At 45.7% G+C, this 144179-nt stretch overlaps 1 protein-coding gene and 1 long non-coding RNA gene across 3 annotated transcripts; one reads left to right on the top strand and one right to left on the bottom strand.

The window, feature by feature from the left end:
- Nucleotides 1–38905: 38905 nt before the first annotated feature.
- On the bottom strand, nucleotides 38906–129813 carry LOC125445125 (junction plakoglobin). Of its 2 annotated transcripts, none has more exons than XM_048517988.1 (15): nucleotides 129712–129813; nucleotides 62234–62457; nucleotides 60200–60453; nucleotides 59043–59281; nucleotides 55833–56034; nucleotides 54065–54209; nucleotides 51341–51444; nucleotides 49830–50168; nucleotides 48023–48178; nucleotides 47465–47584; nucleotides 46108–46258; nucleotides 44115–44236; nucleotides 41026–41065; nucleotides 40322–40484; nucleotides 38906–39856 (listed from the first exon to the last, which is right to left on the bottom strand). In XM_048517988.1, exons 2-14 carry the CDS (start codon nucleotides 62448–62450, stop codon nucleotides 40345–40347), a joined length of 2229 nt encoding a protein of 742 aa, XP_048373945.1. In that variant the 5' UTR covers nucleotides 62451–62457; nucleotides 129712–129813; the 3' UTR covers nucleotides 38906–39856; nucleotides 40322–40344. The 2 variants fall into 2 exon arrangements, with proteins under 2 accessions (XP_048373945.1, XP_048373946.1); XM_048517989.1 differs by having other exon boundaries at nucleotides 40322–40481.
- Nucleotides 129814–130068: 255 nt separating this feature from the next.
- Nucleotides 130069–140940, top strand: LOC125445126. Its single transcript, XR_007246267.1, has 2 exons — nucleotides 130069–130099; nucleotides 140804–140940. It is a non-coding gene; the product is annotated as an uncharacterized LOC125445126 (long non-coding RNA).
- The last annotated feature ends 3239 nt before the right edge of the window (nucleotides 140941–144179 follow it).

Raw genomic sequence — 144179 nt, 5'->3', positions numbered from 1 at the left:
AGCAAGAGCCATGCATTGGACAATTATGTGAACCATCGGTTGCCTTCTCCTTCCGTGACATCATCCAGCCTATGTATCGCTTTTAGCCATGTTTCTTATTGCTACTGTGAACCAACTATTACGAAGTTATTGCATGCCTTAATTTAGAAGTTATGTTATTTGTTGTTGCTGCATTTCCGCCTGTGTCTCCGGAACTTCGCTACCTCACCATCGCTCGCCTCAGGCTTCACCCCCGAAGCCCAAGATACAGCCGCCCGCCCTCGACTCTTGCCGGATGGTACGGGCGCCTCTCAACCAAGTATGAGTGTGTTTCCCCGAACTTCCCCTTTGTGGAGTCCCCCGACTTGTTTCCTGTAACACCATTCTATTGGCCAGCTGGCCTGTGCCCTTTATGGTCCATCAACTCCACCTCCACGCTCTGGATGCCCTGGCCTCAGCAGCAGGAACTCTGCACGTTTTAATTTGTATAATCGTGTCAGCTATTGATTACTTTGCATTGCCGTTTTGCATCACCAAGGTTGTGAAAATGTAATGAATATGTGTTGCTTTAAATCTCTGATAATTCCCAATTGATTCATATGAAAGTGCGCCAATTGCAGGAAGTTGTATCTAATCTTAAGTATGATGTTTTGCCCAATGGTGGTCAGCCCTCTGAGCCGGGCTGCCGAGGATGGGGTTGGCGCTAATACAGCCAGCTCTGCATTGGTTTAATGCCTCTTGACGACGATAGTAGTTGTAAGAAGCCCCCGACTTTCCCCTTTACCTCACAACCAGTTCTAATGTTGCACGTTGTGCTCGGCCGCTTTGACCAAACGGCGAGGGGACAAGCTGCCCCGAATCAGCCTCTAGCATTTCGCCTTCCTTCTAAAAAAAAAAAAAGGAGGAGATGTAGGTAATGCACTGCTGACCCAGCAGCACTGCGGGTAGAACATTGGCACACCAGCGAATTCCACGCCTTCTGGTCGCACTGCTTAATTCCCCACTCTCATCCCCTAAGGAGTCACGGTCATGAACTATCTTGGCTCACAGTCACTTAGGTCTTCAGACAAGGGACAATGGGCCCCTGCCCCCAGGAGGATTAGACCCAGACGCTTGATGCTCCTCTCCATCGAAGTAGCTGTGGGTGAGATCATGCATCACATGATGATCTCCAGGTCTCCCGGTCTCCCGCTCATCTCCCTACCCACCTCCTTTACACGCCCACAAGGAAACCCTAATAAAAGGTGCGAGAGACCAGCACAGGGGAGAGTTGTCAGGATCACGAAATCCCGCGCTTCCTGTTGCTGACGCTCTCCGCCAGATGAAACCTCCTCCGCGTCTCGCCTATTCCTTAGCGACGACCCTGCGGGGATGACTACATCTACCTTAGGCTGGTCTGTGACTGAAATAAAGCTTGATTGATAGTCCTTCTTTTGGCAGAAGGTCAAAAGAAAGGTCGGGAGACACAGGCTGTTTCTGCCTGGAAATTTTCCCCTTATGGAAAGCAGGAAACTTCTGGATTCAGTGGAAAGAGTCCCATGGTGCTCTCTCATTCCAACTATACCTCAAGGTTTAGCTCTTTAATCTGGAGAAAAGCAAAACCAATTTCCTCTGATTTAATGTGGGATCTGAATGCTCTATTTCCCACTAGGGAAACATGGTAGGGTTGAGCGAAGGCTCACTTTCAGACATTATTCCCAGCCTTCTGTGCCTGCCAGAGCCAGCCTGAAGAGCAAATCGAAAACTCCACCAAGAAACAAGAATTTTTGAGATCAAATGTTAGCAGACTTGGGTGTGATTGGACTCAAGTGGTACATTATGATCTCTGGGAGAACATCAAGCCTATACTTGCGAAGATAATTCTTGGAACCGGTTTAGGCAGTAAAGCGTTAGAACTGTCCCAGGGGAAAGGAAGCTTTCTGGTCAACTCCATGCTGGCAAACAGGTTTCTCATTTCTTTTTTTGGCAAGCCAGTGTCTCTAATAGCTACACAAGAGCTGTAAATTCAGCAGATGAAATCTTTGTCCATTTAATTCCCATGCAGGGGAAAGAAGGACGGGCAGAAATTTAAGATACTGAAGAACTGCCTGGGGGAGACAGGATTAGAACTCCCAAGGCTGAGGGGGATGAGAGATGAGGACTTTTATGCACAAAGGGAATCAGGTGTCGCCTCTGCAGATAACAAATATTTTGGAATCGACACTAGAAAATGTTTCTTTCCAGCATTCCCTTTCTTACTTCTTTGTCATATAACTCTCAATACTCCAGCCAGCAGCTCTCTACAAAAGTCTACTGTGTCTACAGATTGCAAGAGAGAGAGACCAGATCTAGGCTCAGAAGCATTAAATTATTGCAAAACATGAAATCATTTTCTAGAATACAGTCAAAATACTAGAATTAATGAAACGTGAGCATCTGCTGAGGTTCTTCAAAGATTCTGTCCAGTTTTCGGTCAATATATTTTATAGTTAAGAACATAAACTGGTGGTGGAAAATGTAGTCAAGCTCAGAAGTGTGTGTGTGGGGGGGGGAATGGCCCCCAGGGCAAAATGGCGCCCAGCCCCACCACCACCCCGTGCTCCCAGTACAGGGAGTGGGGCTTGCAAGGTCTCCTGGGAAGTGTAGTTCCCACCAGGCAGTTTTTTCATCCGGCTGCACTTTGCAGCTGGCTAAACTAAGGTAAGTGGGGGGAGCACAGGAGGGAGCAGGGGAGGGGTGGGGGCGTGGGGAGATGTGGGGATGGGGCGATTTCCCTCCCCCCATGTGACCCACTGGTGCACGCCCAGTGCGCAGCCCCCCGCTCCCTTATAGCTACCTCACAGGTCAAGCCACAACCAACTTATAGCCACCCTTCATGAGGTTTTCAAGGCAAGAAGCAAACAGCAGTAGTTTGCCATTGCCTGCCTCTGCATAGGAACCCTGGGCTTCCTTGGTTTCCCATTCAAATACTAACCGGGATCAACAATGCTTAGCTTGCAAGATATGATAAGATCAGGCTAATTCGGACCACCCAGGTCAGGACAAGGCAATAAACTAGTGCAGACTAATTTGATTTATATAATGATTTTAATTGCATTAATTTAGTTAGTTAGATTCAACCTGAAGAGAATTATAATAGAGCAGGCTGCTAAGGGTTAATTCACATCTTAGAAAGTACTTGTGGCTGCCCTGGGGCCTTTCAATTAGACATCTGCTGTGAGGAGCGTTGCCAGCTCCCAGCTAGAAACTCCTGGACCCATAGGGTGGGGGGTGGATCTTAGGGAGGGCAGAGCTTGGGAAGGGGAGGGACCCAGCAGGCTTCATGTGTAGGAGAAGGGAAATAAGTCAATTTCTCCAGATAAGAGTCCACTGCTCTTAACCCACTATACCACGCTATCTTTCTTTATCTGAGAGTACTGTGCTCAGAAGTTAATTCTCAGGTGCATACAGGATGGAGTTGCACTGGGCCATTATGTATTAGACAAGGGTTCTTAAGCCTCCCCCTTCCTGTTTTCCTGACCCAAACCCACCCCTGGGGGGAACTACTTGCCTCTTTGGGGCAAGTAGCGATAGTTACACATATGTTTCCCCAGTGGTGCAACAGGCCATTTGCCAAGGTTATTCAGCAGGGGGAAAAGCACCAGTGGGAAACTCCTGAAACCCCACAAAATTGGTCCCAACCTGGAAAGCACAGAATTCCCAGAAGCCACCTGATTCAAAGTTCTGAAGAGTGTAAAAACCTTGAGCTAGTAGACTATTCTAGTTCACTTAAATCCAGAGAAAAAACAGGTTTGATTTTGAGGAGGATTTATATCACCACAAAAATATATTCAGTTTAATATCCATGGCTTCCTCCAAAGAATCATGAGTACTATAGGGGTTTTTTTGGGGGGAGGGGTTGGGGGGGGGAGGTGCGCTGACTGGGTGCAGGTCCATAACCTTCCCTCCCTCAGCTACAATTCTTAGGCTTTCCTGGAGAGAAGGAATGACTATAAAACCAGGGCTCATGGCCATGGGGGCTGGAACCCAGCTACCATGAGCTATGTTTGAGAATGCTTTCCCAGCTGTACCCACCAGTGAGGGTGGTTGCATCATGGTGTTTTCGCACCACTTTGGAGGCAGAGGTCGTCGGCTCCTGGCTGAATAGGAAGAGTGGGTGGTTATTGGAAAGGCTTGGGCCTGGCTGTGTCCCCTCCGATGCAGATGTGGCCAGTTTGGCTGATCACTGGGGAAGATGCGGCTATCACGCAGGGACCTCGGCACGGGACCTCGGCATGGGAAGGTAATCCAGGGTCCAAACTCCGTCCCACGCCTGAGAAAAGAGAGGAAGAAATCAGGGTTGACAGCAGAGCGAGAACTTAGGCAATCCAGTTGAAAAACAAAATTTCTTTGAAAGTTTTGAAAAAGGGCTAAGTTGTCTTGATTTCCATTGACCTCCTTGCCATAACCCAAGGTGCCCTGAGGAGCTGTGGTTCATTACACACAATTTACACAACCATAAAAACAACAACAAAACAAACCCAACAAAAAAACAACACACATCTGGTTCATTTCCTACTAGCCTCACATTTTCATCATAATGTAATTTCTAACAATCCTTAGTCTAGATTCTTACAATTTTCTAAATTAGTATATAAACTGTTCTTACAATTTTCTAAATTAGTATATAAACTGTTCTTAGCAATATTTTAAATTACTCCTACTGCATCACTGTATTACATTGATTTAGACGTATAAATATTCCTACTAACCTTAATCCTAATGCTGCGAATATGTTAACAAATGCATGAAAATTTTTCTTTGCTTAGCATAATGTATTTATTTATTTATATTTTATTTATTTATACTTTGGATTTATTGGCCGCCCTCCCCCCAAAGGGCTCAGGGTGGCTTACAACATGATAAAACTCAACAATATAAATATTATTTAAAATCAACCACAATATACAATCTAAAAAACCAGAATAAAATCCCGAACAGTTTAGATGGCGATAAAAATCCCACCCCCACCCCACCGGAGGCCAGGACGATGTAACCACACTCAGCCTGGCTGGCCAAATGCCTGGCGGAACAGGTCTGTTTTGCAGGCCCTGCGGAAACTCGATAAGTCCTGCAAGGCCCTCGTCTTTCTAAGGAGCCTGTTCCACCAGAGTGGGGCCAGGGCTGTAAAGGCCCTGGCCCTAGTGGAGGCCAGCTGGACGTGTTTTGGGCCAGGGACCACTAATAGGTACTCCTCCGAACAGAGGCGTTCCTCCCATTGGGCAAAGTGGGCAGTTGACCAGGGCGCCGCCTTTTGGGGGGGCGCAAAAACTGCTGGTTCGTTTGTGGGAATTTTTGTATTTTCAGTATTTTTCCGTTTTTGGCCTGCAGAGGGCGCGGTTTTTAGGCTAGCAGCACCAAAATTTCAGGGATTTTTCAGGAGACTCTCCTGATGAAATCACCCAGGTTTGGTGAGGTTTGGTTTAGGGAGTCCAAAGTTATGGACTCCCAAAAGGAGTGCCCCCATCCCCCATTGTTTCCAATGGGAGCTAATCAGAGATGGGGGATACACATTTGAGGGTCCATAACTTTGCAACCCCTGAGCCAAACTTCACCAAACCTGGGTGGTATTATCAGTAGGGTCTCATAAAGATACTCTGAAATTTTGGTGCTGCTATCTTAATAATTGCACCCCTGACAGCAGCAGGTTTTCCTTTTAAATCCACCCCCGTCCTGCCAGTGCTTGTTTTCTTTCTTTCTTTTATTCTCTCAATGCCTAATAAAGGTTATTATTATTATTATTATTAAATCCACCCCCTTCGGCATAGATTTAAAGGGAGAATCTGAGGTCCCCAGTATTAACATTGAAAGGGATGCTGTTTCAGGGTGGGGGATAATCCACCCCAAAACAGCATCCCTTTCAATGTTGTCTAAACTGGGGACCCCAGATTCTCCCTTTAAGGTGGATTTAAAAGGAGAATCTGGACTCCCTAGTTTAAACACCATTGAAAATAATGCTGTTTGAGGGTGGATTCCAGAATCACTTGTTTAAACTAGGGAGCCCAGATTCTCCTTTTAAATCCACCTTAAAGGGAGAATCTGGGGTCCCCAGTTTAAATTACATTGAAAGTGATGCTGTTTCCCCTAACTGGGGGGACTGGATACAACACCATAAAATGTTTTCATAGCAGTAATAAAACATTTTGACAGCATTTTGAAAATGTTTTCAAAAATATTTCTGCGGATTTGTGAGTTAGGGCATGTTCTATAAAGTGATGGTGACTTTGAAATGAACCTGGTGGAAAAAATCTTTGTTTGGTCATGGTGGGGGAGGGTGGCCGCCCATGGGGGAGGGGGAATCAAACTCAGGTTTTGCCCAGGGCTCCAGTTTGCCCAGGTACGCCACTGCCTCCGAAGATCAGAGGGTCCTAGCAGGGTGACATAGGGAGATGTGGTCCCTCAAGTAACAGGCCCAAGGCCATTCATAGTCTTAAAGGCTAAGACCAGCACCTTGAACATTACCCAGAACTCGATGGACATCCAGTGAAGATGGTATAGGACCGGAGTAATCTGGTCCCAGCTTGACGTCCCCGTAAGGAGTCTGGATGAGCTTAAGTTTCCGGATCACGGCCAAAGGCAGGCCAGCGTAAAGCGAGTTGCAATAATCAAGTCTGGAGGTGACCATTGCATGGATAACTGTGGCCAAGTCTGTGTGGCAGAGGTATGGGGCCAGTTGCTGTGCTTGCCATAAATGATGGAACGCAACCCGTTCACAAGAGGGTTCTAATCTTTAAGAAAATTTTCTACATTTTTTATATTTTGACAGACAGAAGCCTTTATTGGCATTATGTATTTTAACAATGTCGATAATTTGTCTGTTGCAGCACAGTCCAGTAGTTTGTTCAGCCAGCCTCCAGCAGTTGGATTACCTTCAGATTTCCAGTTTCTGGCTATTAAACTTCTGGCTGCTGAGATCATGTATTGAGTTAATTTTTCATTTTTTCTAATTTACCACAGACATCATCATATTTAGAAGAGAAGAAGAGTTTGTATTTATATCCCCCCTTTCTCTCCTGTAAAGAGACTCAAATGGGCTTACAAACTCCTTTCCCTTCCCCCCCACCCTGTGAGGTGGGGTGGTGCTGAGAGAGCTCTGAAGAACTATGACTAGCCCAAGGTCACCAAGCTGGCATGTGTTGGAGTGCACAAGCTAATCTGGTTTACCAGATAAACCTCCACAGCTCAAGTGGCAGATCTGGGAATCAAACCCGGTTCTCCAGATTAGTGTGCACCTACTCTTAACCACTACATCACGCCGGCTCTTTTTAACATAAACATCTCCTTTATCATTGCAAACTCATAGCCCAAAATCTTTTTCATTACATCATAAACGCTGTGCCAAAACTGACGTACTTTTTTACAGCTCCACCCCATATGGTCAAAAGACCATTTTTCTTGATGCCATCTCCAACACATTTCAGAAGTCTTAGGCTGGGCGGTGGAGCATTTGCTGTGCATGCAGTTGGCCCTGAGTTCAGCCTCCATCATCTCCAGGTGAAAGGGTCAGAGAATAGTGTTGGGAAAGGCTGAGAGCCGCTGCCAGTCAGAGCAGACAATACTGGCCTTGATAGAACCATGGTCTGACTCTGTATAAGGCAACTTCATGCACTAATGTCTGTGTGCTGGATATGGGATCCTAGAGTCTAGACCAGGGGTAGGGAACCTTTAACACTCAAAGAGCCATTTGGACCCGTTTTCCACAAGAAAAGAAAACACTTGGAGCCACAAATAATTTTTGACATTTAAAATAAAGATAACACTATATATATTGGGGGTTTTTTACCTTTTACTCTGCTCATTCTGAGAAGCACATGGATGTGCCCGCCCTGCTGCCTGCAGGGCGGGCAAGGATGGGGCTGGCGGCTCGGCTCGTGGAGCCACAGTGCAAGGGCAGAAGAGCCGCATGCGGCTCTCGAGCCGCAGGTTCCCTACCCCTGGTCTAGACGCCAGCTTCCCTTCCCTCAGACACTTTGAATTTGTGCCCTCTGGCCTTGAAGCCCTATCAGAGTCAATGAGAGATGTGTGATTAGTCAGTGGTGGCAGAAATGTACTTGGCGCATGCTCAGAGGCTCTCTTTATTATTAATTCATAATGTGGTGCCCAATGTTTCTTTATCAAATATCAGGCCAACAGAAGAGAGTTTTAAGTAGCTTTATTTGCAAAGAAAGGGGAGCCGTCCCTGCATGAGCAGACTCCGCCGAAACAGTATATCTTCTGCATATTTATTCCCCTCTCCCGAATTCACCTCATCCTCTCTGTTCACCCATTGCCTAAAGGTACTCAGAGTCACATCTTTCCGGTCCGCCTATTTACATGTTGCTCCTTAATATGTGGCCCCTTCTCATATTCTTCCTGTGTGTTCATTGTAATACAGTTTGTTTTCAGAGCAGGAGGAGAAGTTAATATGTATTAGCCTATTAAGTATGCTCAATATGTACAATCTGATACAAGCCTTGCCCTTCAGCCTAGTCATTCAGCCTTATCTTGTCCTGCCAGAAGTATCTTGTCCTCCCTTATGACTCATCTCCTCATTTTTAGTAGAAAACACATTTCTAATTTATCACAATAACACGTTCATTGTGATATAGTGATGAGAGTGTTGGACTAGGACCTGGAAGGCCCAGGATCAAATCCCCACTTTGCCATGGAAGCTTACTGAGTAACCTTGGACCAGTCACAAACTTTCACCCTGACCTAACTCATAGGGTTGTTGTGAGGATAAAATGGAGGACAGGAGAATGATGTAAGCCATCTTGTGCTTCTATGGGGAGGAACATGGGGTATAAATGAATTTTTAAAATGTCCTGGGAACTGACCCTGGCTATCCCTGGGTCAGATGAATGCTACACTATGTAAGCCGGCTTGGTGGATGAGGTAAATTATATTCTGCTTAACCACTCCTAAAACTGGAATTATGGATCAAGAATTCATCTGTTTTGGGTCCTGAACAGATTGGCTTCAGAAACCTGGGCACCATGCCATGTCTTACACCATCTGGTGGCAAAATACACTTCTCACAAGAAAGGAAAGCTCTATGCAGCATGTATTGACCTGCAAGTGGCATTTGACTCAATCTCCTACAGGTGACTTGAGAGAAATTGGAGGCTACCTCAATCACCTAGGCTTTTAAATTTAATTAAACATCTTAACGTGCTCTCCAAATCGAGGGTGTACTATAACTACTAGGATTACTTAAGCAGTCCCGTTGCAGCTACCTGGGGTGTACATCAGGCCTGTGCATTGGCTCTGCAACTGTTGAATTGCTACCTCTATGACCTTCCTCAGAAACATTATGCAGATGATATACATGAGGCTAAATTGGCAGGTCATCCAGTCAATATTTGTCTTTATGCTGACAATGCCCTCAGCAGTGGGCATGAGCTGAGCCCTTAAAATCTTTTCACTTTACTATAAGGCAGAATTTCTGCACATAAATCACAATAAATCCAAAGTAATGGTGTTTTTCACATCTAGACAGCACCAATAATTCTCTTGGTTTTTAGAGATAGATACCATCTTGAGCAAGTTTATTCACTTAATTACTTATTACTTCATGCCTTTCTCTCATGGACTTCCCATTCCATTTGTGGTTTAGTGGCTGGTCTGGAGAACCGGGCTTGATTCCCCATTCCTCCACATGAGCAGTGGACTCTAATCTGGTGAACAGGGTTTGATTCCCTGCTCCTCCACATGAACCCTGCTGGGTGGCCTGGGATAGTCACAGTTCTCTTTGAACTCTCTCAGCCCCACCTACCTCACAAGATGTCTGTTGTAGGGAGAAGAAGAAAAGGAGTTTGTAAGCTGCTTTGAGACTCCTTATGGTTGAGAAAGGCAGGTTATAAATCCAAACTCCTAACAAACACAAATAGGAATATAGCAGCTATCCAAAGATTCTTCTTCACCAGTGGCAGACAATATATCCCACCAGCTCCACAGGTATTTCAGGCAAAAATAACAGCCCAACTTCTACATGGGGTCCCTACGTGGATCCAAACTTTTGGTTCTAAGATAGAAGCCATCGAATCATCTTTCTTTTAGACATTGTTTGGCACTCCTAGAAGTGTGGCTTCATCAATCCCGCGCCTTGAAGCTGGCATGAAAGAGCTCACCACTTCTGCTTGGTTTGCTGCCCTAAAGTTTGTTCTAAGACTTTTCTCAATCTCTCCTTCCTCTTTTGATTTGCTCAGGTTTCAATTCCTTGTAAGTTCATGGTGCCAATTCCTGAATTCTAAATAGCAGTACTAGGGTTTTTTCTCTCTGGCCTGTCTGAGCTTGATTTTGATAGTGATTAAAACCATCTTAAACTTTTAGCCTGGAACCATCTTCTATCAGATTTCAAATGAATTTGCTCTCCATTGTACCTGGGTTTTATTCATTCAAGACTGTTTGCCAGCAATAAGTATCTATATTCTCTCACGGTTCCCTCTTAATTGTTGTTTCTTTTCCTTGGCCTATTTCAATGCATTTTCCATTGCTGATCCTTTGGGGAGATTTTCTAACATGCTATGTGCTCAAAGAGTTTGTTCTTGTGGCCCTGAAGTGCCTGAAACCTGACACATTTTTTCTTCACATGCAAATTTTCTGACAGTTTAAGAGCTTCTATGATATTCTCCCTTTTTGTAACTTTCCCCAGCTGTTTGGAGAACTATCACATACTCAATCTTCTGTCTGGAAACAAAAATCACATCTCTCTGGCAATTGCCAAATATATCCTGCCTGTATTAAAAAATCAAGCTATGTCTTTAATTCAGTGCCTAGTTAAATATCCTATGATTCTCTAATTTTAATTGGCTATCTCAAAATATGTACTTTCCCTTCCATGCTAAATGTTCCTTTTCACTTGTATTTTATATCATTTTGTCTAAAAGCCTAGGTACTTTCAGACTTATTTGAATAAATGGATTGAATAGTAATCAGGGCAGAGAGTTGAACAAGATTTTAGGTTTAAGAACTGTGAGTTTGAACTAACTTCAGCAAATGATGGCAAACCAGCCATTCTGATAACCCCGCAAACACAAGAAGAAAAGGTAACGTTTCTCACCCAGGAAATTCTATCAGGTGCATTAAAGTAGGAAGTAAAAATGAATTATTGGTTTCAGATTATTCTGGACTGGGAGTGCCCACTTGAGAAGCAAAGGCTGGCATGTCAAAGGTTTATTACTGGCCTCGTGCTGGGTTTATGGCACCCGCAACTATGAAGTCATCTGGTGATGAAGGTCAAGAGGATATGTAAAAATGTCAGGTGTTGGTTGGTTTGCCCTGGTAGCAAAGCTTACGAGGGGTGGACTTTGTTCCCAAGGTCAGAAAGCTCCTGAGGATTCCTCACCCCAACCAAAATCAAATCAGAGAAACCAGTGGGTGGAGTTGGGGGGTACTGGAAAGGAGATTACATGTAAGGCACTTACAACACCACCTTCTTTATGCCTTGTTTATGCCTAGCGTGGCTATCAAGACTTCATTTTTTGGTTCACACACACCCCTGTCCTGTGCATTGAATGCAGAACCAACTGTCTTTTCCTGTCTTTGAATGAGCTAGGTGACAAATTTTTGGCCCATGAAAAACCAGAGAACCAAGGAGATCAGTTTCATCACACCATGAAATGGCTGGTGTGGAAATGCAGGAAGCTCTAAGCCAAGAATTCTGTTATGATGGGAGCAGTCATTTCTGAATGAGGCACTCCCTGAACACCCAAGGAAGGATACCTGCTGAGATCTTTTGAAGCGCCTCTTGCTCCAAGGATGCAGAAGAATGCATATTCAATTCCTGGCATTGCCAGTTAAAAGGGTCGGGAAATAGGGGAAAGACCTCAACCAGAGACATGCTGCCAGTTTGAGTAGACAATACTGATGTTGACAGACAAAACAGTCTGATTCAGTATGAAGCAACTTTATCTGTTCTAAACTGGCTCTTTTCATTGGGCAAGAAACCTGTCTGTAGGCCCCGTGCCACCTGTGGGTACCATGCTGAGGGTCACTATTATAAGCAGAAATAATTTAATCTACCCAGTTTGTCCTGCATTGGATTCTGAAGCAAGATGTGTTGGTAGTTTCTTGCCTTAACCCTTTAAAATGTATAATACAATGCTTTATCTCATGGTGGGTCTGGCTGTCTTCATGTAATCTTCAACAGCTGTAATCCAAACATATTCAAGCAACATTTTCTGTCTGACTTGGCAGGTGGGAACATTGGGGGGGGGGGGGATTTTGAAAGACATCCCCAACGGTGCCACACAAAGTAAAAGGAAAAAGAAAAGGATCCCCCACCCCCACCCCACGGTTGTGAAAGACCAGACTGTGGAGGTAGAACACAAGAACATCCTAGAACAGTTTTTACTGATTGCTGGAAGTGGGGTCCATCCCCAGACAGCTGTGAGGAAAGGTGCTTCCTCCCCTGAACCTGTCAGGGAAATGAGCTTCCATGATCTGAAAAGGAACTTAAAATCCTTGCAGGAAGGATTGATCTTGATTTGATTTTTTTTTTCTGCAGAACTGAATTTTTTGTAAGCACTAATTTGGTAGCAGCTGGGGAGAAATAGAGAAGTAAAAGGCAGTCAGAAAAATGGGGGTAGGGACACATGTCAGGAATCTGTTTGAGATGGGCAAAGTGGCGCACAATACCCCAAGAAATTTTACTCCCAAATGCATAGGCCAGTGGTGGCGAACCTTTGGCACTCCAGTATCTTATGGACTGATACCAGTCCAGCGGCCTGCCAGCATGGCCAATTGGCAATTGGGCCATGCTGGCCCGTAGCGGCCAAGCTGGAATTCAGTCCATAACATCTGAATATAAAGTGTTCGCCACCACGGGCATAGGCCTTATCTCCAACCTGTCTGTATGCTTCTCAAGATCTGCCTTCCCCAATGAGGGTTAGACGCTTGTCTTAATTTTTCTTTTCAAAAGTGAATGCCAAAATGGACAGGAATTCTAGTTCTGTTCTAGAGAATGGATTTTGCACACAATATTATGAGTCATAGAAACACAGATTCTCTAAACCTCTGAAGTCTGACCTCTCACCTATCTAGGCTTGTTCTATGGCCCATCCCTGAACACTGGTGTACCAGAACAGAGAAGCACCATGTGATACATACATGCCCCAACAAAATTCCTCCTGCTATACAGCGTAGCAAGCCAGTACCAGCATTTCTCTGTTTCCAACATAGAAGCACAGAGGTGCAGTAGGGCAGCCATTTTGACACCGAGCCAACCAAGCAACCTCAGCATAGAAAACCTGACAGCCAAACGCTCTCTCAGTACAGACTATTTACTGTCATATAGGACAAACCAGAAATCCATAGTGTATGTGCCAAACTATAAACAGCCCCCTGGCAAACCAATTCACAATCCCCTCTCTGGGCTGTAGTCCCTGCCAATTTGCAGGGTCTATTTTGGTGCAGGACACAATGGAGGGGGGGGGGGAGCTCTTTCTCCCTTCTCCCCGGATTTACCCTCATTCCCATTCATCCACCCATCCTTCCCATTTCATCCCTTTTCCCCACCTCTATCATTCAAGAAAGAAGGACACAGACCGTGTTTTTCTTGCTGCTTCCCCAAGGTCCTCTGGCTTCCTCCCCAGGGAATGCAGCCGCATCTTGGTGAGTCAGCTCTTGGATTCCGTTGGTTCAGGGTGATATGCTGTTCTGCAACTTCAGTTGGCACAGCTGTTGTAGGCATATTAAAACTCTGGCCATGTAAGTACGCGCTACTTACCCAGCAACTGTTTGCTTCACAGTGGGGTCTTCCTTGCAGCGTTTTGTTTACACTGGGGTTGATTACAAACAATTTGTTTGCTGCATGGTGGAAGCAAATGTCCACAGTGGCAACATTTCTTGTATGGATGAATTTCCTCTTTTGTTTTCTGCTCTCTCTGCACCAAGCAAATCTGCTTATAGCATGATTTTAATTTTGCTTCGCTGCCAGGGTGGGACAGCTTTGCCCCAGACCTCTTTCCTCCACCTGCAGCCAGCTCACCTAGTCATACCCCCCCACACACACTTCCTTGTGTTGCTTTGCATGCTTCCCCCTCACCCTCCTCCCTATTGCTGACGACTTCCCGCTTCTTATCCTGCCACATCATCACTATGGCCTGTGACCACATCTGCGGCTCCTGCACATCTCTAGGTTTGTTTAAAATAAACAACCATATTGATGGATTGATAAATCAATTCTAACAATAAAAAATGTAAACATGTTAGACTAGTTGATCAGACCAATCACCCAATTTGCCCCTGCATTTGATCAACAAGCTGGGACACCTCCAGCCTCGTGGTGTTATATGCAAGCATCAGTGATTACAGACCACACTGGGGAAAGCCTTCCGGTCTTGACAATGTCCTTTTGATGTTTTGCAGGTCACGTTTTTCTTTTGCAGTTTGCAGGCCGCAATTACTCCCCCCTCACTTCCCATCATAAAAGACAATCAGCGTTTGGGCAAAGCATACAGATGCCATATTCAAGACTTTTCATTAATGGTTCACCTTTTCTATGTCATTAACAGATTGATATATGGTTCTGTTAACAAAATTAAAGATAAAAAATTAAAGACTGTATTAAAAATTAAAGTATGCATGTGTGATAGGGAATCTGTGAAAAATCACACACATACACACACACACTGGATCCAAGCAAAAAGCCAGCTGATGGCTTCTCCCTGCCCCGCTGCAATTACCCAGGGCAGTGGGTAATAATGCCAAACATGCCCTGAAACAAACACTCTCTCTCTCTAATCTTGTAACTATGGTTGCTAACTTCCAGGTGGCATCTGGAAATCTCCCGCTATTATCATTGATCTCCAGGTGACCAGATCAGTTCCCCTGGAGGAAACAACTGCTTAGGAAGATGTACTCTACAGCATTTTAACCCTGCTGGGGTCTCCCCACTCTCCAAACCTCGTCCTTCCAAACCTCGCTGTACCCTAAAAATCTCCAGGTATTTCCCATTCCGGAGCTCAGAACCCTATTAGCAGCTGAGAAGCAACTTCCACCAACTGAATCCTTCTGTTTTGTGTGTGTGTGCATCTTCAATATTCTTTCCCTGTAATTGCATAACTGAAATGACTACTACCTACCCATTTGGCCCACTTTGTCATCATATCTGCCAAGAATGAGTCGCCTTTCCATTCTGGCAGGTTGAAGAGTGCTATGCAACTCCAAAACTTGCCTGTCCCTGTTTTGTTTCCCCAGTGTCCAGATGGGAAAGACATCAAGGCAGCAACAGTTCTGTGAGACCTGAACAGGTGCCACACTCTTTGCCTGCAAACCAGCTCACCACCCTTGCCACCCAGTAAGTAATTAACCGACCCCACCCAGAACAAAACTCCCGGCTGTTGTCCCAACAGGAGCCGTTGGGGGAAAGACAGGAAGTAGGAGAGAAAGCAAGCAAAAAAGAGAAAAGGAAACCAATTTTGGGGTGTTGTTGTAAGGAATTCCATAGAAGCAGAAATAAAAGGCTCTTTGGTGTAAAAGACCGTTTATTCAGACATCTTAGAAAGCTCAAGTACACGCAGTGGCAGGAATAAGATCTCCCGCCAGAAACACAGGTTATAACTCTGTCCATCCCATCCCCCCTCCCGGATTCCCATGGGAACGGAGGTCTCATCTCCCTCGCAGAGATAAGGTCTCCGCCGGAGAAGCTGGCCCATCGCCCGGGCTGTGGAATGCACTCAAGGCCAGGCGGCTGCCCTTCTCATCAACACCATTGAATCCTTTACAGTTGTGGGTTTTCCGGGCTGTATGGCCGTGTTCCAGTAGCGTTTTCTCCTGGTGTTTTACCTGCATCTGTGGCTGGCAGAGATGCAGGTGAAACGTCAGGAGAAAATGCTATTGGAACATGGCCATACAGCCCAGAAACCCCACAACACCCCAGTGATTCCAGCCGTGAAAACCTTCAACAATACATTGATACCAATTTTTTTCCCTGAAGAACAGTGTGGTCTTATTGTTTGAGCTCAGCAGGAGAGCAAGGATTAAGAGCTGTCTACTACTGGGTTGCCAAAAGTCAGCTGCGACTTGACCGCACTTTACACCACAGATATGGATGCCCCATTGCTGAACCTTTGAAATCCTGCTTAGCCCCATTCTGGTATCGGAGCCAGCACCTGGTAATCTGCCCCACATGTGTCTAAGCCAGTACCCATTCCGTTTTTTTAAACAAGCAGGTTTTTCCCCCCTGGAGAAATGGCACACAATGGGCCCAAATAAATTAATATTCCAGAAGAAATAAACAAAAGAAGAGACCTTTCAGTGATGCTCTGTGGATGCCGGGCCCACAGTGTGGTCTAAGGATAGAGTTCTGAATTGCATCACGCAGTCTGAATGTTTGCTGGCCAAGACTGAGGGGCCCACTGAAGTTCTCCACTGTGTAATCTCCCCCTCCCCTGCCATTGGGAAAACATCCTCTGGCATGCAAGCAAGCCAGCCTGTTTGTATTTCACCCAGGGCCTTATTATGAATGCTACTAACGAACCATGAAAACCTATTAACCACATCCCGCTAATCAGTTTTCACCAAGAGAGAAGAGGAACCAAACTAATTCTTTCTTGCTTTCTGCCTCTTAAAAGTGAAGTCAGATTAACAAAATGAGAAGTAATGGTTTAGTGTTCGGGAAGAAGATATCATAGACTTAGTTTCTTTATCTTTTCTTCTGTTGCACCTTTGCAAACAGAATGAGAGACGCAAGCTCCCTTTGGATCTAGGAAATTTTACTATTTGCTGACCCAAATTTACCTTTGGGCATATGCATTCTGGATTTTCACCCATTGCTTCTAGCACAGTATGAGTTAAAAGTTAACAGAGCTAGAAACCTTTGATCACTGTGCCAGATTAAATAAACAAAAACAGCTTCTTTCTGCTAGGCGTTTGCTGGTGCCTTTCACAGCCTATGCTAAGCAGAAATTCAACAGGTGCTGCATCAGTGATGAGGAAGCTTCACTTGTTGAATTTCTGCGGGTGATGCAGATGCTGAAGTCACAGGATCCCTGCCTGGACAGAAAATGGTAGAAACTGTAGTAAACAGCCTTTTCCATTCTGGTGGAGAGAGGCTACAAGAAACTTCAGAAAAACTTAACGTGTCCTCACACAAAAATTGCACACATCTCTAATCTAACCTTTGCACAAACTTCACAGGATGTTTGCAACCCCCTTGTGGCCAACAAACAAGCACGCCCCCTTCTCACGACTGTGGAAAAGCATCCCTTCTCTCGTTCCATTCTGAAAAAGGATCATCCATTTACTTGATTTATCATGTGCATGTCATGGACACAACTCCAAAAGACAAAGCTGACTTACCGTAACTTCTCCTTACTCACGCTGGTTTCCGTCTCCTCCCATTATCAACCAGCACCACCGCATAGAATGAACTGCTGCAAACTTTCCTTTCTCATTTCTACTTTCCCACACTGAAGAAACAAAGCCTTTCCCTCCAGCAGGTGCCAAGGCAAAGAGGGCTGGCCGCACTGGCTGCTGGGAATTGTAGTCCAGCTTGCAGCCAAGTGATTTATTATTTCCCAGCTGAAATGCATCCCTGGCTTAAATCTTTTCTGTGAGTTGTGGGCAGGGGTCCCTGTCTCAATCCCTCTGGCAACACTTGAAGTTTGCACACACAAAAATATCCTGTTTAAATCTTTGTCCTTCATTTTTTTCAAATTGTATTTACATTTGTATGAAACTCAGTTTGTTTTCCCTAACCCCTGTTTTAAAAGAAAAGATTGTTCCATGTTATTGAGACCACAGCAGTCTGAGCATGTAAGATGTTTTATTTATATTTGTGTGCTTTGGTCATCTGCACCTGAGCAAACAAAGAGGAGTCTTTGTGAGTCACTTTAAAAATTAACAGATGATGCAGTGCAATCCTAAACAGGTACAGCCTTCTAACCCAATTGACTTAAATGGACTTAGAAAGGCACAACTCTGTCTAGGACTGCACTGTTGTCATAGCATAACCTTTTGTACCAGGAGTCTACATCAAAGGGCACCTTGGCCAGCAGTCCACAAAAGGCAGCATGACAATAAATCTGTTAGCCTGTAAAGTGCTACAAGAAATCTGCTTTGATTTAGTTGCCAGCAGACTACTGAAGCTTCCCTCAGCTACCCGTGTTTCCCCGAAAATAAGACAGGGTCTTATATCAATTATTTTCAGGGGATGTCTTATTTTTTTCCCATGATTTTGCACCCTCCACGAGACCAGATCAGCTGCACCGGGGAATCTGTAACTAGGGCTTATCTTTGCAGCAGGGCTTATATTTCAAGCATCCTCGAAAAATCCCAAAAAATCATGCTAGGGCTTATTTTCGGAGTAGGTCTTATTTTGGGGGGAAGTATATCTGGAGAACAGTGCCATGTTCTCTTGAAAATAGAGTTGCCAAACTCCAGGTGACCCCTGGAAATCTCCAGCTATTACACTGGATCTCCACACAACCAAGATCAGTTGCAATGGAGAAAATGGCTGCTTTGGAGGGTGGACTCTATGGCATTGCAGCCCTGAGGTCTCTGTCCTCCCCCAACCCTCCAGGCTTCTCTCTGCAAAATCCCAACCCAGAGGTGGCAACCCTTCAAAATGGGCACAGTGCAATCCTAAACAGAAGTATATGCTTCTCACTGAAGTCAATACACTCAGAAGGGAGTAACTCTTCTTTGTATTGTGCTGTAAAAGAATCACCCTGCTAACTCTGAGGTTTTGATCTGTGGCATGATTAATTCTAGGCATTTCCACTGAGAACATCAGAAGAGCCCTACTTGATCAGACCAATGATCCATCCTGTCCAGCATCCTGTTTCACACCAAGGCCAACCGGTTATGCTGGAAGGTCAACAAACAGGGCTTAGAGACTGAGGAAATAGTGAGGGAGGTCCAAGTGAGATGCTTCTCACAAATCCTTCCAGGTTCCCACTTATAGAAGAAGTGAAGAAGAGTTTGGATTTATATCCCCCCTTTCTCTCCTGTAAGGAGATTCAAAGGGGCTTACAATCTCCTTTCCTCCCCCCCCCCCCATAACAACAAACACCCTGTGAGGTGGGTGAGGCTGAGAGACCTCCAAAGAACTGTGACTAGCCCAAGGTCACCCAGCCGGCATGTGCTGGAATGCACAAGCTAATCTGGTCCCCTGGATAAGCCTACACAACTCAAGCAGCAGAGCAGGGAATCGAGCCCAGATTAGAGTGCACCTGCTCTTAACCACTACACCATGCTGGCTGTCTTGACTTGCAATTTGTGGCCTTAAAAGAGTTGGGCTGGTGGATCTACGGTTAGCCCAGGATGTTGGAGTTGTGTATTTTTCCCTCTGTCTACGTTACATTTTTACATTGCTTTGGATCTCTGGTGGGGAGAAAGAAGGACAGACACAGGAAGAAGAGGCCATTGCAGGTGAATTGGCCAGCCTCCTGAATTACTTTAACAGAGATAGGTGCTCATGCTATAAGCCACCTTTGAAAGACTTTATCAAAAATAACTTCTACTCATTGTGAGATTAGCTGGAGAAAAGGAATGAGGGAGAGAACCTGTTGTAATGTCCCTGAATCTCAGACAGAAAATTGTCCAGCATGGATCACTATTTTAACTGCTGTGCAGCAAAACCACCACTGTGTGGCAGCAGAAAGCTAGGGAATCGATCTCAACACCAAGGAGAAAATTCCACCCCATCCTCGCCTTCTTTTACTTGCCAGTGAAGCTATTATACAATCACACTCTGAAAGGAAAGAGTTAGTTCTCTCATCAAGTCTTAACCGGTTATACCACAAATTTTCAAACCACTAAATCTGTTTCAGATTTCACAGCTCCCAAGTAAGGACCTGCAGCTCGGGAACAGGATTTGGATTGTCTAAATAAACAAGTCTCACCACGTTCACAAAGTTACAATTCTTTGAGATCTGGATGAGAGGAAATCTTGACCGGGGTTGCTTGGATACCTATTAGTTATGCTCACATCCTGCTTCCAGTGATCAGGCAGCCAAGAGTTTGGATTTATACCCCACCTTTCTCTTCTGTATGGAGTCTCAAAGTAGCTTACAAACTCTTTTCCCCTTCCCCTCCCCACAACAGACACCTTGTGTGGTACAGTGTTTCCCCAAAAATAAGACAGGGTCTTATATTAAATTTTGCTCCAAAAGATGCATTAGGGCTTATTTTCAGGGGATGTCTTATTTCCCCCCCCCCCCCCCCATGATTCCCCCTGCCCTCGGTGACTAGATCAGCTGCGCTGGGAAATCTGTAACTAGGGGTTATTTTTGGAATAGGGCTTATATTTCAAGCATCCTCCAAAAATCCCGAAAAATCATGCTAGGGCTTATTTTTGGGATAGGGCTTATTTTCAGGGAAACAGGGTAGAGTTCAGAGAGAACTGTGACTGACCCAAGGCCACCCAGCAGACTCCATGTGCAGGAGCAGGGAAACAAACCCGGTTCAACCTGGTTGATACCTGAGTTCAGCCAATGTGACATTGGCAAGCAAATGGAATCAGCAAGAGAGTATGAATATTTAAATACAACCAAGGTTTAACTGTTTTAATTAGTTTTAATGATGTCTGTGTATGTGATTTTAATGGTTTTACATTATGATTTTATCATGCATGTTTATTAAATTGTTTGCCTCTTTTGGTGGCCCTTATGAGGGCAGAATTTGACTTTAATGACTATACATACACACCTCGAAACGTTACAAATTCGTCTCTCAAACACAACTTTCAAGCTATTTCTGCTACTCTTCTTTCCAAAAAGGAACTTGAGGCTTGCAGGATAATGTGGAAAATGATTAGAAAACGTGGGGGAAATTGTTGCTATGGAATTCAGTTTTATTGCTTCTTCTTGTCTGAAAGGAATGAAGCGTCTGCTCTGGCGATGGAACTGTATGAAACACAGGGGCCGGAGGAAGAAACTGACAGAGTCAGCTGAGGTGGAGCTTCCAACAGAGTTTTGATGTCCAGGTTCTGGTATCTTCCATGAGCTGTCCTGATGTGGAAAAATTGGTAACTTCAGAAAAGGTGCTACCAGCTTAAGTACCCCAAATGAGAAGACTCAGAGCAAAGTGGACAGGGACCTGTAAGTACTTACTTGAGGTGAAGGCTAGAAAAAAAGAAAACTGGCTATTTTAACTTAATTGGGGTGGGACTGCCATCTCCCTCAGTAAAGTGACATTAATAAACATACAAGAAGGTGTACCTGCATATCAAATTGTCAGGTTAATTAACTGCACTTTTAATTTCTGCAGGTTGGGGAACAGCATGTATTTTTCCACAAGAGCTGGTCATACACATGTCACCCCTGAAGTTAAATGTCAAAATAATAACCTTCCCATGATTCTGTTTGTTCAGAGGAACATCCATTAAGATGGAGGCAAGAAAACAGCATCTTCTATGGTCTTCCTGACAGCCTGAAGAAACTAGTTCATCATAATCATAATCCATAGTACATATAGAACACATTGCAAGTGTTCAAAGCTCTTGAAATTGTGTTGGATCCTATACCTTCTCCTGTTCATACAAGTGGCATTTGTGCCCACCCTCCTAAGCTACACCCCCACACTATTCTTGGGGGTCCACCAGTTCCTCAAGAGCAAGGCAGGATTTTGGTAAACACAACAGGGTTCATCAGGAAGTTGACAGTCTGAAGAGTTCCATTCTGCAACCCTTGCAGTCTGCAGAATCCAGCCCTTTACTTTAGCAACCATACATTTATTTATTTAGAAAATTTATATCATGCCTTTCTGCCCTCATAAGGGCCACCAAAGGAGGCAAACAATGTAATAAACATGCATGGTAAAATCATATTGTAAAACCATTAAAATCACATACACAGGCATCATTAAAACTAGTTAAAACAGTTAAAACAGCAATTACAAATATTGGTGCTGGAGGAGGAATCATAGAATCATACAGTCACAGAGTTGGAAGAGACTACAAGGGCCACCAAATCCAACCCACTGAGCCACTGAGGAATGCCAAGGCGTCTAAAGATGGCGGCAGTGGTTGGGTGGTATGTGGTAAAAAAACACAGGCCCCCCATTGGTAGATTAGATCTTCCCCCCATTGGTAGATTAGATCTTCTTCCACACTTCTTTTCAGACATTGTAATTATACATAGTGGGAAACTGTCAACCCTGCCCAAATTCCACTTACTCCAGGCTCCATGAATTACCTCACAGAGTTGGCAACCCTGTTTAATTCCCACACATGGTCTCCTATACTGCATTAAATCCATATCTTGTAGCTTAAGGATGTTTCAGCCTTCTCCCCACTTGAAAGATGAACGATTCCCACTACAGCCTACCCCAGTGATGACAAACCTTTTCGAGACTGTGTGCCCAAATTGCAACCCAAAACCCACTTATTTATTGCAAAGTGCCAACACGCCAATTGCACGTGCCCACAGAGAGGGCTCTGAGTGCCACCTCTGGCATCCGTGCCATAGGTTTGCCACCAGTGGCCTACCCTAAAGTGCTCTTGATGACCCTGGAATGTCCTACAACAAACCAGCTATTGTCAGAGAGAAGGGGAAGACTCAGAAATCAGTAACCATGAAAACTTTCCATCCATCACACCACTGCCTGTCACAGGGGTCCCCAATCTTCTTGAGCCTGTGGAAACCTTTGGAATTCTGAGGGGCACCACCTAGGGTTGCCAATCTCCAGGAGGCACCTAGGGATCACCTGCTGTTATTGCTAGATGACCAAGGTCATTTCCTCCAGAGAAAATGACTGCTTTGGAGGGTGGACTCTGTGGCACTGTACTTTGCTGAGATTCCCCCCCCCCAAGACCCTGCCCGTCCCGACTCCACCCCAAAACCTGCAGGTATTTCCCCACCCAGTGCTAGCAACCCTAGTACAACCACAAAATGGTGGCTGCTGTAGGGGGAGGAAGTGACAAAATATTGCCGCAGAGGGTGAAGCCAACTACAAAGTATCAGGGATGAAGAAGAAGAAGAAGAAGAAGAAGAAGAAGAAGAAGAAGAAGAAGAAGAAGAAGAAGAAGAAGAAGAAGAAGAAGAAGAAGAAGAAGAAGAAGAAGGAGGAGGAGGAGGAGGAGGAGGAGGAGGAGGAGGAGGAGGAGGAGGAGGAGGAGGAGGAGTTTGGATTTATATCCCCCCTTTCTCTCCTGTAGGAGACTCAAAGGGGCTTACAATCTCCTTTCCCTTCCCCCCCCAACAAACACCTGGTGAGGTGGGTGGAGCTGAGAGAGCTCAGAAGAACTGTGACTAGCCCAAGGTCACCCAGCTGGTGTGTGTTGAAGTGCACAAGCTAATCTAATTCCCCAGATAAGCTTCCACAATTCAAGTGGCAGAGTGGGGAATCAAATCCAGTTCGCACATTAGAGTGCCCCTGCTCTTAACCACTACATCACGGGGGTTCCTATATATAACTCTAATAGTAACTGTACAAGATTTCAGGCAGACACTCGGTTTAGCACGTTGCCTTTTAATCCACACAGGCAATTGGAACCCCTGCTGGGCAAAAGCATTTCATAAAAACCATTTCCTAAAAGCACTTGGTGGGCACCAGAAAAGGTAAGTCACCAGAAACTGAACACACACACACACACACACACACACCCCACACACACAAAATGATCTGAAATTTCACCAGCACGAACACCAAACATTTACACTTAGCTGGAATCAGCAAGTACATGCAGTCCTGACTTTACTGGGCCCAGCCTGTTGACAAAACACAAAAAGGTGCAGCAACTGAAACACTTTGAAAGGCAAAACAGAAACACAGGCTTATTTTCCTTCATAGAGTGTGAACACATGGGAATAATGCAAATATTAATTTCTGATGTCAAAAAGTGACTCTAAACTGTGTGAAAGATGAAACACCCGTCCAAATAGCCTCCAGGTGGCCTAGGTGGTCTATGGCTAATAAACCTTGTGGAACAACACAAGCCTTCCTGAAGTTATAACAATGTAACTAAGAGTCTTTTAACAAAATAATAAACTTTCCAAGAAATATATCCAAAAGATTCTCTGTTCCATTTCCATAGATTCTTCTACAGACATAATTTACAAGATCTCCTTCATATTTGAACGTACAATAAAGATTTTCAAGCATAACGATTTGTGTACGTGTAACCTCTATCTGTGGGTTCTGTGGGGCAGAACTTGAAAATGAGTTTGCAACAACAATTTTTTAAAAACAAAATGGTTTACTTGCTTAACATATAACATCAACATTTAACATCACATTTCAAGGTTGTAAGGAATTCCATAGAAGCAGAAATAAAAGGCTTTTTTGGTGTAAAAGACCGTTTATTCAGACATCCTAGAAAGCTCACGTACACGACGTGGCAGGAATAAAGTCTCCCGCCAGAAGCACAGGTTATAACTCTGTCCATCCCATCCCCTCCCTCGGATTCCCATGGGAACAGGAGTTTCTCATCTCTCTCGCAGAAGATAAGGTCTCCGGCCGCCAGATGCTGGCCCATCGCCCGGGTTATGGAATGCAGTCAAGGCCAGGCTACGACTGTCCCGCTCATCAACACACCATTGAATCCTTTACACTCTGCCTCCCTTAAAAAAAGACCTCTCCCCCCCAGGTTTTGTGCGGAAAAGAGTCGCGATGGAAAGCAGAAATGAGGGGCAGAGGCTGTCAATATTTCCGGAATAAACCCATTGATTATACCCAGAGGAATATCCCACCCAAGAGACTAAATATTGCAAAGCCGCTTATGCGATTAAAGCGAGAGTCACAGGATTTTAAGGCGTCAATTTCATAATGTGCTTGTGGCCATCAATTATAGAATGCGGTGGGGGTCTCTCCGGCCGGGTCGTGCCAGGCTTTGCTCGGAAGCGGGGAGCCTCCTTGCGAGCAAACTGGAAATGGGAAGACAGGATGGATATTACTTTAGAGAATTAGGCAAGTCCAATCCGGGCAGTGACATCATTAATCACTTTAGTAATCTGGAAAGGTCCCACGAATCTTTTGCCTAGTTTTGAAAAATTTATGCACGTCTCTGAAGAGATTTTTTTGGTAGTGAACAAATACACCCAGAAGCCCACACGTAAGGGGAAATCCGAAAGCGTGCTTATCCGCTTGAAGTTTTTGGGGAGTCTTTAGCCTGCTGTAAGGCGGTCTGGACCATTTTTTCCACCCCTCGGCCAGAGATGAAATCCATTGTTGAAACTCCGGAGGATCTCAACGCTTCCGTGAGGTAGTTGCATATGGCGACGCGGAGGGAAGGATCGAGCCAGACCTTACAATTTCGAAGGGGTTTTTTTTTGTACCTCGCTATAGAACCGCATTGTTATAAGGCGTATTCTGCAAGCGGAATTAACTACCTCGCACTACAATTGTCTTGGTGGTAGTTGGTGTAACAACGTAACATGCTGCTCCAGGGTTCTGTTAGTTCTCTCTGACTCACCGGGCCACTTTGAACGTGGTAGGGGCGGCAATTGTCGCCGGGTGGCCCCAACAAACCCAGAAAAGCTTTCCAGAACTTTGAAATGAATTGGGGCCCGCCGTGCGAGGAGACCCTCACCTTTATACGGGGGCGGAGTGTAGAGCGATAAATATGCTGAAATGTCGAACAGACGCAGCTAACTTAGGAGTGCTGGAGGGGATGGAAGCACATGGGATGAAATGGGCTTGTTTTAGAAAATAAGTCCACCACCACCCACAAGACCCGGTGGTTGCCTTGACTCTTCCTGGCAACCAAGTCGTAATAAAAATCCATGGAGATGACTTCCCAGGGCGGGGAGGCCACCGGGAGAGGCTTCAACAGACCATGGGGTTTTCCCGGAACGGTTTTGGCTTCCGCACAAACAGGAGCAATCCTTTTAATAATATGTCTCAATGTCGCTATGTTCATCAAGCAATGGGCCACCAAAATCTTGAGACCGGCCAAAATGCAGAGTTTTTTTAGGGAAGCCAAAATGTCCAGCCAGAGGTGGGCACTCACAGCTGACAGGCTCCTCGAGGAGACCTGCTTTACGTGGAGGGGGGGGAGGCATCGCATCTCAACAATCCCCCCGGCCGGCCAAACAACACCATTCCCTCCAGGCTAGCACTGGTGGAGCTCACCTTTCCTCCGCTGGTGGCTCGCGCAGCCCCGGCCCTGAAAGGGTTCTACCGTGGGAAAGCGAGAGACCACAGGCTGGGAATGGGTGGAGAAGGAGGAGTGGACGCCTGAGATCGAAAGTGACAGCCAGCCCCCAATTGGGAGGGGGAGAGAACAGTGCGCGGAATATCCCAGCGAAGGCAGCTCCACTCCCTCCCTGGCAGGCAGCGAGTAGCGTGATCAGCCAGTTTATTGGTTTTTCCGGGGGAAAAATGGACAGTGAAAGCAGAAACGAGAAATCATTGAAATCGGCCCAACGGAGTTGTTTTATGGACATCTTGAGGGGGGTGGAGAGGGCGGCCAAGTTCCTTGTGGATCCTGGACCAAACTTGAAACTTGGTGCGTGTTTAGCCCTCCAGCCAGTGGCGCTCAAGTGGAAAGTGCTACTTTGATGGCCGCTAGTCTCTTTATCCCCTACAGTCCAGTTGGAGCTTCAGCACCCGGAGCATTTCTTTGATAAATAAGCACACGGAACCAGCCTATCATCTTTATTTCTCTGCAACAGGGCTGCTCCAAGCGCTTTGTCCGAGGCATCCACGTGAACCACAAACGGAAGATCTGGGTCAGGGTGTTTTAGGATAGGTTCGGTAGTAAAGCTGATTTTAAAAGCTGAAAGGCTGTCTGACATTCTTTAGACCAGGAAAGGGGGGGCCCCGGGCTTGGCAGCCTGTGGATCTTTACCCTTAGTGCGTAAGAGGTCTGTGAGTGGGAGAGTCAGTTCAGCGAATTGGGGTATAAAGTCCGGATAGAAATTAGCAAACCCTAGGAAAGATTGGAGTTCGTTTCGATTGGTAGGGGCGGGCTAGTGGAGGGCTGCTTCAATCTTAGCAGGATCCATTTTAGCCCCTCGGAAGAGATCCGGTAACCCAAATAGTCGATAGAGGTTTGGTGGAAACAACATTTAGAAAGTTTGGCAAAGAGGGAGTTGTTGAGCAAGCGTTTCAATACTTCCCGAACCAATGCTTCATGCTCTTCCATGGTTTGTGAATAAATTAAAACGTCATCTAAGTACACCACTACTCCCTTGTATAATAAGTCATGGAGAACTTCGTTGATAAGGGCCATAAAAGCTCCGGGGGCTCCACTTAACCCGAATGGCATTATTAAGTATTCATACTGTCCAAATTTAAGTGTTAAATGCAGTCAAATGTTCATAGCCTTCCGCAATCCCTGACCCTGTAGTAAGCTTCTCTTAAGTCCAACTTAGTAAAATGCGTCCCTTGCCCAATGCATCTAAAAGGTCCTTGATTAATGGCAAAGGGTATTTATTGAACAGGAAACCGTGATTGAGTCCTCGGTAATCCGTGCAGAGCCTTTAAAGACCCATCCTTTTTTTTAACAAACAATACAGGAGCAGCATGTGTGTGTGTGGTAGCCCGCCGTATGAACCAGCGGCGAGGTTCTTGTCTAAGAAGGCACGAAGTTCCTTCTCCTCATTGGGACTCATCGCGGTAGATTCTACCTTTGGGCAGTTGCTCTGGCTGTAATACGATTTTGCAGTCAGTGTCTCTATGGGGTGGCAATTGATCGCATTCTTGCTCCTGAAATACTCTGGCTAAAATCTTGGTAAGCCGGTGGAATGCGGTAGAATCGGGAGCAATAGGAGCGGGGATCGCTGATGAAGCCGGGGGGGGGTATGTCAGGAGAAGGTGAGTTTTCCCCAATTCATGTGTGTTCTCCGCAGGGAGGGTCAGTGAATTCTAAGATCCTTTCTTTCCAAATGAATTTTGGTTCATGCAACAACAACCACGGCATGCCCAGAACTATGGAGTGTTTGGCCACCGGCGCCAGAATAAAACTAATTTTCTCCCAATGGTCAGCGCAGCGGAGGAGGACCGGTTGCATTTTGAACTGGGCCGGTCCTTCGACCCCGAGAGGACTGCCGTCCATTTGGGTGAACGGTATGGGCTTAGCCAGGGGGACTCGGTCTAGTCCAAGTTCCTCCGCCACCTGGGGCCGCATTAAACAATGGGAGCACCCAGAATCTACAAGGGCTGAGGCTATAATACGAGTATGCTTAGCGGGGTTGGCCAGAAACGCTTGAATCGTAATGGGAGCGCTGCCTTCACTCACCGCGTCTGGAGTCGAACCCATATCCATGGGGGCTGAAGAGAGGCAAACAGCTGCTTCCCCCTCCTCTGGGTCGCCTTCGGTAACTGCCTTAGACGAGCCCGTTGGGGGCGGCCCAGATTTGCGTGGTGGCTTGGCAGATGGGGTGCGCGCAGCCGGAGCGGTTGGCTTCTGTTTTTTCGGGCAGTTGGCAGCTAGATGACCCGGTCCTCCGCAGTAAAGACACAATCCCAGACGGCGACGGTCCTGTTCAGGTTGCATTTTCAAGTCCTTATATTTACAGTCTACTGATACTGCCAAGTCCATTTCTTCTTTGCAAGTGGGTTGGCTCCTGAAGACTCCAAGGGCTTGATGAACAGGATTCAACATGATGAAGGTTTCCAGGAGAACTCTCACCATTACAACCACAAAAAGAAACCCTGAAACAATAAACTCCAACATTTACAACATAGCAAAAATAAACAACTACCTTCCCAGTAGTTCCCAACAATATTGCAGTTTACCTTAACAAGGTGTTAAGGGCTTATACAACCAAGGTCCGAGTCTAGTAGCCTTGTCTCCTCCAACTACATGAGGTCTGCTGCAGCCTCTTGCTGCTTTGAGTCTCCACCCCTTACTGGGTCAACCCATTCTGAGCATGGGGGTTACATACGCACTTATGAATGAAATCTCAGGCTCTGTACACTGAGCTCAGTCACTCTATTCAAATATTTATTTATTTATTTATTCATTTATTCAATTTATATACTGCCCGATCCCCGAAGGGCAAAATAATATATTTCAAAATGTGTATGGGCTAATCCAGGGGTCTTAAACCTGCGGCTCTCCAGATGTTCATGGACTACAAATTCCGTCAGCCCCTGCCAGCATGGCCAATGGGGTTGATGGGATTTGTAGTCCATGAACATCTGGAGAGCCACAGGTTGCAGACCCCTGGGCTAACCAAATGCCGGTTAGTTGGTGTCGAGAAAGAACTTATATTAGCTTAATTATAGCCATGTTAGTTATAACATCTTCTGTAAGTTTTGGTATTGTGTTTTTAAAATCATAATCATCAGCTTTTTTCATCATAATCAATCAGCTTTTTTCCAGCTGGCAGGTCCTGGTACTGAATAATTAGCTGAAGGTCACTGCCCAGCTGTATGGAGTTCTCTAGCTGTTGAAACTTCAAAGAATGCTAAGTTTCACACCTGATAAGTCTGACTCATGATTAGTTGAAGTTAGGCACCTAATCAGTAGTTGCAAACAACCAGGCTAGGGACTTATGGCCTGAGCACTTTGGAAGAATTTTATCACGCTTGCCTTATATTTTGTATGTATTAGCCAAGTCAATAGCAGTATGCATCATGTTGTGGTTTTATTTGAATTGTTTTGCTGGCTCTTATATGATTACTCGCATGCATTTTATGCCAGTATATAATAGTTTGTTGAATGGAAGCTTGATTCAATAAACCTTAAAAATATTTTTTAAAAGACTATTTGCCTCTGAGTTATGTGTTAATACAAAATCCTAACCCACTTTTAAGGAGGATCAGTAAGGTCTTCCTTTACAGTTGGTCCTTGGCGCTTCCTTCTTTCTGGCCCGACCTCTTGCACTACAATAGCAAAGTTAAATTTCCAAAAATTCAAGGAGTGTTGCTCCTGCTCTCCGGGTTCGCTAGAGGCAGTTTTCTTTCGTCCCTGAGAGATGGTGACTCTGCCAGTCTGCAGTAGAGGAAGGTGGGGGAGAGGGGTGGTGGCTGGGAGCTCTTGGGATTAGAATTAACCTCCAGATGATAGAGATCAGTTCACCTGGAGAAAATGGTCACTTTGGAGGAAAAAGAGGAAGAGGAGGAAGGAAGTATGGATTTATACCTTATTTTTCTCAATTGTAAGGAGCCTCAAAGTGGCTTACCCCCCACTGAATTCCCTCCCCACCCCAAACTCTGCCCTCCTCAGGCTCCACCGCCACCCAAATCTCCAGCTATTTCCTAACCCAGAGCTGGCAGCATTAAAGGGCACTTTCAAACATATAGAATAATGTACTTTCAGTGAACTTTGCAGCTGGATTTTACTGTGGGGAATAGCAACATCCACTTGCAAACAATTGTGAAAGTGGATTGAAAGTGCATTATCCTGCATGTGCAAAAGTGCCCTAAGAGGCTGTCCTGGAGCCCCAGGCCATCTCCCATCAAGTTCCTTTGCAGGCTGATAGAAAAAGGGGTGCAAAAGAGAAGCGGCTGGCCCCAGGAACTCAGGGCTTACGAGGTAGGCGGGTGTACGTGTGCACCTGCACACCATTTTAATCTTTCCGCCTACAGCCTGTTACCACCTTGACTCCAGCGAGGGACGCATTGTTCAGCCTGCCAAGAACAGTTCCCTCTTTTCCCTGCTGCTTGAGCGCGATTAACAGGAACTGACAGGGGCTGTCAGCCAGGTGGGGAAAAGAAAGTACAAACTGGCAGGTCGGAGCGGAGCAGAAGCAGCAGGAGGACTACGTAGCACAGAAGTAGCACAGTGGCATACGTAGAGGGGCACCACTTTCACCTCTCACAGCCAGAGGACGAGGACAGCTGTGGAAATTTTAACAAAATGAGCCTCATACACTCCCCCCACGTTCAAATTTTGTGTGAATGCATTTGATAATGCATCAGCAGACAAATTTGCAATTGCACGGTCTTTGCAGTCATGGTAACATCAGGGGAGGATTTGGGTGCATAAATTGGCCAATTGCAGACCTTTTACCATACGTGAAACTTCATCCTTTTCACACAAATGTTTTTCAATAGAAACATAGTCGTTGATCCAGTTATATTAGCAAATTTAAAAACATTTCCGCACTTGAGAGCCAGCGTGGAGTAGTGGTTAGAGCAGGTGGATTCTCATCTGGAGAACCGGGTTTGATTCCCCACTCCTCCATCTGAGTGAAAGAGGCTTATCTGGTGAACCAGATGTATTTCTGCACTCCTACATTCCTGCTGGGTGACCTTGGGCTAGTCACAGTTCTTCAGAATTCTCTCAGCCCCACCTACCTCCCAAGGTGTCTGTTGTGGGGAGAGGAAGGGAAAGTAGTTTGTAAGCCACCTTGAGTCTCCTTACAGGAGAAAAAGGTGGGATATAAATCCAACTCCTCTCTTCTTCTAAACTAAGACCTAAGTCAGGTACAGACTAACTCTCGTATCAGTAGAGAAGACCTCGTAACTTCAGGTTTGTGCATCCAGTTCTGAAACACGCTTTACGTTCTTTCACGTCACATGTCGTCTGGCTGCAGCTTGACTTGTTGCTCCCGATTTCACATGCTAAGCTCCTCCTGAAGATCTGCACCTACAACTGCAGAAGTGAGGTGGAAGGGGGGGGGGAGCAACCAAAAACATGGCCTTCTCAATGGTAGCCCCATGCACGTGGACTGCCCTTTCATTTTCAGCTTGTCTCCCGTAAACGCTATGCACAAAAGTTTGTTCTTTTCCAGTATTCTAAATTTAGAGGTTGATCTTTTCTAATTATTTTGACAGTCAGCTTCACACCAGAGAACCACATTGTGAGGTTTGCCTCAGACTGTCAAATATTTCTGCACTCGTTTTATGCTCTGGCTGGGTTTTTGTTTTTGTGCTTTTATGCTGGTTTATGATTTTATCTGGTTATATTTTTAGTAAGCCGCCTCAAGCCACTTCTCCAGAAAGGCAGTATATGGATGTTCTACCTAAATATGCTATTGATTGAGTTGAAGATATCAGACATCGGGAGAGACAGTTGCATACTAGAGGGCAAACAAGGGCAGAGAACAGGAGGGTGGTGAAAAGCACACAAGACTTTGGAGAGATGGAAATTAGGGAATGTGTCACTGCCAACATGATTCAATGCACAGGAAAGGAGAACTGATAGACTCACCTGGATGAAACGGCAGGCAATGCAGTGGGGTGGGTCCTTCTCTTCTATATCTCACCAGTGCAAAGCATCTCAGGTGTTTTTCCCACGAACCATATATCCTGGGATAAGGAAATGAAACATCCCGGTTCGGCCATGATTTCTGCATGGCTTCCAGGTCTAACTTGGGCTCGCCCCGCGAGATTTCCCTTATCCCACGCCTTTCAAAAAACAACAAAATTGGGGGTTCTTTTTTTAAAAATGTGACGATCCCGCTCCCATGCAAACACTGCGGGAGATGGACCAGTTTATTTTTCCTGCCTTGCCAGCTGCAACCAATCAGAACAGCGGAAAAATGGGACAGTTCGCGCATGTGCAGCAACATCGGCAAGGAAAATGAAACTAAACCAGGGCTGTGCATAATCACCCGGAGTTCTTCCTCCCAGCCTGAAAGCACTGACAGACTGCCGTGCGGAGGGAGAAACCGAGATAGAAACATCCCGGTATGTATGATCCCAGTTTTCCTCTGGGATATTTTGGCCATGGGGAAAACGCCTCAGCCTCAGAAGCAATAATTTACTCAAGGCCCAAAGGTCAGGTGTGTGTTTTCCTCGCAAGGTAAACAGCAGTAGGCTTTGTGTATGTGTGTGAATCTGCACTGAGCAAACAGCAAAAGGACCCTGCAGTGTGGTCCTAACCCAATCCTCAGACGCTTGAAATACACACACACATACACGTTGGACCCCAAGTCACATTTATAAGCTAAACAAGCATAGAAATTAACCTTTGGAACACATGAGGGTGTTCCAAATGGATTTAGCATTCAGAATTCATAAGCAAGTCACTTCTCTGGTGTTTACATCTGGTTAACAATGCAGATTTTTGCTCTGCAGCTTGAACAAAGCTTTGCCAAGAGGTGGGTTATCAGGACAAAACATTCTGGATTTGGAAGAACAGCAGCCATGAAAAACTGTCATTCTAATGACCTCCAGCTTCAGTGTTGCCCCCAGCTTGTACAGGGAGAAGATTGGGGTTGAAAGACCATGGGGAAATATGGGCAGCTTGCTGCTAAATTATGAGTTGTAATTGTAAACCCCATTTTAACTGGGTCCAAACTGCTGCTTTATTTCTAGCAAGTGGAAGTTCAGGCTGTCTCCAAGCTATTTGGTACCTGAGTCAATTTGTAAGCTCTTTTTAAGTGTTCTCTTAAACACGTAGTGTTAAGTGTTCTCTTAAACGCATGTCATACCCTGTTAAATGGACTCAGCTACTTGCGTTTCTGTGAAGAGAAAGAATGAAGTGAAGGAAGAAGAGTTTGGATTTATACCCCACCTTTCTATCCTGAAAGGAGTCTCAAGGTGGCTTACAAACTTCTTTCCCTTCCTGACCCCACAACAAACACCTGGCGAGGAAGGTGAGGCTGAGGGGATTCAGAAAGAACTGTAACTAGCCCAATGTCACACAGCAGGAATGCAGGAGTGGGGAAAAAAATCCAGGTCACCAGCTAAGAGTCCACCACTCATGTGGAGGAGTAGGGAATCAAAGCCGGTGCTGCAGATTAGAGTCCACCTGCTCGTAACCGCAACACAGCAAACAAAGTTCAATTTCACTGTAGCTGTGCACTTTTCAGGTGATGAAAAAACTTTGCATTAATTAGGGTGGTAAAGTGGTTCAGAATGTCAGATTTGGATCTGGGAGACGCAGGTTCAAATTCCCACTCGGTGATCTTCAGCCAATCACATTCTCTCAGCCTAACTTACCTCACAGGGTTGTTGGGAGGATAGAATGGAGGACAGGAGAATGGTGTAAGCTGCTTTGGGGAGAAAGGTGGGGTACAAATTTAATTATTTTATTTATACCCTGCACTTTCTCCTCACAGGGACCCAGGATGACTTACAACATTTAAAATACAACGTAATACAGATTACCGGTAAGTACAATAAATAAAGCAATAAAACTAATTAAAATATCAACTCAACAACAAAGTCCTCAAAGAAATTACAAACATTTAGTCAGCTACTTGGTTCGTAACTTTAACCAAAGGCTGCATCCTTACATGCCCTGTGGAATGCTGGGCAGAAACCTCATTGGGGGGGGGGGGCTGATTCCAGAGAAAGGGGCAACCACCAAAAAGCCCTTCCCCCAGTGATAGACAAGCAGTCAATTAGTGTGGTCAAGCACTTGTATTAGGGGATGACCTAAGGAGGTGAGGGGGTCCCAGTGTGGAAGGCAGTCCTACAGGTAGGACAATCTCAAATGTTTAGGGTTTTATACATCAAATGAAGTAACTTTCAGTAACTTTCAGACCACATCTTTGCAAGGTAGGCCGTTTTATCCCTCTTATTTTCAGATTTTCCCTGCCATTCATTTCCACCCAGACACAGATTAACATACCCCACACCCTTTATACTCCAAACACAAATATTAAAAATAGATGTCTTGCATTGCACATGTGAACCAACCTTCATACTAAAGATATTATAAGTTGGATTGTATTGGCAAGCAGAGGCTTGCAAGCATGAGAAAGGAAAGAGACTAAGATAGCCATTAATTATCAGTTATTAATATTAGTCATGGGCCATTTAAAACATTTTATAGGAAAAAGGAGCGCTACAATCTTCTTCTTGATGAACGCATTAGCTAAAATTGCTTTATTCCCATTCCCCCCAACCCCAAAGTGTTCATTTCTTCAAACATTTATTTTGTATGTAATTTTGAGAGCATGTGAACATACACAAAAAAGGGGGAAAACCCTGTAAAATTCTCTCGACGTGCAGAAAGAAAAAAGATCTTTTGAAACAGCCTAATTTCCTTGTAAGATTTCTTTTTCCCATTTTCTGGTTCATAGCATGTTGGGTCTAGGCGCCAAGAAAATGGCCCATACTTCCCTGCATCAGCTCTTTCCCCACGAGTGGTTGTGCTTGAAAAGTCATATGTAAATGTGTTGCTTATCCTCCCCCACCATCTTCCAAGTAAATACAAATTAACTCCTCACACATTTACAGAAGATACAGAGTTCAAAACTATGCTGAGGCTGGAGTTTAGCCAGTTGGTTATGAGTTTTACTGCTAGAACAGACGGTGTATGCAGTTGAAAGTGAAACAGCATATGGTAGCTCAAACTGGAAGGAAAAGTAATTTTAAAGTTTGTGCCTTTTTTAAAAAGCAAAAACAAAGAAAAGGCGACAAGTGTCTGGAGACACATCCCTGAGTTTCCACTTGCTGACAACCCGACCAATTCATTGTACTTTAATGTGCAATTGATGCTCGATCCCCACTTGTCTTCCGCAATCTAGAACACATTAAGAATTGGAAGGGAGGGGAGAGAACAGAAATGCCTTTAAGATTCTCAAATGAAGATCTAGGTAGGACACCAAAAACCCAAAGTCTAGAAGCCTTTCAAAGTTGCCCCTCTGGCTTCTGGGATTTCATTTCCCACACAACATAAAACCTCAAATTCCAACCCATCAGCATTCTGCATCTTATTGAATTACATACTCCAGTCAAATTCTTAAAACCAGGCCCCCACCAATCCCGTACATGTCGAAGGACCAAAACTTTAGGAATAATAAATTCTGAGATGGGCATCAGAGTTGCCTAAAGAATCTTTTTTGTTAACTTGAGAAGGAAGCTGGCAATCTTACCTGCATTCTTCCACTGGACCAGCCTCTGCCTACCCCCAGTTCTGTTTAGTTACCAGATCTAGCACACAAAATTCTGCAGGATTGAGTGTCGGGCTTAATGCTATGGAAGGCGAGGCAGCTTAGGGCCCCCCGCAACCCACCCACCCCTCTTTGATTGTGACTCCAGCCTTTTGCCAGACTGCAAGCTGCTCATAAGAGGTGAAAATATTTGCTTCAGCAGCCCTGGAGGATGAAAGGAGGATGAAAGGCATGAGTGGGAAAAAAGATTGGAGGAACCCAAGGGCATAAAATCCCCAGTCAAGACTACTAAGTCCAACCACTGAACATTTAATGTGTTAACATTCTTGCTGTATTTACTTGTCTTGATTGGTTTACAAGCACCCCAGGAAACGGACAACCAGCCCAACCCCTTGGGTGATGTTAGAATATTTTTTGTGGATAAATTTGCTCTGATAGCAGGTTCCAAGTTCCATCAGAGGACAATGGAAGTTCTCTCTTGAAAGTCAGCAGTTCTCATAGGTGTCAAATAAGTTTCACCGTTTCCAAATTGTTTTCCAAAAGGTTTTCTGTCTACAGCAAACATTGTAAATATGATGACAGACCATATCTTTAAACACCTGTGTACCTGTAGCTCCCCTAAGCACACACAGAGAGGGCTTAAAACACATATGCATAGTAGTTTTTGCTGTGGGGATAGCGTAATCATGCTATATTGGACTGCTGTGTAAAGTATACAACTACTTTTGCCAGTGGAAGTACTTTAAAGGTAGAATTCTAGATGCCCAACCATTCTCCAAGTAGCCTTAATTACTTTCTACTCCTGTGATTCCATTTTTTGCACTGTTTATGACATACACTTCTGATACTTCTAATTTCTGTGATCCAAATGCTCCTGCATAGTCGGTTGGGTGCTCTCTGATTGAAGGTTGTACTTCGTGTAATACATCCAGAGTCTCAGCAAGGAAGATGGGCTAGAAGTGGCTGTCACTGCAACATAAGAGCCACTTAAGCTGGAAGGAGCCCTCTTAGACTTGAAGGAATGCTTCAAATTTGATCCAAAAGGTAGGAGACAAATATTTGAATCAATAAATAACTTTGATTAGTGGAGTGGTAAGATAAAGGTAGGATCCAGATTGCATTGGCTTTGATCACCCTCCTCTGAACCCATTTCAGCTTGTCAATATCCTTCTTGAATTGTGGTGCTCAGAACTGGACATAGGGTTCCATGTGAAGTCTGACCAGTGCAGAATAGAGCAGTACTACTACAGTCTAGACACTATACTCCTGTTGATGCAGTCCAGGGTTATATTGGCTTTCTTGGCCGCTGCATCACACTGCTGACTTGTTCAGTTTGTGGTCTACTAAGACTCCCAGATCCCTTTCACATGTACTGTTGTCAAGACAGTTGTCACCCGTCCTTTATCTGTGTACTTCGTTTTTTCTGCCTAAGTGACTTAAGCAAATAGTCAACTGGCTTTTTAACCATGCAACTGACTAAAAATAAAATGTATGCAATTTTTGTCATCAAATTATTGGTGAAACTTGGTGAAAACACTATGGGGTCAAGGCAAGAGATGTTCCATTGCTCAACTCCATGACAGGATCCTGGGATTTCTTGTAGGTCTCCCACACCAAATACTAGCCAGGGTCAGGGCTGAGAGTATGTGACTGGCCCAAGGTCACCCAGCACGTTTCCATGGCAGAGTGGGGATTTGAACTTGGGTTTCCTGGATCCAAGTCCAACACCTTAATCACTAGCTCTCTTTGGCAGTACTTGGCAGTAAATGACAATACACACGTACAATACCAATATCTCATTGTGAGCTTCTCCAAGAGATGTGGGAAGAACTGTGAAATCTCTGGCAACCCAGATTATTTGGTTGCCGTGTGTGAAAACATTGCAACCTAGTCACTTTGAGCCAAAGGACTCAAAGGTAGTGGTTAAGAGCAGCGGACTCTGGAGAATGGGCTTCGATTCCCCACTCCTCCACATGATAAGAAGTCTCTTATCTGGCAAACTGGATTTGTTTCCCTGCTCCTCCACATGAAGCCTGCTGGGTAACCTTGGGCAAGTCACAGTTCTTCAGAACACTCTCAGCTCCAACTGTCTCACACAGTGGCGGAGCGCCAGGGGGCGGGGCGGGGGGGCATCGTGCACTGGGCACATGCCTGGGGCGGAAAATCGCCCCCTGCCCCTCCCCCCTGCAGCCCCCCGCGGCGCCCCCCGCAGCACACACACACCTGCCCCTTTCCCATTCTTACCTGTGTTCCTTTTCTTTTTTCAGTACTTTTTGAGGCTGAAAAAAGCAGCCTATTTACAGTTCAGGCTAAAAACTACCTGAGGAACTACAGTTCCCAGGAGACCTTGGGGCTCACAAGGTCTCTTGGGAAGTATAGTTCGTCAGGCAGTTTTTTCCCTGAACTGTGAAGAGGCCGCTTTTTTCAGCCTCAAAAAGTACTAAAAAAAGAAAAGGAAAGCAGATAAGTGTGGGAAGGGGGGGTGGGGAGGCGCCGTGGGGGGGATGGGGGGCAGAAAAAACACACTGTGCATTGGGCGCAGTTTGGCCCAGCTACGCCTCTGGTCTCACAAGTAGTATGTTGTGGGGAGGGGAGGAGAAGGAGTTTGTAAGCTGCTATAGTATCCTATGGTTGATAAAAGTGGGGAATAAAACCAAACTTTTCTTCTTCCACCTCAAGTCCCACCACTTCCATCAAGCCTTTTTTTGTGGGAGGGAGGGGAGTAGAGAGACCCCTAGCCCTTCCTTTCAGAATCTCCCCTCTCATTAAAAAAATCAGACCATAAATACAGAAAATACGTGTTTGTGTTACAAGAGCTAGGAAGGTAGGTATCTAACACACAAATTCACAATTCAAACCATAAAATGAAATCAGTTGTGGCAGCAGAAGGAACCACTGTGGATTTGGGAGTGGGGGGAGATAATGATGTTCAGGTTTTCCTGCACTGCCCTCTGGATGATGAGGCCCCTCCTATTTTCTGCTTTAATGAATCCTACGGCAAAGCCAAGAGAAATAGCCCAGTTTCTCATGCTGACTTTCCCTTAGAACAGGCTTCTGTTCACTGAGGCCTCAACGATAGCCCAGTCAGTTCTACTAGCAGTTGCTTGACCAGTGGGAACAGCATGTGCAACAGTCATGCCTCCTTTCCAGATGTCGTGATTCCCTCCTCTATCAGGACAGAGATCTATGTCATGCTGCAAATGGCCACACACGTGCCAGATTAGTTCAATCAAAGATCCCTCGTTCCCATGCGCCTCATACCCGTAACATGAAAGAACCGGTTCATTTGCTTTGCAGGGTTGGGTTTAAGTTTTTATTTTTTTTAAGCTTTGGTCTATACAAAAAAACCCTTAGAGAAATAATAAAATTTTTCTGAAGAATATTTGCAGCTGCATCGATCCCTTTTCCAGTGGAAGCCTGAAGCCATCACGTTGAGAGAGCCGCTTTTAAAAATGCATTAGAAGAGGGGGAGGGAGGCGGGGATGCAGGGAGGGAGGAAATACGCCAATCACCAGGAAAGTCAGGAGGAGGGAGAAAGAGAAAATGCCGAGTTCTTAAAAAAATGTGCAAGAGGTGGTCAGCAGAAGGGCAGCTTTCGTAAAGACTTTCATAGCGAGAGAATGTTCTTCGTAGCAGGCCTGAACTGGGTCACCGTTGGGCACTAAAAACAAATGGGAAATGTGCATCGCCAGGCCGTCTCAAAACCCCACTGGCAGTCCTTATTCTTTTAAGACCCCAGAAAGGAAAAGGCAAAGGGGAAAGAATTAGCAACATTTCCATTTTATTCACTTCTTAATTAGCAAGTACTAGAAGTGCCATCAGGGAAGGGAGTTAGTTTTGCATGACGTACGGGGGGGATTCGCTTGTATTTATTTGAAAAATAAAATACTCTTATGAAGATCCCATAGCAATTTGAGAATGTTGTCCAAATTTTAGGGAAGTCAGATGTGGGAGGAGGGGAGGAGAAGAAAGTTTGATTAAAGGTGGAAGTGGGGAAAGGGAACAGCAAAGGGAGAAGAGCGGTTGACTGCTGGTAGAAAAGTATTACATGGTTGGTAGAAACGATCCTGGATATGCATATGGGGATACCTTTCCCACAGGCCTGCAGGAGGGAAAACCTTTCTTTTCTTTTTTTTTAGAAAATAAAACCTCTTTGCAGGAAAAGGAAGAGTCCGTTATCTTTCTCAGGCACTTCTGTCTCCCAAGTGCCCCGGACTCGAGCACTGCCCTCGTCTGTGTTGAGAAAACATCTGTGTGATGAGAAGAAGAGAGAGTCAGATTCAAGGGACAGTAAGAACCTCTAAAGCCCCGTCTTCCCCATAGCCCATGGAATGCCTAGCCTCTCTCACAGAGCGGCTGAGCAAGTGCCAGGCCTCACAGCAGAGACATCATTGCTCCTGAGGGAGAGGGGCATTTTTTTTCAGCCCAGGGTAGTGGCATAGTCAGGGTTGAAGAAGCCACGCGTTGCTCCTCATGCGCTCACTTACAGCCTAACCTACCTCACAGGATTGCTGTGGGGTACAACAGAGGAGAGAAGACAGACACATGTCATTCTGAGCCTCTTGAAGAAGGGAACAAAATGTACTAAATAATTTTTTTTAAGCTGAAGTGTAAATAGTGGGATCACACTGGACGTGACTATGGCTCCTTCTCATCTGAGCAATTTTGACCCCACTGACTAGCCGACTCTAAAGCATGCCTGTAGAGACCTTTACCTTAAGATCTCCCAAGGAGCCCGTTAGGCCAGCATGTGGTCTGCGTAGGGTGCCCTCACGCCATCACTGTATGCGTCCATAGGGTACTCGCCGTCCATATCCAAGTGCATGTCCATGGCGTCATCCCCAGGGTACATGGTGCGGTAGCCTCCGTCTAGTTCTACTAGGATCAGAACAGAGATGGTCATATAGCGGTTGATGCCATGGGAGAGGGAAGGCGAATGGAGTACAGGTCTGGAAATGGAATCCCAAATAAGACATCATGTTTATGAAAAATCTGACCCAGAGCACTGACCCAGACCAGTCCCCATAGGTTCAGCACAGCTCTGTGTGCTGCACAGAAGACAGATGTGCACCACAGGCACAGCCAGCCCTTAAAAGGGGATTAGGCAACCCAACCAGAAGTCAGGACTAAGAACTTTGGGGTCTTTCTGATTTCCCTCAAGTCCTAGAAAAGTTACAGTTTCCCCCGGAAAACTGAAACCATGGAAAAGCTGACTTGGCAGCTTAAACCAAGTAGAGGCCAAACAAATTCAAATACTTATGTGGCAATGTGGATTCCTTCCTTATTCCTTATTGAGCAGACGTAATCATTTTAGTATCCTATTAATTTTAGTATTCCATTAAGTAGTATTAAGGAAGGTGGTTTCTACTAGTGGTATTCAGAAGGTAAGTAAGAATTTGATTTTTCTCTTGATACCTACCATCTGCGTATGGCTCATGAATGGGGATCATACTCTGGGCCTATGGAGAGAAGACAAAATGGTGATTTCAGCTTCCTACAGGTTGTAGTACACCTACACCAACCGCAAGGGGTCACTAGCAACAATACTGCCTGGGAATTCCTGACAGGTTTTCTACGGCAAAGCAGGGCAACCATTTTGTCAGTCAACAATTTTCTTCTGGATTCTGTGCTTGTTAGGAGGCTGGAAAATTACTGTTTTCCAGGCAGTGGCCATCAGAATGGCAAGTGGTTAAGGAATTTCATAACAAGCCCAAACATTGCTGAAGGACGCTCATCTTGTCAAGCTTGGAGGTCCACCAGACCTTCCAGTGAGAGCCATTTCCTTCACAAGCTCAATTGCCATGCCTACCCACATCAGTTCTGCGGTTAGGCACCAAGTTGCTCCCTTCTGGGCCAAATACATATATTATTCAGGAAAGCAAAGCATCTAACCATCAGAAGGACCATGTACCAACTTACGTACCAACTCTGTTCTCTGCAATAATCTGTTCTTTCGGTCTACTCCCTCTGCTCACATGGCAGGCTCTCCCCTTGTCTGTCCCAGTTCATTTTTTCATTGCTGACCCCTTATTTCTGATGGTCTTTTTCCAAGCTAGCAAGACAGACACATTTTCTACAAGCTCCCTCCCAAGCTGGATGTAAACCAATTTTCTCACAGAATCGATGTTCTGCTGGCATAGCACAGAGTTTTATACTGTATGTTTCTAATTGTGTTGGGCATGTTTGCAAGCTTTCTAGGACTGAACAGGAAAAGCATGATAGAAATACTGTGAAATAAGTTCAGTTCTCTCTAATGAGCCCTCCCCACCCCCAGCTCAGGTAGTTCCTACTCATGGTTATCTTCTTACTGGTTTTCTGTTGGAAAAATGGTACTCTCAAAAGGGATGTATCTTATGTTACCTAGAATAAGCACCTAAATCAAAATGATTTAATATATTGTCAAAGGTTTTCACAGCCAGAATCAACTGGCTGTTGTGGTTTTTCTGGGCTGTGTGGTAGTTTTTGCTCCTAATGTTTCATGGGCATCTATGGATGGCATCTTCAGAGGCATGTCACAGTAATATGCATGGCATAGTGTGGAGTGATTGTATGGTGGGGTATGTGTTTGGTCCACCTCACAGGTGTGTGTGGTGGGGGGTGAGACACATTTATATGTGTCCAGGTGAAATTCAATTGCAGTTGTGTTTGAATACCTCTGGTTTTTTATTTTGGTATTTTTTTAGTACTGATAACCAGGTTTTGTTGATTTTCAGACTCTCTTTCCTTTTTGTTGAAACTACCCTGGTGTTTAGATTGGAAGTTAAAAAGATTTAGGTTGAAAGTTTGAAAGCCAGGTTACAGACCATGTAACTTCAGAATATGATAGAACACCACAACAGGGTTGAGTCACAAAATCAATCTCCACTATTAAAAGGCCCCCAGGACTGATTTGTGACTTTAGGATACAGTTACACGCACTATTAACACAGACGTCTAACCAGACTTGGCCAAGACTGTCAGCACTGCCCTGCATCATGGCCCAAGGATGTGACCTCACTCCTCTGTGGTTGCAGTACTGAAGAGGGAAGTGGCGGCTGTTGAATGGAAAACTGGAAAACTGGTCTGTTTGATGTTTATGGATCTTGTGCCTGGTCTGTCTCAGGTCATTCCAAATCTTGTTTAAACATGCTGAAGAAGCTGGCAGCGGGGGGGGGGGGGGGCACGATGCACAGATTCTGGCTTGCTTCCCCACATGCTGTACCATGTACACAAAACTTGGGGGTAGAGGTGAGGAAGTGTTCACACTTGTGTTGCCTCCCTGCTGCCGCTGCCTTTCACAAAACCCCAAACGAGGGAGAGAAACCACATCTCTTTTCTTCTATCAAGTTCTCCAGGTGGGAAAGGAGAACTGATTCCTTCTCCTTCCCATCCTACAAAACCCCAGCATGCAAGGGGAAGTCTGAGGGACTGGCCTCCCATGCAGAACCAGAAGCAGAGCTTTGACTACAAGCAGGTCTATTCTGATTAAGGGATACTAGGTGGGATAACAAGTCTGCCTGAAGTTGAGGGTTAGTAGCATTTGGACTCCATGGCTCAGAGATTCCACTGTAATTTTTAGGCTGCAGTTCTGTTCTAACTAGCAGAAGAAACCAGTTGCTTCCTGCCTCTTGCTGACCAGCCAGGGACCAATCTTTTTGAGAAGAGGCTCCAAGGCATCCTAGCCCCCCACTCGCTGTGGTTCTTGTGTGGCCAAAGCCTCCACCCTCTTCATTTTACATGAAGCACATTTTTAAAAGCCCTTTGGAGCTGAAAAGAAGGTTCTCCCACATCCTGAAATCTGGCTTGCTTTCAAAATCTAGATCCTATGCTTGAGCTTCAAAATGCTACATGTTTTGCTTCAGGAGATTTAAAAAAACTTTTAAAGAATGCTGTTATTCCCTTCTTCAAACCTCCACAGCATGAGCACAAAATTTCAGGAAGTAATGATGAGGTTATAAATATTCCTAGAGATGCTACAGTCAGCTTGCTAAACATGACACTTTGTATTCCCAATTTGTAAAATCAGAAAGAAAGACAGCCCAATCCAATAGAGCGGCGGCTGGGAATTGTGCCACAGGGCTGCCTCCAAAGCAGCAATCGGCAGCATGGACGCTGGGGGAGAAGAAGAAAACCCTCTTCTCCCCCAGGGGAGCCAATAGTCAGGAATGACTTGTGCCAACCTTTTAAGTGGCATAAGTTTGAGCTGCAAACAGGGGGTGTTCCCAGGTCAAAACTGCATGGGTCAAAATGCACAGCCCACCCACACTGGCACAGGCTCCTATGGCAGAGGGACACCAATGGGCACAGCAGCTTCCAGGTTTAGCCGCCATGCAGTTGCACAGCACCCTGCCACCGGCACAGTAGCCAATCCACCAGTGCAATCCCGTGCCGCTTCTAAGATTCCATTCCCCCACCCCGCCTTTGGAGTGCATTGCTAGATTACAATTTCTTGCAATACATATTAGGGTGACATCTGCTTGGCAACTAACCCATTAACCCCTCCACTCCCAAGCACAATAGAAAACTTACAGCTTCCCAGGCAGCTGGGTCGTGTTTGAAGAGTGAGTTGGTCAGTTCTACAGAAACGCGTTTCCGGTAATCTGGGTTTTTGTCTTCTGAGATGCGGAAGAGCACAGCTGCCGCATATGTGGCTGGAGAAAAAAAATACCAAAAGGCTCTTCAGTCTTTTCGAAATTATTTAAAGTTTAAAAGCAAAACAAATAAAAACAAGGGTTTACAGCACGATACACTGAATACAACACTGCTTTTGACATGAAATTATAGAAGTTCAAATTTAGCTACTCATTCTAAGAGAAAAAACCACTCCATTTTTTGGACATGTGATCATGCAATAGGCAGATTAGCTTACACAGATGAATGAACTCTGCAAGTTTCTCCAACCACTTGTCCTTCTTCAGGATTGTATTCTTCTTCCAGTTTTGAACTAGTCAGTGTCTCCTTAATCTGTTCTGTTATTCCCTGTACATTTGCAACGCCATGTTTATCAATTTTGTGAGTGCACAGATGCAAGCGAAATGTCAGGAGAAAACGCTACTGGAACATGGCCATACAACCTGGAAAACCCACAACACCCTAGTGATTCTGGTCGTGAAAGCCTTCGGCAATACAATTTTGGGAGTATTTCTAAAATGCTACCATCTTCGCCTTCTTGGCTGCCTTTCATAAACTTGTTAACCCCTGACACAACAGGCTCTCCAATCCTTACACTGTTTTTAGGTGTCTGCAATCAACAGCAAACCTTTTCTTGGATTTTACTAAGGAGGCAAGCAACTGAATGTCTTTTTGAAGGTCAAAAAGAGGCCCTCTCTGAGCACCTAAAAAAGGCAACACATGGATGAAAGCCATGTGAGTGGGGATGTCTGGAAAGGAGGGTTATTGGGCCAGAATAACAAGCTGATTGGCTCCAACCCACTGACTGTCGAAAAAGGAGTCTACTGAAAAAGAGTGGTCAGCCTAGTCTTCTCCCAGAGGGTCTAGCCTTCAATCTAGAATGAGCTTCCCTGAATAAAATAGGATCCACTGCTGATTTTGCTATTCCTGAAGATTTGCCAAGCAAAATCCTTTTGCCAGCTCCTCATTTAACTTATTGCACTTGTGGAAAGTTTCCACAAGAAGTGGAATAGTACGATGCTTTATTAGAGTGCAAATACATATGCTAGATCCAATGCACTTCCCTGACCCAGAAAGCGAACAGGAGAGTGGGTTTTTAGATTCCGCTTTTCTCAATCGTAAAGAGTCTCAAAAGCAGCTTTCAAACTCCTTTTCCCTTCCTCTCCCCACAACAGAGATCTTGTGAGATTAGTGGGGCTGAGAGAGTTTGGAGAGAACTGTGACTGGCCCAAAGTCACCCAACAGGTTTCCCATGGAGGAGTGGGGAAACAAATCCAGTTCACCAGATAAGAGTCTGCTCACTCTGTGGATGTGGAGGAGTGGGGACTCAAACCTGGTTCTCCAGATTACAGTCTACTGCTCTTAACCACTAGAACCACAATGCCTCTCACTGCACTTTCCCAGAAAGCAAACAGAACAGCTTTGCACGACAACTTCAGCAACTCTATTCTGCCTGGCCCAGTATTTGCTATCCTTACACATCTCTTAATTGTTCTCCCAGCATTGGCCTAGAGAGCTTTTCCACATGAGTTAATTAGACTAATCAGCCTGATGATCAGAGGAAGGAGGAAATGCAGGCCTGCAGGAATGCGCAAGACCTACTCAAATGAAGGTAGCCCAACTTTATGGGGAAGAAGAGTTTGGATTTATACCCCGCTTTTCTCAACTGTAAGGAGTCTCAAAGCATCTTACCAACTCCTTTCCCTTCCTCTCCCCACAACAGGCACCTTGTGAGGTAGGTGGGGCTGAGAGAGTTTGGAGAAAACTGTGACTAGGTCAAGGTCACCCAGCAGGGTACATGTGGAAGAGTGGGAAATCAAACCTGGATCACTAGATGGAATCGGCCACTCTTAGCCATTACCCCTTGCTGGCATGTGTATAACTCTCTCACCTGTGCCTTCGTTCCGGGAGTGAAGAAGCTCCATTAGTGGGGCTGAGGCACCCTCCGCATCAATGGCGTCAGCCGCCTCTTTGTCCTGGGCCAGCTCACACAGCACCCCAGCCGCCACACGCTGGATGTTTTCTACTGGAGAATAGAGGAGCTGCGGTTGGGGAAAGGAAGAGAGAAAGGGACCATGAGGAACAGAAGGCTTCCACCGCCCTTGCTATACACCTGCATTTGTACCTGTTGTCTAGGCTGTTAGCTTGCCAGGTACTTACCATCTATGACTAACTATAGACCACTGGATTAAATACTGGCAAGCCCATAGGGTGCCTCCCCTTCTTGATAACATCCTTCCCCCACTCTCACCCCCCCCCCCCAGTCACCTTTCGGTGACTCTGAACTGGAGCCTTTACAGGCTGAAAGGTATTGGTTTTAATTCTATTTTAACATTATTTCCTGTGTATTGCTTTTATTGAATTTAAGCCAACCAGAGCGCATGCGAACACACACACACATACATATTATATATATTATATTATACACACACATATATATAAATATATAATAAATATAATTAAATATAATTAAATATAAATATAATTAAATATAAAAAGGTAAAGGTAGTCCCCTGTGAATGCACCGGGTCATTACAGATCTATAGGGTGGTGCCACATCACAACGTTTACTAGGCAGAATATTTTAAGGGGGTGGTTTTTCATTTCCTTCCCAGGCATCTACACTAAACTCATCAACAAGCCGGGTACTCATTTCACTGACCTCAAAAGGATGAAAAGCTGGATCAACATTGACCCAGCTTCCTAAGACCGACTTCCATGGGGATCGAACTCAGGTCATGAGCAAGAGTTTTGACTGCAGTATGGCAGCTGACCACTCTGCACCACAGGCCTCCTCTTTTCCCAGAAGAGACCACAATGAGCTGCCTATCTTATGGAAAGCACCAAACAGCTGAAAGCCCAGGAACAACATTCAGTACTGTGTAACAACACAGCTGGATTACCAGGACCCAAGCAGTACCCAAACTACACAACAAAGAGTAAAGGAGGAAGACAAACAGGATCTTAAGGTCCTGGCAAAGATGTCTAGTTAGTTCTTTGTTGTTATCCCTCTTTGGTTCCACCCCAAGAAGGCTTCTGCAGCGTATAAAGCAGCATTCACAACTCCTGCAAAGAGGGCTGGGTGCAGAAACAGCAGCCAATTTGTAGTCGTCACCAAGAGAGCTCCATGATTGAAAAGGGATCTGAATCACCACTTCACTTTACACAACTTGGCACAACTTTCTATCCCTCTCCCCCCAAAAAATCTTTGTAGCATTCCCTCCCCTCCCCCTCCGAACACTTCCCACCTGCACAAAGAGAGGAATGGTGTTCAGGCGGAAGATTTCCATGCGGTTCATAGGGTCACGAGCCAAAATGTGCAGGGCGCCTGTGGAGCCTTCCACGATCTCTTCCATTTTCACTCCATCCTGAAAGGGTGAGATGGCTGTTCAAGAGACCCAGGATGTGTCGTGCAGCGTGGCTTCACCATCAGCCCAATTGATCCACACCAATCAAGGTGCCTTGGTTGAAGATACCTTGCCCTCCCCAACCCCATGGCCCCAGAGATCTCAAACAAGTCTTGCAAAGCAAGGATTTCAGTAGGAACAGTTTCCAGAGGTGGCCAACCTATGGTGCTCCAGATGTTCATGGACTACAAATCCCACCAGCCCCTGCCAGCATGGTGCTCCAGATATTCATGGACTAAAATTCCCATCAGCCCCTGCCAACATGACCAATTGGTCATGCTGGCAGGGGCTGATGGGAATTGTAGTTCATGAACATCTGGAGCACCATAGGTTGGTCACCCCTATGCTAGACACTTTTCCCCACCCCTGCCCAAACTGATGCCCTCCATGCCCCCTCACCGTGTATGGCTGCTGTGTGCCCGCAGCTGCGTGGCGCTGGGCGTCCTGGTGAGCTTTCACCAACAGCTGGACCAGGCGTGGGATGACGGCAGCTTCCTGCAAGGGGGCGTGGTTGGCGGGACACAGGGCCAGGTTGCGGATGAGGCCGATGGTAGCCTGCGAGCAGAAGGGATGAGAGAGACTTGCGCCTTTAGAACATCAGCCAAAAGTGAAACCGGGCAGGCTTTGCAGTAGGCATTTCACCATCTGGCAGCAGGAACACACAGTGGATCAATATGCGCATGCGTGCCCTCAAGTCACAGCCCACTTATGGCGACCCTGTAGGGTTTTCAAGGCAAGAGACATTCGGAGGTGGTTTGCCATTGCCTGCCCCTGCATGGGCTGAGAGAATTCTGAGAGAACTGTGATTGGCCGAAGATCACCCAGCAGGCTGCATGTGGAGGAGTGGGGAAACAAACCTGGTTCTCCAGATTAGAGTCTGCTGCTCTTAATCACTACCCCATGCTGGTTCTGGTGGTCGCTGAAAGTGTTACTGAGACACAGCTGACACATGGTGACCTCAAAAGGTTTTCAAGGCAAGAGACATTCGGAGGTGGTTTGCTGTTACCTGCCTCTGCCTGGACTGAGAGAGTTCAGAAAGAACTGTGACTGGCCCAGGGTCACCCAGCAGGCTTCATATGGAGGAGTGAGGAATCAAACTCCATTCTCCAGATTAGAGTCCACCACTCTTAACCACTCCGCCACACTGGCTCCTCACGTAAATTTCCTTTTGGTTGTGAAAGATACTAGGAAGGCTTGAGGAAGCTACCCTGTGCAAGTTGATGTCTGGGGCTTTCTGGGTGCATAAAAAAGTGCTGTCAAGTCACAGCTGACCTATGGTAACCTGGTAGGGTTTCCAAGACAACAGAGGTGGTTTGCCATTGCCTGCCTCTGCATAACAACCCCAGCATTCCTTGATGGTCCCCATTCAAGTACTAACCAGGGCCAACCCTACTTAATACAAGACAATTAAGGAGAAGTCCCTGTGTCTGGGATAAAAGGCAAAAGTAATGCTGATGTTGGGAGGTAGCAACTCTGGACTCCCTTGGTGGTCTCCCACACAAGTATTAATTGCAGCTAACCCTGCTTAGATTCAAGATGTGAAAAGATAGCCCAAGGTGACCTGATCCAGGCCAGGGCAAGGAATAGGAATATACAGCTTCTAAATTCAAGTAGCCAATATTTAAAAAGCAAGCAAGCCTTTATTGGCATAGACAACAGTACAACAATAGTAAAAAACTGATTAAAAAACCCATATATCGGAGTAGCCAATATGAGACTTGATGCTCCTCCAGATTAAAGACACACACACACACACTTTCATACATGCAAAATAGCAGTGAATAAGAAAGAGGGGTGGGCTTAAAAACTCTTCTCTCAACATGCTGGCTTCCTATAGGTGAAGGTGTGGTTTTTTTGCTTCTGTTTTTTTACAGAAAGAGCCAGTAACTTATGATTCTCATACCCTTAAGGGGATTGTTCTATAATACCTTCCTGGGCATTTCAACCAGCCCAGAGTTTGCTGGGTGCCCTTGGGCCGAGTCATACACTCTCAGCTTCACCTACCACACAGGACTGTTGTGAAGATAAAAATGGAAGACAGGAGAATGACTGACATGACTCTGCTTTGGGAAGGAAGGGAGGGAATAAACGAAGTAAATATATACCCAGGCGCTGCTTCTAAGAGAGGCTCAGGTTCCTGTAGGCAGGAGACCTAAGAACTGGGTACAGGCAAATGCTGGACAGCTGGGCCTCCTCACAGCCATACCTTGATCAGGGGCCACTGGTTGGGCTGGTTCAGCAGCTTCACGATGGCGGGGATGCCATAGTTGAGCCGCACAGAATTCTGGGCCATCTCAGCCTCCGGGTGCCGGCTGGTCAGGTGCCTGAGGGCGCAGACGGCAGGCTCGGTGATGTCCTCCTTGTCTCCTGCCCGGAGGATGGTGTGTATGAGGGCCTCCACCCCATTTGACTGAGTCACCAGCGTCTTGTTCTTGCTGTTGTTGCAGGTGAGGTTGGAGAGGGTGCCGGTGGCGCAGGTCAGCACGTTGATGTCATCGGAGCTCAGCTGGTTGACCAGGATCTTCAGGACACCATCCAGGCCCTCCTGCAGAAGGAGACAATGGACCGGGGGGAGGGGGGGAAGGGGAAGCGAAACAGTGAACCGGAGTGTTATGAGGTAAAGCCCGTCCATCTTGTTAAGAAAAGTACGGCCAGGCAAGCATTTCGACAAGAAGCAGAAGCTGGTTTTTATACCTCACTTTTCTCAACAGAAAGCAGTTTCAAAACAGGTTGAAATCGATGTATGGTCAAAGGCTTTCACGGCCGGATTCAACTGGTTGTGGTGGGTTTTCCGGGCTGTGTGGCCGTGGTCTGGTGGATCTTGTTCCTAACGTTTCGCCTGCATCTGTGGCTGGCATCTTCAGAGGTGTATCACAGAGGGGAGTCTTCTACACACTGTGAAATCACCTTCCTGTCCTTTCCCCACAACAGACTACCTTGTGAGGCAGGGTCCGAGAGAACTGAGACTGGCCTGAGGTCGCCCAGGAGGCTTCATGTCGAGAGATTCAGTTTTTTATAGTCTTATCTCCATCAAAAGGAATCTCAAAGCAGATTACAAACTCCTCTCCTTCCCCTCCCCACAACAGGCACCTTGTGAGGTGGGGGGAGGGGCTGAGAGAGTTCCAAGAGAACTGTGACTAGCTCAAGGTCACCCAGTAGGCTTCATGTGTAGGAGTGAGGAATCAAGGCAAGTCCCCAGATTAGAATCCATCCCTCATGTGGAGAAGTAGGGAATCAAACCCTGTTCTCTGGATTAGAGTCCATTGGCCTTAACCACCAAACCATGATGGCTCTCGGTCCCCCTTATTACAACTTTACTGTAAACCCTCCTAATTGGGAGAGTGCATATACATCCTAGGCAGAGTTATACCCTTCTAAGTCCACTGAAATCAGTGGGCTTAGATAGGTGTGACTCTGCCTCAGACTGCACTGTTAAGTCTACCTTAGGGATCACATCAAGAGGGTACATCCTGTTTTCTGGCCACCAAGATGCAGAAGGGGAGAGGGTGTTGGGGTGGGATGACATTGGGATTTGTGATTTTGGAGAATGTGGATCCTTGCCCAGCACTCCCCTTCTCCAAGGGGTCCATCAGCAAAGCAGGTGACTGATCAGAAGCCCCCAGTAGTCCTATGAAAGGAAGCCAGGAGGGCTTGATGAATGGAGATCTTGGGGGAAAAATGATTTAGAGACCAAACGCTCCAGATCAGTTGGCTCACCTGCTTGGTGGCCACGTCTGAGAGGTTCCTCAGAGTCCACAGACAGTTCTGCACCAGTCTTGGGCTAGAGCTTGTCAGGTGCTTCCCCAGGGCTTGCATACCACCTGTCACGGGGGAAGGAGAGAGAGAAGAGAGGACACTGAATTATTTTATTTATTTGGTTTGTTTATTTATTGAATTTGTATACCGCTCTTCCCCGAGGGGCTCAGAGTGGTGTCCAACAAATATATATCTAACAATTAAAATCAGCTAAAAACAATCAATCCCCACTAACTAAGGAACCATATTTGCATAAATTACACAGATTTCAGATGGCATCAGAAGTTCCCCCTCCCCCTTCCTTGTGCCCATGGGAGGCCAGATGTTTATTATATAACAAATGTTCGATGTTATCCCGGCTGGCCAAATGCCTGGCGGAACAGGTCCATTTTACAGGGCCTGCGGAAACTCTGTGTGTCCCGCAGGGCCCTGATCTCACCTGGGAGCCTGTTCCACCAGGTGGGGGCCAGGGCAGTATTCACTTCCTGATGCACAAAAACTGCAACTGAACTGCTACCATGCTTCAGAATCCTAATCAAGGCTGCCTATGTGGCCTCAGGATAACTTCAGGCAGAGTTAAACCTCGACTGTAGCCTTTAAATTTCTTGATTTCACATCTGCTCAGTTCTTCCAGAAGAAGAAGAGTTGGATTCATATCCCCCCTTTCTTCCCTGTAAGGAAACTCAAAGGGGCTTACAAACTCCTTTCCCTTCCCTCCCTCACTACAAACACCCTGTGAGGTAGGTGGGGCTGAGAGAGCTCCAAAGAACTGTGAGTAGCCCAAGGTCACCCAGCTGGCGTGTATTGGAATGTACAGGCTAATCTGAATTCCCCAGATAAGCCTCCACAACTCCGGAGGCAGAGCGGGGAATCAAACCCGGTTCCTCCAGATTAGAGTACACTAGCTCCTAACCACTACGCCACAGCCAAAGGCCTCTAAAAGCACTAACACACAGTGGGATCTGGCAGAACAAACTATTTTAAAAATATTTCTAAATCTGCATCTCACTCAAACACTGGGACTCACTACATGCTAGTAAAAAACCACACACTCAAATTAAGGGTTTGAAACATGTTGATATGAGATATTTCAATCCAGTCTTTATTCTCTCTCTCTCACACACACACACACACAAACACACACCACACACATGCCTTGCTAACCGAACAAAGTAGTAATTTAACTGCACAGTTTAAAAAGGGTTTCAGAACAATCCCGCAACATGAGTTATCATTTTTTCCCCGTTATCAAGGAGGCAGCTGTGTTGGTTTGCATGAGAACTGCATGATTCAAATCCAGTGGTACCTTAAAGACCAACTAGATCCCCAAAGTGTAGACTTTCACGAGTCTGACGGAGGGAGCTTTGATTCTCGAAAGTTTATACTCCAGAAATCTTGTTGATCTTTTAAGATGCTATTGGGCTCAAGTCGTGCGAACTCTTTGGCTGTAAGACGGTAACGAGGCTAGCAATGCCAAGTGCTCTGTGGTTAATAAAGTGCCTCTCATAATTAAGCACACAATGCAAAAACTAAAGATGGATACTGCTCAGAAGATCACGTTCAAGGGGATGACCCCAACCAGCTTTTTTCACTGGTGAAAATGGGAGATGGAGTGTATACCCACTCCCCAGCAAAAAAGACTATGACTGGGATGATGGACAGTATGTAACAAGTTGGGGGTCTGGGTGCAATTTAGCAAGCAAGCTGGCTGGATTTGATCTAGGAGCATCAGCATGAGTCCATAGCAAAGATGGACTTGAAATGAAATCCAAATCTCCATCTAGACTGGAGTGTGATTCTTGCTTGCAGAAATCAAAGGACCTATAAGCAGGACTGAGAGCAGGTTTTCTGTGAGTGGCAGGACCTAGAAATTGGTCTGGGAGCCCCAGGAGGCTGGATCTGATTCGGGCCTGAATGAGAAACCATCTGGTGTCCCTCACAAGTTTCTCTTGACTTGTCACCACAAACAATATGCAATGAAATCAGTGCCTTTGGTTACCTAGAGAGCTAATTATCCCTCTTTAAAATAGAAACAAATCAGGTACCTCATACAGTTTACACATTGAATAATCCTTCTGATATACACTTAAGACTGTGCAAAGAAGAAGAAGAGAAGAATAGTTTGGATTTATATCCCCCCTTTCTCTCCTGTAAGGAGACTCAAAAGGGCTGACAAACTCCTTTCCCTCCCCCACCACCCTGCAACAAGCATCCTGTGAGGTGGGTGGGGCTGAAAGAACTCCAGAGAACTGTGACTAGCCCAAGGTCACCCAGTTGGCGTGTGTTGGAGTGCACAGGCTAATCTGGTTCCCCAGATAAGCCTCCACAGCTCAAGTAGCCGAGTGGGGAATCAAACCCGGTTCTCCAAATTAGAGTGCACCTGCTCTTAACCACTACCCACTGCTTCTGGAAGAATGGAGCAGATGTGAAAGCAAGTAAAGAAAGACCTGGAGCCTGATCTCATCAGGTCTCAAAAGCTAAACAGGGTTGGCCCTGGTGAGTATCTGGATGGGAGCCCACCACGCGGGGTCTGAAAGCCAGTCACCTCAGAACAGCCCTCTTCAGGCCCTGCTCTTTATATAAGACACGGGTGTGGCTGACTGCTGCCGATGACTGATGTGGGAGTTTGAGAAGCACCTTAACCCGGCTCCACCCGAGCGTTCAGCCGCTTTTGAGGTTACTCACCAGCTTCCACGATGGCCGGCTTGTTGCTGGGACAGACAGACAAAACCTTGAGGACACGGCTGGTAGTCCACAGCAGTTTCTCATACGTGTAGCTGCGCATAATCTGAACGAGGGCCTGGGGGCCACCATTGGCCAAAATGATGAGCTGTGAAGAGAAGGGGGAATAAAAGAGCACTGTTACCCTTCTCTTCTGGAATTGGAGCTTGCTAGAACCAGGTATGTCTGTCCCTAGTGCTTTTCAGACATTATATACCTGACGGATATGGTAAAAGGTCTGGAAGAGAGGCTTAGGGAGCTGGGGATGCTTAGTCAGGAAAAGTGAAGGTTAATGGGGACATGACAGCCATGTTTAAATATCTGAAGGGATGCCATGTTGAAGAGGGAGCAAGCTGGTTTTCTGCTGCTCCAGAGACTAGGACACGGAGTAATGGATTCAAGGTGCAGGAAAAGAGATTCCACCGAAATATTAGGAAGAACTTCCTGACTGTCAGGGCTGATCGACAGTGGAATTCACTGCCTTGGTGAAATCTCCTTCTTTGGAGGTTTTTAAACAGAGGCTGGATGAACAGATGTCAGGAGTGCTTTGATTGTGTGTTCCTGCATTGCAGGGAGTTGGACTTGATGGCCCTTGGGGTCTCTTATAACTCTATGATTCTATGAAATACAACTAATGTTACTATCAATGCAAAGATGAAAAAAACCACTCACTTCTGCAGGTGTTTTCCGCATTCCATGCAGCTGTGAACAGGTGTACATTTGAACTACAAAACGCTATGTTCTACAAATCTGAGCAAGAACTTCTCAAACTATTATAATACATTTTAATGTACAAAAATTATATGTATTTGTCCATTAATTCAATTTTAAATATAATCAATGGAATTACAGCTCATCTCCAGACTACAAAGGTTAGTTCCTCTGGAGAAAATGGGTGCTTTGGGGGGGGCGGGGCACTTTATGGCATAGTGCCTCACTGAGAACCCCACCCTCCCCAGGCTCCACCCCCAAATCTCCAGGAGTTTCCCAACCTGGATGTGGCAAATCCTACCCCCTCATCCTCAGCCAGTGGATGGGAGAACTTGGCAACTCTATATCCTACTCATCCCCCACTGTCCCTCCTCACCACTGCCCAAATTACACAGAGTTTTTAAAGGTGAAGTCAGGGGGAAGGGTCCTCACAGACCGCTTCTGAGACTCTTCTCTAAGCCCCACCTTCAAAATGCAACGAACACCCAGCTCAGAGGCTTATAACAATTGAGACTGAAAATGTGGGAAAGGGGTGGATGGAAGAAGAATATGTGCCTCACCTATAGCAGCTTCCACACGTGGGGGGTGGGGGCTTGCATGTAGTTTGAGAATGCACACTGGCTTAAAGTTCCCAGTACACACAAGAAAATCTCATACAAGCAAAGGAAGAGTTTTTGCTGGTTGTTGTGAGTTTTCCGGGCTGTGTGTCCGTGATCTGGTAGGTCTTGTTCCTAACGTTTCTCCTGCATCTGTGGCTGGCATCTTCAGAGGTGTATCACAGAGAGAAGTGTGTTACACATGGTTATTGGGGCTCATCTGTGTAACACACTTCTCTCTGTGATACACCTCTGAAGATGTCAGCCACAGATGCAGGAGAAATATTGGGAACAAGATCAACCACACCACAGCCACACAGTACGGAAAATGCACAACAACCAGTTGAATCTGGCCGTGAAAGCCTTCGACAATACACTGGAGGGTTTTCAGTTTCGTGGTCCTCCGCCCTCTTAAGTTCCCTGACCTTGCTTTCCTGGTTCCCATAGGCAAGCAGCTGCAGGCAGTCGGTGGTGATGGCCAGGAACTTGGGGTTGTTCTTGGTCAGCAGGGGGACCATCTTCTGGAGCCCATCGGCCAGGCGCACAGCCATCTTGGCCCCTTCCTGGTACAGCAGCAGGTTGTGAAGGGTGGTGATGGCATAGAATAAGACAGACTCCACGGGAGAGCTACAGAGCAAGGAAGACAAATTGTCCTTTTTAGACTTGCTGGCACACTCCCCAAGGAAGACAGGACAGGTAACAAACCAGTTATTTTTTAAAAGGAGGGGGGACACAACTGAGAAACAGTCAACTGGCTTAAGCCTTTGCCCACTCTGTTCCCAAGCCAGTCCCAAGTAAGGATATTGAACCCAGGGCCAAACATCTGATATATTATGAGTATATATCTAATGATATGATGTACAGAACTACCTTGCACCAAACAAGACCATCAGTTCAACTAAAGAGCAGCAGTGGCGTAGTGATAAAGAGCAGATGAACTCTAATCTGGAGAACCAGGTTTGAGTTCCCGCTCTGCCGCTTGAGCTGTGGAGGCTTATCTGGTGAACCAGATTAGCTTGTGCACTCTAACACACACCAGTTGGGTGACCTTGGGCTAGTCACAGTTCTTTGGAGCACTCTCAACACACCCACCTCACAGGGTATTTGTTGTGGGGGGGGGGGTTGAGGGAAAGGCGGTTGTAAGCCCCTTTTGAGTCTCCTTACAGGAGAGAAAGAGGGGGTATAAATTCAAACTCTTCTTCTAATCCTAATCTGGCTGGTAAGAGATCTCTGGCCCTGATCTTGATGGCCCGGCTAGCTAGATCTTGTCAGATGTCGGAAGCTACACAGGGTTGGCCCAGGTGAGTATTTGGATGGGAGACCACCAAGGATGTCCAGGGTTGTCACACAGAGCCAGGCAATGGCAAGCCCTCTCCAAACTTCTCTTGGCTTGAAAACCTCACAGGGTCACTACAAATCACCTGCATCTTGACATCATTTTCCAGGAGCTGCTGTCTGAGGGTTCTGGCAAAAGATAATGGGCGATACCACCAGAGACACTTTTAGCCAGCCAAGAAGCGATCCTGGGGCTCTGCATATGCAAAAGGCTGTCCGCAGCAGTTCGTGTACAACGGAAAGATGCCACCAGTCCCTCCTTGTATATTGTTAGGGAGTGTAGTTACTCCTTTCGTATACATTGTTATTCCAGTCAGCAAGCAAAGAGGAACGTTTCAAGAGCTTTATTTGAACTGTGTCAGCCCAAGGTTCAGATAGCTGAAACTAAAGTTTGGCTCTCTGGTATATACCTGTAAGTTACAACATAGCTCATCCCCTGATCCCCACTTCCTCACAATCCCATAATATCAGCATAATACAGACTGGTGTTACCAGAGCATTGTTTTGGGAAGGGGAATGTCAGGATGTTGTGTGTGCCCTGTCCTTGAATCTTTCTCGCCTGTCAGCCCTGGCTCTCTGCCTAGGCAGGGGTTTTTTGCTTCCACGTTATCTCTGCTTGCCTGTGTGAAACTATGTAATGTTTAATTTCTTGTGGCGGGAAAGAGGTTTGCTACACTGTTAAAGCTATTATCAAAGTTCTGAGTCTCTCAGAACTCGCATTGCCTGTATTCAACTATGACTGCCAGTACAATAAAGAACTGAGAATGGTTACTTTTGCCTGGACTTCGCTAGTTCATTACACAGTTAAGAGAATGGTTAAGCTCTATTGACTAGTTACATGCAAGTGAAGGATGCCTCCATAGCCTTGAACAATGAGAATGGTGAGCTATGGACCTGATGCCGACATGCAAGAGGCCAGGCCGAGAATGGCACGGCCTGACGGGGCGTAGGTTGGATAGGTGTAGCCAGTTCCTTTTTGGAGTAATTGGGTAGTATTGTTAGGTTGTCTTTTGCAGCAGTTATAGTTTAGCATGGAGTAGTTTTTAGTCTTATTGATGTAGTGTTAATATATTGATACATTGTCAACGTATTGTTGTACATGTATTGATCTATTGTAAATGTATTGACTGTCCACGTATTGATATTTTTGACATGTTGATATACTGTTATACATTGTTAATATACTGATTTATTGTTGATGTATTGCTATAATATGGATTTAGTATTGATATGTACTGATATGTATTGATATAGTGCTACTGTTATCGTTACTATCAAATTGTTAGGTTTGATGTGGTTAAGTCACCATCTGTAATCTGATCTATATTTTTTAGTTCTTGATGTATTTTATTAGTATTTATTCTGTTGTATATTGTTTTGCCATGTTGTTAGCTTCCCTGAGCCTTACGGGGATAGGGCAGGGTATAAATTGAAATACAAATACAAAAATGGGGTCTTGTGTGGTTTCCGGACTGTATGGCCGAGTTCTAGTAGCATTTTCTCCTGCATCTATGGCTGGCATCTTCAGACGACGCCAGCCACAGATGCAGGCAAAACGTCAGGAGAGAATGCTTCTAGAAAACGGCCATACAGTCCGGAAACCGCACAACATCCCAGTGATTCCGGCCGTGAAAGCCTTCGACAATACATTAAATACAAAAATATTCCTTCATGAAATGCTCTGAGGAGCTCCACTGCATCAACCCAAGCAAAGCTCCAAAACAATGTGGTGTTCAACAATGTATTTCCTGGCAACCACTCTTTTTCTTGAGGATAAAAACTAAAGGATATTTGCACAGAATTCATGGCTCAGTGGTAGAGCATTTGCTTTGCATTTCAGAAGGCCCCAGGTTCAATACCCAGCATCTCCAATTAAAAGGATCGGGCAGTTTTCTAAACACACTGGTCCTGCAACAATTCCAAGAAGAGGGCATTCCTGGGTAGACAGAGAGTGCCTAGTGCACTTGGAAACATTTCACATGCCAGGACACAGTCCTTAGATATTCTGTGACTTCTTCACAAGTTCATGGGCATATAAAAGTGTCTTTGGGGAAAATTTATTCCAAAAAAGCCTCAGAGATACACAATTTCCAGGAAGGCATAACACAGGATACCTTTTTATTAGTCTATAAATAAAATTAAACCCCAAAAGGCAAGAAAAAGCACTACTAGCCAGAGAAATCCAAGGGAGGGAGAAAAATTGGTACCCACAGACTGCAATTATGCCCTTCTAGTGAGAAGGCAGGCTTATTCTTATTCACTCTTGTTTCCCCTGAGATATGGCATGGGACGCAGATTACCTGAGCATGCGGACCAGAGCTGGGATGCCCCCAGACTTGAAGATAGACAACAGTCCCTCACGGTGGTGGGACAGGTTGTGGAGGATGCTGGTAGTGCAGCGGGCCGTATCCAGGTCACTGGTGTTTTGCATGGTGCGCACAACCGCAGCCACAATCTGAGGAGACTGCATCAAAGCGCGGCGGGACGCTTCCTTCTTAGACAGCTGGTTCACAATCATGGCGGCTTTGCTGACCACCACCTGGAAGAGAAAACAGTTGGTTGGCAACTTTATGGGATGGCAGAAAGACAGTGGCTGGGCTCTACTCCAACACTGCTCGCTTCTGATCACCCCATGAAGCTAGTGTATTTTGTGTAACCGAGTTTGCTTTTGTGAGTAACAGGAAGGTCAAGAACCAAAGAAGAGAAAAACAAATCGCTACGCTGTAGCATGTTCTACAAGAAGCAGAAATCTTATTCAGCAATTCCTCTGGTTTCTGTGATTCCTCCAAATATTATCTGTATACATCCAGGCGTACCTTTTTTTCAACACTGTAGCCTTGGAACAACCCTCCCCAATATGAATTACCTGTGACCAGAACAGAGGCGTAGCTGGGCCAAACTGTACCCGGGGCAGATTCTATGTTTTCCATCTCCCCCATAGGCCCTGCCCCCACCCCTTACCTTAGTTCAGGCTGGAAAAGTTCAGGCCTGTTCAGTTCACGCTGAAAAAAAGCCTTGGTGGGAACTATACTGTCCAGGAGACCTTGGGGCTCACAAGGTCCCCTGGGTAGTGTAGTTCCCATAGGACCCTTTTCAGGCCACCTTTCAGCCTGAACTAAGATAAGTGCGGGGGGGGCGTGCGCGCGCAAAGGGCCGTGGGGTGGGGGTTGGGCCAATCCCCCCCCAGGTATGCGCCCAGTACAATCTGCCCCCCACCCCGCCCTGTAGCTTCACTACTAGACCAGAACTACAGTCTTCAGCTTCTCTGCACTTCCGCAGAATTCTGCCACACAAACACGGCCCTTTCTTTTTTTGGCTTTTTTACCAAGTTGGCTACAGCTGCATTCATTCTATGCACAGGATTACAGAATGGCCAATGATGTTCCTGGCTGTGCTTTGCTAAGGAAACCCGCTTTACCCATTCCCCCGATCTCTGCCCAAAGCACCAGAGCCTTACCGGATCCTCATCATTCAAAAGCTTGGTCAGTTCAGGGATGGCACGGGTGGCCAACTCGGCATCATCCTGGTAGTTTATGAGATGCACAATGGCGGACTTGAGCATCTGTGAGGGCTCGGCCAGCCGTTGGACGTTCGTCTGCTGCCCTTCGACTTGGGTGCTGACGAGAAAGGAGCGGTCTTCCACTGTTTCCGGGTACATGGCTGCCCGAACGCGCTGGGCACGGGTCATGGCCAGGTGAGACTCCAATTCAGCTGCAAAAGAGGATGGGTAGGCCCTGATCAGCCCAGAAGACCATCCATGTTATCTCCCGCCCCAGGATTTCTATCTGCCACACAGAGAGATATTTGTGGAACAATTTCAGCTCTACAAGGAGTGGAACACTTAGCATGTGAGTGAAGAGATAAGACGGGAGTTAATTAGGCAGCGCGATAAGGCTGCTGTTAACACAAAGCTGCTTAATTAAAAAAAGGAGAGTGGGGACTGGTTGCACAAGAGCTTCATTTTAAAAAAAAGAAAACAATAGGGCCAGGGGTGGAGAAGGGGAATCACTGCAGCACACTGGTAAGTGGACTGCAGGGACAAGCATGGGAAAGAGAGCTGGTTGCCTTTGCAGCACCCCATAATCTCACAGTCTTTGGGTTTTTCCTGTATATATGTCACTGCCTTCCCCACTCTCTTTCACAAGAGTATCAGTGTGGCTTAGTGGTTGGAGTGGGATCCAGGAGACCTCTGTTTTCTGCGGCGCCTGTTTGTGAAACCTCGGCAGGCCAACTCCCTTCAGGGGTTTTCATCGAAAGGGCAGTGCAGGAGCGATGGTGGAATTTCCTTGGCAGTAGCCTCCAAAACAGAGTAATGTAAGAAAAGGAAAGCAGCTTAAATGTTGTCGTTTTTAATTCTGCAGAGCCCGTTTTAATTTTGGGTCTGTTCCTTTCCTTTTTAAAAATATGTGATGATCTTAAATTTTCTAAAAAGCCTGAAAAACAAGCATATCAAATATAGTGGGGTGTTGTGTGATTTCCAGGCTGTATGGCCGTGTTCTAGTAGCATTTTCTCCTGACGTGTTGCCTGCATCTGTGGCTGGCATCTTCAGATGCAGGTGAAACGTCAGGAGAAAATGCTACTAGAACACGGCCATACAGCCCAGAAAACACACAACACCGCAGTGATTCCAGCCATGAAAGCTTTCGACAATATCAAATATATATACTGTTCTCCCTTCCACAGCGCAGGGCTTAGGGCCATAGCACCCCCCGTGATCCAGAAAACCATGTAAAACTCGAGATGCAAAGGTCACTGTGCAATCACCGCGAGACGTCACGTGAGAGAGAGGCATAAACACACTTTGAACCACAGTTCCTTTTACTACAAATTTAATTTTAAGGAAAAAAAATTGGGCAGCTGTTCTTTTTCTTGTGCTATGTCCCCCTAGAGGGGGTTAGCGCTGACATTTTCTTCGCCAAATAGCTCAATTTTGGGCATTTTCAGGGGTAAGGTTGACAGCGCACATGTCTTCATTTATTTTATTAAACAGCTGTTCATTTATTTTATTAAACAGTTATGTCATTAAAATTCCCATTTGCAATACTTCCTCATGCCGACCCGCAATATACCGAAATCACAATTGGGAAAGTCGCATCAGGGAAGGGACAACTGTATTGCAAAAACCTCCACGCCCTAACACAAGGGTCCCCAACCTTTTTGAGCCAGCAGGCACATCTAGAACTCTGAAAGGGTGTAGCAACAAAATAGCTGCCAGGAGGCAGAGCCAGACACCGAGTAATTGCCACAGCTTACTGTCAGTAACATGGTGCAGATCTTTGTGCTGTGGTAGTAGCTGCTGCCAAAGCAACGTTTAAAACCATCTGCACACCGAATCAAATCCCCAATAGTCAAGCAGAAGCCTTGGTGGGCAAAAGGTCCCACCCAATTCCTAAAAACACTTGGCAGGCACCAAAAAAGGTGTTGGCATCACGTTGGGGATCCCTGCTCTCACACACTGGGGGTGATAAACAGAAGTAGAGAAATAAGTACCTTGGGTTTGGGGTTGCGGTCCTCCAGCCTGGCTGTAGGTGGTGGTTTTCTTTATGGTATATTGCTTGCCATAGAGATCGTCGTCATCCACCAAGCACTTGCTGCTGATCGATGGCACCTGGGTGTTGACCCCGGAGTGGATCCCTGAGTCATAGGTGTAAGTCTGTTGCCATTCTGTCACCTTGATGGGCTGCTCCATCATATTCACCACCTCCATGGCTGCTCTGGAAGAACCATAAACCATAAGAGGATTAACACATGACTCTAAGGACCAATAAGGTGTCTTGCTCAATATCTAGTTCAAGACACTAACCAAGCCTGGATACATAGTACATTAGTGCTGTACTAATCAAGAATGTCACTTCTTGCTGTCTGAAGCGAGCAACTCAAATTATTAGAGACTCCCCACACCCCAGACCAGAAGTGACAGCCCCCACTCTTCACCGGCCACAACACTTCAACTACATATTGGGAATCCCACTTTCCTAAAAGCAAAAAGGTAACTTTCAAGCCATTGAAATGGAATTGGAGATGTCTTTTAGCCTGATCGATAGCACACGCTTGGATATGCTTCAGAAGCTGTTTGGTTGAGTTTGTAGCAGAATCATTCTTAAACAGAAGAAGTACTTTGACCCTTGGAAGTTGAGGTAGGAACACTAAACTGCTCATAGAGCCCTTTGGGAGTGGGCGGTCTATTAGATTTAACTAACTAACTAACTAACTAACTAACTAACTAACTAACTATAACAACAACAACAACAACAACAACAACAACAACAACAACAACGGGCAGGGCAACAAGAATCTATATGAATGTTGCAAAACTGTGAACATTTCAGAACTTCGCAGTAACAGTGCTACACATGGAACCTGCCCGGTTTAGATGTAGTAATGCAAAACAGTTTTGAATTACATGCAGTGACAAGTACCCAATTCACTGCAGCCAAGGAGGGAGCAGCTGAGAAGCAACTGCTTCTTGATATACAAAGACATTCTCACATTGCATGCTTTCATCATTGCCCCTTTTGAGACCCGCTATTAGGATCATCGGGCTATTTCAACTGGCAGAGAGTTCCACATGTCAATACAAGAGGAAGAAAGATTGCGTGCGATTCTTGTATGTGCTGGATTTTAGGGGCAGCATATTTAGCCTCGTACATGCAAGTTTACCAATGTAAAATCATCACAAGGTTACTGTGGTGATCGATAACCGAGTCTTCAGCCACTACAATCAGAATTTTCATCACTGCCTGACACCAACTCCAATTGAATAACTTTCCAAGGGGGAAAAATCTTTTTATTTTGGTTCCAAATCTTCAAGCAATAAGGATAAAGCATGCGAGAACCAGCCTGTAGTTGGCAAGTGGCCACTTTTTAGTTAGTTCTGCATTTTGCAGCAGTTTATAAAACCTGCAAGTTGTCTGCGTGCCAATCTGAAAATAAATCTGGTTGCAATACGGAGATGAAGAAAAAGCAGCCAGCTCAATCCAGCGAACAGCAGGGAGAAAGCACATGTTTTATAACTGGCAAAAGAAAACTGTGGAAGTTGATGCGTTGCAGTTTTAAAAGTTTGGAACATTACTTTTTGCTCTCTTGCTTGTTTGAACGTTTTGTCAAAAACCTGGAAACTGGTGCCACTGGTACCACTGGTTTGTTGTGCAACTGCCAATTTGTTGAATGAAACTCTCTGCCTTCCCCGTAAGCTCTTCAGGGCAGAGATCAATATTTTTTGCTTATATTAACCTGGAAAGCAGCTGGTACAGTTTTGATGTTGTAATAAAATATTAACAGTAGCAGGTTATTATTAACATCAATATTAACAGCAGTCGTATTATTATGGTAATATACTGGTGTTCATTTTGATTACTACAGTAGGCTATTTTTAAAAAACTTGCCTTTCAACTGTGGATCGTACTGGTTAAAAGGCAATCCTTGGAAATAAAACTTAATTTTGCTTGTGCTAGAATTACGTTCTTCTGCATTTTTCCCTTTTAAAAAAAAAAGGAGGAACACCATACACAAAATTGCCATGTTGGGCACATACTTATTTAGCACAACTCTATGCTTAGAAATTCGTGTTGAGACACGAATGGAAGCGCCAGTGAGGAGAGGCAGTTTTGGTATGCTGAACTACCCTGGTTTCTTGTCAAGATGCGGGGCCAGGTGAACAGAAGTAAAATTTCTGGATCGGCTGAAATAAACCAGTCCGCGTGGAACTCCTTTGCAAGGCAGGAGAGGAAATAGGCACATTCATTTCTATTCTTATTAAGCAAGAAAATCATCCAGCAACCAAAAGAGAAGGGATGGAGTTCTGAAAAGTTTAAAACCTCCTAAAAGTAACTCTCATTTCTAGACCATCTTGGAAAAAAGCCTAAAAAGAAAGCATGCTTCATTTCCAGTACACACACATCCCTTTGCTCACTGCTGCCAAAAGAAATCTGAGCAAACTGCCACCACTTTTCAAGAGGACAGGAGAGAAAGCCAGCCCACTCACCAGAAATCTAACAGCTTCTCCAGGGGGGCGGGGAGGAGTGGTCCAAGGGATGGAAATCTTACAGAAAGAGGGCCGGCTGCCTCAGACAGACCTCTCTCTGCTCACCTGCCTGCTTTCTTTCTTAGGATAGGGAGTGACTCTGGAGAACGCCTTCTCAGTGTCTTCGTCCCCCCGCTCCCACACACACACACAAGATATCAGCCTCACCCTCTGAGCAGAGCCAACACCCCATGCTAATTCTATGGAGTAGTAACTTGGGAGGAAAGAGATGACGGTTGAGGATGATTAAATGTGGTTGGAGTAGGGAGGAAGAGAAGAAGAAGGTGGGGAAGAAAAGAGCGGTAGAAGTCATTTCGGCCGTCACATCTTAAGGGACGGGCACAATTCTCAGCCAAGGCAGTCCCCTTTGAGAGAGGCTCTGACCCCTTCTGCACATGCAGAATAATGCACTTTCAGTCCACTTTGCAGCTGTATGGAACAGCAAAATCCACTTGAAAACAATTGTGGAAGTGGATTGAAAGTGCATTATTCTGCATGTGCGGAAGGGACCTCTGCATGTAGTTCTTGCGCAGTGAGGACCAAGCGGAAAAGCACAGCTATGGTGCTGGTCCAGAGAGTACCCCTATCAAATGTATCCAGCGACACCTTAATGGTTAACAAAGTTTATTTTGATATGAGCTTTCACAGGCAACTTCTTCAGATAGGCATGGGATGGAAAACCACACAGGGGTATTTTTACAGGGCGGGTGAAGGTAAGAAAGGAGTGAAGGCTTGGTGTGACTTCATCATACTCTGTCTTAGAGAAATATGTTAGTACGCTCAGTTGAGGTGCAATCGAAAGAACTGTATGGAGCGGCTGAGAGACCTGTATGCTTCTGCATGAAAAAATATAGACCCAAATGAACTTGAGAATTACCATTCATTTTTACTTTGTCAAAATCAGCTGGGAGTAAAGGTGAGTTGGATGCCAATGTTGTATAATTTTGTATAATTAAACTGAATGCCAAATGTACCTTTAATTTCAAAAACGGATGGAGGGGAAGCGGGGACAGGTAGGCATTAGGATCCAGGAGGAGTATTCTACAACAAGAAGGACCAGCATATTGAATTCTGTAGCAGAGGAATATACAACGCTACCAAGATATTTTTTTCTGAAATATATATGAGCTTTCGGAGTGTAGATCTCAAACATAAGGAGGAAAGGGAAGAGTTGATTTTGTTTTATTTTGCATGATGCTAACTCAAAATGGTGGGCGCAACAGGCAGGTTCTACTAATAGTCTGTAGAGGCACTAAAATGCTCTTTTATCAAGATAGTGAGCTTACTAGCCCTCAGAATAGAGGTTCTGACACAAGCAGCGCTTAAAATAACTTTTAAAAACCTACCAGAGAATAGGGACAGAGGCGGGGAGAACTGGGCAGGCACTATGACCCCGGCAGAGCATTACACTGATGGTCCAAGTGGCCACAGATTCATTCAGCATTGGGGTTCTTTCTTTCAGTGAGCCAGGTTATAATAGATTTACCAACGAGAGCCTTCCATGTTTTAGAAGCACTGTAAGCAGAACTTCACTACTATATACAAAACTGTGTCATCTTTATCAGTAAGCAAATAGTCAACCATAGTAATCAGAGCAGCGATTCCCAACCAGGGTTCCGCGGTACCCTGGGGTGCCGTGAGCATGTCCCAGGGGTACCGCAGCAACACTACTGGCCCCCCTCACTTTTGTGGTGTCTCCTGCCGGTGCCAGCAAGGACATGGAGCTGGCCCAGGAGGTAGAACCTGCCGCAAGTTCAGCAGCCAATTCCCGCAAACGCCCCCCCCCCCCCGGTGCTTTCCTTCACCCTGGGAGGGGAAGGTGGGGGGGGGGCAAGCAGGGGCACTGGGAGGGGAAGGTGGGGGGGATGGCAGGGGTACCGTGAGATATGAAGAGTGAGGTCAAGGGTACCATGATGTCGAAAAGGTTGGGAAACACTGCATCAGAGTGTCATAGGTGGCCAAACGTTCTGTGCAACAGAAGTAAAATTAGACAGATCCTATCGTGTCTGTACCAGTCACAATAAAGACATGAACAAGTATTTCTATTACACCAGCACTACAAGGGCAAATATGGGCTTCCATAGTCCAATGTAGAAACCTCCCTGTAAGTAAGGCTTCCGGGAGAACATTAAAACGAACTCTAGAAGCTCAGGCATAAGATGGAACTTATCCAGATGCATATCCACCTGCGGCCACCTTAGGCCAGTCTCAGACTAACTCACCTCATGCAGTTGTTATAAGATAAAAGTGAGAAGGGGAGAATCACATATGTTGCCTTGAGCTTTTTGCCAGAAACGTGGGATAAAAATGTGACAGGCAGATTAGCACTCCTAAGGCATGTTTCTCCAGACGGACACTAACAGTTTACCTAAGATTTCCAGGTCAAATAAAAAAAGGTGCCGGGCAAGTCCTCCTTCGCTCTTGTAGGCCTTTACCTTGCGAGCCACAGGCTAACAGCCCAGAGCCCAAGGGTGTGAGCCTTGGGCCATGCCCAGTCCTTTCGCCTGCCAGCATGAAGGAAATAAAAGAACGCCAGCACAGCTGAGATCTTGTGCGGTCAGTCAGCAAGATGTTCCCCAGCAATTCCCTCCCATCTCTTTGGACACCTCTGGCTAAATCCACACCTTTGTCCAGCAATTCCTCTTTCTTGGTCATCACCTTTTCATTGCTGTGCTGGTCTTCTTCCACCAGCGCATACAAAGGTACACTTCATTTCATTCTAACAGCTCTGTGGAGTTAGTTAGGCTGACAAACAGCAACTGGCAAGAGGCTACCCAGCAGCTGATAGAAGTTCAAGATCCAGCAATTAGCCAAAAGCTACCCAAGAAAAAGAAGAGGAGTTGGATTTATACCCCACTTTTCTCAATCCTCTCGAAGTGGTTTACAAGCTCCTTCCCTTCCACTCCCCACAAGAGACACCTTGTGGGTGGGATAGGTGGGGCTGAGAGAGTTAAGAGAGAACTGTGACTAGCCCAAGGTCACCCTGCAGGCTGCATGTGGAAAAACAAAACTGGTTCATCAGATTAGGATCCGCCACCCTTCATCACGACACCATGTAAGTTCTCAAGATAACACAACTAAGCAGGGATTCGAACCTTGGCCAAGGTGGCAGTTTCTCTTGATTGTATAAACCAGCCTTTGGGGAAAGTTTACCTGCCCTGCAGCCAAGGGATATGCGCTGGGATACAGGAGAGGGGTGGATGGCTGAATGTTTTCCCACGCCCCCGAAAAACACACTAAAAGACAGCATCCTAGTTGCGTGAATTTAGTATAACCTTCCTCCCACCGTGTCCCCAAAGGTCTTTTATTTGAAGACTGCTATTCTGTAGAGGTGCAGTCAAGCAGGCACCCACACACCCCCTGAAAAAGTTCTGTCACTCCATTCTGCTAATTATGTAGTAGTCTTAAGTAAAAACAGATGAGCAAATATCATAGTTATATTTAGGGTACAATTATATTACGGGTTTGAAATGAACTTAATTACAGTAGCTTCTCCCTACACGACCTGGGAATCACAGTTTGGGGTGGCGTTCAGCTCAGGGATGGTGGATCTTTCACAGACTAGCAACTGTAAGAATTGGTGGTGTGACCGTAGTTTTCTGGGCTGCATGGCCGTGGTCTAGTAGTTTTTGCTCCAAACATTAAACACTTGGAGAAAAACTACCAGACCACAGCCACACAGCCTAGAAAACCCACAACAGCCAGTTGATCCTGTTTGTGGAAGTCTTTGACAATGCAACTTTAAGAATTCACTGGGAATCAGAGGCGGCAGGGAAGCCTATCTATCTATGTTCATAATGCAGACACGCCCAAGGAGGAAAAGCTGGGACTCAAAAGGAGGCCACGCCATTTGTGTGGTCAGAGCTGGATCCTCCTTCCGCGGAGAGGATTAATGAGAACACACCCAAGTTAGGAATGGTAGCTTTCCCTTCCCCAAGGGAACCGGTCAGGCAAGTTATTCCCGACTCCAGATGCAGGCGGATTAAAAAGGCATACATATTTCTGAAAAACAGGACTTCTCAACCAGGGCTGACACTCCCTTTACCAGCAGCTAAGTAAGCTAATGTAGGATTGCGAAGAGAATCTCAGCACACCCATCCATGTTCCTATGCACTGAGGCCAAGCGGGCCAACAAGACGAGTTTGAGCTACCGTATATACTCATGTATAAGTCGACCCGCATATAAGTCGAGGCACCTAATTTTACCACAAAAAACTGGGAAAACTTATTGACTCGCGTATAAGTCGAGGGTGGGAAATGCAGCAGTTACTTGTAAATTTCAAAAATAAAAATAGATACCAATAAAATTACATTAATTGAGGCATCAGTAGGTTAAATGTTTTTGAAAATTTATTTCAAAGAAAAATAGTAAACTAGTTCTGTAAGTAGAAAAGAGGGTCAACAAGAACAATATGGTCTCAACAATAACTGTTTATGTTAGCAGTACCAACATTTCAGATTATCTTTAGGAGACCCTCCTGATGATACCACCCAGGTTTGGCGAAGTTTGGTTCAGGGGGTCCAAAGTTATGGACCCTCAAAAGGGTAGCCATCTACTATTAGCTTCCATTGGAAACAATGGGGGATGGGTGCACCCACTTTGGGGATCCATAACTTTGGACCCTCTGAACCAAACATCACCAAACCTGGCTGGTATCAGCAAGAGATTATCCTGATGATACCACCCAGGTTTAGTGAAGTTTGGCTCAAGGGGTCCAAAGTTATGGACCCTCAAAATGTAGCCCCATCTACTATTAGCTCCCATTGGAAACAATGGGGGATGGGGCACCCCCTTTGGGGGTCCATAACTATGGACCCCCTGAACTAAACTTTACCAAACTTGGCTGGTATAATCGGAGTGTCACCTGATGATACCCTGCAATTTTGGTGCCACTAGCCTAAAAACTGCACCCCCTGGTGGCCGACAAAGTAAAAACCCTAAAATATTTTTTAAAATACACCTCACTCGTGTATAAGTCGAGGGGGGATTTTTCAGCACAAAAAATGTGCTGAAAAACTCGACTTATACACGAGTATATACGGTACTTGCTTTGCCTTTGGGGTTGCTTCAAATGTTCTGCTTTTACCCAAAAACCAGTTCTGGCCAGGAAAAGGTAGCCAGGAACAATCAATGTTCTCATCCCATCGACAGACGTCACACAGACACAGACATAGGCACAAATCTAGATGTCTTGCTTCCTTCCCAGCCAAAAGTGCTTTCCCAACAGGAAACTCGTGCAGCTTCTCTCTAAAATATCACAAGGTAAATACACAAACAGGAGTCTTTCCTATGCAGAGGCAAGGCAAGATTTTGAAAACTACCAGTAGTAAAGACAGGAGGAGAACAGATCTGGACAGAAAACATTCTTGGTGCATTATGTCCATGCCAATTGGAGGGGAAGGAGAGAAGTGAAGCTACGTCATTATGGTTTTCCATCTTGGGCACTGAAATATTTTGGGCTGGCCTTGAACTCACAGTGAATGCTATGCAAGATGATCATTAAAGGAACCTACTCCCCCGCTGAAATTTTCAACAGTTGTTATCGCCGCTATCGAAGTTAGTAGGTGCTGCTGGGCATCTGAGGCCAAAATGTTCCCACCCCGGGCAAGAAACTACAAGAAACCTCCAGGAGAGATAGAGCTGGCGTTCCATTTCACACCTGCACTTAGCTAAACCCAATAATATTTACATGGGGCAAAATTCATTTTTAAAATATGATTCCTCAAAAGTGTACCCATTAGCAGACAAGCTTACTAAAGCCCCTTTGGTTATCATTATGGCTGCCCAACTACATAGAAGTGCCATCGTACAACATAATTGAGCAATGTATTCCTGACAACGAACCAGAAAAAGCAAAGGTTGCTGGGAAGTGTAGTCCTTGGCCATCTGGGAAGGCCCAGATTCCAGCTGCTCCTGGGGGGTCAAGGACTACACTTCCCAGCCAGCCCTTGCAGTAGGAAGCCATACACCCCCATCCCCTCCCCTGGTGTGCTTCTCCCTATCAGGACTAGGCCCCTGTGGTGAACTTTGGAGAACATCCTGCCCAGGAACACGGGACAAATTGTGCCAAGGTGCAGCTAAGCCAGAAGAGCCCATGTGGAAAGGGAGGGGAGCGTGTGTGTGTGTGTGTAACCTGCAAGTAAGCTTTTTCCTCACTGAATAATTAGATTAGATTTTCATTATCTGAGGTAAATAGCAGGGCCAAGTGAGGAGGAAAGGCAGGAGGGGCTGGTCTCCCTGGTGGGTGTCATTACCCTACCAACAGTTTTCTGGAGCCTGCTGTATTTGTTTGTACAATGGGCTTCACTGCTAGTAAGGAGATAGACTCACAGATGAATGAAAGTGTACAGTCGCATCTGAATGCTTACAAACACTCCTAACTAGAAGTGGTAAGAGGCTGTAAACTCCACCTGCAGTTCAAGTCTAAAGTACACTGCCCTGGTTGCATAGTTGTTTGTGCCACCACTGAATCATATGGGGCCTCAACCTCATGAACTCAACCTCATGAACAAAGAAGTCTGCCTCCTACTGAATCATTCCATGGTCTATCAAGGTAAGGGCTGTCTACTCAAGATGGGCAGCCTCCAGGATTTCAAGCAGAGGTGTTATATCACCTACCACATGTTCCTTTTAACCGTGAGAACTTCCATATGACAAGCAGATGAGCAGCAGTGGCATAGTGGTTAAGTGCATGAGCAGCAGTGCATGGCACAGTGCGTAGTATATGAGCAGCAGTGGCATAGTGGTTAAGAACAGGTACACTCTAATCTGGAGAACTGGGTTTGATTCCCCGCTCTGCCACTTGAGCTGTGGAGGCTTATCTGGGGATCCAGATTAGCTTGTGCACTCCCACAAGCGCCAGCTGGATGACCTTGAGCTAGTCACATTTCTTCGAAGCTCTCTCAGCCCACCCACTTCACAGGGTGTTTGTTGTGGGGGGGGGGGGGGAGAGATTGTAAGTCCCTTTGAGTCTCCTTACAGGAGAGAAAGGGGGATATAAATACAAACTCTTCTTCTCAGATGATCTGCTACTGAGCTGTGGCCACTTCCTTCCTTAAGCCACCCAAGACCATACTAAGTGACAGTGACTCTGTAAAGTGACTCATTTTCAGGTAGCTGTGGTGAGATGGTTAAAAAGCCCTACTCAACATGGCAGATGCTTCCTACATAGTTTTTAGAATGGTGGTGGAAACAGCATCACAAAAGGTAAAGTGACACCTGAGCTTGATGATCGGTCCATAGGCTAGGCAGTTTATGAAGGCTGGTCTTCCAGGTAACAAAGCGCACACGGATAATTTGAGATAATTATCTTGACCTGGAACCACACGGCAGCCAGCTGGTCAGCTGGACCAACCCTGTAATGAATGTGCCCCAGGCGGAGACACACAGAAGTTGCTTCCTCAAAAGCTGGGTACCGAGCACAAATTAATGCTGTCGCAGGGCAAAGCTTTCAAGCATTAAAAAAAAAAAATCTGCACATGATCAGTTGGCAAAGGAAAAAGGTGATGAGTTAGATAAATCCAGGGCCGGGGGAGGGAGGGGGACTGTATAGGGACTGTATGTGTCTGTGGTTTCTATGGACACAACTTGACATTTTCCTCTTAGAAACAGACTTTCTGGAGGTCACAGTTGAAGGGGAAAAATTTCCCATAGCTATCTTTCATCATGCTTCAGTAATTATTTTTTCTTTCGGGTTTTAAAGCTACCAGTTCCTTTTGTGCTTCTCTGACTTCAGAAGAGGTTTTAGGTATAGCTATTTTTAAAGTCTCCCATGCTTGGCTTCTAAAACAAAAACACTGTGACAGCTAACACTCCACAATGCTATCAAGTAGCTGCAGAAGAGGAGGACACATCCTTCTTGGGAGGTTCAGCCCTGGCAACTTTAACCCTGTACTGTAAGTTTATCGATCTGTCAATGGTAGATGGTATATTTTAAGAAAATCAATGCCATAGTGGAGTAGTGGATAAGAGCGGCAGACTCTAATCTGGCAAAGCAAATGTGATTCCCCACTCCTCCACATGTGCAGCGGACTCTAATCTGGAGAATCATAGAGTTGGAAGAGATCCCAATGGCCATCAAGTCCAACCCCCTGCAATGCAGGAACACACAACCAAAGCACTCCTGACAGATGGCCATCCCGCCTCTGTTTAAAAACCTCCAAAGAAGGAGGTAGTGCATTCCAGTGTTCAGAACAGCCCTTACTGTCAGGAAGTTTTTCCTGATGTTTAGGTGGAATCTCTTTTCCTTCACCTTGAACCCATTACTCCTGGAGAACCGGTTTTGTATTCTCTGCTCCTCCACATGAAGCCTGCTGAGTGACCTTAGACTAGTCACAGTTCTCTCAGAACTCTTTCAGCCCCACATACCTCACAAGGTGTCTGTTGTGGGGAGGGGAGGGGAAGATGATTGAAAATAGATTTGAGTCTCCTCAAAAAGTGGAGAAAAGTGGGGTATAAAAGCCAACTCTTCTCATTGTTAAGACACTTCCATTTTAATACTGCAAACCAGCACTTCGATTGACTTGCGCTGTTGACGTATGAAGCTGCTGCCTACTGAGTCAGACCCCCTTGGCCTCTCAAAGTCAATACTGGAAAAAGCTTCCTTCTCCACAGTATCAAACAGAGGTCTTTCACATCACCTTCTACCTGAGCTTTATAACTGGAGATGATGGGGCCTCAACTTGGAAACTTCCGCATCCCAAGCAAATGCCACCACCACATACCCCAGTCTTTCAATAAGCCCGGTTCGAAATAAATTAACAACTTGCCTGCTCACATGCAATGGCCATTAAGGATACATAGGCAATCTGAAAGGGGGGGAATTCTAACTCTTCCCATTTGCATGGATGTCCCTGATAGTCAGGTTGAAATTATGGTAAGTAGGGAAGTAGCTGGATTTTTAACAAAAGGTTGTAAGATGTCATCATCTTTCCTATTTGTTCAATTTCAATTTTAACCTTTAATGGCATATACATTATTAGTATGTTTCCATTTAAAAAGAAGAAAACATTTAAAACGTTTAAATACGGGTGTTTAAAATGCTTTCCAGGAATTTAGCCACTGCCAAGGTGATCGATGGATTACAGTCACTTAGCAAAAAGCGAGTGGTCTGGAACTTGGAGTACTCAAGTCTTGGAAGCAACAAAGGGTAAATTAAAATCATGCGCAGGTTACTGTGAAGACAGCATTCCAGAAGAATATGAGTTATGGTTTCTATAGATCTACATCCGCAACGGATGTTTAGAGATCTGGAGGTATCTCCCTGATGTTTAGAGATCTGGAGGTATCTCCCTGAGGTTTCCGCTGATGGGAAAATATTGAGGCGTGCTAACATGAATGCACGACGTTGGTAAATGGATAGCAGAGATGAGAGATATTTGGCTCTAGCTCTGTAGCTTGGTTGTATTCCAAGGGAGCAAGGAGAACATACAGCCGCCTTTGTTGGATAGAAACGATGATGTTCCAGATCCCTCAGTCTTTCGCGGATCTGATTGAAAATATGCAGTTCACTGTCAGTCCCAACACTGTCCAAATCAAATCCTATGGTTCTGATTTTATCCTCGATGGCTTTAAACCAATAGAATTGAAAGTTATCTTTTAAAAGATTTAAGTTTATATCACCTGCAAGTGATCTAAAATGTATTTTGAGCCAATACTTTATGGTGGCAATCCAAGCTTCTGTTTCCACATATGAGAGGCCAACTTCGAGACATAAAGTTGGATAGGTGACACTATTCAGGACTCCCAAAATCCTTCTCAGAAAATATGCTTGAATTTGTTCAATATCACGCTGGAAGTAAGCTTATCCAAATTGGGATGCTCGTAGAGGATTTTAGGCAACAACTTTGCTTTGAAAAGAATGTTTTAATATGGACTTTTTTACTGATTGGTTTCCTTTTCCGTAGTAAAATTGGATTATGCCAGACATGGTATGGTTGAAGAGATCAAGCAGGATCTATGAAGGGACCATTTTAGATTGTATTGAAAAATGATCCCTAAATATTTAAAGGATTGTACCTGCTTGATCTCAATAATTGTTGATTTTCCAGGAAAGAGGACGCCAGTTTTTTTGGAAAAAATACGATTATTTCCTTTTGACTTTTCACTGTTTTCTTAGATTTTAGTTTGTTGAGGATCACAGTAGTCCAAAAAAAAGCTCTTAGATATCTTTTTTTTGGAGTCCAATGGATGTTTGGGGATAAAATAACAAGCTGTCGTCAGCGTAGAGAAGGAGTGGAACGGAACATTCTCCAATTTTAGGGGGATGGCCATTAACTTTAATAAGGTGATTTTGAAGATCGTTTGTGTAGATGTTAAAAAGATGAGCTGCCAATACGCATCCCTGTCTGACCCCTCTGGTGATTGGAATTTTTTCAGATAATGTACCAGTTTGATCTAATTTGACTTGACAAGTGGTATTACTATATAGTTTACGTATAAGCATAAGTAGTCATGGCTCCATTTGGAGATAAGTTAATTTTGACCATAGGATACTTCTGGAAATTGTATCAAATGCGCTACTCAGATCTACAAAAAAAAAAAGGAAGCTGCATATAATTTTCCTTGACCCTTGGATTGATATTTGTTTGCCAAAGTGTAGAGGGTTAGGCAGTGATCCATGGTAGATTTTCCAGATTTAAACCCAGCTTGTTCTCAGGGCTCCTCCGTGATGTTGTTTTGCAGACATCCATGTTTTAACTTACTTTCGAGGTATTTAGTATAAACCTTCCCAATTATGGACAGGAGGCTGATTGGTCGAAAGTTTCCAGGATCGTTGGTAGGTCCTTTTTGTGGATTGGTATTATTATTGATGATAACCACGTCTCCGGGGAGTTGAGCCATATTGGTCGATGTAAGTGAACAATTTCATTACCGAAAACTTCAAGAATTGGGATTCACTTTAATTCAGTGTCGTAATTTCAGACAAGGACTCTCACTGGGGATCCCGGCATCCAGTCCAGGCGTCTTTATTTTTTCTTAAGACTTCTTACAGTAATGAATTCGATAGTACATTTTGCCTCTGGAGGGGTCCACATTGGGAGATCCGTTAATTGTGGTTCACTTTTGCCACTTCAATAAAAAAATTACTGGGTTCGGTTAAAAGGGTTGAGTAACGCTATATCCATTGCTGTTCAGTGATAGTTGTTGTGTGATTTTGATTACTAGTGCCATTTACAATTGACCAGAATTTCTTATTATTGTTGGAATTCAGGGCTTCATGGAGTATATGCCATTGTTTGGTTTGATAAAGTTTTTTCTTTTCCTTAATGATTTGTTGATGAAGTTGTTTTAATTCCTTATAAGAAGCCAGGGTAGAATGGTGATTAGAGTTAAGAAGATTCTTAAAGTCTTTTCGAAGACGCCTTTTGGATTGAATACATTCAGCGTCGAATGCTAAGGGAATGCTGAATCAGCCCCAACCAAAACAGTTTCTAAACAAACAAGTTCAAGAACCATCAGGAAAGAACTCTGGGCTTAAGGGGCAATTCCTACATCTTTATGCACAGCAGCCAAGATGATGACTGGTAACAGAAATAAAGAAGAGTTTGGATCTATACATTGCCTTTTCTCTCCTGTAAGGAGACTCAAGGCAGCTTACAAAATCCTTTCCCTTACTCTCCCCACAACAGATATCTTGTGATTAGGCCAAAGTTACCCAGCAGGCTTCATGTGTAGGAGTGGGGAAAGAAATCCAGTTCACCGGATAAGACTCCACAGCTCATGGGGAGGAGTGGAGAATCAAACTGAGCTCCCCAGATTAGAGTCCACCACTCTTAACCACGATACCATGTTGGCATCAAGCAGATTTCAAACAAACTGTAGATTCCTCTAATGTGTTCTTGATGTCAGATTTGATTCATCCTTCAGTGTACCACAGCACGAGACTACGAGTGTTCATAAAGTTTGTTTTTGTGGGCTGCAAAGTTTGTTTTTGTGGGCTGCAATTTCTAAAGAACAAACCATGGCTTGCTGTTCCTACAGGATTCGTGTGGCCTCCTATATGTATTTTATTATCCAGGGATCCCCAAATGTTTTGGGGATGTAGGTAGGGCCAGGTAGGGTTTTTGTCTAGTATGGATTCAGATTGCTACAGCTTAACTTCAGAAACACGGTGTAGATCCTTGTACTGTGGTGTCAGCTCCTGCCAAAGCAATATTTTTTTTTAAAAAAATCTGCATAGCCAATCATGTTGTGGCTGGCTTTGTCTCTTGCGGCAGCCATTTTGCTGCAGCCCTCACCATGCCGTGTCAGATTTCCAAACATGCTCACAAAATCAAAAATGTGGGACCCCTGTATTACTTGTTGGAAAAACCTAGAAAAGTCTTTGGGACTGAGGTAGAGAAGAAAGCAGAGGGAGTGAACCAGGCCTCACTCCCTTTTTTCAATCACAGGAGGCTGTAGTGCATGATACAAACATACTCTTATTCCAAAAAATAGTTCCTGGGACCACTGGGAATATCAGTGCTCTACATATTCTGATGGGAGCACAGAGGAACCAGGTCGGCAATCAAAACTGGCAAACCAGTTCCATGATTGACTAAACAAAGGGATTTTGTTGGCATTTGCAAGGGTCTGTCACAACCAGTCATGAAAGGGTTATCATCTGTTTGTGTGTAAACAGGATGCTAAGGTGATATTGTAATGAGTTGACCTATTGTTTAGCTATTGGTCAGTCAGACAGCCACTGCTTACATGTTTGTGAGTACGTACATCAGAAGTTATCAAGTTAACTTGTTTGTTTGGTCCAGTACAAAATAGAACAGAAAGGATTAGAGAATATTAATTAATTAATTTTGGACCGCCCTCCCCAGAAGGCTCAGAGCAGTGTACAACAATATTAAATATAATACAATAGACTGGAGCACATGGACAGAGAGCAGTAGGATGTGTAGTCAAGATGTAGTCTTAAGTGTATAGTTAATGCTGTAAATATGTAACAGAGAAGTACAGCATTTATTTGTTTTTTTTATTCCATGTAACCCTACCCTTTTAATTAGTAAATTTTAATATAAAGCAACTCAAAGTGTCTCTGGCTCTCTTTTTCCTACTGGATGCTGCTTCCGTATCTCTGCTAATTAAGCATCTCTTCATAAGTATACCTCCAAATTTCCTTTTATGGATACACTGAGATGGAATCCCACCTGCCAGATAAGGTGTACACCATCAGGTTCCTTAACACCCAAAATACCAGTTTCTCAGGGGGTAAAACAAGGGTGTGTATTAGCACCCATGCTATTTAATCTTTTTTTACATGATCTTGCCCCCACATTGAATAGTTTCAACTTTCATTGCCCCTATCTGAACGGTGTGCCTCTGTCTATTCTCCTTTATGCCGATGATGCAGTTTTATTATCAAGAACAAGATCTGGTCTCAGAAACATGCTGACTAAGGGTGTGGTGAATACTGTTCAAACAACAGGTTGGTCATTAACCCAATCAAGTCTAAAATTGTGAGTCTAACTTTCCAATGTTTTTTTAGACCTTCCAAGATGGATCTCTCCAAGGTGCTTTGACATCGAAAGGCAAGTTAAAATTGTTCTAGAAATACCTTGCGGGATAATATTCCATCATAAGTCAACCTGGACCACACACAGGAGATAGCTTACCGCTTAAAGCCTGCAAAAATTTATCCGCTGCAGTACTGAAGTTTTTTTAACATCAATGGTGAGGTAGATTCATACCAGCAGCATTGAACGCGTTCAACGCTACGGTGGCCCAGCACCTCTTGTACGGTATCCCCATCTGGATCCCGAAGCATGGCACCAGAAGGTGGAAAGCACATCAATCAATTTCCTTTATAAGATCTTTGGCACCCAGCATTGTGTCCCCTATGGTTGTTCTTTGTTTGGAATCAGGGCAACATTTGTAGAAACAAAGGGCATGGGTTGTAACTTTTAAGTTTTGGCGCTCGCGTCTTTGTTTTTGCACTGACCCTAACAGTTTGTCCCCAGATTAAAGAAATGATGAGAGCTTCGAAGCTTTCGAAATAGAGTGGCTACATGTCTTGAAAAAAAGATCTTTTCCTTGGGCTTCTCTATTTACAGGAGGCCCTACAAATCTCACCGCTCGAGATTTACCATGCAGCTTAAAGTCTAGATTATTTGATCCAAGAGTACCAATTTCTCCTGAGCAAAGCACAAAGCTCTTGCTCTCCAATAGTCTTAGGGATTATCCCTCAGAAAACTAGCCCTGCTATATATCTGCAACAACAGCCAAATTACAATAGCAGATGGGTCATGACCAGAGCAAGGTGTAACTCTTTTCCGTCAGCACATCTTCAAGGTCGATTCTCTGGTATTCCACAAGATGAGCGTCGCTGTCAATTCTGTCCTGATACAACTGTAACACTTTCTCATATTCTGCTCCATTGTTCAAAGTACAACAACATCAGAACCAATTTGAGAACTGTGTTACCAACAGGATTTATGCTCCTCTCTGATAAAACAAAAATGGCTAAGCTTCTAAATAGCTCTAGTGTGGAAATATCTGAAGCTGTTGCTATGTTTTTGCTCGGTGTACTGCAAGTTGAGCAATAATGATCTTTTTATTGTATTTGAAATTCTTGGCACTGGTTTTATGCCTAATAAAGGTTTTTGGATTTGGATTTGGATTTGGATACACTGAGACAGCTGAACACAGAGTGTGATTCCAGTCCGAAGCACATTATGGCTTTCTTCCTTCCCCTTCCCCTCCACAAAGGCTGCTGAATCAGAGAGAAACAAGACAGAGAAAAAGATGGTGCTTGAAGCCAGAGTTGAGAATCTGAATGACTGGGTCACTCAGGGACTGTCCAAGTTAGGTATCTACCATGATTGGATTTTAAAGAGCTACTAGCACACTGGTACACATTTCCTTGTTCCCTGAACATGGAAGGGTTGCAAAAATTTACTGGTCTCTATTGTATCCTCCTCTTCACTGGTCTGGCCTGCGTTTTCTGACCAGTCAATTCTGGATGCTTTTACCAGCACATCTTCATGGTTCCCATCAATTGATCAGTGGCGGGGTGGAAGAACATTTGTTCTGTATGCCCAGAGCCCCAGGTTTGATTCCTGGCATCTTCAGTTAAAAGGACCAGGCGGCAGGGGTTCCCATCATGATGACCTTATCTAATTTCTTGCAGCTTACACTGTCCAACAGTGTAAAATTTATCCATCACTGCCGCAAAATAGCGCAGGTGCAGCTCAGGAACACAATAGGAACTGAAGAAATCTTTGGAAAGGTGTGGTTGGGAAGCTCAGAGCTGGTGTCTAGGGCAGGGACATAAAATCCCAGGCACACGTCACCCAGGCACTTCCACTTGACACGGGCCCCTGAGAACAGAACCCTGGGAACTTACCACAAGGGTGCCTTCTGCTCTGACGCAAGGAGGGCATCTTGGAAGCCAGTAGGAAACAGCCAACTCTCCAAGATGCCCCCCTCTTCAGAGCGAGAAGATCAGCTCCATCCACCCCTTTTCTATTCCTGTAAAAGTGACATGTAGAAGTCCAGAATGCATGGTGTAGTGGTTAAGGTACCGGACTAGGATCTGAGAAACCCAGGTTCAAATCTCAATTCCTCTGTGGAAATCTGCTGGGTGATTAGACTAATTACACCTTCTCAGCCCTGGCTAGAATTTGGATGGGAGACCTCCAAGGAATACCAGGGTCACAAAGCAAAGGCAGGCATTGGCCAACTGCCTCTGAACATCTCTGGAAAACCCCACAGGGTCACCATAAATCAGCTGTGACTTGATGGCAAAAAAAAAAAAATTCAGCTGCTGAAGCAAAGCATAATGACATTTGAGGAAGGTCGTGAAGGTACACCTGCAAACAGGTACAGCCCATAAACACTCACAGCGCAAGCAGAGCATGCAGGCAATTGTTAGCAGTGGCCAGATTTTTTTGAAAGCAAGGCCTCAGTGGGATCACAACATGGTTGAAGAAACATAAACAGCTCCCACTAAATAAAAACCTGAAACTTGGCAGAAGAAACTTGCTGGAAACATATGTCTCATGCCACCCACAAGCATACATGCAGCCACAGAACAAATTTTTAAAAAACCATTTACCAAAAAGTCACCTCTCACTTCAGATGTTCTTCTTTAGATCAAACTTAGCCCAAGGTTAAAGCTCTGAGTAGGTTAAAAAGCCACATGATTTTAAAGTATCCAATAAAAGTTAGACCAGTGATGGCGAACCTTTTTGAGACCGAGTGCCCAGATTGCAAGGCAAAACCCACTTTTTTATTGCGATGTGCCAACACGGCAATTTAACCTGAATACTGAGGTTTTAGATTAGAAAAAATGGTTGGCTCTGAGGCGTGTGTTACTCAGGAGTAAGCTTGGTGGTAGTTGGTGGCTTTGTTTTGAAGCAACTGTGCAACTCTTCCAACGGGTGAATCACAGCCCTAGGAGCGTTTACTCAGAACAAACCCCATTGCCAGCAACCAAGCTTTCTCCCAAGTAAAGGATCACACTTTAGTTCTTCGCATGAAAATCAGTGGGGCTTAACAGCATTTAACAGGGTTACCTACACTGCTTCCCCTTAACTAGGTCTTAGGTTTAATGCTAATAATTGAGCCCAGCAGCCCAGAACAGCCTAGATGTGTGTGTGTGGGGGGGGGGGGGAGGTGACTGTTTGCGCATGCCCACAGAGAGGGCTCTGGAGTGCCACCTCTGGCACCCGTGCCGTAGGTTCACCACCACTGAGTTAGACCCTACAGCTCTTTTGTTCCAAACAATTAGATTACAGGAAGTACCTTGGATGCTTTAAATTACATAAATGCTTATTATTTGTTCTGAACCAGTAACTCCCAGCTTAACCCACTGGGCTGCAGTAAAATTAAAAAAAGAATGAAATGTAATCTGTGCAATGTCCTTGGGGATTTGGGGGTGTGCGGAACACAGTCCAAACAGGGAAGCATTGAAAAGGCAGAAAGCCCAAACAAGATAGTAAGAGTCCTACCTAAGTAAGTTTATGAAATTTTCCTCTTCAGGCAAGAAAACAGTAAGCCATTTTAAAATGGATGCTGATTTCTGTTATGAAGTGAGTTAAAGACTTGTCCAGAAATTACAACAATCTGTTCTTGATATAAGGCACAGCAACTCCTAGATTTAAGGCATTAACAGGGAGGCGGCAAGCAGGCAGGGGCAAAATCCAATAGGTAGTTCAACCCATGCATGAGAGATGGAATGGTCACAGACAGAGGTGGGATCCAACCAGTTCTCACCACTTCTCTAGAAGTGGTTACTAATTTTTTCTGAGTACCGAGAAGCAACCTCCCTGCCCAACAGGGACTGGAGGTGCGCGTGTGCGGCAGCCCCACTGTTTGAATCCCACCACCATCGGAACCTGTTATTAAAATTTTTGGATCCCACCACTGGTCACAGACAAGTCCAGGTACAGAAGATTTCTCAGGTGGGAAAGGGTCTGCACAGTTCAGAATGCAAGCTTTTGGTGAAGTGTTTCTTTTTTAATTATCAAAATAAAAAGTCTGCAGTATGCCCCTGATGCCCCTGGGACAAAGCAAAGTATTAAAAACCTCAAAAATGAACATTAATTGAGGAAGAAAAGTGATTAAGCAAGTATATGACTCATATTAACATCCTAGGTATCTCTAGGGGACCATGAAATCAATAGGTTAATGAATTACTCATCTACGAAAATTCAGAGCAAGTTAAGAAGCAAGAGGACAGAAGTTGACAGCAAATACAGAACAGCTGTTACAACCACCGGAGATCCAAAAAAGGCCCGCTCATCGCTACCCCATTCAGGCATCACCCGGGGCTAAACAATATGATAACACCATATGATCTAATGCTACAAGCAAGCTATTGTTCTCTCTCTAGAACAAGGTAGTCATTTCAAGCTGATCAACAAAAGCCAGTGCCCGAGGCAGATTCATGCAGGAGGCATCAGCAATTCCTCCACCATTGTGATCAAATGCATACAGAAGGGGTTTCTAGAAAGCCGTACATTGACAGCTGCACCACAAAGCCACGAGCGGGCCTCCCATCCAAGGAAGTGGAGCGGCTTCAGTAGAACCCTGGAATCTGGTTTTTCATGCAGTAATTACGATGTTCCTCATTCTCCAGCTTGTAGGAAGTTTCATCCTCACTTGTCTAATTAGAACACTTGCAAACTGACCAAGTCTGTAGATGCAGCTGCCTGACGCAGAGAGCTGGACTATTTATTAGCTCTTGATGGTTTTGACATACGCTGATGGTCTCTCCCTATCACAGAAAACAGTGACTTTGATGCAGCTTTACCATACTAGCCATTCTTTTGAATGAATACTGCAAGTCTTTCTTCCATGGGCAACCAGATCTTTCGACTCTTACTTGGCCTATAGTCTACCTCAGTAGTTTCCAACCTTTTTCACTTGTGTACCCCTTGGCAACCCATTTCCCTAAAATTGTACACACATATTAGCAAACCCATTATGCACTTTTTTCAAGTACCCCCAACCACTCTGGCGTGTACCCCTGGAGGGTATGTGTATCCTGGGTTGGGAACCCCGGGGCTACCTCCTTCCTTTCAGATAAGTCCTACTTGCATCTGGCCAACAAGCACATGCTGTGAGCTCACACTACACCCTCGATTCTGTTCTAGACTCTGAATGTATACAGTGCCATCAAATCACAGCTCTGGCGACTCTGTAGCGTTTTCAAGGCAAGAGACACACAGAGTTGGTTTGCCATTGCCTGCCTCCATGTGGGTTTCAGAGAGTTCTCAGAAAACTGTGACTGGCCCAAGGTTACCCAGCAGGCTTCATGAGGAGAACTGAGTTCAGTTCTCCACATTAGAGTCCACTGCTCTTAACCATTGCATCATGCTGGAACACTAGACTCTGAACTACCCTCTAATTCCGTGGTGGCGAACCTTTGGCACTCCAGATGTTATGGACTACAATTCCCATCAGCCCTTCCAGTATGGCCAACTGCCCATGCTGGCAGGGGCTGATGGGAATTGTAGTCCATAACATCTGGAGTGCCAAAGGTTCGCCACCACTGCGTCTAATCCAAGGTCTATCAGGTTCACAAATAGAACCACCCTTACATTTGCCTCCTGTTTGTTATGGGACATATTTTGTTTATTTAGAACATTTTCTTCCCCAGGCAGTTTGCTTAAATGTCTCATCTGCCCAAACAAATACTAGCCTGGATACCAAAACCTTCCCATTTCTTGGCTTCTCCTCAATTCTTAGCACTTTTTGGAAGCCAAACTCTTTGCCGTGGACAATGGGATTGTATGAGCTATTCATAAACACACAGAAGAATCACAGAACATGAATAAGGGTAATTTTTTCTACCCATGCTAATCAGCGAACAAGGAGATGTCACACATCAGGTTCGCAACTTCCCATTATAAGAAAGCGTGCTCAGATATTCCCACCCCTCCCAACTTCAAACTTTGTTTCATAGCTTTAGAAGGCTAGAAACTTGGCTTTTCTTAGCAATCATAATCAAGTTCTCAGGATCCTGAACTTCTGTGCCCAATTCTAAACCTCTGTGGCAGCCATGAGATGCTTGCAACTTTGAGAACTAGATACAGGAAGGGATGTCATTTTGTAGGGAGGAAGGGCATAAGAACATTCAAAAACCCCAGAAACAGGGCCTTAAAAGGCACACTTTATTTCATTTGAGCTCTGTACACTTTCTGATATCAAGCATCTGGAAAATGAGACCCAGCAGAATTTTTAAAAAGACATTAACATAGATCATACCCCAAAATAAGTACAGACACACAAAGATAAGTGCTGCTCCATCACTTCCAACATGTTAGCCTACCAAAAGTAACCTTAAGTCCTTCTGCAGTTGAGACTATTAGACAGAAGTCCAGGAATTCAAAGAGGAAATATTTAAGTTTAATTGCTTTTAAAATATGTTCTACTATTTTTTAAAAAGAAATAACAGCACAATATAGTACTGATCCACACTTAGCTATACTCTTTTCCACTAAGAAATAAAAGTAAATTTGTGCATCAATGTGCCATTTCCTGAACCTTCTCAGTAGTAGAATGCTCCATGAGTGTCCCAGTTCCTTTCTAGTTCTTCTAGGTAGGCACCAAGACACCCATGAAAGGTTCTACTACAAAGAAGGTCCAGGAAATGGTGAATTAATATACAAATTTACTTTCATCTTTTTGTGGAAAAGAGTATAATTGTAAACTCCATGCAAACAACCCACCACCAAAACAAAGAAATATCATTTCTTTGGTTTCCTGACATGATTTATATATTATATGTTATTGAAAGTTTTCAACAAGAGAAAGTCCACGGCTTCAGGAACACAGTAGGTACTAAGATAGAGAAAGGGACTTGTTGGGAGGACTGAAATGCATCTGAGAAACAGAATGGGTGACAAACAGTGGCTTTTTAAAAATCTAGAATTATGTCTCAAATCAAGCTAAAAGATTAATGCTGTTGATCCTCCACAAATGTAGTACTCCTAGAATCAGCGAAGAAGATAAACAGGCACTAAATCCCGCATTAGTATTAATATCCATGACATAAGAGATTATCCACATTTTGAAACAAAAGAGAATTCCAGCACTGCTAAATGTTATACATTCATGCTTCTTGTTAAACCTGTTTGAGAACTTAAGATGGTTTAGCACTTCTGAAAGACCCAAGTTTTCAGATGATAAGTTTCCATAATACATGCAAGACGTTTTGAACTGGGGGTGGGTGGGGGTGGGGGTGGAAAGTGCCATCAAATCACAGCTAATTTATGACAACCCCTCATGGGATCATCAGGGCAAAAGACAACAAGAGGTGGTTTGCCATTGCCTGACTCTGCATAGCAACCCCAGAATTCCTGGGTTGTCTCCTATCCATGTACTAACCAGGGCCAACCCTGCTTCGTTTTTAAGATCAGCTAGCCTCGGCTATCTAGACCAAGATTTCCATTTTTCTTTGGAGCATCGCTTATTCAGTATTGGGAGGATTAGACATGGCTTAACTGTGTTTCTTCAGCAGAGTCACAGATCAAACCTGTTTTGAAGCCTCATTAGAACTGAGCAAACCCCCACCTCTGCTTACACTAAAGCTTAAGGGAGAAGAACTCAGTACTTTGCTTTGTACATTCCACGGCTGCTGCCCCAAATTCAGAATTAAGCTCCAAGGCATGGTAAAGTAGAATTAGGTATATAGGTCTTTCAGTGAGGAAAAAACAATATCCAATGAAAACCTACCATGCCATTTCAAATTTTCACTGTGTTTTGAATACCTTCAGTCATTCTTGCAACCACTTTGTTGAAAGAAGGGTTGTTATTGATACCTCCATATTGCACATGGAGGACTGAGGCTAAAATAGTAGCAATTTGTCCAAGGCCGCCTATGCTTCATTTATTATGATCCAAGATCAACACACACCTACTAAATTTGTGACCAAGAAGATATGTGAAATATAGGTTTCCTGACTTATAAATAGCATACTTACTCCACTATAAGCTAAGAACCTTAAGCATGTTAGTGGAAGGAGAAAGTGGAAATTGAGTTGCACCCTTCAGGTGGGGCTAGGAGCTTACCCATAATTACACCCAGACTACAGGAATCAGTTTTGGAATTAGTTTTGGAATCTACGGCATTATACCTTGTTGAGGTACCTGCCTCCCAAACTATGCCCTCTCCAAGTTCCACCTCCAAATCCCAGGAATTTCCCATGTTGGAGTTGCAAACCTAACTGGAAAGGATGTCAATGCTGACTAGATACATGGGTGGGGATAGAAGGCTGCTGAATTTCAAGATGGTGGGGCAAGACTGGACCAGCAAGGATAAAACTTGGTTTCATATATTTCAGACCATCACAGAACTCCTGTAATGGACTTGCAGAGTCTAATACCCTATCCTACCTCCAGCACAGGATACAATATACTTAAAAACATCCCAACAGGAAATAAAAAAGAGGTCAAACAACATTCCTTGGCTCTTCTTCCATTGTTGAATTTCTATTACAGGCAGGAAACACTTCCTACTGTTTGACCCCAATGTAATTCCTATACCATTTAAATTCATTAGGTCTTGCCCCATCCTCTGTGGACAGGGTGGGTAGCTTCCTCTTTTCCTTCTGATGCTTTTCCCCCCCTCAGATCAAAAAAAGCATTTGGAGGGACATGGAAAACGAACATAAGAACATAAGAACTAGCCTGCTGGATCAGACCAGAGTCCATCAAGTCCAGCACTCTGCTACTCGCAGTGGCCCACCAGGTGCCTTTGGGAGCTCACGTGCAGGATATGAAAGCAATGGCCTGCTGCTGCTGCTGAGCACCTGGTCTGCTAAGGCATTGGCAATTCAGATCAAGGAGGATCAAGATTGGTAGCCATAGATCGACTTCTCCTCCATAAATCTGTCCAAGCCCTTTTTAAAGCTATCCAGGTTAGTGGCCATCACCACCTCCTGTGGCAGCATATTCCAAACACCAATCACAAGTTGCGTGAAGAAGTGTTTCCTTTTATTAGTCCTAATTCTTCCCCCCAGCATTTTCAATTAATGCCCCTGGTTCTAGTTTTGTGAGAAAGAGAAAAAATTATCTCTGTCAGCATTTTCTACCCCATGCATAATTTTATAGACTTCAATCATATCCCCCCTCAGACGTCTCCTCTCCAAACTAAAGAGTCCCAAACACTGCAGCCTCTCCTCATAAGGAAGGTGTTCCAATCCTTCAATCATCCTCATTGCCCTTCTCTGCACTTTTTCTATCTCTTCGATATCCTTTTTGAGATGTGGCGACCAGAACTGAACACAGTACTCCAAGTGCAGTCACACCCGGCTTTATATAAGGGCATGACAATCCTTGCAGTTTTATTATCAACTCTTTCCTAATTATCCCCAGCATAGAGTTTGCCTTTTTTCACAGCTGCCATGCATTGAGTTGACATTCCCATGGAACTATCAACTAAGATGCCCAAATCCCTTTCCTGGTCTGTGACTGATAGCACTGACCCTTGTAGTGTGTATGTAAAGTTTGGATTTTTTTGCTCCTTTGTGCATCACTTTGCATTTTGCTACATTGAACTGCATTTGCCATTTCTTAGCCCACTCACCTAATTTATCAAGGTCCGCTTGGAGCTCTTTACAATCCTTTGTGGTTCTCACCACCCTACATAATTTGGTATCATCTGCAAACTTGGCCACCACGCTACCCACCCTACTTCCAGGTCATTTTATGGAATAAGTTAAAGAGCACTGGTCCCAAAACGGATCCTTGGGGGACACCACTCCCTACATCTCTCCATTGTGAGAACTTCCCATTTATACCCACCCTTTGTTTCCTGTTCCTCAACCAGTTTTTAATCCATAGGAGGACTTCCCCTCTTATTCCTTCATTGCTGTGTTTTCTCAACAGTCTCTGGTGAGGAACTTTTGTCAAAAGCCTTTTGGAAATCCAAGTAGACAATGTCCACTGGTTCCCCCTTATCCACATGCCTGTTTACACCCTCAAAGAACTCTAGTAAGTTTGTAAGACAGGACATGTAATGTTTTTGCTACTATGGGGTGCAATTTGAGGGAAATTGGTTGCCAAGGGGTACAAGAGTACAAACAGGTTGGGAATCACTGACCTAAGAGATAAGTGGAAGAAAAGCGGTGAGCAAGAATGTTAGTTTGTGAGGTTCACCTTTACATATCTGCAGTTTCTTTTTCTGCAAAAGATTTAGCTGTACTCACAAAATAAACAGCATCAAAAAGAGAGATGGAAGTGGACTCTCTAGAGCAGGGGTGTCCAACTCTGGCACTTCAGATGTTCATGGACTACAATTCCCATCGCCCCCTGCTGGCATGGCCAATTGCCCATGCTGGCAGCGGCTGATGGGAACTGTAGTCCACGAACACCTGAAGTACCAGTTGGACACCCCTGCTCTGGAGTCTTATTCCTTTTCTGTTCCTTGGTCTGTTTAGGGGCTGCTCCCCTACACCCCCATACAGCATTATGGCTTTACCTCACTCAGGTAATGCGAACCAAGGTAGTCTCCACAAAGGCACATTTTCAGTCACTTTCTACCTCAGAATTCTGAATCTTCAACCCCACAGCTGCCTTCCTTTCTCGCTTCCCTATTGTCCAGTGATGGTTATCTACTAACCCCTGCCCCCTTTCTCCTTCCTTCTGCTCCCATCCGATTGACTCATCTGCTTTCAGTCCCCTCAGCCCTCATTTCCAACCTCTTGCCTTTTCATTCAGTGGCTTACAGTCTTGCCGCCAGCTCATAAATCCCTCATGATGCATTTTCTGTGAGTTTCTGAGGCTTTTTAAAAAATTGGCCCATCTAAACGTGCTCTGTGCTTTTAGTCTGACACTCTATTCTAATTTCCGTACCCTGAAGCCAGTACCCCATATAACACTCCAGTGTTTGGTATAACAATAGGTTAGCTGCATTGGGCAGAAAGCTCTGGAAAACAGCTCGAGATGTGGTTTGCCCCTCAGCTTGTAGGTTAGTGAAGGTTACAGAATATGTTCGTTTACGCCGCAACCAAATGTCCGCAGAAGAGCAGTGGCACTCCCTTCTCCTCGACTTGACATGCACAACTACCCAGCCTCCTGACACCATCAACACCCTAGGCTGCTTACTCCCGGATGGCTCTATTAAAAATTCTATTCCCCAGTCTCCTGGAAGAGGCAGGCATTTCTTAACAGTTGCCTGATTTCGCTCCATTTGCTGTTGTCCTGAAGCGCACACGTTCGCAATACACAAGGTGCCTGCTGAAGGGAAGAACAGTCTGTATCTTCGCACATAGCAATAAAATTGCAAAAAAAAAAAAGAATTATCCACATGGTGCATTACACCCTCACAACTCGTCCACAGTACAAAAATTTAGTGTGCTTGCACACTACATTCAACACACCACATTACGCGCCAACTCAATTTCATCCCTTACTCATAGCCTCTTCAGAAGTAAGAGTATACCGAACTGTTTCATGTATAGATCTAGCGTCAATAAATAAGATGCACCTGAATAACCAGGGGCAGCCATTGCTGTCGTGGTGAGCAACGCAGCAAGATAAGGGGCATGCATGGCCTGGTGGCAAGCTGCAGAACCGGGTGCAATGATTGGCTCCCCCCGAAAAAGGCGGGAGGAGCCTGGGTATATATAGACGCCTTCCCCGGTCCGCGCATGTGCTCCGGTGGCCGAGCGAACCAGCAAGGCGTGGTGGGTGTCTTGGCGTCTCAAGCCGTAAGGCCTGGAAGGAGACTGGCCTTTTCTTTCCTTTCCTTTTCTTAGCTGATTTTCCTTCTTCCTCTGGCCCTCCTCGCTTCTCTCGTTTCAACCTTTTCTTTCTTTTCACCTCTTCTGGGCCGGTCTACGCGAAATGCCTTTGCTTAGCCAAATGGGGCGAAAAGGGACAAGAGCAAGCAGCCTGCTTGCAGAGGCCCCGGCGGTGCCATCGGACCCGGGGACGTCCGGACTTGACGGCCAGCCGGTGGTTGGCGATATTGGAGCAGCGGCGAGGGCGCCAGCGGGCTCGAGCTTGTCTCCCTATCCGGCAGGGGACTGACCCACGGTCGGCATGGCGGGACAGTCTCCCTTAGGAGGGGCCCTCCCAGCGGTCCTGGGGTGCGGCCCGGCATCTTCGAGCCTGCTGCCTGAACATCGCCGGGCCATATGGGTACCCTCGATCACTGCCTTAATGAGGTCCGCGAACCTGCAAGCGAGGACACCCTGTTGCATCTTTCACAAAGTCCTCGGCCCGGAGCGGCTGTTGGCGAAGTCGGGCCCCTCCCTCGGGGTCGGGGGCCCTGAGGCTCCACCGGCTGCTGGCCCGGGCCCGGTGGTACCCGGTCTTGGCGCCCGGCGGGGAGGCCTCAAAGCGGAAGCAACGGATGAGCTGCACCTTTCGCCACCCGGGTTAGCTGCGATCCCACATCGGTGGATGCGTCCGTCGGCGCCTCTCGGTAGCGCAGGAGCAGGAAGGAAGGAAGCGGGTCGTCAGGGCGTTCCACGTTCGCTCCAGGCGCATCCCCCCAGCCTCTTTCGTGCGTCGGGTGTGAGTCTACTGAGGGATGATGACGCGCAGGCTACTGGGGAATTTTGGGTTAGCGGGGGGAGAGGGTGCCTGCTCTCCCACCGTGGCGTTTGCAAAGCATGCAGGCGTTTCGGGCGCGAATGACGCCATCCCTCCCGAAACCCGGCTCAGGGCGCACCGCTGGCAACCCGCCCGGAGTCCCACCTCCCAAGGAAGCTCCGGGAGCCGGGCGCTGGATGGGTATTACGTGGACATCTTTAGAAGTTCCTGCGGCGGGAGGGGGAGTTAAGGGTTTGTCGGGCCGGAAGGCTGTTTTACAAAAAAACTGGAAGGACCCGGCAGCGGCCGGCCGGAATTTTTAACAACTGGGCTGCAGGGCTTCACCGAATTCCCTGGCCCTCATCGGGGCAGCTATTATCCCCTGGCTTTGAAGCCTGGCATCTGGCAGCTCACATGGCCCATGTGCTCTGCCGGGCTCGGGCGCTGGCTGCAGGAGATCTGCGCGACCACCTTAATTTGACAGCGAGGCCACCATCCGCCAAGAACGCTTCAGCACAAGTTGCCTTTTCCGTTGGGACCTCATCCACGACCAAACCTGGATGGTCGCATTGGGTCCAGCCCGCTCATGGGAGGGGCGGGCCGGATCCCTCCTGTTCTTAGAAAACCCGGCAGAGCCTACCCGGGGCGGGTGGGGGCCAAGGGTTGTGTTGGGAATTCAACAAAAGGTGCTTGCACAGCGGCAAAATGTAGATATGAGCACTCTTGCTCCTTTTGTTCCGGCCAGCCACAGCAGGATCAGCTGTCCCAAGCCGGCGGGGCGCTTCCTCCCCTTTCGGCAGGCCCGGTCGCCCGGCGCCGGGCCCTCCCACAAAGTTGCCGGTGGCCAGGGCAGTGCTCCCGCCCCGCCGAAAACACTGAAGATGCTTGCTCAGCTGCAGTCTCCTGGCTCCCTACCCCGTTCAGAAGTGCCAGGGGGTGCTGTTGGAGTGGCTGCAGCTTTATCCAGACAGGGGGGCTCTTGGCGCGCCTGCTGGGGATGGTTTCTGTTCTGGCTTCCGCATCCCATACCAAGGCCCCAGGAGGGCTTACCAAGCCAGCAATCTAAAATCTGTCAGCGATCTCCCTGGAGTGGTGGGCTGATAAGCTCAACAAAGGAAACCCAGGCCGGCCGCGGTATTGCTGGCCCTTTCAGTCACCCTCCTCTCCCCAACCTCAGGGTCTCCCCAATTGGCGTCGTGGCCTAAGAAAGCCCCGGGGGAGTTTCATGCTTAATTCAAGCACCTCTCCTACCCCCGGGGCAAAACTCTCGTTGAAATCATTTCATTGACCCAGAGGTTTTGTTGTTCGAGTCCCGCTTACGCCACCCTGGGCCGAAGCCATCCTCTGCATCAGGCAGAAGCGGGTCCGGGGGCATCCCTAGCAAAGTGTGACATTCAGTCCGCTTCTTCCGGCTCCTGCCCATTTCCCCTTGGACTTCGAGCTGCTGGGCATCCACTTCCAAGGCAATTGGTATGTGGACAAGGCCATGCCCATGGGCTGCTCCTTTGCCCTGCGCCTTGCTTTGAGACTTTCAGCACTTTCCTTGAATGGGCTTTCAGGGCAGGCGGGTGCCCCTCTCCGGGTCCTGGTGTGACCCACATTACCTTGATGATTTCTTGTTTTACTCGGCGAGGCAGGGCACCCGGGAGTGTGTGCTGGCCCTTCCGGCTTTCCAGGTCCTCGCTGCTGAGCTGGGGGGGGTCCCCTTGGCTCCCAATAAGAAGGCCGGAGGGGCCAGCCACCTGCACTCAGCTACCTGGGTATTTACCTGGACCTGCCCGGTCCCCAAGACGCGTCGTCACTCCCGGCTGACAAGCTTACAGCCCTTTCAGCCCTGCTCCAGTCCGTTCTTCTCCTCCGAGAAATGCAGGGTGCGCTCTGGTCCAGTCCTTACTTTCGGCCACCTTAATTTCGCTTTACGCAGGAGTGCGGTGGCCCCGGGCAGGAGCTTTCTGCTCCGCCGGCTGGCCCGAGGTCCCTTGTCGAGGGACTGCAAGTCCCTGACCATGACATCCAGGGGTCTCCCGGGGCATGAAAAGAAGACCTACTGGTCTGCTGGTTGTCCTTCATCGAAACTTTCAACGGCATCTCTCTGTGGCAATCAGCTTTGGAACCTGGCCTGGAGCTGCAGGTGCACTCTGATGCCTCTGGGGCTTTTGGTTTCGTGTGTGTGTTCTTCGAGGGTCAGTGAGCTTGCGAGGGCCTTTGGGTCCTGGCCCCAGAGTGGCACGCAGCGCAGAGGGCATCACCAGGGATCTCACCTTTCTGGAGCTCGGTTCCCCATCCACAGGTGGCGGTGCACATTTGGCAGCGCGCACCTCTGGCAAAACAAGCGGGTGCTTTTTTCTGGTGCGACAACCAGGCGGTGGTGGCGTGTGGTAAAACAGACAGTCAAGCAAATCGGAAACTCGGGTCATGCGCGCCTGGATTTACGCCCAATTTGGTTCTTACCTGCCTCACCTCATAACATCTCTTTCAAAGCTGCTTTCGTTCCAGGTTTGCAGAATAGAGATTACTGATGCTTTATTCTACCGCCAGCAGGTGGATGCGTTTCGGCGCCCTGGCCCCGAGCGGAGCCGTTCCCAGCGACAGTGCCGGGCGTTCCCTCTGGAGCCTTGCAGCAGCGAGGAGGCGATCATCACAGGTGTTTTGAACTACGTTGGCTTCCCGGCCACGTGCAGGCAATACGACGGAGCCGTCGCGATTTCCCTGCAGGCTTCGCTCGTCCTCCGGGCGCCCGGTCTCGCGGTGGGGTGGACACTGGCCTCCTCCTCACCGAAAGTATTTAGGGTCCGGCTCCATGGGCAGGGGATGCACTCAGCGCACTACATGGGGGTGCACCTGGCGAGCATCGCTTTCTACTGCAAGGTTTCCGGTTTCTAGCCTGACGTCACCAAGGCGTTTGTAGTCAAAAGCTAGCCTGAGTGGCTGGAGTGGCGCGGTGGGCACCAGACAGAAGGGGACCTCGAAGCCCAGGTCACTAAGCGGAAGTGCTGAGGGCGGTCACTGGGGTACCTAGGGCAGGTGTGCGCTTGGCGCTATGAGCGCTTGCTTTTCGCCGCCGCCTTCCACCTGGCACACCACGAGGGGCTTTCAGGCCTGGGGAACTGAGTACAACGCCCCTACCAGGGATCGACCTTCCAGCACCGCGCTGCAAAGGGAACACCTCGTCCTGTCGGGGGACATGGTCTACGCTTGGCTGGCCCATTCAAAAACCGACCAAGAGGGCCGTGGGGCTTGGGTCACCATGCCGGCCCTACCGGGCGACGCCACCTGCCCCCTCCCCCCCTTATTGAGTGGCTACGGCACAGGCCTCGGGTGGGTGGCATGCTCTTGGTGCACGAGGATGGGTCCCCCCTCACCAGGTTCCAAATGCTGGCGGTGTTCAGGGCATGCTTGGCTCAAGCCGGGCTACCGGCCGCGGAGTTCGGCCTGCACTCGTTCAGAATAGGGGCCGCCACGGCCGCGGCAGCAGAAGGCAGGGTCCAGGAGGATATCCGCAGTTTGGTCAGGTGGCGGTCGGGGGCCTTTCGGGCGTACATTCGCCCACACCTGACTTGTTGATTTCCCTCCTCAGTGCCTCCAGGGACGCCGCAGACTGTCTATCGGCAGGTGTGGGTCGTGGGGCACAGCCTCGTCGACAGAGTCGGGGACTACGCCTGCAAGTCCGAATGGGGCCGGCATCTCGGACTCGGGGCGCACGTAAGAATTTCCTGGTTGGGGCAGGGGCACATGCTTTGGCATGAGCTAGAGCCCAAGGTCATTGAATACATTTTTCAGCTGGCTACACCGGACCTCCTGGTCATCCACCTTGGGGAGGAAGATCTCCCTGCCAGGTCGGGCCTTGACCTGCGTTTTGCGGTGGCCGCCACGCTCAGGAGCTTTGCCAGGCACCAGCCTAATATGACCTTGGTTTGGTCCGAGATGGTGCAGCGGGCTCATTGGAGCGGAGCGGTGGATCCTTCTGCAGTGGACAGGGCCTGCAGAAAAGTCAATAAGGCAGCCGCCAAGGTGGTGCTTTCCCTCGGGGGAGCGGTGGCAGAACACTCCGAAATCACCCGGGACGTCATGGACCTTTTTCAGCCGGATGGCGTCCGCCTGTCCCAATGGGGCATGGACTTGTGGCTTCAGTCAGTTCAGTTTACCCTTCGTCGGTGGTTAGATAGAGACAGGCTCAGGCTTGAGGAGCTTGGGCGGTGAGCTGCAAGGGTGGGCAGCTCGTGGCGGGTTTGCAACGGTGTCGCACATCTGGGGAGAGAACGAGCCTTCCGGCTGGGGCTCCCAGGCTTGCGCCCTATGAGGGCTGTGGGGTGGGGCGGGCAGGCTGGCAGGCCGGGCCGCTGCCCGACACCCCAGGGAGTGGGGTTGGGTTGGGCCGTTAGGCGGCCATGGGCTTAGCCGGTGCCCGACACCCCAGCAAGCGCGGGAGGAAGACGGGCTGGGGGCGGCCTTGGGGCTCAGCCGGTGCCCGTCTCCTCAGCAGGGGCGGGAAGTGTGGAAGCATTCAGGAGTATGATCTCTGGGCTTCCCTTCCCGCCAGTTTCCCATTCATTGGGATGTGATGTGCGACCCGTTTGCCGCCCAGCTCTGATGTATATAGTTCTTGTTTATATGTTTGTTGTTTAATAAACGGGCTGCGGCCCATTCCTTTCCAGCCTGTCGTTGTGGTGTACTTATTGAGCGAGGGAGTCTCACCATCTACAGCAATGTAGTGTAGTTTCTTCGTGCTACCAGGTTTATAGCAGGCCTCACCCACAATGCTATAGGGTAATTCTGGGGTTTGGCTTCAGAAGACTTGAAAATGTGGGGGGGTTTTAACATCGAGCCCAACAAATACTAGCCCCGCACAGCTGAATGCAGGGACCTGATTGGCTGACCTGATCGTGGCATCCAGCTGTGCAGGGCCTCTCCCCTGCTTGCAAAGTCGGAACTGGCTTTGCAAGAAAGGAAAGGGGGCTGCTTGCAAGATCAGAATCCCCTGACCCTGCAGGCGGCTCATTTGGATTTACTGAATCATCAGTCCCACAATGCTGTGCCACTTCATTTTTGGCACTGCTGGACCCACCCATCAGGGAGAGAATAATGGATTTCCCGAACTAATCTGTAAGCCACGGGTCACGTCTTAACTCCAGCCTTTCTAGCTTTACTTAAAGGGAGCAGCAGTGGCGTTGTGGTTAAGAGCAGGTGCACTCTAATCTGGTGAACTGGGCTTGATTCCCCACTCTGCCACTTGAGTTGTGGAGGCTTTTCTGGGGAACTAGATTAGCCTGTGCAACTCATGCCAGCTGGATGACCTTGGGCTAATAGCAGTTCTTTGGAACTCTCTCAGTCCCACCCACCTCACAGGGTGTCTGTTGAGCGGGGAGGAGAGAAAGGAGATTGTAAACCACTTTGAGTCTCCTTATAGGAGAGAAAGGGGGGTATAAATCCAAACTCCTCCTCTTCTTCTTTACATTCATTACCACATGCTAGATCCAACCTCTGCCCTGAAGCTTAGAGCTCTGACTCTTTGGATGCTGAGTCAGGTCAGTGGGGGCACTAGCATCTCCCTTTAAAGAATGGCACACCCTTTTCCCACTTTTGGGCCACAACACAGAAGGATATGCCTAGTCCATGTTCTAAAGGCTTTACCTAATCTAGACTTAAAGGGAAAGTGGTTCTAGTGGAGGCAGGACCAATCAGTACAGCTTGTAGGACTTGATGACATGATGTTTCAAATGCAAAAACAGCTCTAAAAATTTCAGATGTAAATGCCATGTTGGAATATGCCCAGACTCCTGACAGTAGGAAATATTACAACTGGGTATGACACAGCATATATTAACAACTCTATTAACAATACTGGGAAAGCAAGCATTCTTCATCCATACCCAGTAGATAAGAGCTAACTATTCCACCTGCGAATAAGGAAATGACTGCAGACTGTTATGGCTTGACTTACACCAAGCTATTTGCACTGCTCATTCAGAAACATTTGCATGGGTGGTTAACATTATAAATCAAGAACACAAAAACCCATTATGTGTAGGTGGGGAAGTATGCAATTCGCTTCCCTCTGCATCATCCATTTTGATGCCTTATTTTTTTTCTTCTAGTATCGGATATGGTAATAGCAATATATTAGACACAGAAACATAACCATCATCTTTACCTGAGCAGCATTTCAGACAAATCGAGAGTTAGAATGATCACACACTCACACCTGAATAAAAGAAGTGAATCCAGCCAAGCCACTGTCATAACCAAACAAGTGCATGAGTAGGAAATACGCATTTTATTTTTCCGCCAGCAAGAAGGCTCAAAATTGTTGTGTGCTAATTTTGACACATCATCTTGACACAGAAGGGTACTAGGCATAAGCATGCCATTCCTTACAAGCTTACAGAGCCCTTACAAGCTTACAGATGAACGCTCGCTCAGCTGGAGAGAATGGGGGCGGCGGCGGGGGGGGGGGGGTTCCTCTGGAAGTGTTTCAGTCACTTTGCAAGATTCTCTATTCTGCTGTCAGTAAGGGCCAGCAAATAACATGCCAGCCATAAAAAGTCAATCCCCTTTGGCATTATTGGAAACAAAGTTTTTAGCACCACATTGGAAGGCCACTTTTATTTGAATGGTGGAGAGTAGCAATTACAAGGGCAGGCCGTAAACTTACTGGGTGGCCATCAGCACAAAATTCTCCTGGTTTAAGCTCCCAAAAGCTGTGAAGAGAGACAGCGCATTATTGGCAGGATGCAATAAGGCCATGGGTGACAACTGACTCGGCTGAAAAGCCCCTAGGGAAACGAGGGGGGTTATGGGTGGGCTGGTATTGCAGCTACAGAGGTCACTGCTTCCATGTTCCTCCTTTTATCAGAGTGGGGGAAAGCAGCTGGCAACCCTCAAATTCAGACCAGGTGTTTCCCTATATATATAATTAGATTCATGTTTATTTCAGTTCTGGCACAAGGAGGCAGACCAGGAAGCTATCAGTCCACCCCCATTAATGTACCAAAAGTGAAATTTACGTAACACATAGTGCAATCCTTTTTTTAACCTTTATTTAAGTTGTTATAGTAAGTAACACAATAACATTTAAAAACATATTCATCATATAATCAAGTATACAAAAAAAGAGAGAGGAGACGAAAAAGGATAAAGGAGAAAAAGAAGAGAAAGTGACAAAAATATTTTGTACCTACCACCTTTAGTGTGTGATTTACAATTTCTGTAAAGACAAATATTTGTACAGCTTCTTTTGTGACTTCCCCTTCGTCACTCTTTATGACTAAGTAGATTTATTTTAGAGAAACAGCTATGATTTCACTTATCCTTAAATTGATACATTTTACCATTTCTATAACTAACTAATAAACAATATTTATAAACAATTAGAATTCTCCTATTACATCTTATAAACCTTTCTAATAGTACATGCATTCATTTTGTTAAATTGTGTCTGGTTTTGATATACCGTATATACTCATGTATAAGTATATGCAGGTCATTAAAATTTTTTGTGTGTTTTTACTTTGCCGGCCAGCAGGGGGCGCAGCTTTTATGTTAGCGACACCAGAATTTCAGGGTACCCTCAGAAGACACTCCTGATGATACCAGCCAAGTTTGGTAATGTTTGGTTCAGGGGGTCCAAAGTTATGGACCCCCAAAAGAGGTGCCCCCATTCCCCATTGTTTTCAATGGGAGCTATTAGTAGATGAGGCTACCCTTTTGAGGGTCCATAACTTTGGACCCTCTGAACCAAACTTCACCAAACCTGGCTGGTCTCATCAGGAGAGTCTCTTTATGATACCAGCCAGGTTTGGCGAAGTTTGGGTCAGGGGATCCAAAGTTATTGATCCCCAAAAGGGTGCCCCATTCCCCATTGCTTACAATGGAAGCTAATAGTAGATTTTCCATTTCTGATAATATCCCTCTTAAAATCTAAGTTGGGTTACATTTGGACATACAGATGATGATGAGGAATCCAGTTTTGAAGGATTTTAACTCCTGTGTTTTAGCTTGGTTGCTGATTGAGCTAGGGTTTTTGTACTTTTAAAGTTACTGTTGAGACCATATTGTTCTTGTTGACCCTCTTTTCCACTTACAGAGCTAGTTTACTGTTTTTCTTTGAAATAAATATTCAAAAACATTTAACCTACTGATGCCTCAACTGATGTAATTTTATTGGTATCTATTTTTATTTTTGAAATTTACCACCCTCGACTTATACGCGAGTCAGTAAGTTTTCCCATTTTTGTGTGGTAAAATTAAGTTCCTCGACTTATATGCGGGTCGACTTATACACGAGTATATACGGTAATTTTTCCATGGGGCCCACTTTTTTTACACATAGTGCTATCCTTAGTCTGATCTAAGACATTCATTTCACAGGGCTTAGACTGGAGGAACTCTGTTTAGGATTGCGCTGTTTATCTGGGGGTTTCAACACAGAAGTAACAATCAAAGCGGCTGATTCAAGTTCCCCATCTGTCACTTGTGAATGGCAAAGAACTGTGCAGCCTACCTGAAAGTTCCACCACATCTCAGGATTTTGGATGTCTGACCGCAGGAAGGGAAGCACAAATTCTATTTAGGGTGTTACCAAGAGATGCCAAAATCCAGGAAGGGAAACCCTGCAGTCATTGATAGCCACTCACAGAGGGGAGTACTATAAACAAAGCTTTTCCTGGCACTTCAAGGTGCAGGAGACTTCATGTCAGAATGTATTTTATTTAGAATTCGCACTCCCAGCCTCAAGGAATCCAGTGGAATTTATCAACCTGAACCCCTACAGCAGGGGTGTCCAACTCTGGTGCTTCAGATATTCATGGACTACAATTCCCAATTGGTCATGCCAGCAGGGGCTGATGGGAACTGTAGTCCATGAACATATGATGCGCCAGAGTTGCCCTACAGATAAATTTCCATACACAAGGAAAAAAGAACACATAAAAGAAACTTTAGCCTACCTCTTCACCCTGATACGTTAGTTTTCAGCACGCAGAGAGTTTCCCCCGCAGCAGGGTAGCATTTAGACATGGAAAACCTTTATCACTCAGTGGAAAACCTTTATCACTCAGTCCTAATGAGTGTTTAAACTGGTCTCAGCCATTAAGTAAAACACAAGCTACGGGAGTGGATAAGAAATCACTTCCAACATCTAATCCAGCATAGACCATTAAATCTCTGCAAAGATACTGTATCTAAGAACTTAATACAGGAGAATTATTCCATGCAAATAAACTCAAGGAAAAATTGCATCAGAAAACGAAGCTGTGTTAAGCATTTGCCTTTTGAACTGGCCTCCACCATTACAGAACCACTTGTGAAAGGAAAAAGCAACCCAACACAGTTTTAACATGACGTAGTTTCTGGATGCAACCCAATTTTAACTTGGCAGTAGCTTTCCAGATGTCCCTGCCGAGGAAAATGAAACAAAACAAAGAAAATACAAGGCAGAACTTTCACTGTTGAGCCAAGAGGGTTATGAGCGAGGGAAAAGAAAAGAAAGGCATTCTTGACAGGCTATTGAGTTTTCAGTAAAACCAAATGTGGGCAAAGTCAGAATCTTTATCCTATCTTGAACTTAAGCAGATCCTCATCCTGTTCAACATACAATTCACTGGTGAATAATTCACATGTTTTCCTACGGGGGTCTGGATCCTATGAATGAATTCCACGGGTGCTAAATAGTCTCGGCCGCAGAGCACATTTCCTCTTACGACAGAACTTCTTCATGGAAAACTACTGACTTTGCGCAAGAGTTAGAACAAATGGGCGATTGTTACGCAGTTGTTCATTAAACTCCCTGTTTTCTTTCCAGTGTCCACCCAACAGTGTATCTTTTAAAGTGATCCATGTGTTTTTATAGCTGGCAGAATCCCATCATAAGCTGGCGGGGGAGGAGAACCAAAGAAAAATCAGTGGGTTCTAGGTGAAATCAAGCCTGAACTTTTACTAGAAGTGAAAAAACACTCAACTGAAGCTACTTTGGTCACATTATGAGAAGACAAGGATTACCAGAAAAGTTGAAGGCAGCCGGAAAAGAGGACGACCCAACATGAAATGGATTGACTCAGTCAAGGAAGCCCTAGCCCTCAAGTTTACAAGACTGTTAACAATAGGCTGTTAACAATAGGACATTTTGGAGGACATGAGTTCATAGGGTCACCCTAGGTCGTAAGCGACTTCATGGAACTTAACACACACACACATATAAACACACACAAAGCCACCAGAAATTCAACAGAAGTCCAGAGAAGAATTGGGTATATGGATAGGGGATACCTGCTTTGTTTACCTCCCTACTAAATTCTTTGGAATTAAGACTTGGCACACAATTCAAGGCCCCATAACGAAGATACATGTTCGTCCAAACCACTCAATGCTAGGCTGCAGATTAATCTGTAGCAAAGCATTGGGTGGTTTAGGCAGAAACACATTGGATCATTCCCTTGGATCCCTTGGATCATTCACAAGGTCTCTGCCATTTGGATCACTCACAAGGTCTCTGCCATTTGTCCAACAACAATGTGCAGGTGAACTGATCAGGTGTCCAGGCACAGACGCCTGTTTCTTCCCTTGATTTACATCAGTTATTTCTAGTATCTATGCACTACCTCTCCAGAGGCGGCGAAATTCCATTCCCGCAGACCCCAACCTGTCTTACATGTACCCATCTTTCCTCTCCTTGCTAGCAAACTACTCAACCCAACCCATCACTAAATTCTGAAATGAAGCAAAGAAGAAACAAATACGCATCCGTCAGGCTGTTCCAACCTTATATTTTAGGATGCCATAAAACAGAGCCAAGATTCACTTTGATGCAAACTAGGAACAGCCTAGTTTAAGCTCTGGATGCAAGCGGGGCCATTCCCCTGCATGCAAGCAGCCCTCCCCCATTTTTACTGGGGCCTGCCATGCAGATGAAAGCAGCTCTAATCTCAGCCTTGAAGCGTCTGACTGTAAGAAAGAGCAGACCAGCACACGAATCCCATAATGCTGCTCATTTTGTGGAAAGTAACAACAGTAAAACAAGCTACCATCTGTGTGCCGAGATAGGAGGGGCATTTGATTTTAAAAAAACGTTAATGGCATGCCTCTCAAAGCCAGCTGAAGCCTTTCTTTTGGCAGGGGAGACCAAGGAAACGACAGCTTTCCTGGCATGGGACGCGGCCACTTGCTTGAGAGAGGTGGACAGCGATTTCCACCCCTCCATTTTGTGCTTCCTGGGGAAATTATCAGCAGCTGCTCTCAGCTGTTGCAAGCTCATTTTTATCTGAAGGAAACAAGCTGCAACATTTGGCTCGGTGTTGAGATTCCAGGCCAGGAGACAGATACCAAGATACAAAAGCCAGTGAAGTATTGGCAAGCATGCATGCATCTGGGGTCAGAAATGAGAAAAACATGACTGGGTAGGGGTTCAGCCAGTAGGTCAGTAGAAGTGATTGTAAAGGATTCAATGGTGTTGATGGTGAAGTAACCTTGAGTGCATTCCACAGCCCGGGCGATGGGCCAGATGCATCGGCGGAGACTTTATCTTTGCGCGGGAGATGAAGTCTCCGTTCCCATGGGAATCAGGAAGGGGGGATGGGGTGAATGGCATTATAACCTGTGCTTCTGGCGGGAAGTGTCATTCCTGCCACTGCGTGTACTTGAGCTTTCTAAGATGTCTTAATAAATGGACTTTCATTACCAAAGCCTTTTATTTCTGCGTCTATGGAATTCCTTACAGTGATCCTCTATGATCCACAACACTGTTGAACTGAATATTGTGGAAAGTGTATTTATGTGGTGGTGGTGGTGATGATGATGATGATGGAGGAGGAGGAGGGGGCAGGCAGGCAGGCAGTGGAGGAGGAGGAGGGGGCAGGCAGGCAGAGGAGGAGGAGTTTGGATTTATACCCCCGCCTTTCTCTCCTGTGAGGAGACTCAAAGCTGATTACAAACTCCTTCCCTTTCTCTCTCCACAGCAGATACCTTATGCGACAGGTGGGGCTGAGAGAGTTCTGAGAGAACTGTGACTGGCCCAAGGTCACCCAGCAGGCTTCATGTGAAGGAGCAGGGAAATAAATCTGGTTCACCAGATAAAGGTCCGCCGCCCATGCGGAAGAGTGGGGAATCAAACCTGGTTCTTCAGATTAGAGTCCACCACTCTTAATCACTACACCATGCTGGCTCTGTACTATACTAAATAGCCCGTACTATAATTACAGTGTATCTGGGACTGTACTTAAATGTCTTTCTCTACTGGCCAACCATGGTGTTCATGAAACTAGAGGTGGGGGTCCGCTTCTGCCACCCTGGATGTTAGACACTTGTTTCTGCTCCTCAATTTTAATTAGTCCATTTTATCTTTATTTTAAAGATTACGGACATGTGTATTTGCTGGATTTTAGAAACTAGAGCTGAGATGCCTTCAGACACTTCAAAACCACCTTCTCCTTGCCAGAAAGCATGCTTCTGGGCAACTGTCCCATTATCCCAGAACATTCATGTTCCATGTATAAGCTTGCTAGCTCTGGATTGGGAAATCCCTGGAGATCTGGGGGTGGAGCGTGAGTGGGTAGGAACGGGGAGAACAGCATCCTTAGCAGGGGATAACGCCATAGAGGTCACCCTACAAAGCAGCCATTTTCTCCAGGATAACTGATCTCTGTAGTCTGGCGCTCCAGACACCATTTGGGGGCTGGCCACCCTACCTGCATCACAGAAGACTTTGCTTCCAATAGAACAGACTTCCCACTCCTCAATCTTCTACTATCTTGCTGTTCTAAGATCTATGGCAGGGGCTGATCTGGGGAACCAGAGCTGGACACCCCTGATCTGTCCCATCTCTTTCAAAGAGCCTGAAGTTCTCCATGACAGAGTTTGAGAGACCAAGTGGGATTTTGATTTCAAAGACCTATCGCTCCTGCCAAGAGGGCTCCTGACTTTGTAAAGTCCATTGTGAAATGCATGCTCGAGATCAGCACCCAAGTCTACTACACAAACAAGGAGTTTCCCCTAGCAAGTTCTAACCCTTTCACCCATGCACCAATGCCATTATGTGCCCAAATAAAAAGGCAACAGCTTTTAGCTCTTTCTGTTCTTTTTCTTTACTAGCAAACAGCGGGAAAGAAGAGACAGCCCGGGGTGGGGTGGGAGGGGGGTGGGGGTGGGCTCTTAGCAAGTGCACAGACTGTTGAATCAAAGCAGTGGGATTCAAGAGATGCAAAAAAAGGATGTGAAGAAGTGCTGGAACTGACATAGGATAAGCAAAATAAAGAATCGGCGTGGATTTAATTATACGATTCCTTCTGAACAAAAGCAACAAAGAGGAAACGTTTTTCGTTCCAGTATTTTACAGGATTCTCAAGAAATATTGTGGAGCTGCTGTATAAAATCAAAGACGGTAGAAGAACAAAAGGATGGAATCTGGGGAGCTCCTCCCACTATAGCTGCAGAGAACTGGACCTTTCTGTTTTCCCTTTTCCTCGAGGATGGCCAGATACTTGCTCATTTTGACATATGTACAGTAGAAAGTTGAGTCTTATTCTGGGCCCAGAGACTCCCAGGTATAACCTCTGCTTCACCTGCAACATATTACAAGCCATTTATAATGAATTTGCAGTCTCTGTCTAAAAGCAAAGGCCGAGATCCACGGGGACTGAGCAAACTTTCCAGTCAAATAGCTCCAGATGAACAGAATAATGCCACTATTTCACATCTCGTCATGCACAGCCCCCAGCAGTCTGGAGCCGCAGAGTTCTGCTTTGGCTTTGCTTTTGCTGGGCTCCTCACCCTAGAAGCTTGTCAGTTTGTTCTAGAAAGTGACATCTTGTGAAATGTTTGGAACAGTTACTGGCAGTCAAGTAGCTACCACAGGGCGGGGAAAGGGGGCGCTGCGTCCTGGGCCTGCGCCATTGGGGTCACGTGGGGTCAGAAAATTGCCCCCTCACCCCTTCCCCCTCACCCCGCCCGGCCTGGCAGAAGCTGCTGCTGGGCCAGCCTCACCCAGCCAGGCTGCTTTTTCAGCTGGCTGCTCTTTGCAGCCGGCTGAACTAAGGTAAGGGGGGGGGGGGGGAGACCGCAGGGGGCACAACTATTTTGCCCCAGGGCACCATTTCTACCCCCCATGCCATTGGGTACTGGAAAACCTTCTCCCACCCTCCCAGTCAGATATGATTACCACAAGCCTCACAACTTTGGGAAGGAGTTTGTACGAAGGAGGGGGTTGTCAAAAGGATGAGCTACACACAAAAATGAGAGTTTCAGTTAGGTAAGAGTTGCTTCTAGTCTCTTGTCTTGAAACCATACTGGATTGACTAAGTTAGCTGTGACTTGAGGACACTGTACACACATAAAAGCCAATTTCAGTACAGAAAAGTCGCTTCGGGAAGGGATCATTTTCAACAGAGATGTAATGGGTAAAGGGCAATTATAGTGGGTTTTTTTTCTGCCTGCCACTTCTCAACTACAGATCCCTCTGCTGAGCTCCAGTACACGACCTTTGGCATCTAAATACACTTTGGAAACCTCATGGGGGACACGGAGGGCAAAGTGTTGCAGTGGAAAAGAAAAAGCACTCCCTTTCCTCCTGGCTACAGGTACACAGAAGTCCATCTCCTCTTGAAGCTGATTTTCTGGGAGGGAAACCACAACCACAGCTCTGGTATATGTTTTTGAATGTAAATTAGGCCTTTTGAGGACTTTAAGAGAGAAACCAGTCGGCTGCTCAAGTATAAGGCTCAATGCCACAGGGGTATTGGGGGGGGGGGGCGCACTGGAGAGTCTCTGGGGGCCACTGACTCATTTTCTTAGAATTACAGAATACTATAGTTGGAAGAGACCACAAGGGCCATCGAATCCAACCTCCTGCCATGCAGAAATGTACAATCAAAGCACTCCTGACAGGTGGCCATTTAAAAACCTCCAAAGAAGGAGACTCCACCAAACCCTGAGACAGTGTACTCTACTGTTGAACAGCCCTTACCGTCAGGAAGTTCTTCCTGATGCTTAGGTGGCATCTCTTTTCCTGTACTGTGAATTCATTAGTCCTAGTCTCTGGAGCAGCAGAAAAAAGGCTGCTCCCTCTTCGACATGACATCCCTTCAAATATTTAAACATGGCTATCATGTCACTCCTTAACCTTCTCTTCTCCAGACTAAACATACCTAGATCCCTAAGCCGCTCCTCACAGGGCATGGCATCGAGGCCTTTAACCATTTTGGTCCCCCTCCTCTGGACCCGTTCCAGCTTGTCAATATCCTCCTTGAATTGCAGGGCCCAAAAGGTGACACAGTATTCCAGGTGAGGTCTGACCAATGCAAAACAGAGTGGTACTATTACACCCCTGGATCTAGATTCTATACTCCTACTGATGCAGCCCAGAACTGCATTGGCTTCTTGACATGGAAGCTGTCGAAGCAACACTAGCCGGGCAGCTTCCAGTGCCCTGGAAGGGTTGGTAAACTCTGCCACAGATTAAGAAGTGCTATTTGGGATTCCTTGCACACCACTCCCTTTCAGGGAGGGGTAACTGATATAAATAGGAAGCACGTGTGCTGGTTGTGTCACCACAAGGGGCAAGTGCATTCCTTCCCCCCTCCCCCAATTCTTCAGAGCCTCGCTGCTTGAGAAACACATTCTATCTGCCCAAGCAAATGCTATGTCAGGAATGCATGGAACCCTCCGCTTTCGGATGCAGCAGTTCCAAGCAAGAGTCCTCTCCCCCACCCACAACCACTGGAAGAAAAAGGACCATTGGCCATTTTACACAGTCTTGTCGTAATCAGCAAGACACTCGGGCCAAGCCCTGGCGACGAATTATTAACTGGACAAATTATTAACTCACCACGACAGGTCAGGCTCTGATGGGTGTTGCTTCTAATTCCTTGTGAAGCACTTGAACTTTCCAGATGTAATCTGGCTGTAATCAGGATACAACAGCCACGCGAAGCAGCTGGCTTTCCCGCTGCTTTAATTTTAGTGGTGTGCGTTCTATATTCCAAATCTGGGATCTTGGACAATCAAATTCTATAATGTGAATGTTATATTGGTTAGCAAAGGGGGGGGGGGAGAGGGACAACATGGGAAGAGGGAAAACGTGGATATGCTCAGGGTCCCCTCAAAAACTGTGAGGACGCAAGATCTGCTTCTCTGTTATTAGTACCGCTGTTACTGCATCACTGAAGAAGAAGAAGAAGAAGAAGAAGAAGAAGAAGAAGAAGAAGAAGAAGAAGAAGAAGAAGAAGAAGAAGAAGAAGAAGAAGAAGAAGAAGAAGAAGAAGAAGAAGAAGGGAGGAGGAGGAGGAGGAGTTTGGATTTATATCCCCCTTTCTCTCCTGTAGGAGACTCAAAGGGGCTTACAATCTCCTTGCCCTTCCCTCCTCACAACAAACACCCTGTGAGGTGGGTGGGGCTGAGAGAGCTCCAAAGAACTGTGAGTAGCCCAAGGTCACCCAGCTGGCGTATGTGGGAGTGCATAGGCTAATCTGAATTCCCCAGATAAGCCTCCGCAGCTCAGGCGGCAGAGCAGGGAATCAAACTCGGTTCCTCCAGATTAGAACGCACCTGCTCTTAACCACTACGCCACTGCTGCTGCACTTGAAGAGAATCAGAATCACTTCACATACATTACAGTGTCCTGTACCAGCACCCTTACATCACTGTATGGCAGGGCAGGAGGCTGCAAATGGAAGAATGTGGCTAGCTCAGGCCCCTTTTGAACGGGCCAATAAACCCGGGCTGGGGACAGGGAAAAGCCCGTGGGGGGGGGGGGGGGGGACGGACAACTTCCCATGGCTCCCACCCCTAAAGTAAGGCTGCCCCGCATTCCCACTCCTGAAACAGGTTATTTGAGAATCACGCCAGTCACCATTCTTTCATTTTAATGCACTTGGCAGCCGCTTGGGAAACGCTTTACGCAACCATACTTCCCAGTTTTTAAAGCCCCCATCTCATGGCTCGTAGCCACGCAGGGTTGAAGGGACCTCTTGGGGCAGCACGAGACGTTAGCACGGCTGTGGGAGCCATACCTGCTCTCCCTCATGGCTACACAGAATGGGAGGTGAGTATCTTTTTTAAAAGTCACGGCTCTGTGAGAAGGAACGACGGCAGCCCGCATTGCCTTCATGGGCTCTGGTGGCTGCCTGCACAGAGGCATGCAAATGGGACAAGAGGGACAGCGGGTTCCTTTATCCCACCTGCAACCTGCTCTCCCTGTGCTGTGCAGAAAGGGCCTTAGATCACCCAGAAAATTCACTGTAGAGGTGACGTCTGAAAGGAGAACTTGCTTGCCCATTGCTCAGCCACAGAGTTTTCTCCTGAAGCCACTACCATCTTCTAGACAAACTCAGCATTATGGACTTACAAACCAAGGAACCGAGACAGTTGGCTTCACAATCCCCCAACTTCCCTTGACTGCAAAATTCTGGGAGGGAGGAGCAAGGAATGGAAGAGATCATGAAGCATTGTGACCTGCGTTACAAGGAAGACCTTTTTTTTTTCTTTCCAGGGTGGAAATAGCACACCTCATTCTCAAAACGTACAAGCCTGCAATTACGATGTTCTCAAGAAACTGTTTGTTCTTTTATTGAAAACACTCCCTGTTACAATCCAGATGGCGTTATTGTGATTAATTGCCGCATTTCAGGTTGAACACGAAGCTCTGCCAGATTGGTTATTTATGGACAGAAAAGGGGAGATTTCATTCATTAACCACCATCACCAAACTAGCATTAAATGAGAGACTTGCCTTGAAGAGAATGTTTACAGAGAGCTCATGCCCTATCCTATCACATCTGTTACCATGGAACAGGGAAAGAATTTGGGTGCTGTGTGGTTTCCGGGCTGTATGGCCGTGTTCTAGCAGCATTCTCTCCTGACGTTTCACCTGCATCTGTGGCTGGCATCTTCAGAGGATCTGATGTTGGGAAAGCAAGTGGAGTATATATCTGTTGGAGTGTCCAGGGTGGGTGGGGAAACCTTGTCTGTGAGTAACAAAGGCGGCAACCAGGTCAATAGTTGAGGGCATCTGAATAGAAGTATGAGTAACAATGAAGACTATAGCCTGGGAGTAACCCTGTAGATAGCAAGGTCACTGGTGGGAGCATCTGAATAGAAGTATCCTGGCCTTTGTTTCTTTTGTCTATGGTCATCCTGTGTTAGTGTGGAGCTGGTTTGACACAGTCTTGACCCTAGTATTTTTCCACACTGGCAGCCAGGTTCTGTTCATTTTCATAGTTTCTTCCTTCCTGTTAAAATTGTCCATGGAAGAAACTCTGAACAAGTGGAAACTTTAAACTGCTCAGGCATTTCGACTGTGTATCGTTCCATCAACAACTATTTTGCAGGGAAGGAGAAGTGGAATTAAGAATCTGCACAGCACGCAAGTGCAGAAAACAGACAGCCACATAAACCTGTAGCATGTGTATAATTTAGCCTCCAGAGAACACTTACGGTTTCGACACTGTCTCAGAAAAAGATGTTAGTATGGTCAGTTGAGGTGTAGCCGTTGAGAAAATTGTAGGTTTCTGCATTAGAATAGTCCCAAACAAATATGAGAATTATCATTCATTTTTACATGCTGCCTTTGTCAAAACAATTATTCTGTGCAAATGTATTTGTTTGAGTTGGAGGTGGGGAACAGGACTAGGTTGGCAGATACTTCTAGACTCCTCACAGTTGAGAACAGTGGGGTATATGCCCAAACTCTTCTTCTTCTATATCCAATCCAACCAAACTCCCTTGTCTTTTTCTCTCAAGCTTATTTCCACCATACATCTGTGCCTTTATTTCCCAATATATCCTTGCCTGTGACCTTCAGTCTTCAAATTCCACCACCTTTATCTTGGTCTTAAAGAAGAAGAGGAGGAGGAGGAGTTTGGCTTTATACCCCACTTTTCTCTCCTGTAAGGAGACTCAAGGTGGCTTACAAGCTCCTTTCCCTTCCTCTCCCCCCAAAAGACACCTTGTGAGGTAGGTGGGGCTGAGAGAGTTCTGAAGAACTGTGACTGGTCACCCAGCAGGTTCACCAGATAAGCCTCTGCCACTCAGGTGGAGGAGTGGGGAATCAAACCCAGTTCTCCAAATTAGAATCCACCTGCTCTTAACCACTACACCACGCTGGCTTCACTTATTCTTTGTTGCTGTCTCATGACTGAGAAAAGCTTATTCATTTACAGTCTAGGCTGGGGGTTCCCACCTTTCTGAGCCTGCAGGCATATTTGGGATTCTGTCATGGAAACAAAAAGGATGCTATAAAATGGCTGCGGCAGGAGGTGGAGCCAGCCACAAAATGACTGCCATAGCTCAACTTCAGCAAGATGCTGTAGTTCAGGGGTCTGCAACCTGCGGCTCTCCAGATGTTCAATTGGCCATGGTGGCAGGGGCTGATGGGAATTGTAGTCCATGAACATCTGGAGAGCCGCAGGTTGCAGACCCCTGCTGTAAATTCTGGTTCTGTAGTGGCAGCTGTTGCCAAAAAAGATTTTTAAAAACCTGTAGCCAATCAAATCCCAGTGGACAATCAGAAGCCTTGCTCAAAAAAAGCCTCCTCCCCCCAAGAAACACTTGGTGGGCGCTTGAAGACAAAATGGCACCCACAGGCATCAGGTTTGGGACCCCTGGCTTAGGGTGAGGGGCTGCCTCCATGCAGGACAATATGAAACATGCCTAGATCTTCCCAATATAGGTACCATCTTCCCAAACCCACATTTGCTATAAAATTTGTGCACGCGGCCTCTTCTCCAAATTTCATGTTAGCTAGGACTGAAGTCAACATCCTTTAACTACGTTGATTTACAATTTCCACTCCTTGAAAACTTGCATTGTTGTTGCTTATACAAGCAACTGACAAAGAGCTTTTCGAATAAATAAACAAATAAATGCTCATTTCCTTAAGACATAGCTAAAGTTACACTATTCCCAACCTTTCTCCATCCATAACCAGACTTACAATCTATAATATTTTATCCAGTCCCTTCTCCAAAGCACTCAAAGTAGCTGTGTGTAGGTCCCTCCTGCTCCGTTTTATCCTCATAACACCCCTCAGAAGGAGGTTAGGCAAGAGTGCACAGCTAGCTTCAGCCGATTACTTTCATGGCCAAGTAGGGATCTGCAGTGAGGTCTCCACCACACAGATCAAACATTAATGCCAATGCTCATTATAGCCAAATGGTGTAGTAGTGAAGGTGTCAGACTAGAATCTGGGAAACCCAGGTTCGAATCCCAGCTTTGCCATGGAAACTTGCTGGGTGAGCTTGGCCCAGTCACACACACTCTCAGCCTGGCTAGCATTTGAATGAAGAGGGGGCCTCCAAGAAATACCAGGGGTGTGACAATGGCAAACTACCTCTGAATGTCTCTTGCCTTGAAAACTCTCCAGGCAGTGACTTGATTGCAAAAAATGAGATGACTGTGTAGACTGCTTTCATGATATGCTGTCCCCCTTTCTCTCTCACACACACACACCATATTTCTATCACCTTTCTCAAAAGAGTAATGAACCTTATCTTAGAAGAGGACACCTGGATCAACACACTAGGCTGAGCTTCCACTGAAATCCTCATAGAAGGATGAATTGAGGTTTGCTGTAGAGAAGTTCTCACAAGTGACCAAGCCCTAATCGTGCAAGTGTGAAGCACACCCTCTCAAAACTCAACTCTCCGACTGTCAGCCGCACATCAACCTGTATGCGTGGCTAGAACCAAAACGCCCTGGCTGGTGCTTAGCAATAAATCCTTTAAAAATGCTTTTGCATCAGTATTAGGAAGCACGAACCTAAAGCGCTGGTTAAATGATGCTGACACAACTGCATACGATCATGTCTGAATAAAGGAGCGTCAGCTTTTCGAATGCCTCCTCCTGCCCTTTTTTTGTTGAAAGCCATTTGAAAATGAAATGACTGAAGCATTATGAACTGCCTATGGGCCTGGCAGACTACACAGGAGAGAGACCAAAAAGAAAAGAAAAAGGCAGATTTAAAACAGATCTTTCAAACCTCTATCTAATTAGAAACATTTCAGCGCCTCCTGACGTGTGTCCCCCCCCTCCCTCCAGAGCCATTTTATGAAATATACATTATTCCAAAAGACGGGAAGGAGGCAGTTTCTATTCGTCAGCTGTATCGGAGCAGAGGAAGGTGTCAGGCTGAGGGTAATAATAAAACTTCAAAGCGGAACCACTGATTGTCATCTGAAACTTCCTTGGAAAATCAATAAGGTACAAGCAGGATTGGGGCGCGTGCTGAAGATCTGGAGGTCTCGTACGTGGTTTAGAGTCTCCTGAGTAGTATGCAAAAATTGCCATGCTTGCTTTAATCAGGGGCCTCCATGAATAAAAGGTTCAGACAGACTGAGTGCGTGGAGTTGTATCTATCATGAGCGGCCAAATGCCAGCCCCTGGGACGGATTTGGCCCATTTCAGAGCCTTAAAATGAAGTTTTGCCCACTGTTTCCCACTCACAGAAAACAGAATTCAACACTCCCCCTTTTGAAGCAGCATCTGGCTTGGGGGGCTTTGAACGCAATGCCTCAGCTACTTTCCAGCCCACTGGCTCTTTAACTGCAAACCCGAAGCCTTTATTGAAAAGTGGCGCTAATCTTATTAGAGAGCTGGACCCCTGCAAAGAGATTGGGCTGCTGGCAAAACATACTTCCAGCCTACAGAGCAGTGTGAGGCGGGCACAGCGACCCCCTTGGTGGGATATATCCCTGGACTATGGGATCTTTTGATCCTCTTCAAAGATTTGTCCTTCCTCCCAGGCCCACTGCTCTTGTCACCTGCTCCAAACTTCTCAAGCAGCGTGGCTACACAGACCAATGAAGGGAAAACGAAAATCAGTCTCCTGGAACAAAACCACCACTCAATGGCTGATTCTGAACAGGCTAAATATAATGGGTTCAGGTCATCCCACAGAACTCACCCCCCAACACTTCTAACCCATTATATTTGCCTGATCCCGGGTTAAATGAAAGTCGCTAAATTAGCGACCTTTTCCCCTTCAACCCAGGTTTCAGACCTTTCCTGCTTGCCTGTGCAAACTATGGCAAGCAGGAAGGGTTCTACAACTCACCCTATTCCGTCAACCATTATGGTGGATTCCCCAGGCAGCTGCCATTAGAGTGGATTCTCTAATAAGCAGACACCATATTGTGGTGGTAAGTGGGGGGGCGGGGGCGGGGGTGGGTGCCTCAAACGACTCTCAGTCATTCGAATTCACAACTTCAGGGATACACCAGTAGCAGAACACCTCTTACTTCTTATATTCATTGATTGAACTCTTCTCTCTCCCCATCATGCGCCATAACTAATCTGCAAATTAAGCAGTAGTCACAAATGCCAAGAGACGTCAGTGGAACTCATGTCACAACTTGCCGCAAACCACACTTGCAATGACCATCAACCAAAAGAACCACAATTCCTTCCCGCTTGGCAAGCCTGCACCTCAGAAAACCTTGCTTACCTGTCTTTCAGGCAATGGTGGCTTGGCAAGTGGAAAACCACCTGGCAACCACAAACCTCATGAGGAAAGGACCACTTTCCTGAGATAAGGATTGGGTGCCTTACTAGATAACAGTGCTCACAAGAGCCACAGGTGGCTCCAGAGCCTCTGTGTATCACTCTCCTACTATCTGAAAGCCGTCTATCATGCAGTCTTTGGCATGAAGGCAATCAAGAGTGCAAGATCTTCCAAGCAGTGGTGTAGTGGTTAAGAGTGATGGACTCTAATCTGGAGAACTGGGTTTGATTCCCCGCTCTGCCACTTGAGCTGTGGAAGTTTATCTGGTGAACTAGATTAGCTTGTGCACTCCAACACATGCCAGCTGGGTGACCTTGGGCTAGTCACAGTTCTTCGGAGATCTCTCAGCTCCACCCATCTCACAGGGTGTTTGGAGGGGGGGGGGAGGGAAAGGAGATTTTGAGCCCTTTGAGTCTCCTTACAGGAGAGAAAGGGGGGATATAAATCCAAGCTCTTCTTCTTCTTCTTCAAGTGTCAGGAGCATTACTGAGTGGGTTATGCAGTCCACTGAGTATGATTCTAGAGAAGGAAAAAACCATTCTTGCCCAGAGCAATTCCTTCTGTGAAATTACGGCAGCCAAGTTTAACGAAAGGCTTATTAGAACGAGCAGCAGCATGCCCAGTAACATGTTTTGAGAGAAAATCCATCAGGTAAGTAATGAGAGGAGCCAGAGTTTGCAGCGACCTGTAAGACTCTTGGAGGATGAAAGACAAAGCTCCCCCCGTGACTGTTCAGTTGAGGCCGCCTGTTCTGTGGGGGACTTCCATACATCCCACATCCCAGAGGTTGGTCTGTGACTGAGTAACCTACACAGGCAGAGTCCTGGGGGAAGTTAAATGGCAGTGTGCGAATGGCCACATCTAAGCACTAGGTTTTTTGGGATAGGTTTTTTTAACTTCACCCACTTCGGGAAAGCTTGATGCAAATTAGAGAAGGCACAGTCTCTCCCGATAATTCCCCAGAAGAGAGTTGTGCTCTGCAAATGAAAACCTACTACTGATTTCTGGCCCGAAAGACATCCAGCTAGCCTCAAACAAGGCCAGGGCTTTTTCGAACCCACTCCCAACCTGGTGAAATGCTCTGTCCAGTGAGACCAGGCGCCTGTGGGATTTGATGCAGTTCCGCAGGTGTATGGTTGAGACAGCTACGGATTTTCCATCCATCTGGCCTCCGTATTCCCTCTTATATTATGTATAGATCAGTGTCATCAGATCTAGAATGGTTTCAAATGTTTTTATCTGTATTTATACTGGTTTTTTTGTGGTACTGAATATGTTGCGAGCTGCTCTGAGCCCGTTAGGGGAAGGTCTGCATACAAGACTAATAAATAAAAAGCCAGCCAAATACAATGCCATTCAATCATGTGTTTCCACCCAAAAGTACACCTGGTTTGCTTTTGAGCATTTTGAACCAACAGAGGAGGGTATATTCACAGGAAGAAAGGGAAGAGCAAACTGTTATTCAGTAAGGCAGGCTTTACCTCTGCTGCAGCAACTTGATTTATCAATAATTTTTTAAAATATTTACATGCCGCTTTTGTCCCTGATCGGGAACTCAAAGCAGTTGTTCATGCCACCCCTCCACCCTCCCCTTCATCCTTACAACACACCTCTCAATCACCACCTTGTAGAGGGAGGTGAGACTGAGAAATTGTGACACGTCCAAGGTCAGCAATCACTCAGCAGCAGAGAGGATTCCTTTTTAACTTGGGCGGGTTCTGACTCTGGCTCCTCCTCTTCCTGTCAAGTAATGGATGTCACTTGACAACCTACCACGTGCATGAAGTTCGACAGGTCCCACGCAGCAACCTTCAAGTCCAGGAGGGCACCCTTGTAATGGAGAAGTCTGCGGCCATTACTGTAGGTGTCACCTGCTTTAACAACATATAACCCTTGTATCATTTATAAGTATACCCTTTCCCGAGATTATCTGTTTGCACTGTTGTCTAATTCACAGCCAGAATCAACTGGCTGTTGTGAGTTTTATGGACTGTGTGGCCGTGGTCTGGTAGTTTTTACTCCTTTTTTTCACCCACAATCTACAGCTGATCTTCAGAGGCATGCCAGGGTAGGATGTACTTTGTCTCTGTGGCACTGAACCATGGTCACGCAGCCCGGAAAACCCACAGCAGCCAGTTTTCTCTGATTCTGTAACTCCTACTACTATTGCCTCGCTTTGCATCTTGCAGTCCACCTTGAGACTCAGCCAGAATGGCAAGCTATGAAATAAACAAACAAATCTGGGATTGAAGGTTTATCCTGGGTCCAGAAAGGTTAAGCACTTACTGCATAACTATTGAACATGCTTTGCCCCCACAGGGAGAATCATAATACTGAAACCATGGAAAGATATACAAACATTTCTGCTGACTTGTTTTTTAGAGGGAACTGTCGTTCTCTCTATGCAAGACAAAGGCACCCCGTTAAGACACCGAATAGACCAGGGGTAGGGAACCTGCGGCTCTCCAGATGTTCAGGAACTACAATTCCCATCAGCCCCTACCAGCATGGCCAATTGGCCATGCAGCCAGAACTGATAAGAATTGTGGATAATTTATCGAGCTGTGGAGTCTGGAAATAGACTCATTCTGCTAACAGCCACCTGAACAATCAATCTCAGAGCAGGGGCATGAACAGGAGTTTGCATTCCTGCTGCCTCCTCACTCCCTCTGTCAGAGAGAATACTGTGGGAGTTGAAGCATGAAGAGAGTTTGAAACTGAAGCGATGGCTCACATAAAAATAGCCCCAGCTGGATTCCTCTCCACACCCCGGCCTTCCGTAAGCGGCTGACGCTGCCCCATAGGCGAGGGAAGAGAAAATGGTGTTTTGGCTGTCAACTTAAGCACAGCCGACAGGCTCCGATCATTCCTGCAGCTTGCATGCCATACGTGTGTCGCCGCGCAGAGACAGGGTGACAGTTGGGAGCGTGCACCTCGCTGCGTGAGGCCACTGAAGCAACATCAAGGGTTTCTGGGACTGCTGCACATCATCTCAAGCATGAATGTTACCTCAAGGGGCTAGAAAGAAGCACCAGCAAGGAGGCGGCCGGACTGAAGAGGCGCCAAGACCCTGCAGTTCTGCGGCTCTCATGCACAAGGAATGGCCGCGGTAGCTCTGCTGCCAGGCACTTGAAATGGGTAATGTGGCCTTCGAGCCCTGAAACTCACTTTCTACTCTCTTGGGATCTTCTGCAGCCAACATCCCTTCAGGGAGTAGGAAGGTCACAGGAAAAATGGTCCTTGCCATTCGCACACCTCTTCCTACAGACCTCTGAATTCTCAGTCCTGCCATTATTTCTGGTTTTCCAAGATCCTGGGTAGAAGTCCCATGGCATACAGTGGCAAGCTGCAGCGCTACTGCCCAAGCTCTGCTCACAATCTGAGTTCGATCTCTACAGAAGTCGAGTTCAGGTAGCCGGCTCAAGGTTGACTCAGCCTTCTATCCTCTGGAGGCTGGTAAAATGAGTACCCAGCTTGCTGGGGGTAAATTGTAGACAACTGGGGATGGTAATGGCAAACCACCTCATTAACACAGTCTGTCTAGTAAATGTTGTGGCTTGATGTTCACCCCAGGGATCAGAAATGACCCAGGGCTTGCACAGGGGAAATGCCTTTACCTGAAATATTGGGTGGCAATGACATATGTGTCAACTTGACATACAGAGGGAAGGCTTTCTTTCTTGCTTTCTTTCACATCTCAACTATTTAAAAAAAAAATAATAATTCAGGTATATAAGCACTCATTATTCAAAAATGGGTCTCTGAACAATGCCTTTCAAGTTTATCCAGAATGGATTTTACTTTCCTGAATATCAAGAGCCAATCAAGTAAAAAATCAATGCTATTAACCCCCATTTGCATGAAGCTTGCTCAAATGCCGAGGGCATCCCTGAGAAAGGGTGTAGCGCAAAATCTGGTGTATGAGAAACAGCATGATGCACAGAAATCAAATGAGGCCTAGATATTAAAAAGACAAACCTTCTGGACGCCAGCATGCACACAAATCAAGCCAATTCCATGCAGGTGCCAAATGTCACGGCAAACAAGTGCATCTTAGATCACGGGTAAAAGAAGTCGTCACAGGCCTCAAGCAAGAAAAACCAAATGCTCAGAATAAAAATATAAAGGCACATGGAGGATACAAGATACAAACAAAATGGACCAAAAGTCACAGAATGCCAAAACATGACAGCATATAACTGGAGGTGAATCCTATCCTCAGTAAAGCAAACTGAACTCCACACACAACACATCCGGGAAAAGCCCCGAGGTTTCTAAAAGGTTGCTTATCTGACCTCCTGGGCCCAGTTGCTGGTCACAGAATAGATGGCACTGTATAACTTTAACGAACAGTTGTTCAGGGATAAAGCAAACTGCTCAAAATCTTCAACTACTATGAAAAAGCCATTTCAAAAGGTGGGGATACCACCTGCTGTTTCTTTGAGCTGGTTTGCAGCCAGACTCTGGCCCCTTCTGCACATGCAGAATAATGCACTTTCAAACCACCTTCAATGCACTTTGCAGCTGTGCGGAATAGCAGAATCCACTTTCAAACAATTGTGAAATTGGATTGAAAGTGCATTGTTCTGCATGTGCGGAAGCAACTTAAGACATATGTCAGGATAGAGCAGACTTGGGTACAGTTATGAGCCTTGATGGGGAACAGCCCAACTATGTCATAGCCAAGTCTCCTAAGTTACATAGGACTTCATTTGAAACCAAAACAAGATGAACACAATCCATCACCAGTGAGGCTGATTCAACAATTTTAGAGTGTTCAATTGTTGTTCCATAAAGAAATGCACTTAAGAAGAGCAACTGAGACCACCTGGGCATTCAAAAAAGTCCAACAAAATTACAGGCAAATTCCTTCCCCGTTGCTGTGGGCACTTACCCGTGGCGTAATTCTGCCTGAAAATCAGGGATTGCAGGAACCTGCATTGGCTCTCAGATGTTGTTCAGGAACTACAATTCCCATCAGCCTCTGTCAGCATGGCCAATTGGCCATGCTGGCAGGGGCTGATGGGAATTGTAGTTCCTGAACATCTGGAGAGCCGCAGGTTCCCTACCCCTGTGCTAGTCCATTGTTTTAGAGGGTAGATCTTCTACAAAAGACAAATCACTTTCCATGCGCAGATGCAAGTCTGTCATTTTTGTCTAGAATTCCTGCCCACAATCTATGATGCCTCACATAACAGTACAGCTGGAAGTATATCAGGCTACTCCGGTATATCAGTCACCTTTCCCCTGGGAAACAGGAGGGTGAGACAAAAACTCCCAAAGCAGAATATATGAACATATGGAGTTACCTTAGAATCATAAAGTTGGAAGAGACCACAAGGGCCATTAATTCCAACCCCCTGCCATGCAGAGATACACAGTCAAAGCACTCCTGACAAATGGCCATTCAGCCTCTGTTTAAAAACCTGCACAGGAGGAGACTCCACCACCTTCCACGGCAACACATTCCACTGTGGAACAGCCCTCACTGTTCTTCCTAATGTTTATGTGGAGTCTCTTTTCCTTCACCTTGAACCCATTGTTCCTTGTCCTGGAGGAGCAGAAAACAAGCTTGTTCCATCTCCAACATGACATCCCTTCAAATATTTGATCATGGCTATCACGTCACACCTTCACCTTCTCTTCTCCAGTCTTAACCTTAGACTGAATCAGACCACCAGTCCATCAAAGTCAGTACTGTCTCCTCAAACTGGCAGTAGCTTTCTAGGGGCGCAGGCAGAGGTCTTTCACACCACCTGCTGCCATTACACCAACAAACCACCAGGGGCATATCTGTAATAAATGGTGCCCGGGGCAAACTGTGCCCCCCCCCCACCTCTTGCCATGTGGCTTCTGTATGCAGGTGGCTCGGAGAGGAGAAGAAGGCAGAGAGGAAAGGTAAGGCACGGCTTCCCAGGTCCCCTCGCAAGGGATGGGCGATTAGAAGCAGTAGGGAGTCAGGGAGGGCAGGAGTCAGGGAGAGAGGGTGGTTGGAGGTGAACACACAGTGCAAACGGCACCAAAGAAAGAGGGCACTTCTCAGTCATGCATCTTATGCTTAATGCTTCCTGGGCTGGGTGTTCTTGAGAGCCATCCTGGTGGGGTGAGGAGGCAGCCAGGGAAGGCCAAAGAAAGACCCCACCCATACCCCAGGTGCACCAGCATGAAGCCAGGGCTCACTTCTTCCAATGCCCCCACTGGCTGCTGAGCAATGATGAAACAAGGGGGTCCATGGTGAGCAGTATCGGGTCACGGTGGAGGCCACCGCACACAATCCAATCTATCGGCCCCGAAGAAGTGAGAGAAACCGGGGACTCACCCAGCAGCGGCAGGTAAAGGGCAAGTGGTGGCAGCGGCAGCAATTCAAAGGGTTGCGCGGCTCAGGCAGGCAAAGGGGGCAGTGGGCAAGGCGAGCAGGCCTTCCCAGACTGCAGGGCGGAAGGTAGGGGGTGGGATGGGTTGGCAAAATTCTCCCTTCACGTGACCCAAGCAAATGGCACCTAGATTAAAGGGTTGGACATAAAAGTAATATCAAGAACTGTCTGTTGTCACTGAAAACACCCTTGGGGCTCTAGCTTGCATGGCCCAACCAAGCAACAGGACTTCCTCGGTGGTTTCCTCTGGAACTGCCTGTCCCTCAGCGTCCTGCCTGATGCTTAGCCCAAATGAATTCTGGACACCAGGTTACACTATTCTTTGGATCCCCTTTTAGCCATTTGGACCCCTGCACTGAGCACTGAACACCACACTGCCCCCATTTTTATATTCAACATTGCTGCTTAGTTTTAGGTTCTTGCCTTCACTTCATTGATTTTGCTGCAAACTGATTTTTCACACTTTCATATTTTGTAAATCTTTGTTACCGACAGGTTTGTGCTGCTTTTAAATTGGTTTATATTATTAAGGGGTATCATGTTGCTTTCCCGATGATGGATCAGGGTTGTTGTTGTTTTTTGAATTATTGCTGGTTCCTTTTTATCCCTCAAAGAACGCTGAATATTTATTGTTTTACAATTCATTACTGTTAAGATCTTTTGAGGTTGCTAATTACCCTGAAAATCAATTGAATATAGATTACAACTATATTTAAAAGTACAGATCTGTAAAGAGTTCACCTGGCAACCAAGATTTAGCTCCAGTGAGACTTTAGATCCTGGTTTTCCTTAATATGTGTTTCATGAGGCTAGACTTTCCAAAGGCAACCAACCGGTATGGCAGGCACAACCCTGCATAATCATAAAGACAGCACTAACATTTAGAGAAACAAAAGACAAAAGAAAGAAAGCCAACTGCAGCATCTAATGGGCTACCCGCGACAGCCAGCAACATACAATTCTCATATTAAACAGTTCTCAAGAGCCGTTCTGTCAAAACAGCTGAACTCAACTTGAAATCCAGGTTTCTTTTGTGATCTTGTGCACCACAGTGCTAGAAAATGTAATTCAAGGGGCTGCTGAAAACAAAAGTTAACATCCCCAAATCAGTCTGACACTCAAAAGGGTCTAGGTAAACAAAGAACTGTGGATTGAACAGGTTAAAGAGTACCGACTGTTTTTCTCACGGTCTCCATTTTCCTAAACAGCAGATGCACAGAGTGGTTATGCAGTTTGAGCTTTAGGGTCACTTGGCTACAGACCTATGACCACATTAGTCTATGACAAGTGGCTTCAAGCTGGGTGGCACTCACTAAAATGCAGGCAAGATATCCTTTCAGTAATAGCCTGTAACCATAGACACACCCATCATACGGAAGGCGCAGACAACAGACCATAAAATCTATTGTTCAGAGATGGCTGCCGTAGCACTTCCACAATGCCCAGATGTTCAAGGCATTTTTTTCCTGGGAGAAGAATTCCAGATTAAAAAACTTCACTGTTATTACAATTGAGCTAGTTTGAACCAGCCACCTCACTGAATAGGCATTTGCTAAAACATCAGCCTTCTCCGGAACACGTCAAAGTTGTCATCAAAGCAAAGGGGGTGGGGGTGGGGCTCTTGCATTCACCCAGAAAACTAAAAGCAACCAAGTTAATTTAAGCCAAATTTGCAGGGAAATGGATTTTTCATGACACTGTCTGGAAGCTTTCCAGGCTGAGAAAATACAGGCCTACATTTCCAAAGATAACTTAATTGAGTCTTCCAGGCTTTTTACGGCCTGTTTTGATAAATATCAGCATGAACTAGATGGCCCGAAAGCTTTCACTGCATACACTGTTAGAGCCATCTATTCATTTATGAACCGCAAGTTTTAATATGTGGTGGGGGGTTTTTCCAATGTAAGCGAGTGAGTGATGCTCTTCAGCTCTGATGCTGTGGCTCTGAACACTTTACAGGTCTCTCTACATGCAGGGAGCATGTTCAGGTTTGCCAAGCCAAGTAATTTGTGTGGCGAAGCACGAAAATGATTTCGATTCACTCAATATCCGTCTCCGCAGACCTAGCTATAGTAATTAACGCAGGTTAGAATGCACAGGAATAGCAAACAAAATATTAACCTTTATTGAGTTGTCAGTCAACAAGTCTATCCCAATCAGTTACCTAAAGGCTGCCCAGTACAGCTTTTGAAGTCAAGTGGCAGGAATTCTCATCGAGGGCCACACGTCCAGGGCTTAGAGATAATCCCCACGGTAGGCGTTTGAGACACACATGGGAACATAATGTGTGTAAGCCAGGCCCCATCACTGGCCATAGCTCCTCTGGCAACATTTGCTACATGCTTAGAGATCTGGATGAAAGAATTGGGTTGGTACAAATACCATTGTGTTCGTCTGGAGACTGAATAAACCGCAGAACTGATCTACCATCAAAGTAACACCATCTTCGAGTTCAAGGCTTTTAACCAATTTCAGCAGCATGCAGAGCTTGTTGTTATTTTTTATAAACTTAGCATATGACACAGTCATATACAATAGTTAACCAACAGATTCTAACACATTTTATTCTCAAATGGAAGACACAACATAAGATAGTCACAGAAAGTGGGATCAGATATGTTGACCCCGCCGCCTACTTTAATGGGGGGGTGTTATGATGTTGCTAGTTTAGAGAAAAACAACCTAATTCAACACTTCTTATATATGCCTCAAGATGCATTCAACGATTCAATCCCAAGCCATCAGCAAAGTCTGGGGCCCTCCATCAAGGCACAAACAAAAATCAGAATTTATTATTTAGAACTGGGAATAATGTCAAGGTGGGAGAAATTCATGCCATCAACTCATAAATTCTTCCAACAGCAGCAGCAATAGAACCCACAAGTTATCACAAGAGACAAAGCAAGTAGGCAGAAAAATGGGAAATCTACATATTGGATTTTCTGTCCGTCAACACTGGATTTTTTTCCTATCTAGCATTTTTCAAGTTTGGGGGACTTTGCTATGTCCTTCGTTAATATGAGTTGTTCTCATGCCTTAATTTGGCAAGGTACCCCACTACTACACATTTTCACAGACAGCTTCAAGTGAGTACTTCGGTGGGGCTTACCTGAGCACAAAATCAAAGTTTATCTATACCCGTTCAAAATGCTCAGCTAATACCTTCTCACTGACAGTTCCCAAACTTGCCAACACTGTTTGTTGCCTTTAACAAGCTGCCTCTCAAGCTGGGCATAATTTTCTGGAAAAAACACACAGTGTTTAATTTTCAGCAGAGAATTAAATGAGCATTTGTCACGGAACAGACACAAAGTGTCAAGCGAACAGATATGAACAATTGCCGCAATATAAATTGCAAAATAAATAAGTCACCTTCCAGCATGCTTTTCTAACAGCTTGCACTTTCATTTTGGAAAGACAGTACAAATGTCTAGTCCTCAAAGTTGATAAAAATCCAGCCTCAGGCACTTCCGCCAAAAAGTTATGGTGCTCATGTGACTGATCTTTTGTTTGCGACACCGATATTGGCTTGTCTTCTTAGAGACAGTCGTCAACTGTCCTTCTTTTACTATCATACCATTCCACTGTGACTACTACTACCAACCCAATTCTTTCATCCAGGTTCGCCCATAGACTGCTAGCCCAATCAATGGGTCACCCTGGAAAACTCCACTCTAAAGACAGTTCACTGATAAAGTGCAAATCTTTTATTTGGCTTGTGTGGCCTAGCAAACACCTGGCAACTTGACTCCCACTAGATAGCTGTTAGGTACATAGACCAAATACTCCATATAGGGACCATTAGCCATCAGGAACAGGAGCACATTTCCTAGTACTTTTGAACATTTTAGGCTTGAAATGTAAATGTGAAATAATGGAAAACAGTGTTATAAGGACCTTGTTTCCCACGAGGCAGAAAGCTGGTATGACTTGTTCCAAAAGAGACACACCTTGGGAAACAGTCTCTCTGATCACAACTGTAGGAATTCACCATTCATCCAGAGGGCTGGGTCACCTTGCTCATATTAAAAAAATAACCTATGACAGGGATGGCCAGACTTGCTTAATGGAAGAATAAACTTTGGCTGTTTGAGAGCCACAAGTCATGAACAAATATTACATACGTGTTATAAACCTTTTGTATGAATATTAAGAAATACACATACATAAGAATTCTTATTAATATTAAATGAAACTGCCAAAAATAAAAACAAAAGTGGTACCCAAAAAGGGCGAACAGATACTGCTAATGATTCTAAGACTCTAAATATATGGTCAAAAATAGAGGGACATAAATTAGAGATAGTTACTAGCTGTGCCTGTGCTAATAGAAATATGATGTGTCTCCATCTTAGATGTGAATCATCTAAAATCCAGCCAATATGTTGTCAAGGCTGGACAAATTACAGGGGCTACGGGCCTTGGGAACTTCCATCTCTGACACCTGCCCCCAGTTCCTTGCTGCCCATTCTGGCCTCCCTGCTCGGTGGCAAAATGTGGCAGTGCAGCCAGGGGAAGGACAAGCACAGAAGGAGAAAGGCCAGGAGAGGGGGAGCCTCCCCACTGACCAGCCTCCCCAGCCACAAGCCGCACATTATGTGGCCAAGAGCCACATGTGACTCACGAGCTGCAGTTTGGCCACCTTTGCCTTACCAGGTTTCATAATACCCTTCCCAAGAAACCTCACTAATGTGGTCTCCATTTCTAAAGGGATAGTTTCAATATTTTATTTTACTTCATTTATACCTGACTTTTCCCCAACAGAGATCCAAAGTGGCTTATAATATTCTCCCCTGCTCCATTTTATCCTTGCAACAACCCGGTGATGGAAGTGTGAGACTGGTCTAAGGTCAACCAGCAAGAAGTCAGCAAAGGCCAATCTGATCTTGAAGTTAACATTTCTGGCCCAATGGACCCCTGGGAATGGCACCATGCAACTCAGGGCTAGCATTTCTGGTCCAATATGCTTGTGGGCCCACAGCCAAACAACTTCTCTAGAACAAATAAAGCACCACTCTTAATCCACAGTTAACCACAATGTTTTAGCTTCCTTTTGGCAGCCTTCTGACAGACAGAGCCACCGGAACGATTGAGCTAATAAATTCTTTGAATGTAGAAGTGATGTTCTAACAACCACATCAAAAAGGCAGCTGTCGCCAACCTCGAAGGGATGGTTATATGTGATTGAAATGAAATAAACAGAAGGAAAGATAAAAGTTCTCCTGGGACACAATTACAAGGAAACAGCCCTGTAACTGAAAAGATACAGAGGCCACTCAGACCTAAAACACACCCAGATTTTCTAACAAAAGATCACTTTACTGGGCCGTTGTTTTTGCAAATCACATTTGGAACAAAAGCAAAAATTCAACACATTTTACCACCACCCTTAAATTTGCTTAACACCCCCATTTGTATACAGAAAAGAGGAGGTGGATCATTAAGAGGTCGGAAAAGGACTGCAAAGACCCCCCCCCCCCCGAAAACATGAGGGCTGAGAAATGTTGACAGCCTACAGCATCATCCTGGACCGTGTTCAAGCAAGCCCCCCAGTCTAAAGATACCAGTCAAAAACTGAGACAGAAGGGGATGGGGGGTGGGAGATGCCCCTCCCACAACTATTTCCACTGACCTTTCAGGCTCCACCCCTCCACCAAATTCTGAGATTCATTATTTTATAGTTAAGGAAGTTAATACACCAGCCACCGCCCTTTCACACATCTTTGGCCCGAACATCTGAAGAAAGGAGACGGTTTCACCTGCACCTGCAAATCCCCGAGCATTATTACAGTGATCGTCTCTCCAGATTGGGTCTCTTTCTTTTCCTGGCTCATCTTTACAAGCAAACTTCTCCTTTCCCAGGCAACTCCCATGCCTTATCCTTTCATCTATGCTGCCAACCTGATTAATTAAGCTAATCATTTGGCTAACGCAAATAGAAAAATCCTTCGCCTTGCCCTAAGTAGCGGCGAGGAAAAGAATCGTCAACTCACCTCTGAAGACAGCTAAACATTTTTAACATTTCTAAGGAGGCATAAGGGAAAATGGGGGCCAAACTAGAACATGTTGGGAGGGGGGGGGTTACGGAGGTGTTAGTGCATGCTGGCAGAGCATACAAGAAAGATTTACTTTAGCTCACTGATGAGGTATGCCAATGAAATGTGTAATCTCAAGAATCACCTTAGAGAGACACTCATCAACCCTGTGTTACAGAGCAAAACCTCAACTACAGGGTCCCAAGATCTAAATATTTCACTTGACTGAAGTGGCATGTTTCTGACTTCATGGTTATGAAAATATCCTACACGCACTCTTCCTGGAAAGGGTAGAAAATTTCAGACAAACCTCTGAAGAAATAGACAATTTCAGTTGAACTCTTATTTCACACACCTCTTTTACTGTTGCTGGCAATAATTTATAGAGCGCTTATGATGCACTAAGTGATCTATAGTTTTTTGGTCTGTCCTGACAATTCCATTGTCAGAAGCTTTGGGGCAGAGGCGAGATATACAAGCCCATGTCTCTCAAGTTCAGTATCCTTTTCACAAAGTTACTATCAGCTCTACCTTAACCTGAGCAATAAGGATTTTAAAATGGTTCACACAACCAAAATTCACGCATACGGTTAAATGGTATATAACTATGCACTAAAAAGGAACCTTGCACTCTAAGATGGGGAAAATGAAACAAGGTAGTCAGATGCAATGAAACTACTCCAAACTCACACCTCTTATATGTGTTTGTGTGAGCTGTCAAGTCACAGGTGACTTATGGTGACTCCATAGGATTTTCAAGGCAAGAGATGTTCGGAAGGGTATTTTGTCATTGCCTGCCTCTGTATGGACTGTGAAAGTTTGGATAGAACTGTGACTAGCCCAAGGTCACCCAAAAGGCTTCACGTGGAAGACCAGGGAAAATGAGCCCAGTTCTCCAGATCTGAGTCAGCTGTTCCTAACCACACCACCATAATTTGACTGGGCTTTATTCTTCCAGCCTTAGAATGTAAGATTCCTTTTTAGATCATAATTATACACTCCCACTCAACTACAAGAAGCACCTAACTTTTCTAACATGAATCATAGAGTGCAGCTGTTTGTTCAAGGTCACAGAGAAGTTCCATAGCAGAGCCGCCAAGATTAGATCCTGGCTTCAAATGCCCACTTCCTCCCTTGTGGTTTACATATGAACAAATAGTATAACCCACTATACAATCCAAAGTAAAGAATTGTTGGAGGTAGTAAGCTGGGCAAAAAGGAAGTGGAAGAGACAGAACAGAATACACAGGCAAGCAGACAGTCAGCGGCTTCTCGGCTTCCAATTTCCTTCACCAACACACCGCCCGCTTCTTGTGAAAGGCACCAAGATTCCCATATGACTCATTCAGCACACAGACAAAGCGCCAAAGTGCCTGGCGTTCTGGCTCTTTTAGAAGAGTAATAATAGAGCTGCGTCACAGGATGAACATGTCAAGACACTTATGCTCGAAGCAACAGCACCAGGAACAGGCTCATCGAGAGATCTACCCTTCTATCAGCAAACTACTTAAAAATAAATAAATAAAGAGGAGTGGCAAAGAATGGGTTAGCAGAAGGAGATAACAGGTTTGTGCAAGACTATACTCCCTCTGGTAACCAATAGCAATTCTGAAGCTCCCAAGGAGTCCACTGCTATCTCTGCAAACTTGCTTTTAAACAAAAAAACCCCAATAATTAAATACCTGCAGAACACAGATTACCAGCCCCAGGCCTCCAGGCAACACTGAGAATTCCAAGGAGTAGTTAATGAAGATTTGCTAGCCTAGTTGAGCTTTTCACATAATTGGGCAACTGAGTAGAACCCAAGCTGCAATTACTAATTAAATATGAACATCCTTTCCCAACACCTTACAGCAGGTACCTTTACATGGGAAGTGTGGAATCGCATATACTAAACACAGTTTTTCCAAAGTAAGAATCCCAGTTTTCCACCCAACCCTGTTTTCCCCTTTAAAAGCAGTCCTCTTTAGCTTTGTTGCAAAGCAATTGGCAGTACTTTGTAAAGAGTTTGACATTCCGCCACTTAGCATGGTGATGATATCCATATTAATGCAGAAACATTTGTTGCTCTGCAATTAACCATTCTGATTAGACCACAATTATACAGACTATAAAAGGCCTACTGAAAAACATGTATTTTTGGCAACAAAATTACTTCCTGGAAGTCACTACGAGTCAACTGCTAGGGTCACCATAATAACGAAAGGTTTTATACTGTATTTCTCTAATACTTTATAAAAGTTAAAAGGTGTAATACTTTAAACCTTCAGTTGAAGAGCATTTCTGTACACAATTATACATGCAGTATATGCATTAACTGAAAGAACAACCCGTTCTTATTGTGCAGTTTTTTTGGGCACAAATCAAGAGCATTTTCACCAGATTTCTCCAAACATTCCCAGAGCTTACGCAAATGGAAAAGCAGAACTCCCAAATGCATCTGAGACTCCATCATGTGTGCTTGATTGCCAGAGTTTCAGAAAAAGATCACAGAAAGAGAAAAGGACATTTCCTTCCACCCTCCAAATTGTGTACAAAGCTGCTTCTTGATTTAATAGGAGACTTATTTAAAATGGCTGAAGAAATTTGCTTTGGGGAGAAGACCCATGAAGGGCGTGTCTGGGAGAGAAAAGTTGGATTATGAAACAGGAGTGTCAAAAGCGCGACACAGGAACAAAACTAAATTCCACAGCCTTTAGTATGGAGTGACCTAATGGTTTTACAGCCTCTCCTGTTTACAGAGGCACGTTATTAACCACACAACCAGCTTTTAGCTGACACACACTTTTCCAACACAGACACAAAGGGGAAAACACACACAAACACCACCACCCCCCACTCAGGGAAGACTGCATTATTCAATTGTCCCGACTAACTGAACCTTACCTTTTAGACCTGGCTTCATAAAACCACAAGCTTGTAAATTCCAAGATTAAATAAAGACGACCACCACCGTCCCCCACAGAATTCACAGATATATCACAAACACTGCTTTGCTCATTTCGGATAAACCAGAATCTCTCCCTCAAACTAGATTTTGCTCCCACGACACTGCAAATACCCCAAATTATTCTGTCGTCACAACGTACGACCCCAGGGAACATCTTCCGAATGGAAACCACAAACAAAAGGAGTGTTCTCAGAATGCATGATGCATAAACACACACCGCAAGGTAGGTTTGCCCACCCCACCCCTCCCATCACTTGCAACTTGGTCTGGATACCCTGGATACCCCACCATCACCCACACACTGATTACTGCCTTCTCTTTCCCCATAAGTAAATTTCCTTAGCTCAGAGTTTGCAACGGGCTCACCCATTCCTATCTTGTCCACACAATGTCCCCACCCAAAACTTTAGTGACAGCCAAGCATCCCCACTCACCCCACGGACATCACCATACAAAACCGGGTCCAGTTCCAGGGGCGCTCTTGCTGAACCCAACCTCAGACGCTCTCTTTATAAACCACCTGACATTTCCCTGGCTCTACAAAAGATTCACTGCTGCTGTAGCAAAGCTCCTTACCACCCCTCTGCACCCACACTCCCCAAAGGACCCTCACTTCTGACAACCCAACCATGCCCTTCCACCCTCTCATCACCCCTATTAGGATGCACTGCTCCTCCCACCCCAATCCTCTCCAAGTCAGGGTCTACCATTCTTACAAGCCTCACCCTACACAGTCTCCCAGAGGACAACCTGCTGGATCTCCTTGACCTCCCTCCCCACCTCTGACCAGACACTGCAAATCATCCCTGGTCCTACCTACAGCTCCTCTTTCCCCCATCTGCAGAGAGTCTCTCTTCCCACCCCTCGTAGCTCCTTAAAGGAACTACACAGGTAACCCCAATGGGCTTATGGGGAAGTTCTAATGAGTGGGCTGCCTAATCTTCCCCTCCAAAGTCAACAGACCCCATGCAGGATCCCCCTACCCAATTCATTTCCTACTACTACTAAGGGGGTCCTTCTAGCAACCCCCTCAACCTGACCCGAAACGGCGTTCACACGAACATCCACGAGCAAGAACCTCGTGGGGCCGCCCTCCTTTCCACAGACTCCCACCCAGGCACCCACCTGCCCGGCCCGGTCGCCACCGCCCTTCCTCGCCTTCGGCTCCACTCCGCACGACTCGCTCCAGCGAACAATGGGGGTGAAAAGAGACCTTTCCTGAGCCCAACCCCGGTCCCCATGGACACAGGCCACGCCCCCTCGCGCTCTCATTGGCCGCGCCGTTCCTAGAAGGGAAGAGCCGCCGCTTCGCCGGCACGCCCAGCTCTGCCCCGCCCGTTTCCAGTGTTTACAGACCGGGCTTCCTGATTGGAGGGAGAAGGGTAGGTGGGGCGGTGGAGGGAGAAGGGCGGGGTTTCTGTGGAGAGTGGGTGTGGAGTGATGGGGCGGGGCTAAATACGAAGTGGGTGTGACTTAAGGAGAAGAATGTAGAGGGGAAGAGACTTCGTGAGGGGTGAGAAGAAATGGGGATAGGGGATTTGTGGAGAAATTATGGCGGGAAAATCTATGGAGCAGGGAAGGGAAGGAGACTTGTGGGCAAGGATGATAAAGAGAAGTTTGGGGAGGGGAAGAGAATTTGTGAGGTGAGTTTTTATAAGGAGAAGTAGAGAAGGGAAAGAGAATTTGTGGAGGCAGTTGGGGGGAAGTTATGGCTGGAAAAGCTATGGATCAGTGGAAGGATAATTTTGTGGGCAGAGCGACGCAATTTTTGGAGACCGTTAAGGGGAATTATGGCGGGAGAAAGTAAAGAATAGGATGGAAGGTCAGGAGATCAGGGGGAAGAGAATTTTGTTAGGGAAACTGATTAAGATAAATTGGGGGCAGGAAAGAAATGGTGAGGGCGAATAAGTGGAGGGTTTGAAGAGTGGGGTTATGAGGCAAAATGTAAAGGAGAAAAAAGTTGGTCAGGAGAAAACTTGGAGTTGGGCAGAGTGTGGAGAGGAAGGAATAAAAATTTGAGATGAAAAGCAAATGGGGGAATTTAAGGGTAGAGGAGTTCTGGAGCGTGGACTGGGAAGCAAAGTTTTGAGGCACCTTTATGTTCAAGAAGAAAGGAAGGTAAGAAAGAGTTGGGATTGGGCTGAGTGATGGGTTTTTGGAGAGAGAATTTCTTGAGAGGGGATATTCAGTGAGGGAGAGAAAATTCCCTCAGATTGTCTCCTTGTTACCTATGTTTAAAATACTCCTATTCTCCCCCCCCCCCCGTTTGTAAAAGAAATTCTGAAGGGAAAGGAGAATTTGAGACATACAACAGGATTTGTGTTCATAGTGGATTTTTGTAGGAAAATTATTGGGGAGCAGCAATTTGGAAAGAGGTGCTTTGAACTATATTATGGAGAGGCCACTATGCATATTTGTTATTTTCTGATTTTATAGTTTTAAAGGTAAAGGTGCAAGCACTCATTACTGACCCATGGGGTGATATCACATCAAAACGCTTTCTAGGCATACTATGTTTGCTGGATGATTTGCCATTGATACATTATCAGCGGTAAACAGACACAATCTGGACCAGTTTGATTTTATAGCAGTTAATGCCAGAACTGATAGGTTCTGGGCTGTGTAGCATAATGTTCCCCCATGCACCACAACAACTACTAATAGCTACTGTAGTGTTGATCATGCATTCCTACTTGACCAGAGATACTAACGCTAGTGGTATAACATCTTCGAACATCTTTTGCTTTCTTCCACTGCTGCAGAATACTAACTGAGAGAGAGGGAACTGCAACGAAGTGTGACAAAGACAAAATTGAAAAAAAAGATTGGCTTTTCTACATCAGATTCAAAAGCTAGGGGGTAGATTGTGAAAGACAGTTCCCTTACAGTGGAAGTTGATGGAAGACTTCCCATTAGAAAGCAATGAGGAAAAATGGTGCCTGACCTGAGGGCAAAAGGAAGTACATGTTCGAATAGCATCCTGAAGAACAACAACTTGCTGCCTTCTAGTAGCAAAACTGATTAATGTATTCCTAGCTACTAATATCATCTTTATTGTGGGCAAATATTGCCTCTTGCCATCTGAGATTTCTTCTTTAGTTACAATTTGTTTGGCTACTGGTACACATATAACATCATGGGTTTCAAATGTCTATAGAATAGCGGCTATTTTAGTTCTTTGAAGTATTTGGAAAGGTGAATTGAAAATCAGACTTTTCTGGTGCATAAAAGTAATTGTAAAGTTTAGTTGAACAACACCAAGCAAATAATAAGGAAAAATATAACAATGGATACTAGCACTTTATCATTGGGTCACGCTGGTATTTCCACATACTTTTCTACTAGTGAGTATTAAACCTAATGTATTATTTACCTGAACAAACTTTTAAAATACCTCATGCCATATTTTTTATTGTGCCACTTTCATTTCAAAAAGAACAACCCTCAGAAAAATACATCTCCTTTCTACCAAAGCTTCTGTAGAGGTGATAGTCTTATCCTAAGTGGGTATACTCGGGGGGGTGGGGATCACATTTCTTTTCTGCGGGGGCTTTCTCTCAGGAAAGTGTTTTTTTAGGATTGTATCCTTGAATATACAATAAATCCATCTAAACAAACAAATGATAAAAATGTATATGCTGACAGATCAGACTTGTTTTTTTCCTTGTCAGAATACTCAAGGATCTGAAGCACTGAACAAGCTGTGGATTGTGGGTAGTCTCATTTTGAATCTGTAATCCTTTCTTCCTTGAAATACAGAATTCAAGATTTCCTCTAAATAGAAAGCCAATATGCTTTGGAACAATGTACGAGATTTTTTAAAAATTCTCTTGGCATGCCATTTTTTCCCCAGAGAAGACTAATCTGATAATGCCCCCTTAGCTGAGAGAAATGTTATTTCATTATAATTAGTAATCATGTTAGGCAGAAAGTCCTATCAGAAGAACAAAGTATTCATTTTCTTACAATGACATGGTTATTTATTCATGCTTCTCCCTATCACTGTGGACCTTTGTCCCTATCCATGGGTGTTTGTCTTAAATGATGCCAGCGCGATGGTAAAATTAATAACAGAGTTACTCATAATTTGGCAGTATGATAATTAAATATATACATATTATTTATAATTAAATAGACAGTCCAAAAGTCTTTTGACAAGATGTGTCACTAAAGGCTCATGAATAAGCTTAGCAGTAATCAGATAAGAGGACAGGTCCTTTTATAGGAAAAAAAGCCTGGTTTAAAAACACAAATAATGGACAGTTTTCACAAAAGAGGGAAGTGAGCTACGTGGGATCGGTATTGCAGCCACTTTTCGGTGTTTTGGAATTGGGACTGAGCTGTGTGGTGGCCAAGTTTGCAGATTTTACCAAATTATACAAGATAGCAAAAACCATGGATTGTGAATAGCTGTGATTGTGAGAGGATCTGTCCAAATTTGGTGACTGGGCAACAGTGTGACAAAAGAATATTGAAGAGCAAAAATCATAACTTCACATAAATGCTGATGGGTTCTGAACTGTCTAAGACAGAAATCCCTAGCATGATGCCTGTGGGTGCCATGGGGCCTGCAATGCCTTTCTTAGGACCCACCAAGTGTTTAAGAAAACGGGTGGTAGTTTTAGCCAGTGTGACTTTTGATTGACCTTTGAAGATCTGATTGGCCGTGCAGGTAAAAATAACATTTGCTTCAGTGCTGCTACCACAGTATTTGTTTTATTCTCTCTCACCCTATTCTCTCTCACCCTGCTGTATTTTTACAGTTGCCCCTCTTCTCCCCTGCAATTGGGCTTCCACTCTCTGTGTGCCTTCTTCATCTCCTGCAGTAGGCTCTGCTTCCTGTGGTGGACCTTGGTGGTCGTACCCATCATTTCCTGTCAGAATTCCAAAGGTATTAACAGGCTCAGAAAGGCAGACCCCTGATCTAAAACTTTTGAGGTACAACCTTTCCTCAAGCAAACTTCTCAAGGAACCTTTATTGGCATAGTAATAATACAATGTTGTGTATCTAGGGTTCATTCAACTGAATAAGAAAAGAAAAAACTGGCATAAGAATATAAAATGAATTTTTATACATTAAAAAGAGGAGAAAAAAGGGGAAGGAAGGTATTGTTCAAATTTTGCTCCTGGAACTCTGGCTTATGTACAAGTCAAGAAATCTGGCAACCGCATCATTTACATCGCTGCTGGGATTGTCTAATAAAAAGATAATATTTTGTAAATTAGATATGTGCAGTTTTTTAATCAGCAGGGCTGATAAATATTTGGTTCTATGAATGGCGTAAAGGGGGCAGTAGTGTAGGATATGGTCTGCGGAGTCTACACAATTTCTATTACACATACATAGCCTTTGATGATAGGGAGTTTTGGTGAATCTCCCTGTTAATACAGCCGATGGAAGAGCATTGCAGCGGGCCAGCATCATTGCTCTTTGTATCTGGGCACAATTACTTGATGGTTTTGGGGGCCCCTATTTCCACTATAAGGAATGCCCAGGGCAAGAGGAGAGCAAGACCTGGAGGCCTTTTCAGTTAGGGTTTGATGTTCCTGATCAAGCAACCTCCTATTCAGTAATTGAAAAATCTCTCTGGATGGGAGCATGGCCAAAGAGTCCAAGGAGTAACTAACTTAATGGTTTTAGATTCGATAGTACCCCACCCTGCAGAGTAACAGAGAGTCTGCAGGGCTTTGTACATCAGAGAGGTGGCATCACAGTTGAAACAAAGGTGCAGCCAATATTTGAACGTGACAAGGACTTTTGAGGTTATAGCAGATAGCTCAATGAAACCATCGACCCAGTGTTCAAGTGCAGAGAAGAAGACAAACACTGTGTTGAGAATTATTAGGACAGATTGTACAAATATTGTAATGCAGCAGACCCTATGAAAATAAGTGTGGTATAGCAGTTAGAACCTCAGAACAGGGCCTGGGAGGCCCAGGGTAATACCACCAGTCTGCCACTGAAACTCATTTGGTGATGTTGGGCTGGACACATACTGCCTTCCTCACAAGTTTATTGAGAGGATAAAAAGGAGAAGAGGAGAATAATGTAAACTGCTTTGGCCTCTACAGTGGGGAAAAGTAGGGCATAATTGAAGTAAATACATGTAGTTGAAGATGGCAGGTGGATAAAAGGTAGGATGGCGAATGGCTAAGGTTGGCAGTTCTGGGTGGGTAACGACCTGGAGATTTTGGGGATGGGTGAGAAGGGTGGAGTTTGGGAAGGGACTTCAATGGGGTATAATGCCATACAGTTCACCTTCCAAAGTGGTCACTTTCTCCAGGTGAGCTGATCTTTGTCACCTGGAGATCAGATGTGATAGTGGGTGATATCCAGCCACAACGTGAAGGCTAACAACCCTATAAATGGCTAAAGAGAGAATGAGACTGAGAATATGGGGTAGCCAGGAGAAGAGATGGGGACGATCCAAGACTTCTTTTTCTGATAAAACAACTGCACACCCAAAACTCATGCCAGGTAAAAGACCACAGGGTATTTTTGTCAAACCCGGTCCAGGTAAAAAAGGGAGTCAAACAAGGCTGTGTACTAGCACCCTTATTATTTAACATCTTCTTACATGACCTCCCCATAGCCCTGGCCCGAGTGGATGGGCACAGCCCTAAGATTGGCCCAAAGCATGTCCTTCTCTTGTTATTTGCGGACGATGCAGCCCTATTATCCCTTTCCCGTGTTGGTCTAACAAGACTCCTGCATGGATTCATTGACTTTTGTGAGACAAAATGATGCTTGCAGGTGAATTATGACAAAACTAAGATCCTGGTTTTTTTTTGGAAAAAGCAGTTTAAAAACAAGATCTGGAAGATAAAGAAGGACACTACATTGAGCAAGAGTGAAAAATCTTCAAATATCTAGGACTCTGGTTTAGCTTAACAACTTGTGCGTTGATTCCACTTTCATCGAAAAAAATATATATTGGCTCGGACCCAGTCAAACGCAAATGCTACCAGGGAGGTTCTATCATCTCTATGCCAGGCAATCAATATAATTCCCCCCAGCTCTGCAAAGTTTTCAGCAAGGATGCAGAGCACAACTGCTTTATGGAGCTCATATTTGGATTTAACACCCAGCAACAAATTTTACCATCAGATCATTCCACTCTAAATTTCTGCATAGATTACGTGGCGTGCCAAACTGCGTCCCGTATGCAGTTCTATGCCTAGAATCTGGCGAATACTCTATAGAGGGCCACTCATCTGGTTAAAACATCATAATAAATCTTTTGCCTTGCCATATTCATTATCAAAGCTCCGACAACTCACTGACGCAACTCACCTTGTGAGAACTCCATCACTTTCTAAATGGTGCACGCATCAGTTATGTAACAAAGATTGGGGAATTGGGCTGCAAGCCATAGTGACCCTCTGAACATATACTAACCGCGCTTACTGGAGACATTTGCCACCTCATCAAAGAGCGGCTACTAGCAACGTGGATTATCAATAACTGCAGAGCTTGGCCAACAAAGTCCCACCGTTAGCTGGCCAATGAACGTGGCAATTCCATTTGTGCAGGAAACCCAGCCTACTATGATTGCAGCGCTTACCAACCCTATATATAGGCCGGAAGCCTACATGCTGGCTAGATTTAACATTATGCCATCCTCGCTCCATAGAGGAAGACTTCCAAGGGTCTACCAAACCCGATAAGAGGCTTTGCCCCTGCAGTCCAGGGCAGTTGGATTCCATTGCGCACATTCTCCTCCACTGCCCACTTTACCAGAATCCAAGATTCAGCTTATTACAAATCATTGACTCTATGAAAACCCTTACAGAGCTTGATAAAGTAAATATGCTCTTAAACTGTAATGACCTTGACTGTTGTCTCGCAGTGGCAAAGTTTCTGGCTGAGGTTTGCGAACTGAACTTATGATCCAGTGTGAAGTTTTATCTAGTAATTTTAATTGTATTTATTTTGTATGTTCTGTATGCCAATAAAGGTAAACAAAAAAAAAAGAAGAGATGGGGAAATAATGTGGGAAGGGAGACAGAGCAAGGTGATGCACCCCACTCTACAAGTCCTTGAGGTTTCCCAACTATGCAAATGGCCTTGGCCCAGCTGCCAAGACCACACAATGAAGCCATGATTTTCATAGGTAGAGGCTGTGGTTGGGAACTGGAGACAGAGGCGGATAAAGGTCATTTGGGGATTGGCTGAGAAGGAGAAAAGGAAAAGAATGGGAAGGGATTTCAGGGAAAGGAAAGAAATAGTGAGAGAGGTGGAAATTAGATGCTCAGCAAGTCCTTGCAGGATCCTACTTGTATTTATCTATACTTAGTTCCCAAATTGCTTGCAGAAGACAGAATTCATTCTTCAGTCCTGTGAATGCCTTTAAATTGAGTTTGAAAGGAAAATGTGCATGCTCTTGGTTACTTTTATCAGTTAATATTCAGATTTATTAATATTCCTATAGCCCTTAAAAACTATAGCCACCAAAATTGAGAATATTAAACATTGCAATAATATTTACTTAGATTTATTCAACAACAGGGTTAACATACACAATTGAAAAAGATACATTTTGAACAGTCCTATAGAGTGGTGGGGAGATTTTTGCACATTTGAAGCCTCCCCACACCCCTTTAGGAGCAGTGGGATATGGTGACATGGCTGCAGCGTCGTGGCCAAGCGCCTGGCTCGTGAATGGGGCTACCCAAAAGCTAAGTCAAGCTATAAGAATTTCTTGAGAGCTGTTTTCCTCAAACACGTTAATGAAACAATCCTATAAACTCTGTTAAAATAACCCTACTATACAAGGATCAGCTGTGATATAAACACATTTTCATGGAATTATTCTTATTACCTTGTTTAATTACAATTATCTAACAAAAATCTCTTTTTACTTTAGATTTTAGCCTATATGGTTGGTTTCATGCCTTCAGAATAAAACAAATAAGTTTGATTTTAAGAAAAGCAATGTGAAAAAGAAAGAGCACTTGTGATATTTTTACATGTATCTTAGAATTTAATATATCATTATGACAACAATTCCACATGTTTACACATCTGCTTTAGAAAATATGTATGTTCTGTTTAATATATCAGGACAAAGGATCTATATGCCAGTTTTCAAATCATATAGAACTCTGTATCATCCAGAGTATTGTATTTTATTTACTTACAGCTAACAGAACCAGATTACATCTTTCCACGAATCTCTCCTCTGGGACAAACATGAGCAGTTTAATTTGAGTCATAGCTGTAGAGAGCTCCAAAGCATGTATTTTTTTCCAGGGGAATCAATCTCTGTAGTGTGGAGATGAGCTGTGATTCTGGGGGATCTCCAGGTCCCACCTTAGGATGGTGTTCCTAGTAACAAACATCTTTAAACAGGTGCAGTGTAAGTTTCCCTAGCATTGTATAAAGCAGGGGCATACCGCCAACAGGGACAGGGGGCAAATGACCCCGGACACAATGGTGGGGGGTGCAAAATCACTCCCACCCCCCTCCTCCCACGTGCCAACCCAGCTCAGAAGAGCTGGGTCGGTGTGGGGGAGGTGCCTAAAGACAGACCCAGCCTTCAGCCACGCGCCCGTTCAAGCCGCCTCCTTCCCTCCCCAGGTCCTCAGGGGTGGGGGCAGCTCAGATGGGCACCACAGTGGCAGGCTGGCTCCTGGGATGCCTGCTGTGGTGCCCTGCCCCCCCCCCAGCTCCCTGCAGGCCGGCTTCTGCCCTCCCCAGGAGCCGGCCTGCCACTCTGGTACCTGTCCGAGCAGCCCCCAAGCACAGGGAGAGGGCCGTCCAGAGCAGGTGTTGTACCCAGGCGCCATTTCCTCCCAATGCACCTCTGGTATAAAGCACAGCTAATCCACATACATGTGTAATCAATCAACTGCCCATTATGCACAGAGAGTTTACAGCAACCAGAAGTAGTGCAGCCTTTGTTTCATGGTATGTTTGCCCTGTTTCTCCACGCTACTTCCCCTGTCTGCAGTGGGGCAAGCATTACCCTTTACTCTGGTGTTCAGCATATTTTGTTGTGGGGCTGAGTAGCATCCTATTCATTGGATTGGTCGCTCCACATTGTTCAGTTCAGCCCAACCACATTTGTGTTTCCATTGGATGTCCAATGGCTATAATAATTTAAATATCTTACACACTGCACAATGCAATTTATATTGTTTAGAGATTTCAGGGGCTAGTGCTCGTTTCACAAAGGTGTGTGGGGTGGGGGCTGCCATGCAAGTTCTTATTCAACCACAGCTGGGGAGATCCCCTTGCAATCATGTTCATACTTGTTTGGTGGGAGGGGGAGGGGGGAAAACAAAAATCTGGTTTGAAAATGCACTAAAAAGCATCATTTTTACAATTATTATCTTTCTGTGTTGATATATCAATATTGCAATATAATAAATAATAAATGTTGAAATAATAAATTCCTTGCCCACCTACTGGTGGAAGGAAGCGGGGCAGTAATGGCAGCGCATGGACCACCTGAAACAACGTTATCTGCCTTTTGGAATGCTCTCCCAGTTCCCAGTCATCACTTTCCCATGCCGTTACCCATAAACTGCTCTGTGTCTCATTTTTCCCAGCACATAGAAGTCAGCAGGAGGAGGGGGAATCAGGGCCAGTAAACAGGCAGCGGAAAAGTGATCTGGCAGAATGAGGAGGAAGAAGAAAGGACTCCGTTACAACAGGAAGGGAGGAGGCATGTACGGCAGTGGGAGGGGTGGAGCTAGAAAGGCTGGCAGTAGGCACAGGAAAGGTGTTGGAGCAAAGCTGTGCTCACGAGCAAATCTCCCCACACTCTGGCAGTAAAGAAAATTAAAGCTGTGCTTAAAGTGGTGTTGTGTGGCGTGAGGAGAAATCTGTATAAGAAATCTTACCCCGATGGACATTTGCCCCTGCAGAGCAGCAGACATCTTATGCATAATTGGCTGAAAAGATGTGCAGGACAGAAGATGCTAGATCTTCAGTTCTGTTCAAAATGTTTTTAAAAATATAAACCCTCCAAAAACCTGACACAAAAGAGGTTTGAAAAAGGTGAGCAGGGAAAATATGGATTGCCAATGGCAACATTTGAATCCTCCATTAAAATGGAGTGCTGCTTTAGACCAAATGGCTCGTCTGTGTTTTCATTTAGTTCAATGGGACCAAATTATTTTAAACCCAAGTATTTGGCAGAGTTGTGTGAACTCCGTTCACAAAATAAGGATTTACAAAACTGCAGTTCTCACAGCATCCTCCCCATATTTGTATGTATACTCTTTTCTATCCAATGATGCCAGTAGAATTGTACATTAACCCACCATTTCCTGGACTTTCTTTGTTCTAGAATGCTCCGCTTGGGTTCTAGTGCCTACCTAGTTCTGTTCCCAAGACACTAGTTCCCAAGCGGAGCATTCTAGAACAAAGAAGGTCCAGGACATGGTGGATTAATATACAATTCTATCATCATCTTTCAGTGGAAAAGAGTATAGTTACTGCTTAATAAATGGAATAACCACCAAAAATAGGAGGCTAGCACATTTCTTTGTCTGGCATTATATCCCCTAACCAGGGGCGGTGGAGAAAATGTATCTTTCCCCACCCCCAACCCCTTACGTTAGGCATCGGCCAAATAATGACATTATTTGCCAATGCACTTAGCGGCTGGTGCCTAGACAGCCTCTGGGAGCCGGGCTCTAATTATAACTGCATTTTCTAACAGGCTTCAGTTCATATCCCCATTAAAAATATCAGTGCACAGCAGCATTTGTGGGATGCAAGGCCTGTCTGCCCTTCCCTCTGCTGAGTTCAATGGAAGCTCCTAATCCACGGTGGGGAATAGGCTGCCGCAGGTCTACATCTAAGGCCTTTGAAGATAAAGAGGCTCGGATGGGGTCAGATCATCTTGGCAGAATGCTTTATGAGCCAGAGGAGCTATGGAAATGCTGCCTTGGTGAGAATGAGCCAGCCTGTCTCGCTTTTGTGCTCTGGGTCCAAATAATCACGTAGCTTGGGGTCAAGGAGGAAGTGCTGCCCCATTTTGAACTAGCCTCGGAAGCCTGATTGTTTTGGGGCCTTTTTTGTGCATCCCTCCCTCTCATTTGAAAAAAAAGAAAAGAAATGTTTCGGGGTGTTATTGTGAATCCTCCTGGACCGTCTCCGCTGTCCTATCCCAGTTTGTAAAATCGGTAACTTTCTTGCTTCTTGTTGAATATGCCTCATTTTTAAATACCTCCTTAAAGTATTTAAAGTGTTTCCTTGTTGCAGATCCCAATACCTGCAGTTTAAAATAAGGATCGGAGTTCCTTTTAATGAAGATCACGCAAGGTCAAAACACCATGAAGTAATGAGAATGAAGGGTTTTCAAGTGCTTTTCCTAACAATAAAGACCGCTGCTAAACCTGTATAATGAATCTAGTGTAATTTGTGTTAAATATTTATAATGAATCTGGTATAATTTTGCCATTTTGTGACCTTCGATGGTTTCTTCAACCCACTTGCAAAGACCTATGGCCATTTAAGCAAACACATTGACTGTCCTGCCTTTTTAAAGCAGTGCTGTTTACTAACTGAACAGGCATGTTTTGAAGTAAGGGATAGGCAGTAGCAGTTCCGCACTCTTTTCTTAAAAATAGTTGTTTCTGCCTATTACTGCAAACCATCCATAGCCCCTAAGAAACAAAGACACCTTCCTACATAGTGATACACAGTGGATTTAAGAATGCTTAACTATGCATTATTTATTTTTTGCAGGAGATGGGTCTAGCATTTGGCTGGATTCTAGATGAGTATTTCTGGGTTATGGGTGCTTCAGTTTTCAAAAGGAAGCATTCCTGCTACCTCTTGATTGGGACTCATCAGCAATCAGAGCTCAGTTGATACCAAAGAGCCAAGATACCAAAGATCCAGTCCAACAAAATTGTCCATGGCCAATAGATGGACTCTCAACCTTTTGAGGAGGGGGCAAATAGGGTCACAAATGGCACCTTCCAAATGTCAGAGCTACACTGATAAAAGCAACCTAGGAAGTGATTCTTGCTTTACAGGACTCTTTCCCCTCAGTTTCTTCACAGTGTGGATGTACTGCTACACTGGTATGGGTGGGAAGGTTCCAGCTGGACATTACGAATATTTTTAACATTAATCCAGCAGTAGAATCTACTGCCTGGAAAGATGGCAAGCTCCCCTTCACTGGCAGCCTTCAAGCAGCAGCTGGATGAACATTTATCATGGATGCGTTAGGCTGATCCTGCATTGATGGCCTGTAAGGCCCCCTCCAGTTCCATTACTCTGTGATTTCGCGGCCTTGGGATGAGGGGCTGCTGCTGTTCTCAGAACTATCTTTACTATTCTTTACTATGCTGTCACAACACAATGGACAGTGCTAGGCAGTATGGTATGGAGCAGGGGTCCCCAAACTACGGCCCGGGGGCCAAATGTGGCCCCCTGAAGGCATTTATCCGGCCCGCCAGGCATGGCGGCGATGGCTCCATTCAAGTGCAGAGGGGGCTCGAGGGAGAGGAGGAACCAGCCCCAACGGCTGTTGATTTCAATTACATGATGGCACCCCCAAATCTCCATGAAATTTTCCTATTGGACCCCGAAAGTTGGAAACGCCCGTTACATGTGGCTTAGCGCCTCGCTCCGCCTCTTCCCTCTCCAACTTCTCCATGTGTTGCGAGCTCGGGCTTTCTGTTCCGCCTCTACTCCCATTGGCATCCCAGCCAAAGGCTGGCAAATCGCTCGCTGGCTGCTAGGGAGGAAAGAACCCAGGAAGATACCTGATCCTGGGTTAGATGGAATGCTTCATTGGGAAAGTTCTGCTTTTTTTTTTTTTTTACAGAGGAAGGTATTCCACAGCCTCCCCAACAATATTTGGAGCCCACCCTGTACTTGACATACTTTGGTCACTGTTCTAAAAATAGACCATGATAGAAAGGCTGAAAGGTGAAATCAAACATTTTACAATCATTTGTGCATAGGAATTTGTTCATAGTTTTTTTAGTCCGGCCCTCCAACAGTCTGAGGGACAGTGAACTGGCCCCCTGTTTAAAAAGTTTGGGGACCCCTGGTATGGAGATTACCAGCACAGGAACAGCCTGCAGGAAGGAGAAAGATGCGTCAAGCTCCGGCCACTCCACTGTACACTAAAAGCTTCGATTGTTTGCATGCATTAACAGGATGATGGGAAACCGCAGAGCCCATTAGCTTCATGAAGAAAACTAAATCATTAATGGTGGCTTGGGATGTCATCTCCCAAAAGATGCCACAAAGTCACTAGCCCCAAGAACTGCCAGACATCCATAGGGATCTATCAGCAGAAAGGCAGTGGCTGGAAGCTGTAAGGCTGGACACACTCAAACGAAGTCGACTTTGAAGCAAAGGAACGAACTTTATTGAAATGTGTTGCCCTAGGTACAGGGTGCTGGAACTGAGGGTTCTTGCCCTCAGTTCCAGTATATATAGGGGTTGTAGGGGGCAGTCCCTCACAGTGGCGGGAACAGGAATAACTGGGGAAACAGAAACTTACTGGGAAATAGAAACTTACTGGCAGGGCCGCAGCCCTGACATCCCGCTCCCCTTAAGGCCCCCTCCCACCCGGTTTGTCAGGGTAAGCTCGATGGAAGGCCCGGAGGAGGCGCGGAGCTGCGACGTGTTGTGCGGCCACCCACTCGTTGTAGCCAGGGGGAAGGTCCTTCCATTCGACCAGGTATTGCAGCGTCTCCCTGTGTAGTCACAAGTCTCTGATGGCTGCCACCTCCTGGTGTATCTCGCCATTGACCACGAACACTTCTGGTGGCGGGGCATCCGGGTGCCAGTTGTCGAAGGGTGCAGCCTTCTTTAATAGGCTGATGTGAAATACTGGGTGCACACGAGCGAGTGTTTTTGGGCGTTCAAGTTCAACCGCGACCTGGTTGATGACTCGGGAGATGCAAAAAGGGCCGATGAACCTGGCTCCAAGCTTCCGGGTCCCTGGGAGGCCCTTTAGATTTCTCGTAGACAAATATGCCCGGTCGCCCACCTTGTAATCCACAGGGCGGCGTTTACGGTCTGCGAATCGCTTGTAGTCCACCTTTGCTTTAGTTAACTATTCCAGCACTACTGTCCAGGTGTCTCATAGGGCGGCAATCCACTCCTGCAGGTCCGGCGGTCCGTCCGCTGGCTCCCCCTCCAGGGGAAACGGCGAATTGTCGTGTCCATAGACAATTTTGAAGGGGCTTTGGCCAGTGCTTGAATGAACCGCATTGTTGTATGCGTATTCTGCGAAAGGGAGGAGGGGTGCCCAATCATCGTTGTGTTGGTTAACATAGCAGCGGAGGTACTGCTCCAGAATGCCGTTAACCCATTCGGTCTGGCCGTCGGTTGCCGCATGGTATGCCAATGAGAGCCCCAGTTCCACCCCCAACAGTTTCATGAACGCCCGCCAAAAGCGGGAGACAAATTGGGGCCCTCGATCGGAGATTACTTTGTGTGGGGCCCCATGTAGGCGGTAGATGTGGGTTAGGAAGAGGCAAGCCAGTTTCTGGGCTGAAGGTAAGCCACTACACGGGACGAAGTGAGCTTGTTTTGAGAATAGGTCCACCACCACCCAGATTGCTGACTTCCCACCACTGGAAGGGAGGTCCGAGATGAAGTCCATGGA

Source organism: Sphaerodactylus townsendi, linkage group LG15, assembly GCF_021028975.2.
Source record: "Sphaerodactylus townsendi isolate TG3544 linkage group LG15, MPM_Stown_v2.3, whole genome shotgun sequence".
Classification (NCBI taxonomy): domain Eukaryota; kingdom Metazoa; phylum Chordata; class Lepidosauria; order Squamata; family Sphaerodactylidae; genus Sphaerodactylus; species Sphaerodactylus townsendi.
This window is presented reverse-complemented; position numbering and strand designations above follow the sequence as displayed.

Bases quoted from the DNA above. Each gene is read 5' to 3' on its own strand.
- LOC125445125 (XM_048517988.1), bottom strand. From the start codon at position 62,450: ATGGAGGTGGTGAATATGATGGAGCAGCCCATCAAGGTGACAGAATGG. The intron at 60,454-62,233 runs GTACTTATTTCT...CCTCTTTTGCAG, and splicing joins ACCGCAACCCCAAACCCAAG to CTGAATTGGAGTCTCACCTG. The intron at 44,237-46,107 runs GTGAGAGAGTTA...TTTTTTCTCCAG, and splicing joins CTCCCGGAACGAAGGCACAG to CCACATATGCGGCAGCTGTG.